A 144,179-nucleotide genomic window follows, 5' to 3' on the forward strand; every position below is an offset into this window, starting at 1 on the left:
TTGTGTTCACTAGGCTGGAATTAGTGCTTTTCATTACTGATGGCTTATAGGCTGACTGTTTGGCTGCCGGCTGGGGTCACAATAAAATGATGTGTTTGCCAAAGGCAGAGAGGCTGGGTCACAGGGGACTAAATGGCCCAGTTATGAAGAGCAGAGCTTATCTCCCTCTCTGAATCAACTCCTACCTCCAGCTAAACTAAACATACACCGTATCCTGTTGGGAGCATCTTTCTGAGAAAACTGGGGACGATAAAAGATCACTATTTGTCCTCCCCTTTATCATATAACTTAAAAAGGCATTTAATACTGTATATTTCATCTGGGGCAAACTTTATTCACACAGATCCGAGCACAAACCAGTCTATAAATTGTTTCATCGTTGTACAACAAAACGAATAAAAGCTACAATATGACAGTTGGTTAATTTACTCCGTTGCCAAGATTTCAAAGCTGGGACGGCAGGGTCGACTCTTCTTCAAGCAAAATGCTTCGTTTTTGGATTTCCTTCAAAAAACAGACTCGTACATCTAAAGATCATGTTCTTTATTGATTAGACCCCCACTGGGATCACTAAGTATGATATAAAGCCCGTCACCATATGCCTGTGTTTAAAGTCCCCTCTTAGAACATAAGCTTGAAATGAGCTTGGATTACGCTTACTGTGGGGGATCGTCACCAGTGCTCTTGGCTGCCTTTAATCATACAATGAATAACAGTGAATTATATTAGTGTTTTAGGGTGAAGAGTTGAAATAAATCATGCTGGTATTAAAAGATTTCCTTGATGTGGCAGATTTTAAGCTGGATGTTCCCATTATATTCATCTTCTTTTGACTGCTCACATTTTGTTCTGAAATTAACAATAATATTTTGTTAACATGACTTGTTTCATTGTTGCTTTGTTTAAAACATAATTATCAACCAACTGAATTTTAGTAGTTCTGGAGTCCTTCTTTTGGGATTTGTTCTTAAGTCTGGTCTCAACACTGCTCTTTGAGGGTTTTATTCTTTTAACCGAATTTCCATATCTCCTAAAAATGCTATCAAACTGTTATTGTATAAGACTGCTGCAGTTGAGTTCTCTCTTTTTTCTTGTCATGCTGAACTGACAAACTTTGGGTTGTCATACATCCATATAAAGGGATGAACGAAAACCCCAAAACCTTACAGTATAATACAGTCTGATACTCAGCAACACTACAACTAGATAAACTGCGAACAGAAATAACCAGAGTTGAATCAACACTTCTCTGATCTGTTCCTGTTTTTGTTTACTTCCTCAAAATGTAATTGTACAAGGCACACAATATTGGCTTGGATAATTAATAACAAAGCTCTCTGTCAATGTGTCTAGAAACAAGTTGGAAAGAATAACATGATTGTAGTTGTTCTGCTTAGACTGGAAAGAGCTGGTTGTTGCTTGAATCCAGTTGGTTGTTAACGTCTTTTTTCAGTGATTTTTGTTGCAAATGTAGAGTCACGTTGGATAATGTAACACTGGTAGGGATTGGCTGCGACAACAGCATTTGCTTGACAATTACTGTTAAGCACAGAAATTCGGCACTGTTTTTCTCTACGTTTTTTTTTCCGTGAGAACCAACATTGTTCGGTCGTTCGGCCATTTTCCGATACCCAGCCCTAGTCATTGAGCATATATACAACATCATACAATATACAAAACATTTTAAAAGATATTACATTCAGTACACTTCAGAAGACAGTAGCTGTGGAAAAGATTCGTGAGTTGGAGCATATCCTTGGACCATGATACGCATGACTTGCTTCTGTAAAATCTGTAATTTAGATAGATAACTAGGAAAACTTTTCCACCATTTGGGATTAGATCTTCCAAAATCATTACAAATATCAATTACAAAAATGAAAGATCAAACACAGCTGTGGCTAAGGTTTGGTTAAGTTTAAGCACCAAACCAACATCTTTAGGATAATTGTTTGGGTCAAAATATCTATTGGTTGAGGATGGGTTAATCTCTGTTGTCATAGTTAATAGAACCTAATGTTGACTGCCAGTTAGAAACAGCAGCCGAACCGCCATCTTCTGTGTTAATGTCCATCTTTTTGTTGACCCATCCAATGACGGCGACCTACTTTGTTTTTCTGTATTATTAACATCATATTATTTCCTCTTTTCACTGGACAGTAATTCCTTGCGATATTAGAGGGCTTTGGCACTTTAATGTGAACACGTGGCATTTCCTGGGACGACAGATGCTGTTTGGCGGATGTACGTCTACCTTATTTCTCATATATTATCCAGCTGGATCAGTTTTCTTCACTCTCTCATACTGCTGTACTTTAGCTTCCAAAGCCTGATGGTGCAAAGCATTATGGGTGCAGCAAAGGAATAATAAGGATCCTTATAACAATATTATAAAATGATGACAAATGGATTAAAAAATGGATTAATTACATATGCACCCATATACTATGCAAACTGAGAGAGAAATGCCATAAGCTTTCTAGGAGCTTCCAATATTTTCTGTCTTTTCCCCAAAGATTTATTAGACATGGTTTAACTAACAGGAGGCAGGGAACTCCTCCCTGCTGGATTATAGAAATCATTTCCCATTAACCATTTTAATGGAGAGAAGAAATTCAAGGACACCCTCAATGTTAAGATTATCACTTCAAAGACAAGCTGTTGACACTCTGGAAACTGTTAACGATGTAATGAATGAATCATGAGCACCAGCTTTTGGTCAGAGGGCTGTTCCTCCTCCCAGCAGTGTGGTCTGACCCTCATCTGTGTTGTGTTTGTGACACCCTGCAGCAAGAGTCCTTACCTGACTTTCACTCTGTGTCGCACTGACAGGTGAGGAAGGCAGTGAGGGGAGGGAAGTTGCTTTTTTGAGACGGTGAGGTACAAAGGGACTTTTGTCGGTCACCTCTGTTTCTTGATCATCTGCCGTCGTCCTGAATAACAAGACAATTAAGTGAGGACGGATGTTGCGTTAATCTGTGTCTTCAGTGCTGCAGATCAGCGAGGACCATTAAGTCCCTCGTTATATTTAAGTTATTCTCCAAAGCACATCTTGGTCAGCAGACTGCACGTATCTTGACAACTCACCAGTCACTATAAAACATCAAAAAAGTGTCATCCACTGTATCATTTCATTAATTATGACTGTCTGGAGCGTGACTTAGAGCAGCGTGATGAATCTCGACATTGATTCCTGTGAAAATGTGAGTTTGTTAAACAAGTGGTTTGACCGCTGATGCAGATTGATACAAGAAAAAAAATAATTAGATGCTTTCATTTCATTGATTATGTAGTAATTGGATATTAGAAGATTAGAAGTATTTTGCTTGAATCCTAAAATGGAAACAAAATGAGAGCTTCTGTCTTTTCACTGCGACATCTTCTTTGTGCAACAGCTCTTCTTGTTCTGTCCTCCAAACGAAACATTTGCATCCATTTTGTCTGGTTTTATTTCCTTCTATCTAGTTTATACTGCTTTCTGTAGAAAGAGGTGGCTGGGAGGATTCAGCTTTACGTACTGTCTATGGAATTTAGGGCGAAAAATATCGATATAGCTTACTATCGCGATCATTTTTTAAACGATAGTATATCGATATGTCCACGACAATCGATACATAACATTTTTTTTTTTAAATGTCCTTTAGATTGCCTCAAATATATGTGTGTGTGTGTGTGTGTGTGTGTGTGTGTGTGTCAAACAACCGCCACCGCTCCTGTAACGCTAGATGTTGCTGCTTATTGTCTTGTAAGGCCAGTGACCTCCCGGCCGGTCACATGATCCGACCACAATCACAACATGGCGTCTACGTGATCCCGAATCATTCCTGCCGACACATGATGGATGTAGCAGTGTTGTGCCCAGGATTTACGAAGAGGTGAAGAAACGTGTCAAAATATTGCTCCGCCTTGCAGAGAGAGAAGCCCTGACGTGCGATTTTAGACGACTAGACCACTGAGTGGAATCTTACGATTACGTCACACAACACCACATCACAACACCACACCACATCACATCACCACAGGACGAGAGCCGCACAGGCAGTAACATCGCAGAGTTTCTGAAAACTGAACCTGGAGGAATGGGACATAAATTAGAAGGACCCAGTCATAGTGACAAACAACTTTACTTAATACGCTTTATTTCATATGGTGTTTATTTTGTTATAAGAAAGTGTTCAGGGACACAATGAGAATACAATATGTACTTTATTTTCATAAAAAATGACTATGTGCAATACAAATACCTTTTGATGTAGTTTTGATCTATCAATATACGTATTAGAATATCCAGGTGGTATTCAGCAAGTTGTATTTTCAGCTCTACTTTTACATTTTCATTTAAAAAGTATTGCATTGTATCGGATATATCGTATCGTGACACATGTATCGCGATATTTATCATATCGTGAGGTGCTTGCCAATACACAGCCCTAATGGATTCACTTTTGCTCTCTTATTGAGAACAATGAGTTTTCTGTCTACCACAATGCAACATGAATGCAACATAACCTATTTCCTTGGTATTTCAGTGTTGATTAGAAATGCTTTACACAGGTGACCATTGCACAGGGCTGTAGTCGTGACCACATCAGTTAAATCACAACCGGGCTGATTGGCCCGGACATTTGCAATTATTATGCAATTGTATCAATTATGCTATTTCATGTGATTCAGTGGTACCAAACCTGAGTTTTGGGACTCTAACAGTATATCTGAAGGCTTGCTGGATGATTAATGGAATAGGAAAGAGAAAAAAATACATTCATTTTTCTCTAATCATTGTTATTTTCTTGTGAATTACTGAGCAGTTTTACATCTTTAAGGCCTCTAACGAATACTTGAATGATGAAAAAGAAGTTTAGAAGAAGAAATCCCTCTTTGGTGGAGCTGCTCACATCTCATAAACATATGCAGCTGGGGATTGGTATTGCTACATCAGGACTTTATTAAGTTTGGTGGGGCAGCAAGAAAGGAACCTGACGACCCAGATGGTTTGTTACACAGAATGATTTGAGAAACTGTTTGGAAAAGGGAAGGCCGGGCACTTAGAAAATTGTTAAAATTTAAAAGTATTTGCAGGTGATTGGCTGAACCATCTGTCAAGCAAGCACTTGCAGAAGCCAGTCGGGAGAGATGAATATCTTTTACATCGGGAATAGCCTTAATTGCCGTTCTTTGCTCTTCTTTCAATGAAGAAATACTCCCCAGTTCTGATATAACTGATTTTGCAACATTTACACTAACCTCTTTAGGAGCAGCAATTGTTGTTTTGGACTAACAGCTGCCTCTCCGTGTCGCGCCACACACACACACCTAAACGCACCCATAGCTGACAGTAGCTCCTCACAGAATGCTGATTGGCCCGGACATCTGTTGTTCAGACACAAACGCATCGCTTGAAGCCTGAAAAGATTTTCGCGTGATGATCTCCCAAGAGAATCCAGATGCCGTGCTTGGAAAGCAAGAAAATGCTTTGCTCCAAACACGTAGCGTTTTCAGTATTTTCTTTTTCTTTGCTACAGTTCTCCCAGAGCATATCTGCTGTAAACTACGTAGTTACACAATTCAATGAAATGCATTGTTAGCTGACACCCTGTGAATAGCTCAGCATTCATGTTGAAATGGAATGACTCTGAAGAAAAAGGGTCTTTGTGTGAACTTGACCTAAGCAGCAGCATTTAATGAGGACAAAACTCTCTCGGTGATCAATATGTTTTTTCAAGTCAAACTTTATTAAATAGAGTCTGCTCACCAGGCCACCATTCAAAAAGTCCACACACGGACTAAAAGGACTGGTTTCAAAAACGAAACAAACGTCGTCAACAACTTGTGATTCTTGTGTAACTTGTTTTCGATCAGCTCTCAACTAAACATTTTTTAAAGAATATCTGAAAACATTTACATAAAAGGGTAATGGCTTTCAAATTATCTGTGAATGACCCTCACTCTAAATAAGCGTAGGAGAGTGAGAGTGCAGCCAACATGCAGCTCTGAGAGCTGTCAGTCAAAGCTGTCAGAGACAGCGAGGACGTGGCTGGAAGGGGAGGACCGCTGTGTTGTGACTGCAGCTTAGAGTCTAAGGTCAGCACTGAACTCCCAGCTCCCCCCTCCCATTTTCCATGAGAGCTCCCCACGCAGGCCGGCGGGCCAACCATGTCCCCACTGACCGCTGTGATCTGCGGCCAAGTGGCGTCTCCCTCTGCCCGATCAGACCCAGCACCTCTTGTTCGCTGGCCAACTGGCCTTCTTCCCTGCAAGCCGGGGCCAGGGCTCCTCCTGGTTCCGTATGTTCTGGGCTTTTTTTAGGCCTGTGATGGATGCCAGCCATCCCACAGCGCCCTCCGAAGCTGCACCAGAGTGGGGGATTAAACAGATTTCTCCTTTTTTTTTTTTCAGAAAAGGGGATGGATGAGTGTAATCACCTATAATCTCAAATTCTGGGCCTCTTGATAATATACCAGGAGCTGTTTCGGCCATTTGGATCGGTTCCCTCCCGTCACCTACTTAAACCATGAAAAGGACCTGTCATAACAGCCTTAAACTTGGAAGTGGAGTTGAGGAAGACGGGCACAGTTCTTCTAAGCTTTATTTTCTGCTCATGTGGGCCGCACTGTCAAACCGCGATTCACTCCGAAGACTGAACGCCGAGGACCAAAGTCACTTCGGCCAACGAGCACTTGGCTATTGATCTTGGCTAAAATGGAAACCCTTAGGAAGTTAAGCTCTCATCGTACATGTAATGGGGAGGATAAAACGGCAGACTAGAACATGCACTCTCTCTAATCTGATGAGAACTAAGAAGTGGAGCAGCATTTTAATTTACTGGGCTAAGAAAGAAATGGGGAAGCAGCATGAATCCCATGCTCCTTCAAACGCTCAGTGAAGACACACAGACATCATATGCAGACTGTTATTACAGTATTAGCAGAACTTGCATTTTGCAGAACAGTGGATCTCGAATGTCCATCAATGTCAAACATCCTTAAATCTGCCCCATAAAACTTAAGATCTTGGATATTCTTCTTACTTAATTTTCCCTCCACATTTGTTTGGTGGTGCAGAACAGACTTTGACTGAGGGCACCCTGGCACTTGACAGAAACTGATTAGATGAAGTTGGCAAAGTTATCAAAGGTGCATGCAAAACGGCCATTAGGACCTCTTTTTGCTTCCACAAGCTGTTCGCAATATCGAACAATGTGTAATATAAAAAATAAAATAATGAGTTAAGAGCTTTCTTTTTTTTTAAGTAAGAGAGAAATGGATGTTGCAAGGTAGGTAGATGGATTGATAGATGGGCAGATGATGTGCTGTATCCATGTCATGTTGAGGTCACATTTGATGTTTAAGATGAACTACCTTTGTCATAACACATAGTAGGAGCGTTCATTTGAGTCCCTGTCAGCGATATCGATACTGCCAGACAGCCAATGCACCTGGGGTGCGCTCGAAAATAAAATTCATGAAAGAAAGGATAGCAGAGAGAAATGGTGTGAAAATTAAATGTCATTTCTTGACAGGGATGTCTGAGAATTAAGCTGTCTGTGAAGTGTGACAAAGTTGTTTGGTGACAAGGCAGGAGAAGACAATTGTCAACACTTCTTCCCTTCCAACAAGTGCTGGCACCCAAGAAGTGGGTGCAAAGCTAAGAGGTGCAGCAGAGCAGGAGACAGCGAGAGAGAGAGGGAGAGGTGAATCAATGTTTGTGTGTGTGTGTGTGTGTCTCTGTAAAGAAGGACGCATGATATGTGAAGAGCATTGTTTTTACATCTACCCTTCCAGTCTGGTAGGCTGGAGAAAATAAATGACATTCTAGTGAAGAGATTTTTATGCAACTTCAAAGAGTTTCATTAAAATCTGATTATTTGAATATGTATTGACGGCTCAACCAACAGAATGCAGGCTGGGATTACTGCATTGTGGGATGTTTGTGAACAAACTAGAATTAGCGGTTTTCCTAACCAGAATAAAAAGGCGTCAATGGTCATTTGTCAAAATTCCTAAGGGAATATATATATATATTTTTTTTAAAGGATAGGTGAGAAGATTAATACCACTCCTTAAAGTTAGCACACTGGATATGAAGCTACAGCCAGCAGCTGAGCTTAGCATAAACACTATAAATAGCTAATCTGGCTCTGTTTAAGGTAAAAGAAAACAAGCACCTCTAGAGCTTAATAATTATCACCTTATATCTCCTTTTTTTTGATTTGTACGAACAATTTCTGCTTTTTGAAAACAAAATAATAAACAGTTAATATTTTCATTTTTAGATGCTGGCTGTATTTTACGTCCAGACAGCAGAGTTGTATTGACCTTTCTCATCTACTTAAGCAACAAAGCCAGTAAGCGTATTTCCCAAATTTTAGAATCATCGTGGTTGTGAAAATGATGCTATTTTCTTCCCAAGATAAGATGACTGCATTGTGTTTTGAAATCACCTGTTTCTGTTTTTTAATGCCAATACAGAAGAGGAGCAAGGTCGGAGTGGCTGCTTTGTCAGTGCTCATTTCTTTTAGCCATTTGTCTAAAATTAAACCATACCTTAACCATGGCAACAGTGCTCATTTTGAGCTTGAATATATCTTGTAAAAGGTGAGTTTCAAAGAGGATCACTAAGGCATTATGAAACTGAGTCCTGTCTGTCTCCTCTTCGCTGTCATTTGTTATATTTGATATTGGGATCAGGGCCATCTCAAAACTTTTGGTGCTTTCAAAAAATGTGTTGGCAAGTTCAGTCTCTTTTGGAAAGACCTCATCAGTTATTTGACCTTGGGTCCTGAGAGTAAATGAGTATCAGCATGCACCCTCTTTCAAAGACATGCTAATGTGAACCTCCGTCCAAAAGCTTGATGTCAGTCTGTGCCATCCCTCCACATCTGATGCATCTCATGATCATATACCGAGTCCCTCTTTGATCAAAGTCCCCAGTAAGCAGCTAGTTCCACCATAATGGCCTCATTTGATTACAACGTGTAAAGTACTCCATTAGTTTCTCCATTCATGAATCATTAAGTGCTGGTTATGATCAGCCAGCTTCACGATGAACTGCAGATTGAGGGAAACGGCAGGAGCTGCCTGAGGTGACAGGTGGATACAGTGCTCTTGGAGGCTAAATGAACAATCACATACGAAGGTAGCGTTTGAGGTCAGGTGTGTGGGGTATGCAGAATCAAGAACTGTCTGATTGTACAAAGAAATTCCATATCAAAACAAAGCAATTTAAGGCAGCTTATTTCATTTTAGGTACAAGAAATCCCTTGAGTTAAAGATGAACACAGAAAAACAAATTAACTTTGTGAAACCACTCTCTTTTCTCTAGTGCCCTACGCTTATGCTGGAGAGAGAAGCACAGCACCTTTTATTAATTCAACAAAAAATGCAAAACAAACCTCTAAAGACTGTAAAAAAAAAAGTGTATTTATTGTCACATATTTCCTTATTAGTTTTATTTCTTTTTTTTATGCTGTTTTTTTGTGAGGCATAATGAATACATTTTAATGAAATATGCTATGCGAAGAAGGTCTGACATGACTTGTGTGCTGCTCTAAGAGGGGATAAGCTTTGGTGCCACGTTGGCTGGAGATGTATCCATTTGTTTGTTCTGCAAGGGAGGGGCGAAAAGAATCACGAAATGGAAAAGGGCCATAGAAACAAAGTGGTTTAGATGATAAAGTCTGACTTGAAAAGAAGGTGACAGGAAAGACCCATGTGAAGATGTTACAAAGAGGGTCAAAGACAGTAGCAAGTAGAGTGAGTCACAGAGGAACAGACAGTGACTGCTATCCATGAGCCATGTGCAGTGCTTGGGAGAGTGAAATTGATGAGTTCATCTTCGTCTCATTATTGTCATGATGGATCAGATTGCTGACTTCCCTCAAAGGCGACTTAATGACTCGTTGACACAAATCTGAATGACTGGTTTCACCGGTGGCGTCCATTAGTGTGCAACACAAAGCTCTCAGATGTGCTTAAACAAAATTGATAATTACCAAGAGCCTTCATCATCATAATGAATGGCATCAATAAAGGGACAATTCATATTGCATTTAATGCATGCAGTCCTGCCACCAAGGCTGTTCTGTAGTCCAGTGATGATTTTCAACTGACGTATCATTACTTTGTTTTGATGCAGCAATGAATTATAATAATTCCCAAAGACAAATACTGTAGATGAAGCTGTAGAACAACAATAGAAAGCTACATAAGGTCTCAACAAAATGAGCTGCATGTATCGATGGCTCTTTGTCTTCGATTGAGCTATTTTCCCTGTCAGACCTCATGCAATACATGCTATAATAACAAGGTGGCAATATTACCATAATTACAGCTCTTCTTCTTGGCCAGCTCATTCACTCTCTACCTCTCCCCCCGCCCCCTCCTCTGGTTTGTGTTGTTTCTTGCCGTTGTTAATGCTCAGCCTCTAATGGCCATGGCGTCTTCTCCAACGAGGCTTAAAAACGTTTGTCTGTCTCCTCCATCCCCTTACTTATTTAATAATGAGACCACACAAGGCAGTGTCTGTATTCATAATGGGGCAGCAGCGGAGCCATCTTGGTAGGCATAAAACTCATGACGAGCCGGGGCAAGACAGCAAGAGAAATCTAATTGAGAGATAAATTAGACCTCTGCTACTGATTGACTCAAGAATCAGTTGAACTTAGTCCCTGTCGATATGTGAGCCGGGGCTCTGTGAGTCTGTTGGAAGTCGCCGCCTCCTGCGTTTACACACACACACACACACGCTGCACGTATCTAAATATGGAGATCTGAAAGCATTGGCTTGTTTTTTCCGGTGTTGTTTCGACATCCTGATGGTTGTCGGTGGCTGTGACAAGCACGCCTTGATGTTTATACCTCTCTATTTGCGCTGGAGAGTTCAGGATCCCATGCCACCCTGTCTCATCTAAAAGAAAACAACAAATCATTTCTCCCAGTTTGAAACAAAAGACCGGCAGAGGGTGGCTGGGGTGGGAAATATTTGCTTAAAGTATGATCTCAGCATGGTTGACTGACATAGAGCCGCTCCAACAGGTCCCATGTGTTTCAACACACAGAGAATAAGACGTAAACATACTATGATCATGCAACTATATCATACTAATGGCTTATCTTGTTCGTTGTGTAATACCTGAGAGAATTTACAGATTTATTCCTTGTATTGTTTTCTATCAAACGGAAAAAAAAACATATTTGTTCTGCAGGTGTATTTACAGGAACAGAATTGTAATGGCTTATCTGCTCTACATTACATTCAGTCAAAGAGGAGTCCTCCATTTTTCACCCTTGCAATCCCCAGAGCATCATGATTCGTGAGCGGAAGCGGTGATAAACTGGAAAACAGGGACAACACTTAGTACGCAGGTGCTTGTATGAGCTTAACAAAAAGCCAAGGAAGGCCAGCAACTGTCTGTGGGGATTTAACTATGTTACAGCTTTGATGCATTTTAAATTGACCTCGGGCATACTTTGGAGACAAGGAGAGAGGGCAGAAACATGCAAAGCAGACGATCAATTACTATTCTATAATTGGACAGGGCTTTAATGAGGCTGGCGGATGCAGCCTTGTGCACCTTTGTCAGCCAGAGTCACTGGCGTGGGTGGCCCAATCAAAGCATGTCCTCATTAGCATATCTCCGCACATGCAACTGGGCCGTCAGAGTGACCAGCACTTCAAATATAAGAGTTTCTTCCAGGGTCTAATTTTCCAGTGATGACTGACCCCTTCCCCTTTCTTGCGTTGCATAATAACTCAGACCTCTACAGCTGTTTTTCTTTCCTGTGTGTGCACGTGTGTTGGGGGAGGGGTAGAAACAGATTACTTTTTTGCCCAGTGCTGCTGTTGTATAATGTTTACTATCTATGTGTATACTGTATAAGTTTACGCCACTGAACAAATGAGTTTCCTACGTGCTTAATCAATTCAATCTATAGACTTGACTTGATGCCATCTGTAATAATAATACACACAAGTTACATTATTGTGAAAAATTATAATATATGATGATGGATTCAATAACAGGGAATTTTTTTCATTTTCTTTTTTTGGCGTCAGTACAACATTAGATGATGAAATGCTTTTTGCACATGAGCAGCTTTGATTTAACCTGTAAGGACATGGAAATTATGTAAATGAGTGCTGAAGAAATATACATAGACTGTTGGACCATTGTAAAAGTATATGAGTCACCACGTACACAGCCCACAGCGTTACTCTTGAAAGTATATTTTGAGAAGATTACCTAAACTGAACGCCAGTCATGCTGCTGCTCGAGGTAATGCACCTTTACGCAGGTTTGCCAACAAACAATTGACAGCTAACTTGAAATGAAAAACAATAATTAAGTTGATGATGTGTTTGGTTTCAGTCTGCCATTCTTCCTGATGTACGCATTAACCATATACAGGTATGGTACTATATAATTAGGCGCTTGGGGTTCAGACAGGAAGAATCAAGCATCAAAGAACCAACTCTGCAATTAATGGATTCCAGAGATCATAGTAATGAAAAGTGCAATAATAATGACATTTTTAGGGTCATGAAATCATGAAAGACATTTGGTGATCTGGAAAGAGCAACAATGACTAAGAAAGCATAGGAAGGCTTATTCATAAGATATAAACTGACCAATCTCTACCAGTGCTGAAGAAATGTGATTTAAAATCTAAAAACGGTTTATTCTTGCTCAGATTTTTTAAGAGACACGTTTAATTCTGAAGTCAAACCTTGTATTTTGTGTTCTGGAAAGACGGTAACGTTTAAACATCTGCTTTAGTTACATCCAAACACCCATCAGTTTTAGCAGGACCTCAGCAGATGGTTGTCAATTACTGTATAATGGAAAATCTTTCCTTTTTTTAACTAAAAAGATTCACATTGATGAGAATAAAATGATGTTGTCAACATAATTACAATTGTGGTTAAATGCGCCACAAATGTCACAAAATGTAAGAAAATTGTTTTTACTCCAATTTATTTTTGTCACACAAAAGCAGTCTGTTAAAATAATATATTTGTTTGTTTTTATTTGTCCAATGCAAATTCTAGATAGCTCTCTGTGTAAGAACTTTATTGTTGTGCACCTATAATATCTTTCTGTTGTGTTGTTAGTTCATTTGTAGCTCCTAGTACTTGATGTATTTGTTTTTAAATGTAAAATTAAAAGAAAACCTAGCTTGTGAGACCATGCATAAGCATTAAACTCATTAACAACGTGGGTCCGGAAACTCTTCCACTTAATCTTAACAGGTACTTTTTACACTTGTATCTGCAATTAACAGAAATACATGACTAGTTGGAACTAGCACAAGTGAGGGGTATTGAGACAGACCCAGAGACTCTTAGTTCTCTGTTTGATCCATCATGTACCCAGTGCCTGCAGAGCGCTCTGCATCAATACAAAGCAACTTGAAATGATTGCTCCCTGTTTTTACAATCAAAGTCAACATCCTGTGTTTTGTCTGTACAGCTGACGCCTCATTATGGTTAGATCACTTAAACCATAATGTTGTCTCCAGGAAGTAGCAAAGTATTCATGTTTATGCAGCCTGAAACATAAAAATTGACATTTCAAACTTCCCTGTCTCAAAAGTTACAAGACAGGATATGGCAGCAGCTGATGCTTGACTGAATATTGGAGGAATGTTTGAGGCCTTTCCCTGCAGTTATTTTTAAAGGAGCTGTATTTAACATTTGACAATTGATTTAGCAAGCTCTTTCCCTCAGGTTAGCCAAAGTTCTTTTACCCAGTTCACATCCAAATGTAGCGCACATTTTAACAGAATATCTAGAAAATCAGTTACAGAAAATACTAATTGATGTGTGTTTCCATCCACTGCAGTTGTGTGAATATGAAGAGCTGGTTCTTGGTGGCACCAATTCTCTGGTGAGAGAGAGCGCCAACATCAAACAGTGGAACATTTGTTTCAAGTATTAATTTGAGGAACGTTGGTCTCATCCCTGACTGCACACAGATACTTACATTTTTTATATTGACATTTATTTTTAGGCGCCTCAGTAGAGCTGAAGCTTGAATGTTCAAGCTACACGCATCAACGCCAAGATTAATTCACTTCGTCTGCTTCCATTGCACTGTGTTACTTTTATCAATTCTGTTCAACAGCCAAGCAAAGACGCTTGTTTTCAAGTTTTTATTTTTGCCATTTCCACTCTGTATGTTCAAATGTAAGATGTAGATGCATATGCACTTTCTGTTTTACTTAAACCTAGCCTCTCTTGTGTCATACCTTAAGTGTTGCACTTCCTGTACAAGACAAAATGAAGCCTGAGAACGTAATCCAGAAATCGAATATATTTCCCGTCACAACGCAATTCGGGAAAACAAATTAGGAATATATAAATCCGAGATTTTTTGTCGTTATTAGTTTTCTTGGAAACCCTGCGCAGGATACAATAACTTGACAGTTTGAAGAACACCAGGACAGCAAGCCCAAGCATTTGATATGAGCCAGTATCACTTACAATGGACCATAGGCTGTACTCATTAAATGTACCCCCCTTGCTTCTGTCAGCCACTAATGGGGTTGGACAAGCATATTTGCAATGTTTGACTGAGGACTTAAAGTATACAGAATGCAGAAAGAAGGAAAGGAACTGAGTGAACAAATGCAAATCTCCCTTTTGGTTTGCCCAACTAGACAAAGCCAAGCCCTTACAAATCTTAACCCAATCTTCCGTTGAACAAATGTGGTAATCCTTTATTTATTAATAAAATCCAATTGAGCAAATGAGACTTTTGGTTGCTGTCTTGTCTATTATGCAGCAACTTGAAACCATGCAATTCCTCTCAGACAAATTGAAGCCGCGTCTCCATGCACGCTCGACATTTTATGGTAGGTTTAGCAGGGAAATCTCAAAGGCTCATTAGATGTCTTCTGGCTCTGCTTGGCAGCTAAAGGGTATCTGCAATTCTTATCTGAAGTGGCAGGCTCCACTCCGATAAGACAAGAGAGATTATGAAATTAGGCCGCGCAAAACTTTAAGAGACACGGTACCCAAAGAGGAGGACTATTTAATGTCCTCGCTATATTGGGGGGCAGAGGTACCTCCAGCCCCAGAGCGCTGTTACCGCGTCTCCGGTTAAACTGATAGGCCACATCATTACCATGCTTCCACACCACTGTGGATAGAGGGACAGACAGGCAGGAAGGAAAAGAGCAGTGCCTGGGATCAGCTCAGTGTCGCTGCTGGGGCTCAGCTGCCCACATATGCAATTCAAATGTAGAGGCTGGTGTGCTGCGACAGGGCTGTGCCGGACCAGGTACATCTGTATCTCTTCCGGCTCAATGTGGAGGAGGTGGTGAGTGACAGCAGGTGGGGATGCGGCCCAATTAGAGCAGGGTTGTTGAAGGATGATGAATTGGGCTAGCTTAGAGAGCCTAGGAGAGACATAGGCATAGGAAGACTCGAGATGCCCACAGCTGTCTCACTGAATGAGTATAAACATGCTGAGGGGCTCCTCCATACAACATAATGCAGCCGGCATCCACGGGCTTGTGTGTGCTCTCCTGTCTCTCTCCACCTCTCTTTCACAGGTTTTGACAGTTATGAGCTCTCCTCCTTGACTGGCATGGCTTTGATCTAAATTTAGAGAATCATGCAGCTTGACACTCACCTCCCTGTAGATACATATATAGAGGCAAAAGTATACACTGTGCACTGCACAACAAGCAGCTCTGTGTTTTGAGTGTAATGGTTATGAGTGACTACGTTTACCTGCAGAAAATGTTAGTCTCTACCTTTATTGGTATGTTCGGAAAAAGACAGTATATCCACTAAGTTTTTTTTACATGGCTAATGAAAATGAATATCGCACCATAATTCCGTTTAAATGCAGCATACTCTGATTAACATTAAACACCCCCATGACGTACGTGCTACGTCGTACATGTTTTCATTTCCCACCCTTTTCCATCTGCAGTCATTTTGCTCCTGTGGTGTACCCTCATTGTCACCGGTTTGTATGTTTTGTGAAAAAAGCCTTGCAAACTGTTTTGTGTACAAACACACAGAGCTGCCTCCGGAAACTCCCAAAACACTTTTATGCAATTTTAGTGAAGTATCTTTTTAATATAAGAGAACGTTTACAAACGAGCTGCCACGTTGGTCCGGTTTTAAATCCGGTAGAAGGCCGTGGAGCAGCACCTACAAGCACGTAGACTCACAGACCATTCGTGGATGCGGTAAACATTTCCATGGTAACGGCAAACTCCACCAATCAGAGATTTTGGGTGGTTGGTGAAATACCTCTCCATGACATCACAAAACATAAAACATGTTTTTCTTAAAACATCTTACAGACTTGTGGCTGCTGCTGGAGCATTTGCCATATTTTTACAATTTCATTATTTATTATAAATCTACCTTGGATGGTTCCAACGTCATGGCTCATTGTCAAAATCCGCGATTCAAAATAATATAAATGTGAATTTGACATCCAGAACTTCACGGTTGTGCTCTATTGTGTGAGGTGTTGTCCTTCAATCAGAGGATCGGCGATTCGATCCCTAGTCCATGTTGATGTGTATGACACCTAACCACGAACCCCATAGGCTGTGCCTTTGCTGTATGTGTGGGTAATGTTAGTTAGTTCAGATGGGCAAGTGGCATCTTGCGTGGTAGCCCCTGCCATCAGTGTATTAATGGGTGTGAATGACATGTAGTGTTAAAGCTTTGAGTGGTCGTAAGACTAGAAAAGCGCTGTACAAGTACAAGTCCATTTACCATTACCATCACCTGTTGGCTGTTGCTAGGGGATATAATCATGCTGCCACTGCAATGTTGAGCTGTCTGTACTCATGTGGGTTTAGTACGTTTTAACTACAGTACAAAGGGTCAGTATTTTTAATTCATATCCATGTAGAAAACAATGCAATATAATGCACAACATATGTAAAAAATGTAAGATTATCGTGTGGACAAGAAGATAATATAGTATGGCAGAAATCACTGTATGTGCTACAGGGAGCACTGTCCTGGTATCAGGAGAATATAGAAGACATGTAAATCAGACTTTATAACTTGTGCTGATTGGTTGGCTCTGGCACACCTGCAGGTGGGAGAATATCTCCCGAACCTTTGTGAAAGAGATTAGTAGAGGTTTATAATTCAATTTCATTACTCTATGAAATAGGAGGAGACTTCTTGCAGGCCACCTGTCTACTCCTGTCTTTCTGTGTCATTACCTTAATCCCCTGGAGTTATGGGGGAAAGGCGCTTAGCTCCCCATCTCCTCTATAATGTAGGGTTGGTTCAACAATGTCTTTGAAAGTTAATTATATGAACTTCTGTTTGCAGGGAGGGAAGGACATGATGCATCACAGTGGTGCTTGAGATAAAGAGCATACATTTCACCTGTTAATTCCCTCGTGAGTTACCTCGCCTTGCATCAGTTTGTGGGTGAGGGTGAATGAGCAAGACGATCGAAGAACAGATACAGTAGATTAAGAAAGATAAACGGCATTAGATGACTGTAAGAAAGGAAGAATAGGGTCAGATGGGGGATAAAGTGAGGAGAGGGAGCACATAAATGAAAGAGAGAGGAAGAGAGATGAAATGATGGTGTGTTGCATTGGTGCATAAATTTGTTTTATTGCACCATCTGCCACAGAAACTAACCCTTATCATAATCAATGGTAAGCTACGACTTGAATGAAACAAAGGAAATCATTACCATACTGTATGTGGATAGCCTCCACTGTATAGCCACTTCAATAAAAGCAAAGCTAAGAAAGGAGGAAGGGCGTGAAATTTACACTGCCCACATTCACCAAATGGCAAAAATGACACCATGCAGAGGATGTGTAATAGTCCTGCAGCTTCACAACAGCAAGTCTCATTAAAAGCCTGCCTTGGTTACCAATGTAACACTTATGTACATATATACCATGAAATAATAGAAGTCACATTTCAGATTTTCAAATTTTGCATATAAAATAAGACAAGAACAGACAGATAAATACATAAGAACTGGAACACATAAAGATCACAACTAACTAGAAAGGCACACTCAGTAGAGTGCAGATCTCTGCCAGGTGTGTCTGCAACGACCACTGCTGCAGTGTGTGATTGAATAAATACAACCCACAATTGGCTAACCCCCCGTCTAGACACCTATGGTGTTCAAGGCGTTGCAGAACACACTTCATTCAAACGCAACAACAAGCAGCACACACACACGTGACCAAGCTCATGATCTTCTTGGCGGAGATAAGAATACATTTAAGGACATAATAATAGAAACTAAGAGATCCTGCTAAAATATGGCAAATAGCTTGATAGCTATAGCAGTGTTTGCGAATATATACATTCATCCGTATTTTTAAGTTGCATAAAAACTTGCAGATACTGTCCAACACTTTCAGACTAAATGGAGATGCAGGGCTATTATACTAGATACATTGATTATGGACCATACTTTGTATTACTACTAGGGCTGTAACCAAGGACTACTTCCATTATCATCACAATCATTTTGTTATGAGATGTTTAATCTATAAAAAATAAAGAAATGTTAATTTACAATATTAAAAACAGTGCATCCTTACATTCATACTCAACAACATTAACTGGCATGATGTGGCTCTACACACAGGAATGCATCATCTTCAGTGTGAGAAACGTCTTTGTTTTAATAAATGTCAATGGTACTTGACTTTTACGTTCTGTGGCCTCACCTCGAAATGTGATCATAATGTTAAGGGATTTCATTTAACAACAGGAAAGTAAATTCATAAGAGCTCTAGTTTTAGTTTATTGATCTTCAGACATGCACAGAGTTTCAATTCAACCTTTTGCTTAAGTCAACATTCTCACCTTGTAGAGGTGAAGGTTAGAGTCTGGCTGACAGGCTGATAATCCCTCCTCCAAAATGCTTGTGTTGAAACACTAATCACCGCCCCCAGCATAATTGACTGATCCATGTCGGGGTTGGGTTAATTTATGTGTGCAACAACAGGAAAGCTTAGAGACAATCCGGGGGTGTCATCTATGTGATAGATCTCTGCCCTTGTGCCCTTGTCCCTGCGTGAAGTCACATATGTTTACATATCTAGATTTGACAGACTTGGTGTTAAAATTCTGGCTTCCTAGGCTTTTCCATCAAATGGTGCCGCCCACACCTCAAAACCCTGAACAGAACATAAATGCCTTTGAATATCAGGAGTAACATTCTGCTGGTGATGGATAATAATAGCTACGATAACAAATCTTCTATCACAAACACGATCATACTAACAAATGTCCACTGCTGGTTTTGGGAATTAACAGAGTATACATCAATGAAATGCACTGACTTTGCTATAGCCCTCATGTTTGGCTGTTACCTTAACCAGTGATATACTGTACATTTGAGATGCAAGAGTGAACGTGTCTAAATTATGTATCAAAGGCATTCACGCTGTACTGCCTCATTCATTCAAATTTTATCCACATAGAATTTAAAACTTCATAAGAGGTAAACACAGGTCTATGATCAAAAATTAAATTCATGGTGATGATGGTGAGAGGAAGTAGTTTTATATCCTTTATTATCATTGTCATATTCTGTTCCCTCTATAAAACCTGTTTCAAAAGACTGAATAAAATAAATGACTAACTATGGGCCATTATACAGTGCAATGATAATCACATGTCTATTATATTATACCTAAAATCCATTCAAGTTATTTTCAATTGGCCCTGGTGCTGGAAGTCTATTTTTCTAGACGGAGGGATCTGGGACCAGGAACAGTTTTTGCACAAATGCGGTATTCTGAATGTTTCCTCCTGTTACATTTGTATTTATGGGGGGTGCCAGATCACACCTGCATTTAAAGTATAAGGCTGATGATATTCTATTATCTTTAATTGTCAATATTCCCATAACAAGCCTCTTTGCTCCTAGAGAAGATATAAATCTGGTCACAAATATAAAAAAGGCAAACTAATTATATTAGTTAATAGGATCAAATCTTTGTTGGTTTGGGTCTGTTCTTGTTTTTGTTGACCAGCAAGAACAATATAGAATATCACTAGAGCATATCTGTCATCTGATTCCTGTGTTTCCACTCAAAACAACCTTCATCCGAGTGCATTACAGATATAAGCTAACCATAGCCACAGCCAAATTGCCATCTGTAGTGGCAGCAAAAAAGATGGGGGGGTCACTTGGGGTTGGAGTATGGACTTGGAGAGGACATCTAAACTTGGAATGTCATCTGGAGGAGTGGCAGGGCTCATGGCAAGGCTAGAAGCACTTCTGTTCCTCTTCTGTTCCTTCTTGTCACCAGAGATGGGAAACTAAATGTCTCCCTCCACAACCAAAAGTTATGACTTCACACTACTAATTTGCAACAAACAAACACAGTTTTAGGGTAATGGAATGCTACATGATGTTTTTTTAACATAATGAGGAAACATTTCTTTCTTTATCAATGTTTGTTTTGGATGTTTTTTTATGCCTTTTATTAGATGATGAGAGGAAAAGATGGAGAGGGTGCAACAAAGGTCCCTAGTTGGCCTCGAAACGGGGGCATTGTGGTTCACGGTAGCCATCTTAAGCCCTAAGCCAAGGGGGCGCCCATAGAAAACATTTGCTAAGTATTCATACAGAACGTATCTGCTAAATGATGACTGACAAAGTATTTACTTGCTTTCTCTTCAATACCCACTCTTCCAATAAAATACTGTGAAAGGGTATGTTTAGGCATTTAAAGCACTTGGTTGAGGTTGGGGAATATCGTGGTCTTGGCTAAATATTAAAAGACACAACTTGTTTACTTTATTTATAATAAACTGAAACCGTATTTGCAAATTAAGTGCTTTTGATGCCTAAACTTCACCACAGGTGGGACTTTAGATGTGAACCCAGGTCTCCGATATCAAAGTCCTGCACGTTCCAGGCCGTTCACATTCAATGTTTGTACTTATACCTACAAAAAGTAATGCACTGGATTTATTACACAACCCAAATAACAAGCCTACTTACGTTACAACCAATCTTTTCCTAAACCTCACCCAGTAGGTTTGTTGCCTAAACAGGTTTTGCACTGTGAGGCTTGCGCTGGTGCACTGATCACTCTTGATGCTGGACATTCATAGAAGAACACGCGAACAATTTGAAAAGTTTTATAAAAAGCTATCCTATGAACCGCTGTATGGGGATACGTTGTGCTTTCTACACCCACATTCTACCCTGAACTATGGATGTATCACTTCTTTTACTCAAAACAAAAAAAAAGTTCCCGCTGACCTGAATCTGGGCCCCAATTAGGTTTCCCTCTAAACATATTTGGCAAAACAAATGATTGTGTATTAATGTAGTTTTCAGATGCAAGGTTACAACAGAGGTAGAAAGCTTTCATGGAAAAAAAAGCAAGCTGTTCAGGGACGCCAAAGCTGCTAATGATTATTTTTTTTAAAGAGTGACTATGATTTTGGAAAATGCCAACATTAAGTTTGGTGAGTGCAAATGCCTAACAGACACTTTTTTATCTTGTTCATCCATTATTTATACATATCTGATCTGGGAGCAGGACGCTGTATGTGTTATGAACGTATCTGATCTACGTGTGACACAAGATCAAAATTGGGTCGCTACCTGCTGGTGCGCAGGCATAGCTGTGGTTTTGGGACATGATTATTTGTCTGTTTAGAGGTAAACATACTGCAAGATGGCTGCAAAGGTATCAAGAGAGACTGTGTCAAATTGCTTGCTTCTCCTACTAGTGGTTACCAGTAGCCACAGGCTCAGTTCCTTAGTCTGGGACTACAAAAGACAAATACATCAGTCACAACTTTGAAAAATTCAAACCCTGAGCACAACACTGACCTGCCTGAAAATTAGTGCTTAGAGAATTTAATGAATTATGAAAGTGCAGAAAAACAATTTAGTGTTGCATATCCAGCTGCTGTTCTAATAAATCACTGCCACCCAAAAAGAACTAATTTGTGTTGTTGTACTGTGAGCATGATTGATGAGCATGCTCTGGGTTGCAGTAAAAGAGACACAGTTCAACAATGCTGCTCTATATCTTTAAAAGTCTTGGAAAATAAATTGTCTTTTAATCTCTTCAACTTTCATCCATTATTGATATGGATGTACCCATACTTTCATGTATAGCCAGAGTTCCTCCCAAGCAAAAGCCGAAGGAATGGTTCTTTCTCATGTTGCTGTTTTTGTTCAGCACTGCAAAAAACAAACATTAGACAAACGCTCCACCTTGAAATCATGTGTAGCAGCTGTCACTTGTGACTCTACAGTCTGAATTTATTATGGTCAAGCAGTGTCTCTATTGCCTGTCTGTGTGTGTGTGTATATATATATATATATATATATATATATACGCATATGTACATGTGTGTGGTTTGTAGTCATGTGGCAGATGACCACAGTTCTTGTTCCACACTCCAAGATAATTGACACGACACACGGGCATTGTTACACAAACAACACCAACAAATGTACATGTTCAGATAGCCTGCAAGCACATGCGGGCGCCTGTCTTTGCAACGGGGGTAGAAAGAAACAACAGCGACCTTATTGTCGAGCAGGGGCAGACCTGACACCACAGACATCAAATTGATATTAATATCTATGAGAAGCCTTTACCTCCTGAGTTATCGCTCTAGCGGTCAAATGCCTTCCAGGGGTGAGGCACGGCTGAGAACATGAATGTTTAACAAGACCGCTGCATAGTTCACCTCAATGCAAGCCTCCAGCTCAGAGCTGAATTATTAACTGCTGCACGCCTGGTCCAAATTCCTACTGAGATTACATTTATAGGTCTACACACAGCGAGGTGTTGAGAAACAACAGTTGAAAGTGCAAAGTCCCTAATGCAATTACACATTCCACAAGAGACAATGGTTAAAGCTGAATTTGCAAGAAATGCAAATGAACAACAACACACTAAGTACAGTAGGGGCGACACACAGACACCTACTATATGTGGTAACAGTTATGAATTATTGTTGATTATACCGGTAAAAGAAAGAACGAACAGGCAAATATTTACAGTAATATTTATGGATAAACGGAGTGCTCAGCGACAGGCAGTAGGCAGAGACATCTCGGTGACTCGTCGACAGGAAAAAGATGAATTTAGTTCAACTTTATGCAAATGAGCAGCAATGCGATCCAATAACGGCCAAATGAAGGTGAGCAGCTGTGCTCTCCTTTTGCTCCTCCACTCCTTCAAACTTTTTTGACTTTTAATTCGTATCATGCTCTTCCTATCACTTTCAGATATAAGACTGTGTAGTCACAGCAGCTTTCCCTGAAGGATACAATGTGTCCCTGCTTATTTACAGGGATATCACTAAAAAGAATAAGTCATGGAGGGAGGTATCCAGGGTCATAGGATCCCCAGTGAGCTTTATCACAAGGTATTGCAACTTCCTAATAAAAATAAACAAATGAAAATGCTGCCGAGAGAAAATGCAACCTAAATTCATGCATACTGTATGTATAGTTATCAACAATGTAGTGCAACATTGTCTATGTTTTTTTATGTTACCAACAACTGGCAGGAGGCACTGCAGTCACAAAATACCCCACCTTAATTAATGTGATGATACCGTTGACAGATTGACATGACATCATAGTGATTCTAAAACAATGATTACTTGATTTCAGACGACGGCATACAAAAGCAGCCTCTCATTTCTAGTCGTCGACTGGCTATGTTGCCGTTTTAAATTACGACTGTCGCTTGAGTTAATTTGCCAAAACAGATAAAAGCCTATGAATAAACCAACACCAGTTGACCGATTTTCCCTTGAGTGCACAATAAAGAAAAGGATTTATGAAAAGGTAATTTTTTGATCTATTTGATCAAAACAACCCAATACTAGTTTGATTGATATTCCCTGGGTTGCACACCAAAAATAACATGATTTAAGAAAACCAAATAAAAACTGAGATATGTTTTTGCAAATAAACCCTGTATGCATGGATGTCTCTGGTGACCTTTCAATGTTTCAAGCTCGTAACAACCTAGTATAAAAAAGGTTTTACATACTATATGCACTAGTTGGCTTCATACATTATATTGGGCTAACGGACTGAGGCAAAAGCCGCACGTCCCAGGCAAAAAGTCAATACCCTCACCAGTTGATGAGCTGTGTAGAAGACATGGAAATACTGTAGAGAAGCTGCATTGTTATTGAATGTCATTGTAGAGTCTAAGGAAATATGTAAGATGAGACCGTTTTTAATCTAAGATAACCCATAACTGATTATCTTATACATGTGTTCATATTTTCAAATAATGTAATTTACTGTTAATCTCACAAGAATGAGATGCATGTTCTTGCTCGCTACATAGGCTTTACATTGATGTCGTACACATAAAGAGAGTTATTCTAGGCTCTTGCTAGACTCACAAGTTCATCTCAAAACACTTTGATCAACTAGAGTAGGGATATTCAATTCAAATTCAGCGAGATCTAGGTAAAGAGAATTTCCTTATGCAAAGGTCCGGAACATCACAATAATGTTTAACTTGCGCTATGATTTAGTGCCATATATATGGAAGTAGCCTAGCAGTTGTATCAACCTATGTATGTAGTCAATGACTGTTGAATAAAATAACAAAAGTTCAATTGAATAATGTCATTTCAAATCGATCTGGATGAATCATAAATAATACATACAAATCTTCTCTCATTTCAAGTAGAATAAGGGCAAGATTAAAGAATACATTACATAACAGAAAGCTTTTGAAAAATGTGCATCTTAAAATAAAGTACTTCATTTTAGAAAAATGAATATAACTGAATTGTCCTTGCCCTGCAGCTTTATATTCATTTAAGGTGTGAAGTGATGTCTATCAAAATACCCACGATATCTATATTCTTCTCATCTTCTAATAAGATACATTTATATGCAGGGACTCTATCTGTGGTTACTGGAACCACTTGTTTTAGCTCTAGTCCTCTCTGTTAGCATCATTGTTGGGCAGTGACTTAATGTATTGGGATTCTGATCATATTTAGCTCTTAGATTGTTCATTTTATGTGCCTTCATTTCGGATTTGAGTGGGTACGTTTGCTCAGAAGATTCATGCTTTGTCTCGTAGTAGCGCTTCACATTTCAGCTTTTAATAATCGTCATGGTCTCTGAACATACAGAATGAGACATACTACTTTTAAAGTGGCCGTGGGAAAAATGTACATTTAAAAGTCTGTTCATTCTTGGTTAAATGCTCTGGTCTTTTCTCTTTTTGGAGCACGGCAAGTGAAATAACTTCTGTGTCTCATGTAATTCTTCGACTATTCGGCCTCTTACTCTCCCGTCTGTGTATCCCCCTCGAGCTGCAAGGCTTATCGGAATGCACATATTTGATTGACTGATAGCATCACCTGATGTGGATTACAACGCATGTAATTGGTCTGTGTGTTTCCTGGACCGCTGAACGAGTGCCGTAAAGGCAAGAAAAGCTGTAGTAGTTCTCAATTATCTATCGGTTATAGGTCCAGGTCCAGAAACAACTGTGTCTGGGTCCGGACCCGGAACGTGGTCCGCCTATTAGTAACCCCTGAACAAGAGACCCCCTGGTATTGTTGCTAAAACTGAATCGAAACAATTATAGCTTAAAAGAAACCCCTGCATAGCACAACGCATCCATAGTCTTTAGGGCAGCTTATTGAGGCAGTGACATGGAGAGGTTGTGTGCATGTACACACTGTCATACAACAAAGACATGGACAGAACTCTTCCCACAGTTGCACACAGAAACAATTCACTCACTGTTGCTGCTGTTCAAACTCTCCTCTCTCCAAATCACAGCTCCAGAATATGACTCGTTGTCTCAGGTTTTATTCTTTCAGTATCCCCGACTCCCTTTCGGCTCTCTCCCCCGGAGCCGCAATTGAAACAAAGTCAACAAATAAGAGCGTTGTATCCCCATGTGGCACTCCCCTACATTGTTGATAAACGGTTGTGATTGTTAGCAGCCGCTCTCGCCTCTCTAAACTTTACATTTAGAAATCCCCACATGATTGGTAGGGAGAGATCTCAGGTTGTCTGGTATAGCGAGACTAGGCATTTGCAAAGTTTTGCAAAATATAAAAGAAAATCATAATGCAAAGAGTAATAGTTGCACGTTTGCAGTCGGAGGTGTCCTGTCAACAGTTTTATGGATGTCTCTTTTATAATGGTGGAAAGAGGGTTTTTTTTGGCTGCAGAGGATTGTTTCGCTGCAGTACCACATGTGGCCGCTCAGACAGATTAGCTGTAAGGCTGAGTTTAGGCGCTGTATCCAGCTCTGCTAACACAGCAGCAGGAGAAATCCAAATCTTGACAGGCCTGCCATGCGTAGTAATGGTTGCTTAGCAATGATTTCATCACCATTTCTGTACGACAACACTGAAGTATGTTAAGAAATATCACCACAACCTACATTTAGCAAGGTAAATACTTGTGTCTAAGATGGAATTTCTCTTTATCGTTTTGTAACCTTGCACATTGCATTCTTGTGGCATTCATAGTTTACCTGCAGCTCCACTAGAATCGCATTAGGGGTTAGATGGGGGAGCCCTTGCCACACATAATGAACAGAACCACATGTAGCAGTTATGGAGTCCACATTAGAATGGGCAAACTAGGAGTCAGCCTGATTGGCAGCTGCATTGATAAACAGCTCTCTAATAGGCTGTGGATAGGAACATCCCATCCATGACTGACTCTGACAGCTATCCTGCTCTGCTTCAAAGCAACACATCCACTCTCCTCACTCCAGCACCAGGCCTCATTTTTACCAACTGAACAGAAAAAACAACACATGGATGGCAGCCATCTCAACCTCCAAACCAGCCGCGACACCCACCCACTATCTCTGGTACAGTACATGCACTGTAATACTGTTGTCTGTTAACTCCTAGAGTTACGTTCACATGGTAATTGCTCAATCTTTTTTGAGAAGCGGGAGTAATGAATGCAGCATGTAACCCCTGTTGGCTTGCAAAAGCTTGGGTTTGAGTGGCTTCTTTTGTGGATGTTTGAGAGGTCAGGGAGGTGATGTGGAGCGAGAAGCCAGTGCGGCGCGGTAAGAAATCTAATTCACGGACATATTGTTCATAAACCACACATGCGCTGCTCGGTACACTGCTGGAAGCACCTTGTAGTGGAGCCTGGAATACAGTCGGCGTCCCCAGGCACTGGCTCAAGTGAGATATGTTTGTGGATGGCCTTCTCCATCAAACAGCTGCATATACAGTACTGCACTGTATACCCATCTATATATTGCCAAAAGGGATTGCGCGGCTTCAAAAAGATTTACTCTACAGAAAGATACATGCATTGCAAAATGTATTGTTGTCTTTATTGTGATGGCGATGTATAACCAAGGACTCAAGGTTTGGGTAAAAGCACATATATAATCATGAAGGTTATAGCAAGCATCAAGGACACTGTACTGGACTGAAAGCTATAACTTCTCCTTCCATGATCAGCTGTGAAACCTTAAGATAATAATTGGAATAATCATAGTGTCTGGAACTAACTGCTGGTGCTTAAAATCTTAATAGTGGCAATATATTATTAGGGAGCAAAATACTGTATTTTCTACCTTGTTCTTTTGCTTTAATGATTAGAGTACAGGCCCAAACGCACTGAAAGCGTCATTTGATGCTCCTATAGCGCACTGCAGGAAACGGATTTGAAATGCCAACATCACATAATCAGCCAGTATTTTAGGAAAAGGTCACTATTCAGGCAACATCTTTGTATACCACAGATACCCCTTAACACCTCATCTTTTAAGTGATTGACACAAATGAAAGTTTGTGAAATGTGAAATTGGCATCACACAATCCACTGGAAGACGTATCGCTCTGTTGGAGCTCTTGGGACGACAAAAGCACTCAGTCCACTTGCTGTTGTACAGAGGTGTTAAAGTTAAAGCTTCTCTTCCCTCAGTTTGACACGCTTCATCACGCTTTTGTTGCGCGTTCAGCCATTTAAAACAACAGCTGTACTTCTACTTACACACTTATTGGTATGTAGTATAAAAAGCATTGCCCAACTATTTAGCATAAATATAACTAAATATAACCCATTGCAATATTGTTACAGTGCTATCTCTGTTTGAATTGTATGCTAATACAAGGAGCAAAAATGTCCAACCTAAGACTCACATATTTTTGTGCTTGTGAAAACAACAAAAAGCAGGAGACACGTCCACCGTATGTTGTAAAAACAAGAACATACTGACAGGGATAATCTCTCTCTGTTCTCAGACCCAGAGTAGCACAGCCTAAATGTCAAACCTCAGTTGAACCAGTGTGTGCAGCAGGGTTTAGTATTGTCACCTGCAGATATTATTGTTGTTCCCTCACCTCAAGCCTCACCTGTAGTCATTTTGCTTGGTTAGGCCACAGCTCAACTGAACAGAGCAGGGGGAAAGAAATTGCTCAGTGAGGGGTTTTCTGGCAAGATACTGGGTAGAAATCTATGCCCTGCTCAATAAAATGTACTGAACTCTGAGAATAAGGTCTGAATCTAAAGCAATGCAGGAAAACAGCCCTGCAAGATTTGTAATTGCTGAGAATCTAAGAAATTGTGGGTCCTGTTTTGAAAACATTACAGAATTTTGAGCAACTGTGCACTAATATGAAACACATTTTTACACATATGAGGTTACAAACAGTTATTTTGCTTATCGTTTTCAATGCTTAAGAGTAGTCTTCATATTAATAATAATAATAATAATAAAACAAACATTTTACCATATCATAAACTAACCCTTTAAAATGCCAAGTACACGCAATGGGAAATGTGCCATGTGTGGAGTTAGCTAGCTATTAAGCTAACTGATGGGAGTTGGTACTTTTGAAAACTTTAGCTGACAATATGGGCTTGGGGTTTAAAGTGAGAATCTAATTTATAAAATGATACATGCTGACCTTATTTTTTATTATGTAAAATTCTCAAAGTTCCTGAGCTAACCTTCCTTTGTTAAAATGTTCATTTAGTACAAATATACATTACCGTTCAAAAGTTTGGAATCACTTGTTATATTGATGCTTTTGTATGCCTGTGACTTCCAGCTTGTTATAGGCATTATTGTGCACTCAACACTGAAAAAGAAACTTGTTACTATTTAAATCTGCATACATTTTGGGGCTTCCAATTTATTTTTACCACTGAAAAAGTGACCACTTTACCAATGACTTCTTATATTCTTTTTGAACTGTTGCCCAGAGGTCTCTCTTTCTCTCTTTCTGCCAACTTTCAATTGACATTCTAGTCGAACCATTGTGCAGCACTTTGTTCTCCATGTACAGAACATTACTTTTTTATTGCAAAACCTTCATACAAAATAAAAGGTTTGTAGCTTTCTACTACCAAAAAACACAAATCTGAATCAGAAATACTTTATTGATACCCAGGGGGGGAATTTCTAAATATATACAAAAAAATATATAGAATAGTCCTCTCAGCCATCTGACTGTACCGAATCAAGCTTTTGTGGCAGGAGTTTTCTGAACTTTTTAGAGATAGTGTAGGTTTAAGCTAAGTAAATGGAAAAATGTCTTAACGGACACACCAGCAGTTTGTTTCACATGAACATTCTGTTATCGCCAACATTCACTGCAACATTTCGATAGCAGTTGCAGTTTCGATGACAATTTGTGCAAGTAAATATTGATAGCCTAGCAGGTCCATTACTTAACTACATTTATTGTAGCTATTTAGAATTGTTGTATCATGTTACATAATAAATATTTAATTAATTACTTTTTTTCTTTTAAATGTTGTAGCTAAACAAGTTTTTATATGCTTCACCTTATAGTCCTAAAAGTATTTGTATTTTTAACACACTTATCTGAGCCCCTACTATAGCAAAGTTTGCCAACAGTCCAGTGGTCGGGAACTTTCCACAGCTAGTATGGACAAGAGGATCAATTCCAGCAACTAAAAACGGTTTCATTGCACACAAGAGCATGTTTTGGTTGAAAACGTGAACCTATTCTTTGTTTGTTGCAGAAAGATTTACTGAATAAGTATTTATCTCCTTGAAGAAAAGAGATAAGGTCAAGATTTTGAATGAATTTTGATAATCTTTCAATACATTTTGCCATTGAATCAGGGAGTGCTTGCTCTTCAAATCTCCCTCTGACATGCAGCTTTCTGTTTTTGTTGTTGGCTGTTTTTTCTATTGATAGAGTGGGCAAGCCAGGAGCATAGAGTAAAATGAGTACACAGTTCGCCCAGCCGGCAGGTCACTGCTCAACTGGGAGCCCTTAAATGAGTGCAACCTTTGAAAGAACTGTTGTTTGCTGAACCGAAAAAAGCTGTGGCCACAGTGGAAAAAAAAGAAAACAAGTAGTTTTTCTTGTAAATGCTGAGATATCACAACCAAGAATCTGCTGCTGATCTCGTCAGTATCAAGGTCATTTGACAAAGGCTTACGGGTGAATCAAGTATTTCACATTTTAAAGTTTGATTTGTGTTCTGCTTGTCAGCATGTCATAGTGAAAGCACTTCTTTCTTTCTTCTTTCAGCCTTTTGTGCCTCGTGGCCCATGTTAAATCCAAATGTATGCTAAATAGAAAGGGTGAAGGGAATGAGGCATTTTCTATAAACTTCACTTGTCAAAGACGAACCCTTGACTATTATTCCAGTTTTCATGCTGTGATTTTAATTGGGTTTCAATTAAATTTAGACCCACAAGCATTTTGCAAATAAAGTTGGGAACAGCCTCAATCAGTCTTTGGCCAAGACCGCAGCAAGGACACAAATACAAACTCATTCCCATGTCTTAGTTTGAACATTTTTTTTGGAACACTGAGGACTAACAGAGAGGATAATTAACTGAATTTAGTAACTTAAATGTAGTATTTTAAACCGATGAGCAAGTAGTTGGAAACTGGTTACATTCACCCTCGTCTCTAACCTCCACATCCTCCCAGTGACACTAAGGCTATATACATAAATCACTGATAGAATTACTAGAAGAATAGTTGCATAATAAATGCTATTTAAGAGGGAATTTGAGTGAGATTAAGCAACACATTACATCTAAAAGATTATGTTGGGTTTCATTTATTTTTTATACTTTGATCTTGAAGTAGACTAATATATGAATACCATTAGTGACAAAGCAATTAAATGGAAACATTTGTAATGAAGAAGATTCATCCAGCCGTGTGTGTCAGTCAAACGTTCTGTTGCTCGTAGCAACCCCTGGCACAGTCCCAGTTTAACATATCACCATGTCACATTCACCATTTTGTCAGATCCGCCTCCAAGCTAAAATTGACAGACATCTTAAAAGTTCCCTCTAAATGCCATAATTGGACCATTAACTGCAGTAGTTGACCCTTTTCTAAGTCCCGCCCCCAAATGCAGACTGGACAATCGTAGCGAAGCATCTCCCAGCTCTAAGAATTATCCGGCTCTGCTCCATAAATTCATGCAATTGTTTCAGATTTTCTTGTTTTTCAAGCTGGTTTTGTGGATTTGGAGCTAGTCATGGTTAAACGTGTAATGGTGATACTCATTACCCGGAAAGGTTGGAAGGAGAAATAAGTTTCTAAAACAATACGGTTGTATGTAAAGAAATTGTGAAGCTAAAATAAGCAGTGTATATTAGCACATCATTAACTATTGTATTGTTAGCGCATATATGCTATGCTAGCTATTGAAGGTATACTGCATGTATACACATGCTGCTTGCTGCTTTTTCTTTCTGTGATGTAACAGCGAGTAAAGATCTACCCGGCTTTTCAGGAACAGTGTTGTTCCTTAATTTCATTGTCTTTTGTCTCGATCACCAGATGATGTGGTAGTTCACCTTTACACTGTGATCTGTAAGCTTTAGCTTTTTTAACCTGTTTTTGCTGCTGAATCAGTTTGACATCTTGGACATATATTTCAAATATTGTAGACCCTTCTGCCAGCTTTTCTCTGAAATTGCTCTCATTTTTCTTGAAATTAGATCATAGTCATGCAGTGAGTGCAGTTAGTGACCGTGTGGGCTCCATGTTAGCTCCGACAGTTTGGTGGAGTACCAGCTGGGAGTGAGGCTTAGCAAAGGGTCAATTGGAGATGTTACATTTTTTCTGTTGTTGGTTTAGTGCTAACCAAGCTAGCCATACGTAAGCAGTCTGAGGATGTGTTGCTAATACAACATGCTGGGTAACTATTGAGTTGCTACTGGGTTAACTCTACAACTCCAAAATGTCATTGACTATAAAAAAAGTCTGTCTGTATTTTTATCACTGTTCAACTAGCACACAGTTGATCCACGGGAAAAAACTCTTAGTTGGGTCGTACTGTATATTCCAACAAAAATGATTGGCTTCAGAGGTGGGAATCCAGTGAGGGTCTTGACTTTTACTGCTGCACTAGTGACTTGTACTGGTCAATTACGGGCACCTGCTGAGAGTGGGACAGGATCTGCGTGTAACACCATCCTGGTGAAGCTATCAGCTGGCAGGTGGTAAGAAGTGCAAATTGAACCAAAGCATCATGGAGGTGGCACATGTCTGTCTACAGTCTAAATCAGGGGTGGCCAACCAGTCAAAGACCAAGAGCCACATTTTTTACTGTGTTACCGCAAAGAGCCACATCATACACATGGGCACACATGAACATCACCCTATCCCTTCCTCACACACACACATACCTTTGCTCAGCCAGATTTATTGTAAATGTCACACACCAACATGATAATGACAGAAATTGACTCCTAAGACCAGGCCAGTCATTTTCAACAATGAACATTGTGTGCACTCTCACACAGACAAACTCTCAGTTCAACCAAGTCCACAAACAAAAATATAATAATTTACAAGAGTGTTTTTCTTTTACTATGCATGTTACTGTGGGACTTCTGGCATTCCTTGCCTTGAACAATCCTCTTCAAATCTGTCTTGTATTCCGTTGTTGCCACTCGAAGCAATTCTTTCACATGGGTGTCAGTCAGAACAGATCGATGCTTTGATTTCACGTGTTTCAGGGTAGAAAACACAGACTCGCAGACGTATGTTGACCCAAACATTGACAGTATCTTAAGCGCAGCCCGTTTGACATTGGGGTATTTTTTCATTGGCATACTTTTCCAGAACTCAATGGTCCCTTCCCTTAAAGCAGGTTTGAGTTGGTCCTCCTCACAAAGATCGATCATCTCCAACTCAGCCGCATCCTCATCTGTGACTAGCGGGGCTTTCAAACAGTCCGTCTCGGCGTTAAATGGGTCGTAATCTGTGGCCGCACATGCGCGTTTGACGAAAATACCGTATTTAACTCAAGCGAAGCGAACACGCACATTAAAAAAACACAAATACAAACTTCGATATGAACGTAAGAGCCGCATGAAACCGGGCAAAGAGCCGCATGCGGCTCGGGAGCCGCGGGTTGGCCACCCCTGGTCTAAATAGTGAGTGAAGAATGACCACCCGGGTTTAGCTTTGTGTCATAAAACATTTTTTAACCTGTAAAGCTGTAGCGACAAAGTCTTCATTTAAACTTTGACCCAAACTTGCCTTCTACAAAGAAACGTGATTAACGGCATTATGCCCTTTAGCAAACATCTTGCACGTGAAGAGGATCATTTTTCTGTCTTGCCATAAAAAAATATGCAGTTGATCAAAGAGATTGTAATTTGTTGGCTTATTCCTGTTACAAAAACATCCATCACAGGTATGCACACAGATGAAATCTTATTTTTCTCATTGCTATATGCTTAGATTCAGTCCATCAGCAATTCCCCACCTGTCTGACATTCATATCCGTATCCATTTGAGTGGTTTTAAGGAAAACTTTTTTGATGATAATCAGGGTTGAGTACAAGACAGAATTTTTTTGGATTCTGGACATCTTTAAATTATTCCTCTTGTGCATACTCAAGGCTATCGAGGTCTGAATGAAGCTGAAAAGCAGAGATAGAGGAAAGCATCAGTTGCAATGCTGATACCTTAGTGCTGCAGCCCCCGAGGTCGCTGCTCCTCTGCCTTCCAGTGGGAGGCAGATAAAGTCATCATTAGAAAAGGCTTGAGAGAGAAAGGCTTGTGAGAGAGAGCGAGAGATAATCAAACATAGAGAGTAAGAGGGGGAGAGAGAGAGAAATAACAGGTTTCAACTCAACTCCCTGCTCTCAATGATTCTCTTTGAACTCTAAGCCAATTTTTCATGCGTGCGCAGACCTACGCCTCTAAGCCAGAAGAGCTCAGCGCTTCCAACATCTAACCCCTGTGCTCAACCTGTGGAGCCGACTTCCGCTCATTGCCTCAACTGCCTGCTTCAGAACAAGGGCCAGAGTTGAAGGAGAGAAGTTGACACACCCCTTAGTTCCAGTACTCACCTGTGGTATATGGTTCTCATTCTCTGCTACCTGTGTGAAACAGTTTTAGCCTGAAGATAAGCGGTTTTACAACAGTAAGCGCAGCAAAGCACATTTTGACGAAATGTGTTGAATGGCAATTGGGAATGCATTATGATTTCAGTAGCCTACTAAAGCCACGCCGACTACTAGTTCACATTTTATTTCACACAGATATTAACTCTTATTTCTGTCATTGTGGTGATGGACTGATTCCCTTTTGATCTAGTGTGTTAAATATATATTATTAAAGATACTAAAAAACATACTATATGAAATACTCTTCTCAGTTAAGTAATCTTTGGAAATTCTGAAAAGATCTGAGTTCAATTCATGAAATAAGGAAAACTACAGACGTAAAACCAGCAAACATAACCCCAGAACGTCTATAGTGGACATCTGTTAATGAACAGAAAAATCCTGTCTCCCGTCTCGGTTAAGGTTAGGAAAAGATTGTTGTTACGTAGAATAGTATCAAAAATGTATTGTAGGTCCATGATGGGATGCATAGACAACGTTCACAGATTGTGGCAAATTATGAGGTACATAAATGTCCTTAACAGACAATTAAAATGGATCCTGGGCCTTTGTGGCAGTATCTCACTGCACAGAATGAACAGACATGTCTCTATACAGTGGAAGTTGGACATAACCTGACCCTCCTTGACAGTCTACATGCTTCATCAACTCAGGTTCTTGGTGATATGCAGCCCTACGTTCTTGGAGAATTATAACTGCTCTAATATAAATCTTCTCTTGTAATTTATGTCTCAGACATTGAGAAGCAGATTGTTCTCCCTACGCCACCCAACAAAGCTCTTCACCAGACTCCTACCGTCTCCTTCTTTTTGCTTTCATAAGTGTATCCCACTACGAGGAACGGGAAGATAATCCTGGAGGTGGCATATCCCAGAACTGGATCTCAAATTAAAGCAGTTGAGAGTGAACAAGAGAGGTGACAGCGCAGATCCCTGAGTCATCCCTTGGTAAGTCTTACACTGCTCAAAAGCCAAACGAAGTGCCGCCTGTATTCCACAGTCGAGGCACCTCTTCAGATTCTAGGGCTATGTTCACACTGAGCTCCTTTTGTACTAAATTCTGATCCTGTTTTAGTGGATGATGTTGTGGCTGAATACGTTATTTTGAATGTGGCCAATGTTTTAGTTTTAAAGGTCTTAAATTTGCTTTGATTTTACAGCCACATTCTCCTGCAGCACTGTCCAGCCATCTCTGAATGGTTTAAAACATGCAGCGGTTATATTGTGTAAAGTAACTGCTTAGACTGAGGTTAAATTAGATAGATACTAGACACATTTTATTAGTGGACTGGGGCCTATACACCTATACATCGTGTCAAAATGTGGTCCTGGAGACACTTACTGTCGCAGATACCACAGACACGATACCTTGGTGTATATATCTTGATGAAGATGCAGTCATGTAACTTTATAGGTGTGTAGTTAAAATCAAAATGAAGGTCAAGTTCAAAGATGGGTGTGGTCCAAGCAAGGCACTGAAATGCTTAAGAAGTGGGGAAGGGGCCATTGGCATTGGAGATGGTGTGTAGTTTTCACTGTTAATCTTGTTTAAAACTAAGTGTGAGCCCGAGGGGAGGAAAGAAAACAGACTTTCACCTGCAGTCCTGATGTTGTCGAATTAGATCTTTGGAAAAAGAGGTTTCACTCTTGTGATCCTTACCTGTGTGTCTCTCCACTATTCAGGAAAGGAGTTCATGCTTATTGTATAATTACAATATAATTGCTGTAAAATACTGAGTGTGGAGGAGAAATGTGTTTATATGTATTTGTCCTGAAGGTGAATTGATGTATGCTTGGAAATGGAAGTGAAGCTGTCAATTAAAATTCCTGAGTGTGAGATGACTCACCAAACCTTCTGTGGGATTTAGCAGATTAAATTGGACCCATTTCAGCACTGAGCATAATTCCGAATTTGCGCTATAGGTGCAGAATTTTTTATTTAATATGGTCTTTAAGAGAACAGCCTGAGCAAATATTTAGTTGCTGTGGCTGAGTTACTGCTGACTATTGCCAAATCTGCACTCATGAATCAGTTTAAGCATGAGTCCATGTACTTTCCAATTAAGTTACATGCCACCTCTTTGAAAATGTATTTGATAAATCAATGTTGTACATTTTTCGGGGTGCAATGGCAATAAAATAGCCACAGTTTTAGTAATGAGTTAAATTAAATGCATGTAATACATTTCCCAGAATCACAGAACTGGGTTTTCACCTCATGATTATTTGTATTAATGATTAGTCTGCCAATTGTTTTCTCGATTTAATAAGTTAGTTTTCCCATCACAATTTTCCAGAGCCCAAGTTTTCATAGTTAAATTGCTTATCTTGAATGAACAATGATCCAAAACCAGAAGATCATCGGTTTGGTTTCATAGAAGAATTAGAAAACAATCTATTATTTACTTTTTCAAAGCAGAAGCCAACAATCTTTTGGCATTTTTCTTTTGAAAAAACAATATTTTTTTTTGCAATGTAATTGGATTAATCAATACATCAACTAATTGTGTCTCTACAGAGCCCTAGATTCATAACTAGTTTTAGGGTTTGGGTGCTTATTAACACATTGAGTGATTCAGTGAGACTGAGAACATTATTTGAGTTGATTTAAAGCATAAAACAAATTCAGTTACCTAAATGACACTTAATTACCATATGATAATATAATACCCTAACAAATTTGCACTACAGTACCAGTAGACAGTGTATCTTCAGAGTGGCAGTTTTAGCTTGTAGCTAACAAACTATAAGAGCCACTTTAGCTTCTGTACTGTGAGTAATCCCCAGTGAAAAGGAAACAAGAGGTGTTTAAACCAAATCCTTTGCATTTGATTGGACCGCTAGAAAGTGTGCAGGCTTAAAACGTTGTGGAATACGAAGCTACAGAGGACTGTGTCTCCACACACACCTCATTTTACACTAAAAGTTGCAGAAAAAATTAGCTTGTTCCAAAAACAATCAATTGTGTTGCTTTTTTGCTGCGTAATATTTGCGTTGTGTAAAAGTTATATTTAATATATTGAGATATTGATCACGAAAAAAAAAAAAAAAAAACGCCCCCGGTATGTGAAAGGCCTTAACAAGACAAAAAGACATACTGATTGAAATGCAATTTTTTCACTTTCTTTTATATCAAAGAAGGCAAACATCTGGGGAGCACAACATGTACTCTGTGCTCACTATACACCTACATGTAGAGCATCTCCTTACTTCCTTTTATTTTGTGTGTAGTGAAAGGAAGCCTCTATTACAAATGGTTCTATTAAGTGCCCTCAATGGAGGATTTTAAGTAGCCTTGTGGTAATGATGGCTCCCACCTTCTCGCTCTTCTCTCTCTCTTACTCTCTTTTTCTCTTGTGCTTCTTAGCTCCAACCGACCCTGAGAGCAATAAAACACACTTGTCTCCTCATCTCTTTTCAACGACAGAGAAAATAAGATGACTTCTCTCTTTTATACTTCCCCATGTGCATATCTAAGGCACTTTTAAAATGGGGCCTTAAGAATTTAGCAGGGCCTTTTTGTATTCATCCAGGCCAGCTTATGGTAGGGATGAATGCAAATCAGTACTTTTACTTGAGAATGTTTGATACATCCCAAAAATCCCTCGTAGAAATGATTATGGATTCTGGTGGAATCTTGGGCCCCGTTTGAATAGGACGAGCTGTAGGCTAATTCCACTGCTAAGAAGAACAGAGATCAGCCTTCATTGTCAGGCCTGACTAGATTAAGCCGACTCAAAAAGCTGATCAAACCAAGCGAGATTCTGCGCGGCGAAGCGAGAAGCGGTGGCATAGGTGGCTGCTCTGAGTTGTTAGCAGAGCTCTGACATTGACAGGGACACTTCATCTCACCCTGCAGGGCCAGACAGAGGCCTTACTCTTCCTTGCAGCACCACAACCACCTTGTGAGGAGACGCGATGACCATGAAATCCTTATCTCCCTCACTTCAGCACGAGCAGATACTGCTACACAGAGGCATGGCTGCTACAGTAAAGTAAGTGGCGGTTAGCTTTATCTGTATGCAATGGGATGAATCAACTGGTACTGTTTCCTTTTCTGCAACAGTGATCATTATCTTTAACCTCATTATTCTGGTGGGCCTATATTTGTGTGTGTATATGTGAGAAATGCCTCTCACCTCAGTTGCAGAGCTTTTTTTGTATTTTGCTCTGTTAATAATTGTCACCTCGTAATGAATGTGGTTATTAAAAGAACAGCTGTACAGAATGGTACAAACATAAATCCACATTTCTACCAGAGCAGCAAACCCATTTAATAGCAGATTACAGATACCAGATAAATACATCTCAGTTGAAACGTCACCCCATGCGCCCCTCACCCATCTTCAGTTATTCAGTTTTATGTGTGGTCTCTTATGAGCAGCCATGCTAGTTGATTATAACATTAGAAGAGTTGCCTGCTCAGCAGTCAAAAGTATTACAGCCTCCACTACTGTAACAGCCATGTGTCTTCCTTCCGACATTTTCATCTCCTATGCAAATACAGACCCAATGGAGCCAGTAATCATTCATCAGAAAACTGTCTCCAAATGGTAACTGCTTCTGTCCTGCTCATTCATTATTCATCACCATGGACGGGTCAGGCGGCGAGAGGCTCCACTAGTACCACATGCACAGTCGGCCTCATTCCACTGTTTATCTCTCTCACTCAGAGTAGAGAGAGAAGGGAAAAGTCCAATGTTCACTTAGACGTTGCTCTCTGCTGAGTGTCAGAAATGAGGCTGTGTAGCTCGGTTCACATCTCCACCCCTGGTATTGATAAAACACATTGCCTGCTGCTGATACTCCTGTTCATTACTTTGCTTAATGAGAAACTTCTGCATACACTGCGCACAACACACTGCGATTTCACAAATAAGAGGGAAATGTGTTTAGGAGGAGCTGGAGGCAGAGTTTCATCGCAAATGTGACAGGCAATATGACATGTAAGAAACACCCTCATAAACAGGCCAATGTACAAACAGCTTAGTGGAAACTCAGTCCTACCTATAGTCTCTCTCCTGCTATCGTGCGCAGTGTTTAATTCAAATTAAACAGAGGCAGAGAAAACATCAAACCAACATGTTAACCTGGCAAAGGAATGAAAATGAGCTTCCTCGGATGCAGCAGCAACATGCTACTGTGTCTTTCTGGTGTCTTGTCTTGATCCCTGCAGGGATCTTCTGTCTGCGTATTAATAACCACTTCAAAGCGAATACACTCCCCAGAATTTGTTGTGCATGCATTTAGAGGTCTATCTTCCTCTGTTATGATCCCCTGCAGCAGACTACATGTAAACACCAAAGGCAAATGCATGCAGAGCTGCTGGCTGTAGTCTGTCACAGTGTAAGTCAACTGTCTGGGTTTTTAGTTTGATTTGTTTTCAAGCTAGAGTCCATACTTTTGATGGACGATTTGCACGCGCTGTATTCATCAAGGCTGTTGAGTGGGTTACTTGTCACAATTCAAATGAATGGAAAAAAATGATTTGTATAATGCTATTGAACTATAGACTGGCAAAATTTGAATTTACTTTGCTAATGGAACACATCCAGAAATAGTATACGTTCTGTCTTGAAGTTGGCTGATAAGATACATTTATGGTAGTTGACTTTTGCCCCACAGCGACAACTTCAGCGGGGGATGCCAGGAGTTTGAGTTTTCAGCTGTGACGGTTTTGTGAAGTTTATAGAAAGGGCCAGGGTACATCCCCTCTAGACTGTCATCATACTTAAGAGGAGCATTGTCTAGGCCCTGCAGCTCCCCCAGATAAAACTGCCAGTGGTGCAATTTCCCCAAGACCCCTTAGGGCCCATAATTCTCTTTGTAGGTTGTCTGACAATTTGCTAAGCAGTTGAGTCACAGGAAGACTGAGATGTGCTGGAGCTCACAGAGTGTTCATTGAACAAGAGGTTCTGCAGACAATTCTGCAAGGTCATGTGGACCATTTAACCTTCAAAATACAGCGGAGAAAAGGAAAATAGCAAATTTGCATTCATGGCTAAGAGAAGCACAGACATGCAAACACATAGGATGTTAATACATTCAAATAATACAACATGGCTGTTCTTTCAGGGAGCCAATATTGATTTAGTGGTGATCATCAAAAGAAAAGCAAATCCAAGAGATAGACATTTTGAGGATTTTGAGTATCACTCTATATAGCACTGGTGCTTTCTCTGCAACCCAGATTTCGCACCTCACACACGTTAATCACTCTGCCAAGTGTAGAAATTGCACCAAGAGAGGGCGATGGCTTTAAGCTAGAATGACATACATTCATTCCGCACACATGAGACACTCTGACTGATGAACTACTGTACGTGAAGGGAGCCAAGTCCTGTAGTGATGCGCAATGTTCCCATCTACTTGTCATGTTGCAGACATGATTATGAGGGAATGTTGTTGTGGTTTTTTTCTTTTTTTTTTTTCGGGGTGTTTTTTTTTCAAGCCATCTGCAATCTTGCGAAACTATCACTATGCTGTTCACAAGCACACACTGAAAAGTTAAATTTATGCAAAAATCTGTTGCGCAGCCTGTAAAAAACTTTATATTTGTGGTGATTTGTGTCTCTCTCTGTGAGTGAGTGCACGAGAGTAAGGGGGAAGGAAAGGACGGCAAGAGATTGTCTTGAAATCTTTTTTTTTTTCATATTGGTACAATTACCCAACAGAACTATTATCATATTTCTAATCTTCTTCACATTTTTGTCCTCACAGTAAACCATTCTCAATCAACCTGTAATTGATTGTAAGAATGAAATTGCCTTTTACAATCTGGGATAGAATTGACGTAGGGTGCCATGGGGTAACTAAATAACAAATGAGAGGACAGGATGAAAGACACTGCTTTAATTCACCACAACTGATTCGATAATAAAACTCGAGCTCATTTCACAGCATAGCCAATTATGTCTTCAGTGAGTTCTGCCATTGCTGCTTTAGTTTTATTCCTCACAATCAACTCTGTGGCATATTCAAAACCAGCGTGTCATCTGTCACTTATTCGTGTATTATAAAAATACCTTGACATATGCAATTATGCAGATATTACACACAAACAGCAAACTATGATTAAATTAATACCTTACATTTCTATAACTTGTCAAAACATTTTAAAGCCCTCTTTGAAAACTTTTATTTTACAGCGAGCCCTCCTGGCTAATTCCGCGATGCGAAACACGAGAGGCTCCAAGGTGACATGAAGTATGAGTCAATTCTTCATGTGAAGGAAGTAATTAATTAGGATGTCAAATTTAGAGAGCATCCTTGCCTTCATTTTTCTTCTTAATTGGGGAATAATTTGGAATTTGGAGAGGCGGCAGATCACATGTAATGAAGATTGGCACCTGTTATTTCTGCCTGTCTCCACCACCCACCGCAGACAACGATTTAATAATGGCCGTGCCCTTCTCGAAGGTTACATCCACGCGCTTCTTCTGAGCTCGCTGTGTAGTCGCAAGAGTCGTGTCCCGATAGACAGCGGCGATTGGTGGGCTGCTGGGCGACACCCTTCAGGGCAGACCTGGATGACAGAACAAGACGGCTCTCTTGGGCTTGACTGCTCATATCCCAGCTGTCTCTCTCAGAGTGATGACTTAATTTTGACTGCAACGATCCCTCCTGGAAGGCTCCTCGATGGTATTGCCCCCTTGAAACTAATATCAGCGTTTAACATATGTCGAAAGGTCAAATATGTGTGTTTCCACCTTTCACACAGCACACTCGTGCCCACCCCGAAATTACAGCTGCCGCCTGGATGTGGAAGGAAGATTAATTGCCCTCTAAAGTCGGGTTGTACTTAATCTCACGTCCTCAAAGTGTGGCTATGTGAGATTAGGTTGCACTAAGCCACTAAGCGCTTGGTGTACACACACACAAACACACACACACACACACACACACACACACAAACAGGGACATGTCCAATTGCATGCACACATATGTAAAACATAGAACACACACCGTCATGCGGGTGGTTGCCCAGACATACAAAGGTCCAACCTGAACAAACACACATGTAAACGAATGCTACACACAGGCTCTCGCGCAGCTGCTAAACCAACCAACAAATGTCATTCTTCAATCCAGAGTCATTCAGCAGACACTCAGACCCGTGCTGTGTTGTCACAGGACAGAGAATCTTAATCAAACCTGAGCTCTGTCAGTCCGCTGCTCACCTTTTCTGTTCCCACAAAACCAAATTACATGAGACGGAGTGGGAGGTGTGTGCAGAGTTACTGGTGTGAAACAACGGCAACGGCTCCATCGAAAGCGAGACTAAATAATCATTGTTTGCGTGTAGCAGATTGGGCAGCTTGAAAGGGTTAAGCATGAGTGGATTAAAAACGCCGGCACACATCCGTTTCCATACTCTAATCCTCTTAGTGCCCACTCCTAATACGTTTTTATATCTTTGCTATCTCTAGCTGAGGTGAAATATCAGATTAGTTGCCAGGCTTTGACTATATCTTATTACAACCTTATCTAACACTGAGGGGTTGTGAGCTTCCAGTTAGGCGGGGGCAGCCACTTCGCTGGGCGCTAGCCTCGCTGCCTTTTGTTTGAAAAATGCAGAATTAAGGTTTTAGCGTTGCTGCGGTCATTGAGATTAGTTTCTGAAAGAGATGATTTGTCCATCATCCTCTGATTTGCAGATGTGTTGAACTTCCGCAGCCTCTTGTTTACGATGTAACGTCAGAAATTCCCTCTTTTCGCCAGGGATGTGGCAGTTTGACATGAATTAGCTTTGGTGAGTGCATGTCAATTTTGTAATGGAGAATGTGATATAGCCGTTGTGTGTGTGTGTGTGTGTGTGTGTGGTCCGGGAAGGTGAAAGTGAATCCAAGCCTTTCTCCTTGTATCTGTAGCCCACTGTGAGAAAAACAAAGTGCCCCTGAGGACCCATCATGTGCAGACATGATGTCTATTGACATGTATGAACCCATTTGTGGGCACATGCACGCACACACACAACCCATGTAATAAGCCACACGTAGTGTGAATACTGTAAACAAATAATCCGTCAACCTTGGACCTGAATTCAATTTACACACTGCCCCCAGCTGAACTAGACTTCATAGTGCTGAAATCTATAAGTTTCTTGCAAAACTTAATGAAACATATGAAAACACAGGAGTTGAATCAATGTTTTCTCATGAAGATGTCTCTGCTGCCATGTAACAGAGATTGCCCGTATTCCTCCCCTGTAGACAATATAAGAAACGCCATTGTAAAAAGCTTGTGCAGTGAACTAATGCAACTTGTCATTCGACCCAAAGGTTATTAGGTGCACTTTAACCTAATGAGGTCCAGATGGAACAATGCCTAATCAGGTCACCTTAACAGAGAGCTTTTAATTCAAAGCTGCAAAAGGAAGACTATGCTGAGTCACTTTCCCGATTGTTCTGTAGCTTTTTTACTGTGGTCTATTAAACACGACCTTCTGCCAGGCAGGGGCCAATAACTTCATCAAGAGCTTCTGCAGGAATGGTAAAATATCACATAATAGCTCATTCAGATGTCTGTTGCTACATTAATGATGTACTTTGCGAATGGGAACATGCTGCTGTCACCATGTAGGACCGTTCCCATGATGCTCATTGGTTACTCACTTAGCTAGCCCTGTCACACCATGTGGGGAAGTAGCCTCAAGTTAGCAGCTGTAATTGAATCACATATTTCTAGTTGTTAATTAGCAAGTTAAGCCAGATGTAAACAAACTATGTAGGCTATATAGCTCCTTTTTAAATATAACGGAATCCATTCTAATTTTGTTGATATTGGATTCTATTTACGTTGAACTGTTGCTTGTCACCGGTTTGTTGACTCACAAGCGTTCTTTCTTGCAAGTGGGAGATATTGTAGCTGTCAGAAATGTATTTCACATTTTTGATAACAGCAACTGGGTGGCCGTTGTGAGTGGTCTCCCCTCTCGGATGCTCGGTTTTTGCAGTCGGTGCAACATGATGTGAATGCAGCCGACAGATTGTGCTAGAAAAGTCAATAAGTTGTAGCTGTAAGTGGTGGTCACTGATGGTTCAGGATGTTTTTAATGGTTTGTTAATGTTCTCCTGCTTTCCTCCTATTGCTTTGCCGTCTCATTTTCCTATTATTAGTTCTTTATTGTTGCTATTTATGGAATGGAGGTTGTAATTTCATTCATTTGGGCACGTTTCTTTTCTGTTATAAGTATTTACATAAGTTTAAAAACAAACTACTGGATGCAAACCTCTACCATCGAACAAAACAGAGTGACACACCCATTCACACTGATATAATGCCAAACAATGCGCCTTTGACTTACATACTCTGCCTGCAGTGCTCATATACTCTGCCTGCAATGCAGTGCACTTTCATATCAGCATAGAGAAGGCACCAGTTAATCCACAGGGTTATGATAGTGAAAGTCCTTCTTTATCCACCTTAAGATGATCCTGCTTTTGCAGTCCTGTGCAGCACAGATATCAGTCGAGAGTAGGGAAGAGAAAAAGTACACAAGCATCCTGAGGTCTGCAAAGGGCCATGATGGCTCGCCCACAAACAGTGTGAAGTTGTTCCACCTTTGTAATCAGTCAGGGACACAGCAGAGGAGGACCCAGGTTGCAGCACTGACAGCAGTATAAACGCATATTGATGGGGAAGTTTAACAGTGTAGCTGCAGCAGAGGCTGGAAGAAGCTGTTTCTAGCCTCTCTGTTGTGCAGCTACACGCAATAAGAGGGGCAATCGTGAGACAAATGCTTTGTGTGTTATAGTTGTGGAGTGCATATTTTATAGGCACCCTGTGGAGTTTTTGACTATTAGTAGTGCTCTGGCGCAATGTTTTTGCGAGTGGGTCTCCATTTTCTTTGTATCGGACACATGCAAATTGCAGCCGACTCTTGAGATATTCCTCTGATCAACATTTGTCCGCGGTAACGCGCAAAGCATCAACGCAATGCATCATGAACAAGGAAGAGGAGAAGTGCCATCTATTAAATAAGGATGTAATCTCTCTCTGCATGATTTAAAAATGTAAATATATATGTAAGGAAATGCAGTCATGGTTTTTAGGCATCAAAGATACACCATAGACTGTAATATATGTCCGTAGTCTCCTTGATGTTATCCATAGGTTTTTGAAGCTCTATTATAAGTTTAAAGTGGGTGGCTCTGGCAGTCGCCATCTTGGCAGTGGATCGCTGGTGGCGCTGAGGCGGGCTTGGGTGATGCAGCAGAGCAGACAGTTAGCATCTAGCGACCTCAGACGACACCCACCTGTCACTCAAAGATGACAGGCCCTCAAGTATGCCATAATGTAAGCCTTAATAATAACAATATGTTTAATAATGTATACATATTAACTATACAAAAATTCCCCCCGTGTACAGTTGTGATTAACAGGAATATTAGCTATAGAGACCAAAACCGTGTTTGTACCAGACTGTAAACATTTATTTCTGCAATAAAGTTTGACATTTTAACATGCAAGTCCATTGAGATTGACTCGCTTTTGGAGGCAGCCTCAAGTGGCCATTTAAGGAACTGCAGTTTTTGGCACTTCCCCTTTGGCTTCATTTCTCAGCACTGGAGGTTGCCGCTTGGGATGCACGCAATGTTTAGACGTGTAACACTGAATGTTTACACATCACCTTTAATCTAATGTTCATTTTAGTGTTTTGATGAAAACATATATTTATATAAGATCATTTTAGTCATTTGATTTAGTAAGTTCTAGTCTGGTTTTAGAAAATCAAAAGACATTTTTACATTAATCCTGCAATTTATTCATTCCTTCATATATTGACACAAAACGCTGTGTTTCCATTTCCGTGTCTGTACAATGAGAGCCAAATAAGCAGAGTCAAATTCCTGGTATGTGTACTTATACCTGGACAATAAAGCTTATTCTGAGCACTGATTCTGTAAGATGCCAGACTAAAAGTAACGTTAATGCTAGTTTGACATCCACCGCTCTTTACAATGCAACATCAGCTTACCTTTTTAAAAATGTCGACGTGCTGCCTGCTTGTTTTACTAGTTTGCCTTCCTGTTTTGTTGCTGATTCTTGTCTAATTCTCAGTATATTGTAGATGGTTTCTGTCCTTAAATCTGTCTACTCCAAGATCTGTAACATCAGATAACAATTCTGACGGGAACAGAACATTGCTTTATTTTACATGCTTCTTCATAACGACCGTTCAATAGATCACACAGCTAAAACAACTCAACAAGAGATCTTTTTGGGTCGCGAAAGATTTATGAGTCAAAGATGCATGGGGTCGTTGAATAAGCAAGAATTAGTTTGTATGTCCATTGGTCCAGCTTTTGGTCCAGTTTCGTTTAATTCCTAGACCAAAAAATGTAATAACATATTTTTTGATAGTTGCCTTTTTTAAAGATTGCTTATTATTTAGTTATAATAACAAATATCGTTGTCATTGTTTGCGTTGACAAAGTGAAAACTGCTTTAAACTATGGTTGCCACTTTGCAGGACATGCTTTTCTTATGTGTGATCAACCACTATAGTCAGCAAATAAAAGAGAGAGTATCAAAGAGGAAGCACTGCTGCTCTATACAATATGAAATCTCACATTTCTGAAATTCAGATTTTCACAGTCTATGCTCAGGTCGGAGTGACTTTTACCTCCGGTGCTGCCATTCAGAGTTCACTTCCACAGCGCATTTATCCTGAACTACGTCTGGGAAAATAGCCAGTGCCCTGGGAGCAAAAAGAAAAACTGTTGAGTAGCGTTTCCAGAGATGTCCCCCCTCCTTTAAGAACTGCTGACATCATCTGCATCTCTTGACTTATATGGCTCTCATAAATTCAAATACATGGTTGGTTAAAACACATGAATGAGTAGGAACAACTCTGGAGGAATACACATAGCGAGGCTTTACAACCAAATCATGAAGCGGTTTCCAGGGAAGCAGAGCACTTGTGGACATCTCTCTTGCTATCTCTTCCTTTCTCTCTATCTCTGGCTGCAGCGTGAGGCTAGCTATGGGGAAATTACCCATGAATGAAACAACTGTTGACACAAAGGGAATTATATTTGTGCCCTTGCTCCACTGTACGGGCAGTGGATTATGAAATCCTGTGATCCATCCTCAGTCCTCAGGCCTCGGTAAACATTAGCTGACACATGGGGGAAAGGAATTCCCATAGCTTCAGGGCCAGGTTGCCTCTTGCCAAAATAAGCAGCACCACCCCACTACATAGTAAGAGAGGTAATAAAGCCAGGCGGTGCCAGAAAGAACAATTATTTTAGATATGCAGGTATTAAAGACATTATCATGCCTTGAGGTTGTATAAAAGAAGAACTTAAGAAGCATGTGGCTGAAACAGTTATGTATGAATATGACCTTGGGACGAGTCTGAATGACTTTCTTCACACCATTACCCCATTTTGGCCTAAAATGACCCATCGAGGATTGATTGAACCCTAAAGATCCAAGAAGCTCAGTTTTAAACAAGGGGTTTGTTTTAACAGTTGTTTTGTTCAAGACCCAATGTGACCTGTTGTTTACCTGACAAGGACCTCTGGAGCCAGCCATGTGAATTATGTGTCATATGCAGAGTTGGAAGTAGTGTGATGTGGTAGTAGCTCCTCAAAAACCTCTTTGGTTGGATGTTGGTTGTTTGTGTCCCATATCCTACCAACAGTCAACGTTCATATTTTCACTAACCTTAATCATGTCTTAAGAATATCTCCTTAAAATTAAACCAGATAGTTTTGTGCAACCCTTTATTGCATAAATAATGGCTAAAAACCAACAGTATCTTATGTTTTACCAGAAAATGATATGTTCTTCAATTTAAATGCATGCAGAGAGCAACCAACCTGTATTAATAACCACATGAGTGCACACATTATCTGTACATGAGCATGCAAAGCTAAATGGAGAAAATGGAAACAGTCTACAACTGAGCAATAACTGTGAAACCACAACATGTAGCACCAGTGCAGCTTACTGTTCTAATATATAGAAATCATGCTGAACCATGCTCCCGCTGAGGGGCCAAGACACTATTAATTATCAGGTCTCACATCGTTCACATATTACCACACTCACAATGTTCAGTACAGTTTTATCGCATTTCAAAAGAATTGACTTTATCACCTAACTGGCAACCGTAATCCAATGCACAGCGGACAACACTGAGCCAATAGTTGGATATAAAGGTCATGTGTTCATTAAATTGTTTAATTAATTTAATTAAGTATTAAACTTTTTTTTATTATTTATTCTTTGTAAATAAATATAATGTAATATAATATATTGCTTTGTTGAATTTATGATTATACTGCATTAGATTAGAATAAACCTACTGTACCTTCAAGGACTTCATGCGTACTGCAGTGGAGCTTCAACATGTGTCAGTTTGTCACCATTTCTACTGAACAGAGTAAGTCAGGAAAAGCATCAGAAGGCAAAGCAGACTCGTCTCTAAGGCCTGGGCTTGGTTCCATTGGGCTCAAGTAAAGATTACAAACTCTTATGTGTTTATTTTTAAATGTTAAGGACCTCCAACTCTCCATGGATCAAAAATCAGCATGTGATGTTAAAATACAATCTGCTCATCCCAGACCACTCCATACCACATGCGCAATTAGTGTATACTAAACAGCATGACATGCCTTTCATGTGCCATTTCCTTAATCCCACATTGCACAGAGGGATATGAGTCTCCCAAGGAAATCAATCCTCCTGTATCCCTGCGTTTTTTCCCACTTGGTTATCTGCAAAGGAAACTGCCACCTTCCTGTAACACCTTACACCACCTTTAACGCCAAAGGCTTTGAAGACAGCTAATTTCCATACTAATTTCTTTCTCTTCTCCCTCCCCTCACCGTAATTCCAGACCAGGCACGAGGCGAGAAGACATGTGTCGCTTGATCTAATGGCAGAGGACTAATTGCATTCTGGGATACATGCCTGGAATTCAGAATGTTCAACAAAAAAAACATGTTGTGCAAGCAGACCACATACAACATCGGGACAATTAATAACCCTCCTTCAGGGGAGAAAATTTGGACTGTCCAGCCTCCCAGAAGACTGCACTGCTGCTTTTATTGATATCTGTGGCCAGATAGAGACAGGCCTGCCATCCCTAGGCAGCGTGACTCCACTTGGGCTCCACTGTGACTGGACTGTTATGAGGCCAACTTAGCCAGCCTGCTCCAATCATAGGGAGCACAAACAAGCCCCTAACCATACTGAATGTTAAGCCAGATCAGTCTCGGGGGTGGTTTGTCAGGTTTTGCAGGGATAACATAGCATGAGATTATTTTCTCTCTCTCTCCCGCTCACTCTCGCCGTCTCTCTTCCTCTATTTCCGTCTCTGTGTCTGTTATTTTGTATTCACATCTCTCTTGAGGAGGAGAATGCCTTTTACAACACATGCTGACACGCACGCACACTCGCATCCATACATAGTGGCATACACACAAATACGCCTGTGTGCTTACACCCACTCACATTCTCACCTCCTATCTCCTCTCGACACAAGCAGCCAAAGCGTTTGAGGTCTCCATTTATATGGTTCAGATATGGTTCAGCGGTGAAATTAAGATGAGGTGTTGACAAGCTAATGCTGAAATAACAAGACCTACTAATGTGTGGCGAGCCTTAATGGAGCCTGTGCCATCAAATGTTGCTGGAGCCCAGTATTAAGGTGATGAAGTATACCATTTTCAACTGGCACAATCATAGGGCAAAGTCCTCATTACCATGAGGACACTGGTGGCACATTATGAAAAGCAATAAACATGGGCCCCCCCCTCATGCTACTGCATCTATCAAGCAGGCAACATATGGGTGCCCGCGGGAGTGGCTGTGCTTAGCCACCTGGGGTTTGCTAACAACACTGTCATGGTCAGTGTAAAAGGAAATGTCATTTTCTTGACAAAACCTAATTTTTCACCAGCAGGAAGTCAACGTTTATTAGAGTGAGACCATAACCTATTTGGTTGTATCACCACGGTTTCTGTTTTAAGTGAAAATGTGCTAAATCTATTTTGCTAGGTGTGTTTGGGTGACACAAAGCGGCAGTGTCAGGCCGAGTGGATGCATGTGTGTGTGTTGCGTGGAGGGGAGGTTATCCTCTGTGAATATAACCTCGTTCTCTCATTTCACCGCACACAGCCCGGTCAGGCTGGTCAGGATTTAGAGTATTACCACAGCTAAATCAGCCACAGCCGCTCAAAAAAAAAGTATATTAGATTAGACGGATAGATTAGAGAGGGAATAAAACCCCCGACAATATGTTATCCTCCTCTTGGATCCCCAGGTTATGAATACAAAGAGCAAACAAACACATTTACTTAAAAGTGACATATGTCACCAACTTCAAAATGCCGCTTAGCATGGCCAAGCATTCCCCAATCCAAAAGCACGGCGAGAGGTAGTGACCATGATGTCTCCGTTCACTGCTTCTCTCTGAGGGGGTGAAAGAGGCACACAGCCGTACTAATTTGTCTTGACGAGAAAACAGCTGTAAACACCCCCAAGGGGGGGGGGGGGGCGAGACGAGATAAGCACTGTGTTGTGGAGATGGTATCAGATGGCAACAATGTCCCACCCAGGCACCATACTACATTTTCAGGTGTTCTATACACCATGTTGTGCCTATTAATCAGAGCTGACATTGAATAACCACAGCTACACAAAGCTAATTGACCGTACGCCAGGTGAACAGAAACTTCTGTGTTCAAAGATCCTGACTATTGTCTATTCAGAGCCTTGGGTTTGTGTTTTTTTTTTTGTTTTTTTATATATATTTGTTCCTTTTAACTGACTCAGGCCACCAAACAAAGACAACTGGTTCTGCACAGCAAGATGATTAGATCAAAATGACGTTGTATTGTGCTCGTGATTACACCTATTGTGCTTCATGCTATGGAAACGGAGAAGAAATGTGCTAGTCAAGTATTATACAATATTCACCTACAAAGTCTGTAATCAATATCGCAGACTCTGTCCGAGACGCCCTGACTCAAAGAATATTTTTTACCAGCTTGTGTTGCCTAAAGCATTCATAGCTACTGTAATATGTTTCGATTTCCCAATTCAGATATGTTTAAAACAATGCTGTTCAGGGGGAAATGAAATGTGTTATAAGGAGCACTTTGTTGATTTGGGAGAAATACAATTGTAAATGGAAAATATCGAGAATGATGCGAGGCTCCAACAATCTGTAAAGCATGTCCTCTCTTTAGAATGGAGCCCCTGCAGGCAGAGAAGACAAAATCAATGAGTGAATCAACATATTCTTGGTTTGCCCTGTACTGTAGAGTTTTCCTGAATGTATGAGTGTCTCATTAATTATGATAATGGTTGTCTGCATTATATTGTTTTGCACAGGAATGCATGTGTACATTTATTTCAAAGGAAAATTGAGGAATTAAGTGAGAAGAGATGAGCAAATTGTCTATATATCAATTTTTTTGAACACATGCTTTTGTACAGTAAATGTGAAAATTACATAAGTAGCATTTAAAATAACATACGATAAAAGTGCTAATGTTTTTAAACTCTAATTTCCCTTTGAAGAGAGTACTTTATCAAATAGCGATTTAGAGTTTAAATTGCTATCCATCATACTTCTCACAGAGAACCGGTGAGAGCACATTTGGCTCCAAACATGAGAGGACCGTACACAAAGTCTATTAACTGCCGTCTAACAGCATAAATAGCTAAACCAATTATGCACAAATACAACAAGCTTCTCTTAAACATGTTTCATTTCAGAAGCAAATGGGTCATTGGGTTGCTAATTATTAATTGTTTAAACAACAAACTGCATATTAAATCAATGCAGCTCTTGATGATCAGGGGCCCCACCAACCATGCGACTTCAAACAGACACATTCAGCAGTCCTTTCATTCACTTGCATCTGTATGCATCAAGGTCCGTATCCACTCTAATACGAGACCATTCGCATCCATTCCCTGCACGTGCCAGGTAAAAGAAAGGCGAGCGCAGTAATTCTACTAAACCTGAGAGAGGCTATTCAGGAAAACCTTTTGACATTTCTACTAGAACACATTGAATCAAATGTGTGGAAATCAAAAGCAGCTCTTGTGATAAAAGACACATTTGTGCCCAACAAGTGCGTCATCAGCAGCCATGAGAAAAGTTAGTTTTGCTCTATGGTAACACTCTAGTTTGGATAGTGCCAGAATGGGTACAAACACAATACTTCCACTTTTATTTCCACTGACTGATTCACAGAGAAGGGACGGGGAGGAAAATAAATGGTTTCGAGTGGTATTAACGCTGATTGAATGACACAAAGCCGAGATGTACCGACTGTACTCTTTCCTCTTCAGCTCAACCACCATGGGGGTCGCAGGCCAGTGCTTTGGGGAAGTTGGGATTAAAAACAGGATTAAATTAAAAGTAGTGCCACAACAACCAACAGCACAATACAAAATGAAATAGTTGAAGAGCAGAGAAAAGGCCCATTTTGCTGTTGAATTGTACTCACTGGTGAGCCCAGGGGACTCTGTGAACCCTCAGATGGATGGTGAGAGTTGATACTAATTGATGTATCATGGACGGGCGCAGTGTGGAATGGAGTGGAGGGCGTATCGTCATTGACGAGAGGCCCATAGATTAAGCCTGTCAGTTCTCCTTCCTTTTTTATGCCTCTGGCAAGGGGTGCTCAGCGGAAATCCATTTTTTTTGTGAAGCTGTATGGATGAGGACCATAATAATAACGTCATCTTCAGCTCCAGCCAAAATAAGCGTGGCCATCTTGCTCATTCAGAATCGATGCGCCGCTGTCTGTCTCTGCCGTCTTGCACTAGCTCCTGTAAGTCCGTGTTTGTGCACGGGCCGAGTTCCAGTGCCGGGCAGGACACAGGGGTGATAATGCCAGCATCTGTCAGAGGAGCTTAGATATTCCTTTCCAAGCAAGCAGCAGGGACAGACTACAGAAGTGTGCCGTTCCTTGGCAGCAGAGAAAAAACCCCGATATGAAATAAAATCAGTCATTCTCTGTGTACTTTCAACTGCACTGGTTCAAGCTTTCCACCACAAATCCTTCAAAAAATATGCTCAACAACCAGTGCAAGGTTGTGAAATTCCCATGAATTTAAATAGCCTAACTCTGCCTCCTGTCTTCAAGTTTAAGAAGAAAGTAAACGCAGCACAGTGCTTCATTTATATTAGGAAATACATATCGATATACTCTCAATAAGCCAAGAACTATTATATTATGGTTGTAAGATTATAAACCTGTTGATAGGCAATAAGCGATCGCACACATCAAGTTTGGACTTTTAATTATTCATTCATTCATTTGTTGAGTATTTTTTCATCAACAAATATGTAATGAACAGAATGATGCATAATTTGTTGATATTTCTGAGGTAAAAACACAGTATTGTGCCACCTCCTTCCTTGGGGGCAGCTACTGTATATCTGTCAATGTACTGTAGAAAAGTAGCAAACAGAAATCAACTCCTGAACCTTAATAACATGACAGTCTTAACAAATCAGTAGAAAAGTAAACACATTACCTTCTCACAATCACTTTCCCTCTTTCTTTCACCGACCAAAACGATGGCAATGCAAACAAACGATGATGCCAAGCAGTCAATGCACCACCACTCACAACAGAACATGTAAGGATTTTAACATAGCGGTAAAATCAATAAAAGACACAAAAGAACGTTGACAGCAGGAGGGCTGTTGAGGTAGATTGTAACTCATAAATGATATATGCCTCCACTTTCCGAGAGAAAGAAACACATTGTGGCTAAATTACGGCACTATAGTTTATGACCACCCCGGTTGCTGGAGGCGGTGCACACTGCACTAAACTGCAGCGGTAAGAAAGAATCTGCGATATTTTTAACCCTCGCATCCGTCATCAGCCGCTGTAGCACTCCGACTTGGACCAAAACATGAAGGCCAAGGATGTTGAACCTTTACATTGTAGGATAAACGGCAGACGTCTCAACTCAACCCTTTAGACATGAACCAACTCACTGTGAAGATAATATTAATCGCATGAATGCAATAAAAACAAAAGGTCCAATAACAAAAACCCTGCTCATATAAGCAGTATAGTCTCCTGATCATTCGCAGACATCTTGTTACAATAAAAGCACATTTTATTGTGTTTTCGTTCTGTTACCAGGGAGCACCTGTTTGGCTCAGAATCAAGCAGCCAATGCAAGCCTCTGTAACACCATCGCAGACTGATAGAAATACAAAACGTTCCATGCACTAAGTTGTACATACAGCCATCAGAAAGCCCTGAGGAAAAGAAAGTCCCCTGCCAGTGCCTACGGTTGTTTAACTCTGACATTAAGAATTTATGAGCTTAAAGATTCTTCAGGCGCTCTCCTTATGCGATTGCAACACGTCTTGAAAAGTGTTATGGAAGAGCAAACAAGTTGCTTTGTTGATACTTGCTTGTTTGTCAAGATGGGATTGCGTTATGCAAGAGAAGAGAAAAATATTTCCACCAAAAAGATATCCCATCCGAGGCGTTTCACAGTGATTATTTTAGGATATCGCATGGCCTAATCTTTTTTATTTTTATTTTACAACAGTATTATTCATGATGGTGGTGAGTAATTCTTGACTTCCCTTTACTCTTGTGTAACCTGTAATATATAGAAATGGAGACGGTCATACATTCAAAATTTTATAAACGGTTTTATGTCCGTCTAGTACCCTGCAATAGGCACAGTGAAGCTGCTACTGTTCATCCTCCAGTCTTTAATTTACTGACACAGTTTAAGTATGTGTCATAAATAAAAACATAAATAAAGAAGGTAAATTATTGGTCCATATTGCACAACAATGACCTTATTCTGCTTCCCATACACAGTTCAATCACTCTTCATTGATTAACAATGATTGGATATGGCTCAGAACTAATTCACCTCTTGGACAGCATTAATTATGGTCAAACTGCCGACTTCTATTCCGATATAAAAAGGAAATTGATTTGCCAGTGTGCTTCATTGTTATTCTTGTGGCACGCGTTGTTTTTCATTGGGGTGAAACAGTCTGGGGGTAAAAATGGACAAGCTGGAATAACAGAATCGAGCGGCGGCTGCGGACGCTAGGTGTCACCCTTGTGACTTTGAAATCGGCCTGCCCTCGACAGGATGTGTGATGGCGGCAGAGAGCGCGCGCGCGCGAGAGGAGAGCAGGCTGGCTGCATTGGAGGAGAGAGTGTGTGTGTGTGAGTGTGTGTGAAGGACCGGCTGTGACCGAGTGTTGCTTCCATCTGAATGAGAATATTTCAGGGAGGGTGATGTGAGAATATGTGCAGAGCAACAAGAGGAACTTTATATTCACCCCCATTTTTTTATTCCTTGGCAGAGTAGTTTTCCTTTTTTTATTTGTTGTTGGCTGACACGTGACGTCCGTGAATTTGTCACGTCATAAGGAGCCCCGATATAATGGCGACCTGAGTTACACGGAGATAATTGCTAAGTGACGCACTGTAGCTAATAATTGATTCGTTGTTTCTTTTCTTCTGATGATTAGCGCCAGGCCAGAGAGGCCACAGTCCACCCACCTCGTTATTAACCTTTCTGCATGTGGACTTTGCAGCTGACAAACACGAACGACTTAATTACAGTGAAGGCAATTTATTATTTTTCATTGGATGCCACTATGCTCTGTATTACTAAACTAGCTCCATTGTAGGCTTGTGTCTGCTGGTGTTCATCCACAAGTATTGAATGTGAAATTCAGGTGTGAAACAGACAATTAAAGAATATGATGATATTTAACTATGTGTGTCCCAGTGGGGTTTGTGTAATCGATAAGGAGGCTCAAGGCTAATGTTAAGTCAGAAAACCTTGTTTTTATGACAAACGTGTTTCTGTGTAATTATCTCACCTATGGCAAAATTTCTTCCCAGCATGCTGCTCCATGGAATCCATAATCTATAATGAATATTCATTATTGAGTCCACGCAAGGTGTTTCTTAGGTTCATAATATTGCACAAGGGAGCCAGGTTAGGGTATGAATGATGTAACATAATGCGCACAGTTGCAACTTAAAACGTAATATATGCAGCAGAGGGAAGCAGGAAATGCTATCTGGTTCCAAAGTGATATCTGCTCTGGTACAGTTTACCATGCAGTGACATGTCACTGAGGGTCAGACACAGATCCATTTAAGTCCACAATATCCTCCAGGGTCCCCATTGAGAAGATCTGTGTTGTAAAAGATGACTCGTGTCAAATAATTGCCCATTGGCTACTGTAAGAGAACACAAGGACACATCTGTGAAAAGTTATCCTTAGCATCTCTTCTGTGCCTCCACTGGGAGAAATTAGTCTGTGACTCTTTCTTTTTTTTCCTGGAGCACCGATGACACTGTCTCAAAGACCCCCACGGGTCCCCAGACCTCGCTTTTGGAACTGCTGCTCTCGCGATCATCTAATACACAGCTTCGTGTTTCAACTTGTATGCTGTAATTGCTCGTTGAGTCGTCCATCTGCAGGAGAACAGGTAGTTGGCCGTGTTTCATTGCTGTACTTTGCCCCACCCACCAGCAGCTCCCAGCCCTCCTGTGTAACCCCTGATTGGCTGAGGGGATTGCAGGTCCTGAGACTGAGCGCTCGGCTCGGAGCTGCGCGTCCGCCAGTGTGCACCAGTGAAGCGAGAGGAGCGCTTGTTGGAGTCAAACTAGACAGCCTACTGGCAACGAGTGCTGATTTCTTTCTGATTTTCTGCCCCAACCAGGCTGGATATAGGCTCCTGTGCTTCGACTTTGCTGCAGCCCAACATGAAATGCGTTTTGTACATACTGTAGGCTCTTGCATCGTTTTCTCCCCACTGGCTTTTTTGGCTCAACGGATTTTTTTTTTCATGGACTAATTATCCGGATATGTGCAGCATTTTCCAAGTGAGATGCGAGGAAATTAAGTACAAAGCTTCAAGACTTGTGGAGGGGATGAAAGACAAAATCTGCTGGAAATAAAAAAGAAGGTAATCGGGACTTCAGTTATGTGATGAGACATTCCCTCAATCACACCCATGTTCTTTAGACAAAGATATCCGGACTTGAGTTGTTGAATAATTTTGTGACTGCAGATTCTTTTTAGCTTTTTTTGTCATCCGATGTGCAGTTTGAAAGCACACAGCCGAAGAGGACATTTGTATCACTGCTTGTAATATCTCACACAGAGCAAGATGTTAATCCAAAACGCGACTTAAGTATTTGCTGGCATCAAGGCGGAGAATTTAACACGGACTTTTTGAACCCCAGTCATTCCTCTGCACGGAAGATTCAATATTTTGTGGACTTGCTCACTGGAATTCTCATTTATGCAGTCCGATCATTTCCCCTCCTTTCAGCCCACTTGGAAATGGACAGTTCATCATATGAGTCATGTGTAAGACCAGTTTGCCGCTTGAGAAGAGCTGGGCGGATTTACACGGTTAAATCACTGTTGTGAGAAGATTCAGCATGTTTTCACTGATCTGTCGTCCCCAATGTTTCGCCCGCTGCAGTAGACCGGAGGATGTGCTCTGCCTGAGAAGAGTAAAATAGGCTAAGGCACTTGTTACAATTATAGCTTTCACGCCATGATATCATTTGCATACACAAGAGCTTTTCGTCACCCTAACACTTTTCTGGACATTTGAATGAGATGATTCATTTGGAACATTTCTTTCGTTTTTTCTCTGACGTGCATTCTCGTGCGTAATTAGCGAGGTCTTTATCAGACTGAGAAAAAAAACTCAACAGGTACAATGCAAACCAAGGAGATGGAATTAATACAATTAATTGCTGTGTTCCTCTTGTATTGGGTCGCAGCCGAGGCTGTTATCAACCTAAAGTATGGAATAAACGAGGAGATGAAGCCCGGGTCAGTAATTGGAAACGTGACAAAGGACGCGCTAAAGCAAGGATTTCAGATTGCTCTGCAGCCCCCTTACTTGAGGGTTATTTCCAATTCAGAACCACGATGGGTGGAACTCAGTCCAGCAGGAATCCTTACAACCCAAATGAAAATAGATCGGGATGTAGTTTGTCGACAGAACCCAAAGTGCGTTATTTCCCTAGAAGTGATGTCAAACTCTATGGCGATCTGTGTCATCAAGGTTGAAATTCAGGATTTGAACGATAACCCACCCAGATTCCCAACGAGCCACATTGACATTGAAATTTCTGAGAACGCCTCCCCTGGTACCAGGTTTCCCCTAGAGGGGGCAAGCGATCCGGACTCGGGGATCTTTGGAGTGCAATCATATTCCATCACTCCAAATGAGCTTTTCGGACTAGAAATAAAGACCAGAGGGGATGGGTCTAAAATTGCTGAGCTTGTTGTGCAAAAATCGTTGGACAGGGAGACCCAGTCCCACTATACGTATGAAATTAGCGCAGAAGATGGAGGAGACCCCCCTAAAATAGGCGCGGTCCAGTTAAATATCAAGGTAATTGATTCTAATGACAACAACCCTGTCTTTGACGAGCCAGTGTATACTGTTAACGTGATGGAGAATTCCCCCATCAATACATTAGTCATCGACTTGAATGCAACGGATCCCGACGAGGGCACTAATGGTGAGGTTGTGTACTCGTTCAACAGTTACGTCACCGAGAAAACGAGGGACGCGTTCAAAATTGACCCCGGAACCGGGATCATCACCGTTAACGGTGTTTTGGATTATGAAACAGCAAAAATATACGAGATCGACGTCCAGGCCAAAGATTTAGGTCCCAACTCTATCCCAGCTCACTGCAAAGTCACAGTGAATGTGATGGACACGAATGATAACCCACCTGTCATCAGTTTACTCTCACTAAACACAGAGGTGGTGGAAGTTAGTGAAAACGCGCAGCGTGGATATGTCATTGCGCTGGTGAGGGTGTCCGATAAGGATTCTGGGGCGAACGGCAAAGTGCAGTGCAGGCTGCAGGGCAATGTTCCGTTCAGACTTCAAGAATACGAGAGCTTCTCCACTATACTTGTTGATGGCAGGCTGGACAGAGAGCAAAAGGACACATACAACTTGACTATCCAAGCGGAAGACAGTGGCATGCCTCCTTTACGCGCAACAAAGTCGTTGGTAATCAAAGTCACAGATGAAAATGACAACCCTCCCCACTTCCTCAAACCACACTATCAAGAGATGGTGATGGAAAACAACCTCCCTGGTTCATGTCTGCTAGCGGTGTCGGCAGAAGACCCGGACCTGGGGATGAATGGCACCGTTTCCTACTCCATAATCCCCGGTGAGATTAAGCACATGGATGTAAACACGTATGTCAGCATAAACCCCTCGGGCCGCATTTACTCCATGAGATCATTCGATCATGAATACACCAGGACTTTTGATTTCAAAGTGTTGGCCAGAGACAATGGTAACCCCTCTTTATCAAGCAACGCCACGGTGCGTATTGTCGTCCTGGATGTCAACGACAACACACCTGTGATGACAAGCCCTCCGCTCGTTAATGGCACAGCGGAGGTTTCCATCCCCAGAAACGCTGGGGTGGGTTACATGGTGACCCAGGTTAAAGCAGACGACTACGATGAGGGGGAGAACGGGCGGCTGACCTACACCATCTCAGAGGGGGACAGAGCTTTCTTTGAAATCGACCAGGTAAACGGAGAGGTGCGCTCCACCAGGATGTTTGGGGAAAATGCCAAATCTACCTACGAGATCACAGTGGTGGCGAGGGACCACGGCAAGCCCTCCCTGTCCGCCTCGGCCTACATCGTGGTGTACCTATCACCGGACCTGAGCGCACAGGAGCCTATTGGACCTGTCAACCTGTCCCTCATCTTCATCATCGCTCTGGGCTCCATCGCAGCCATCCTGTTTGTCACCATGATTTTTGTGGCGGTCAAGTGCAAGAGGGATAACAAGGAGATCCGGACGTACAACTGCAGGTACTGACTAAATCTTGTGTGTGTGTGTGTGTGTGTTTGTTTGTGTGTGTTTTGTGTGTGCGCGCATATGGGTGAGAGGGGGAGCGAGCGTGCGCCCGTGCCTGTGCGTGTGTCCGCGATCGTGCCTGAAACTGCGAGTTGTGAGTGCATTGCTTTTGTCATGCAGCACGTAGGCCCGAATGTGAGGACTGCAGATTTTTTTCCCACTCCACACAGCTGAAACTGAGGTAGACGAATCACCCGACTGCTTTAAATCAGACTCATTGTGTGCTGAAGCCCAGTGTTCCGTGTTAGGGAGACGTGATTGATTGATTTTAATCCTCCCATTGTAACCAATTGACTCATAAATACGACGGTTCAACTGTCATGTTCAATTTGCGGCTGTGTTGCCGGACAATTAACGTCCCACTGGTTCAATAGCAGTCCCAGACATTTATTATTTAACGTCCACCGTGGCTGATTGGCTGTTATCAGCTTTAATCCAGTGTGATTATGGACAGTCCTCTAGGATCACTCAGATTTGCCTCTGCTTTCTTCTGCACCAAGGAATATCTGGAGCAATACAATTAGATTAAAAAAATATATAGATCATAAAAAGTCACGTAAATCACATCATCATTAACTATTTACCCAGTTTCCCTGGAAAGGAGCAGATTATTATTTTCCGGACCTTGCATATTGAACATTCTGTTTTGTTCATCAATCTGAACATCAGCTCTGGCTTTGATTTCCCTGTGCCACATTACCACTATAAATTTACATATAGATTGGATTTGAGAGTTTAACCTGAAGCTATAATCATATTTTGCTCCAAACATAATTTTCTTAATTCAAAGTTAACTTTGGGCATTTTTCAAGCATGTAGTCATGAAAAAATATTCTTTCCCAGTATTGCTCTTTTTTCTTTCTCTCAATATAGATTATGAATTGTGTGTTTTTATTCGCATCTACTGTTTGTTTGAAATTGTTACCAGTTTAACTGCTTTTCGAGCTTCAATTTTAAAATCAATTCTTGTTCTCTCTATAGCTCTTGGAAAAAGTACGACCACTCCACTTGTCTTTTATGTTGTTAAAAGGAAGAATCCACATCTCTTTTCATCATAAGAATACCAAAAACCAAAATGTTTCATTCAAACTCTACTCCATACAGAAGGGTACCTGTGTGTTGCTATCTCGATCACAACAGCTACTTTATGCAATAAAACATTTTCCACCTCAGGATTATAATGTTGAGAGAAGAAACAATGAATAGAATACTACAAATTCAGTACTGCTTTCAGTACTTCACTCTGCTAGTGTGAGCCACTCTTCCTGCTGGGAGCTTTAATCAGCACTGATGTGTTCTGCTTCTCAGTCGCCACCTCGAATATGAGGAGCAGTTATCTCCAATTTATTGCTTGTCCTCTGTCAGTCTGTCTGACTCGGAAGATTTCCCCTCCCAGATTTCAATTTGGGCACGGAGTAGAGAGACAACATGTTAGAATGATAAATGAAAAAGAGATGGAGTATTTTCTACTCTTGCAGCTGCTTTTTTTATTTTCTCCGAATCAAAGGGGCGCAGAATGGGGGAGGGAGCTGTTTTGAAGATGCAATCTAAAAGAAAAATGAAAAAGACAAACTACAGTGGTGCGTCTTGGCCAGTGTGATTTTAGAAGCGACAGAGGATTAGAGATGCATTTTAGTGAGGAGCAAAGGCCAGCGGGGGCAGAGACTTTCAAGAAGCAGGAACAGACACATTCCAGAAATTGTGATTTTCATGGGATTTCAACTATAGTTTTGTTTTGGGCTTTAACAGAAAATAAACCATATGCTCCACGCCGACAGGTTAAAAATGACTTCCTCCAGAGTTTGAAGTTATGCAGATGGTGAAAAACATCACAAATTATAAGGAATACGTTTGTGAGGTTTGTAGTCATCACCGTAGAGAACTTAGCATCTGTTCTCTTGTGAAAAACTGCAAGGCTGTGGGAAGAATGGATAATTCCCCCAATCTGAGGATGCTTTGATAATTTGTTGCTCATTCGCTCTTATTAAAGTCAAAATACTCATTTCAAGTTTGCACCAGCTACTGAAAACAGCTAAATGAATTTGAATCTGCAGTTCTCGTGCACTCCGTGCTGCTAGTGGGCTCGCTTGATTATGAAAGAAAAAAATTGAATTAGTGTGGGTTGTGTGCTTTGAATATGAATGCATATACTGGTAGTGCTGCTTAGTACCAGTGTGTTCTTTTGCTTTGCTTCTGTGGTTTTGGCATGTTTGCATATTGTCTGCCTGTTTGTGACATGTTGATTGTTGAGCATGCAAATGCAAACAAACAAGGGATAACAGCTCTATTGCAAGACGGGAGTGGGGAGTCATTTAAGCGTGCTGTTCCACCCCTGGATACGGGCAATGAGCGTTTGTCTGGCACCCATGGTCGAGCAGCGCCCGAGCTGGCATGGCGGGCGTGCTTTTTGACTGTGTGTACGGGGGAGGGGAAGGCAGAACACTGCTTTATTGAGTCTGTTCAGTTTCTTCTACTTGCGCAGGGTGGCGGAGTACTCATATGGCAACCAGAAGAAGTCCAGCAAGAAGAAGAAGCTGAGCAAGAACGACATCCGCCTGGTGCCACGCGACGTCGAGGAGACAGACAAGATGAATGTGGTGAGTTGCTCGTCTCTCACCTCCTCGCTCAACTACTTCGACTACCACCAGCAGAGCTTGCCGCTGGGCTGCAGGCGCTCCGAGAGCACCTTCCTCAACGTGGAAAACCAGAACTCCCGCAATGCAGCTCCCAACCATGGCTATCAGCACCCGTTCACTGGGCAGGCCCACCAGCAGCCAGACCTCATCATCAACGGCATGCCACTGCCAGAGGTGAGATACAATCCGCTGTGCTCTGTCCTAAATCCTTGGCTGGGCTGCTTTGGGTGTTGGGGGTAGAGGAAAATGGGAGGTGTGGTGATTGATTCTCATGACTAAACGTTTCATTTATTATTTTAATTTTGGCTCCTGGATTGTGCAGAATCTTAAGACTGAGCTGTAAAGAAACGATGCACCACCTTTTAACACATATATTGCGCATTCCATCGTGCCACAGATTATAATGTCAGTGAACTGTCTCCCTGTTATTGATGGAAAGCTGAGCTCTCTGAAATGGCACGAGTGACGCTCTGTCAGTCGATCTGAGTGGAATCCTTCAAGGCATTTCAAGGGGCCGAGACATTGAGGCTAACCTGTGACTGAGAACGCTTTGCCAAGCAGAATTTGGTGGCCTGACAAAGTGGATTATTTAGCCTCTCCCACTCCACTTGTTTTCCTTCTCTTTTGTCAGTGCTGAGAACCTGCCAGATGTATTGACCCCGCTAATCAGCGCCACTACACATCATTTCAGGTGCTAGCAGAAAGAATAAGCATTGCTTAAACGCTTTATCTGTGTGTTGTCCATTTGGCTGCAGTGTTACCGCATGGCCGCTCTGCACAGGCAGCCATTGAATCACCCTGATGTACCGTGCATGGCTCCAGCAGAGCAGGGGAGGTCTCACTTGAAAGACCATTCAGGCTGACAGAGTATATGCAGACTAGCTAATCTTTAGTTTATAGATTTTCATACGTATGAACTGGTCTATTGGATTCTTTTGGAAACCTTTTTCTTCATGACCCGCTCGTCCTTGATCCCATGGGATGGTTGTGTGTGTGTGTGTGATAGGGAAAGGGTGCAGCAGTGTGTGTGTGTGTGTGTGTGTGTTTGTATAAGAATGTGTATCATGCTCACTCCTATACAGACAGCAGAAAATAAGCTCCAGCTCCATGCACACACTTGTAATTGATGACTACAATTTCTGTTTGACATTCAGTGAGAAGAAGAAGCTGTGGGGGTTGGGAGCGTGTGTCTTAAAACAAGAAACACAAGATGGATATTGATGTATTGACTGGATGATCCAGAGAGATCCAGGCACCGGTGGATCCTGAGGGGTCAATGAGACCTACTTACAGGCATGCTGATTTACTGGGCCTGTCTGAGCTGCTTCTGACTGAGTTTGTGTGTGAGTAACGCAGGTGGAAGGAATGAGAAATGTTGTCGGGGGTTGTCCTGTGGCGTTATCTGGTCAGTGGAGGCAGAGGTGGGGGATTCAGCAGGCACACGCAGTGACCCGTATGCTGTGATTGTATTCGCTGGTAGGTAGTGCTATGCAGGTCACCACCAGCCTTTCCTCAGCCAAGAAAAATGTGGTTCTGGCTGCACAGAGGAATCAACCGTCGTTGTTAAAAGCTCCAGCAAGCTTCCTGTCTCTGTGGCTTAACCATCCAATAAAAGCACATTTGCCGCAGGATTAGGGGAGCCTTTATTTGTTTCAGCTAATGAAAAAGTGGAGAGGGAGACAAATAGGGTTGAAGATTGATTTAGATGATTCCATACGCAAAGCTTGGGCGAGTCTTGATAGAAATGTGTGAGGGCAGATAGAGAGATAAGAAGGGAAGAAGTGAGCGCGGGTGATTGAGTCTTAGTGCCAGGTGTCTGAGCCCAACCACGTTTTCTCATTTGCTTAGAGGCAGTCGATTGGCTTGATAGAGGCCCGGACCTGTTTAGCATGCAGCTTCCATTGCTCTCGGCCTTGCACATGATGTTGACAAACATCTCTTTGACCCGGCCTTTGCATATTTTCCCTGGACTGAGAAAAGAGAATGTGTGTGTGTGTCTGTGTGTGTGTGTGTGTGTGTGTGTGTGTGTGTAATTGATAAAGTGCGTTAGAAACAGCAGTATAGCGAGAGCATGCCATATAACCTCCAACAGAATAATCCCAGCACAACAACAGTCGTCATTGTTTTCTTTCCGCCCCATTGCGACATTTGCAAGAGACAGAAGCTCTAGAGTATGTTCAAATATTGCTTTTAATTTTAAAAAAATGTGGTATAATTACAATGCCATTTATAGCACAAACAAACAGCAGTGAAATGACTGATAATTGCCGTGTTACAATGAGCAAGCATGGGCTTGAAACCACTTGACTCCACAAGTCCTCAACCCATATCCAATAGACATCCCATTGACTGGCTAGGACACACAAGTGGCTGCACTGTTGTGGTTACTAAGGCTGCTTTGTCAACAAAAAATAGCTTTCATCCTGAGGGCAACCTCATAATTATCCATGATTCATTGATGCTGGGCAAAAGAGATTTTTGTTTTTCACCAGGGCACGATGATAACTCTGTTTGTTTATTTTTACAAACGCGTAGATTGAAATGATCGTAGCAATCAGAGTGTGGATACGAGGTCAGATAAAGGTTTTCTTACTGAAGTTATGGGCTGGTTTCTATTCGTAAATTGTGTTTTTGATCAATGCAAAGTTCTCCTACATCGTTAGTTTATGTGGGCCAGCAAACATCCTGCTTATATCAGAGCAGCTGAAGTCGAGCTTTTCCTGCTTCAGACAAAGCACACTGGCACACACGCGTACGCACACACAAACACAGCAGACTTTGCCAAGATAACAGTGACAGGTCTCCCCGAAGGCCTCATACCTGCGATTGCATTGTGTACATTATATTCTCCCTTGTGAGAATGTGTACCAGTATATAACTCCCTGAACATTGTTGCTGTCCATTGTTTTGAAAAGCATCAGCTGTGAGATGTTTGTTAGACCTGCCTGTGGTAGCACTAATATGAACGCTCACAGGAGAATAGAGCTGTCTTCCATGGCTTAATTATAGTGAATCACTTGGTAGGGGAGACAATTATGCAGTAAAGGAATGGCCTTTGGCTAGAATGTTTTTTTAATTTGTAATGTGCACTAAGGCTTCTCACACCTGTGATTGCAGATAATGAGCATAGCAAAATAAGATATCTTACTTCATTGATTAGCCTAATTCAAGATATTTTTCTTTGGCACAGGTGATAAAGGAATCTGAAAAAAGGTGTTAGATTAATTAGTGAAAAAGGCGACTGGACTTTTTTCAGAGACCCAACATTCTTCATAAGTGACGGTGGTAAAGAAAAACTCCCCTCGAATGGTAAGAAACCATTTTTCGCCTGAGTGAGGAAAGAAATGGACAGCAACTACGACAACAACAAGAACTGTACAGTCTCAGTAATACTGTATTGTAGTGTACACCGTGTCAGGGTCAGATTTTGACAAAAGAGATATGGATGGACATTTTGTGTTTGATTGTTCAGTTCTCACCGTCAACCAAATGAACCTAACTGAGAAAATGATAAAAGAAACAACGGACGGGTATCTCTAGTGGAGCAGTCTTGCTGTTTTTCCCTGTTAGTAAGGTAAGCATTTTGATGTTGATGTCGGAGAGACAACAGGGAGTGGTTCCAGCGCGTCTGCACATCCCTCGCTATCACTTCACATCAGGACAATATGCATGGGAGCATTCAAATGTGTCATATTGAGCATGCAAAGTAGATGTCATGCTGTCAGCGCAGACTACACATCTGTTGAAACTGCCAATCTCCCCCAACACATGTACTCATGAATACACATGCGCACACACAACATTTCTTATGGAGTGTCACATTTATGTGAAATATGGGCTGTGACATTATCATTTACATCATTATGAGTGACTCACACATCTTAGAAGGAGAAATGAGAGGCATATTGTAACACGTTTCCATAATCAAACATTGTTGTGATTCTGCATTTAAAGTACTCTTTTAATATTGATTTTGGCCTGGTGTTGAAGATGAGATAACTTTGAATGTTGTATATAAGAGTCCTTCAATAGTTTCTGTCATTGTAGTGTTAGATTTTATAGGGCAGCTTTAGTGTTAATGAAAACGTACATATTTGCTGCAGTTGCTAACTGATTTTCCTCAGTGTAGACATTTTTACAGTATACACAATTATTTATATTTCCCTTATTTTAGCAGCTTTTCATTGTTAACAGAATTTTTTTGTCAAGAGGATGGTGCAGATTCAGAGTGGAAATTCAGTCCCTAAAATGAATCTTGACAGGCTGGATCTGGAAGAATCCTTTAGCTTGTGTTGACTTAAACACGCTGTGATCAGAAAGCAGAGAACATCAACAATTGGTTGAAAGTGTAATTGGGAAATGACAACATGGAAAGCAGAGGAGCACAAAGTGGAAATAAAACCCTTCTCAGCTTTCACGTTGTTGCTGAATTACTCCTCCTGCATTACTGCAACAGGAGGCGCTGGCTGGGGCTTCTTTTCAAAATGTGGAAGTTAATTGCCTGATTATATTTTTGCAGTGTCGGACTGTCAGCTTTGTATTCACAGTTTTCAATGCCATTTTATAGTCAATAAAAGTGAATGAGTGGGTCTGACATTTTCAGCAAAAACTAATTGAAAACTGTCCTCAGTTATGGTCCATACATTTAAAACAGGATGAACGTTAGACTTGCATAAATGAAAGAACTCTCCTGTCCTTTACAACTATGTTTATAGTAGCACAAATTAATCCTTATCTTCTAAAGAATGAGATCACAACCTTTGGTTTAAAAAGAATTTAGTATACATTTTTGTAAATTGTATGATTGAGTGATCCCTTTAATCAGTCTGAATCAGTTAAAACAGATTCTCAAATGACAAAAAAACACTCCAAAACTCTGAACAGTTTGTCAAAGAGATTGAAAGACTAATCGTGGTGGAATTTATTTTTGACGCATTTGAAGAGTGGGAGGTGTATGTTGCATTCTTTAAAGTCTCCTCCTTTCAAAGGATTTGAGAATGAATCTTTTCATCTCCAAAAGCTTCAGATGCGCACTGATTGAGTGGCAGATGAACCTCTTAATTATTTAGAGAGGTTATTTGTAAGGCAGAGACTTCAGAAATGCTCGGCTTTTCAAGTGTCAGTGTTTATAAGGTGAAATAAAGCCTTGTCTGTCAGAAATAAATTAACAGTGTGACAGTGATGTACTCAGTGCCCTGTTTATTGCACTTCTCAGCTGGCTCCTCCCATTGTGTTTAACACACAGAGCTGGTGAAGCTGTAGGGTGATTTTCTGACATTACTCAACAAGATGGTTTTCACTTCATGCACAACCAGTGCTAGTTTTACACTTGGTTGGGTTTTTATAGCCTTGACCCCAACCCGCCATACCCCATCACTGCACGTCATTCTCGATGTTGCAGAGGTACAATGAAATGACATAACAACCCCGGGCAGCCAGTCGGAAGCAGCCAGGCCCGCCGGGTTGCCACCCTCTCGTCGGGATCAGACCATCCAGCCAAAGAGCTTAAGAGTCAAAACACATGAGTGACGGCGTCTGATGTACACATGTCACTGTATGTGTCCTTAACCGCATGTGACTGGCGAGGAGCATGCAGAGGGAGTAATAGCTATACTGTAGAGAAACGGCAGGGCCTAGAAAAACGAGGAGAGACGGAAAGGAAGAAGGGGAGAGAGGTCTATTTATAGAATGCCAATGATTTTCGTCAACCTGTATTGCTGCTGCCTGAAACATGGTATTTTTCTCTGTAAAATGTGGTGTTGGGATGAGGCGATTTTTATTGCACAAACCATATCAACCTCTACAGAAAGCAATAAAGTCACATTTCTATTATTGGTACACAATGTTTTTCTCCCCTGAAAAAAACTAATATTATTATTATTTGACTGTACCTGCAATCGTAGAAGGTGGTATTATTTCAGCATACATTTTGCCTCCCAACTCTATTTCCTTTAAGTATCTACCATACAGGATGCAATCATCACATGGTTGAACATCTTGATGACATCAACAGACTATATATGCTCCAACAGTCGTTTTCCATCTGTGTTTTACACAAGAGACACTCAAGCGCACAGTTGCATCAAAATAAAGTAAAATCATACGGTACTAATCAACTCGATTATTCATCTATCTTTTGAGATGACTTTACGTGCTTCAAGACGACAGCACTGAAAAAGAAAATGTATTTTGAATGACTTTAAAAGCTCTGTCATGTGGAAAGAATTAACTTTCTTGTAAACCTATTAAACATCAAAGGAAGGGGATTTTTTTCTTCTTCTGTGGAACGAGAGACAGGCACATAATGGCATTAGTCGTCCAACAATTTATGTTAAAAGATTTTTACCGGAGAGGTACCTACATTCAAAAAGGGGGATAATGGCATTGGGCGAATAGGTTGATGGGTCCACATGTAAATGAGAGAAGGCTAAATGGAGTGAAGGAAATGGACATAGTGATGATGTTTATCGCTGGGGAAGGGGACATCATTACGCACCTTGTTAAGCCCTGCAAGCAATGCTGCGTGGATGTAATTACCCATTTAAATGAGTTTCCCGCAGAGTTGTTCTTTTATTTCTCAAATTAAACTCTGGCAAAAATACCATCACTGAAATCCAGGTCCCAACATACAGGAAGTTAACAAGTGGTTGACCATCAATAAAATGGATTTAATAAGACATTTTGAAGCTTCATATGCAGCCTTTCATTTCTTGCAAAGTTTGAAACCCCTACAGTTTTTAATGTAAAGCAAAACAAAGGTGGCAACATCTAGTAAAGCCAAACAGATCTCAAGGAAAGGAAAGGACAAGGAAAGGCTCCAGGAGAATAATACAATAATAACCCCATCTCTCATTAATGCAGATTTTGCTGCCTGTGGTTGACAATGCCTGTAGTTACATTAATTTAGGAAAGAAAAGGTCAAGTTTAAAAACACAAATCCTAAGACTTGTTATATTCAGGAGTGGAATCTATTTGCCGTGGAAGTTCACAATAGCATTCGCTCTGTCGTATCCAGTGTATGTCAAGACGAGTGTGCTCGGCTCCGTCCCTCTGGCTCAGAAATATTCAAACGGAATCATTTGTACAATGTGTATTGACATGCCGTGTAAGAAAACGTCAACTCTTCAATGTATTTGTCCAATCAGCCTCCACTGTGGGGTTTTCCTTTTTTCTTTTCTCATCTGTTGTGGAACAACAAAACCAGAATGTTTTTCACCAAGTAAACGAAGCAAGGAAAAAGTAATAATAATTGTCTAGTAATGACCAATATGATTTGAGTTTTGCCGAAAACTAATTTCATCCAAAAAGCTCAGAGGAGAAAAGGTATTGATTAAAATGGTTATCAGACCTTTTTTAATGTACTTCTTAGCTTACCCTGAGGTTACCAGACTTGTTGCCACATTGTTAACAGAGTTCCCAGGGCTTTCTGCTGAGTGCTGATGCAACACGTTTTGAGTGACAGGGAGATGTGGGGGTTTGGGTTCTGTGGAACATAACAATACAATACTCTGTGAAAGAAAACTTTTCCATGCAGCCAGCTCTGACACCAGGGAAGAATGACCTTTCCAAGTGTCCTGTTTTTTTGTGCCTAAAACAAAGAGGGAGCAGGAGGATGTTAGTTAGCATTTCCCCCATCACATTAAATGTCAACTTCTGCATGCATAATTGCAGTATGGAAAGGAGGAAGACTTCTAGTGGACCAATTTACTGGTAGATAGATGAATCCTGAGCTTAGTTATTCACTGCATTGCAGACATTGCCACCATACTTTGTGTCGCCTGCTCACACTCTACTGTCTTTATTTTGGGATCTGTATTTTGGCACATGGCTTTACAGTAATTGCAACATCGAGTGAAACTTAATTCAGCGGGACACAAAAGAACTTTGTCACATGTCTACCTTTTTAAAGAATTTCAAGACGGCAGAGCAGACAAAAGGGACCAAACCTCATTGTGTTACACACACACACAAATGTTGCATTAAACCTTTGTTGTGTTTGCTCCAGTGGTTGAGCAGTCTTTCCAGTTTCTCCCCTCCTTTCATTTCAGTAAATTCATACAGCGCTTGGGTTTTCTAGACATAAACCTGGATGCGCATTAGGGAGCGCATGTATGGGATGTTTGATGAGCACAGAGACTGTTGGCAGGCGAGCCACTATAGCGGCAATATCGGCCGCCTCGGAGCCATGCAGCAGCATGGCTAGAGGAGCAGCAGGGTAGCGTAATTGTGCATTGTTCATCCACAGAACAGAGGCAGAGCATGTAATGAGCTGTAGCATTTTCACCCAGCCAGCCTAATGGGCTATGACCGAGTGTAGGCCTCTCCGAGCCCTCGTGTTCCCTCTGCCCTGTGTGGCCAGTGTCTTGGGCCTCTTCTTTTCTTTTTCTCCCATTCTCCTCCTTTTCTCTGGCCGATCAACGTCAAACCATTCCTTCACCCCTGTTATCCCCCTCCTTTATCTGCTCCCCGACCCATTGTCCCCCTGTCTGAGGAGATGGTGGGACCCCTAATGTGTTCTATGTGTGGCTCCTTTTCTCATTCATGATGTCTGTAAAGCTCTAAGCAGTCAGTCTGATTCAGGCTGACATAAATCAGAATAGCTCGTTGATTGAGCGCCGTGTGCAATGTGATTACATTAAAAACCCGAACACAGAATACAAATAAAAGTTCAGCGGTAGAATTTGCTGATGTTAGGTGTAGGGGATTTGTTGCTGGAAGTCTGCTTATTTTTCTATCAAAGGCTGTTTTGCATTTTGATTATCTAGTTTTCCTGAAAGCAATCCAGGTGGGCCTGTTTTGCTTGGGTTTGTTTTCCTGGGATTAGGGCTTTTCAGAAAATGGCCCTGGCCTATTATTTATGTTCATATCTAGTTTCTAGGGAGGCGGGAAACCATGTCTTTGCTCAAGTGATACCAGGTCAAGTTGCAAAGACAAGAATGTGTGCCAGGGAATAGATTAGAAATCCACTCTGGGCTGAGCTCGGAGGATGAAAACACGACTAATGATAATAGTTATGATTGCCTTGCAAGGGAATTGATAACGACTTCACCCGCCTCTTTGTGCTCTCTTATGGCATCAGAAAACAATATTCGGGGTTCAGTCAGTGTCTGGCTGTAGAGCACAATGGGATGTCAGTTTTGACTTTCCCCTCACGTCCACCGTTTGACATACCACAGCATAGACAGCCCAGTTAATGAATGAAAAGCTCTCGGCCTGCAGTGTCTGACTGCTCAGAGTGCAGTTCTTGCCCCAGTAACCGCCATTGTTCAAGATTACTCTCCTGTACCTGTTCTCTATTTGAGAGCCTTTCCCAGTTCATTCTTATGGGGAGCCAGTGAGAAGGGAGGGCAGAATCTGTATGCTTGTTAAAGGGAAAATTGCATACAATCTTTGCTTTAATAAGAGAGGTTGACCGCTCTGTCGGGGAGCACGGCAGGAGGGTCACTGGAGCTGAGTTTTAGCGCCCTTATCTAGTTCAGGGATTGTTACATCAAAGGACTGTTCTTGTGTCGACAAATGTACTCGCTCAGGGGACCATGAGCACACTTAAAACACTAGAACCTTTTCTGTGAACCATTAGGGAATATTAATATGAATCATAAAAAAACATTGGACATTATGGAAATGAACTTATTACATTTTTTAATGACAGTTAGATAAGAAGGTTGCTCCGTGATGTGTTTAGCCTAGCTTAGCATAAACAATGCAAGCAGCGGGAAACGGTTAGCTTTCCAAAATGGTGAAATTGTTTATATTTCAATATTTCTGGAAAGCCTCTTACTTTTTGTAATGTGCTAATTTCAGTATTGAGCTTTAGCTATGCTGGTATGCAGATTTCTCTCCTTTTGACAGAACAAGGCTAGCTGTTTCCCCTTGTTTTAAGTGTTTAGCTAAGCTAAGCTAACTGTCTATTGGCTCCAGCTTCATGTTTGACTTGCATATATGAGAGTGGTATCAATCTTCACATCTGATTCTCAGCAAGAAAGTGAATGCATTTCCCAAAATGATAAATTATTCCTTTAATGTTGTTGGGTAAATGCATGTTTTTCTTGTTTACATTTTTTCTTGTAGGAAAAAAATAGGATACAGTCTTGGCTTTGTTTTTTCAGTATCAGGCCAAAATGTCGCTGCTCCATTTATTGTTTATGTGCAATAGGACAGCAGACAAAATACCAAGGGTGGTGGGGGAGGACTGACATGGGAGTTGGTGTTCTGACTTTTCATTTGTTTGCTACCCAGTAATGATTATTTTAGCCTCTAAGCCCCAGATTTGGCCTTGTTTTGCTATGGGAAGCAGCATCAATGGGGACAGAGCAGCCTTGCCCTGGCTGAGAAGCTTGTCTGTGGCTAAGCTGGTTGGCAACGAGAGTCAGGTACACGGCACGGAAGACATTTTGAGTGCAGTCACAGGAGGTCAGCTGGGAAGTGAAAGGGGAGAAAAAGGCAGAACATTCAGTTTAGGTGAGGACTGGTCGAGATTTGCTTCTGAATTACGTACGTGTGTTCGCCTGGTGGCTAAATTAGAGCATTTTCTAATTATAGACCTTCATCGTTTGCCTTGTTAGTAATGCTGGTAACAAGCCAGTCGCCAGCTTGCATGAGCAACTCCAGAAAGCTGACTTTTGGTTTAATTTGGAGGACTAGCTATAATCCAGACTAAATCCCTTAAAGCTGAAGCCCCCTCCCTCCCTCAATGTTGGATTACGGGAGTGTCTTTAAAAGGATAAGGACCTGCTTATCACTGCTTCCCTCAACACTTGTTTGGGTCTTCAGATGTGGGGGGAGGACGGTTCATCGTCACCCAACGTGGCCGGTGCGGATACGAGTCGGGGATTAGGCATTGGACGACTGAGATCAATGATAATCACAATTTATGGTTTTTAAACCCCCGCATTCACAAAGGCATATGGATCTGAGCACATGCCTCTGCTTCCACCCCAATGATTTTTATCAGTAAATTGAGTCTAACTGAATGAAGCGGCTAAATCAGATGTCCTGCAGCACTTTGTGCTTGTTGCCTCTAATCATTTTCACATGGACATTTATGAACTGTTTGACACAAAATGGCTCCAGCCTTTGTTGCAGAGAAAGTATGGATCTGAAACCACATGAATACCACGAATCCCCTGTCAACGATAAACTGATCAAAGCTACAATAACAGAAAATTGCAATTTGCCTAATTTTAAAATGTTGTCGATTTATATCAATTTTCACAAATTAAGAATAGTAGACAGCAAATGGACCATCTCAATTTTTAGTGTCAGTGGTGGTGCTGATAATCACTGAAATAACATTGCCGTTAAAGCATCATATTACTGTTTTTACATGTTTTTTTCCACCAAGTTTGACATTTAGTTGTGTTTGCCAGGCATTCAGCAGAGACAAGAATCAACAAGATTAAGAAATAGTTCGACACATAACCCTCAGTAAAACTACAACTTTTACTCCTTAGGTTTTGAGGTTTTAACCAAAGATATAACATGTTATGTCTCATTTCCACTACATGGCTCGACTACTATCCACAACTTAAGTTATAGAAAACCAAGAATCATTGAGTAGAAATGCTGCTTTAGTCTATTAATGAGCTGTAGAGGTGCTGGTAGTTGGATTTGATCTCCTTGCACATAGGCTAGCTGTTTCAGGTCTTCATGCAAAGCTAAGCTAACCGTCTCCTGGCTCAGATATGAGTGGTACCAATCTTCTCATCTAAGTCTCTGCAAGAAAGTGAATTATCTTATTTCCCAAAATGTCAAACTATCTTTTTAATACTGCACGGAAATTAATGCAAACCATGAGCTGCCTAGAGGCCAGGAAAACAAATGCAAACATCTAAAACAGAAACAGCAATATTTTGACTGTAATGTAAAGTACTCCATTTGTAATAAATGAGCTAAAACATGCAAATCACTGATTTGTTAAGCAGCTGTTGCACGGTTCATGTGCTATTGACAAAGATGGGCGCTATATATATATATATATATATATATATATATATATATATATATATATATATATATATATATATATATATATAAGGTTTATACCAACAGTTTAACCTGTTTGTGTCACTCACTGCTAATGAAGTGTTGTTGGGAGTGGGTGAGGTGGGGGGTGGGGGTGTTGCAACAGGGGAATAGAGACCAATCTAGCACACATCGGCATATGTGTTGTTTGAGATGCTATATTTGTGTGTCTGTCTCATTGGGGTGTGGTGGTGGTGAGGTGAGGGAGCGGAGGGAATTTCTGGTGGATCCAGGCTGTGAACCCTGAGCTCTCCTCTCGGGAGTTACAGAGAGAGTCGAGCCACATGGGGGGGAGGGGAAGGAGCACAGAAATAGAAGTACCTTAGTGTTAGTACTTGTTTACGTCAGTGTCAACATTTTTGACTCAGCTCATTAACCTGTGCGCCTGGGTGAAGCAACACATCTCTGTCTCTCTCTCTTTCCCTCAACTAATAACAATAACTGAGGGTAGGCATGAACACATTAAACTCGAGCTAATGAACAGATGCAACACCAGGGTGACGGGGCAGCTCTCACACCTCAAAGGCAGCCAATCGATTTCATCTGATACCAGTTCACAGATACACCCTGTAGCACTCTCCTCAAATCTAATCATGGATCCATTTAAACTACGTTAGCTGGGAGTCTACTTGCCATTAAAATGGGTTTTCAATTCCTATTATTTTGAGAGCATTGGTTAAAAAATGAACCGAGTGCAGAGGTAAAGTCACGACCATACGTCTTCCGTCTCTGAAATATGGAAAAGGATTAGATCATCACATCTCGTTCATCCGAGCTCCCCCCTTCTCTTTTTGCTCCTCCTCTCTTCCTATTACCCATGCAGCCAGCATCCTCTCTAAATTGTTTTGCATGACCTTTGCTACTGTAGCTCTAATTATTACCATCACACTGGCCCTGTAAGGCACACAGCTAATTATATTGGATTTATCTGAAGGGACATTGGTGCCATTCTTATAGGCATGTCTTGGCTACCGTCAGGGCAGGTGATCTAAACCCAGAATAAGGTTAATTTGGGTAATACTGTAATAGTAATTAGAGTCACAATAATTACAAGCATGGTTGTAATAACAATGAAGATGAGGTTATTGGTAATAGGGGTCCAAATTAACTCGCTACACATATGCAATACATTATGTAATTGAGAAGAACGGCGTTGCCAAAAAAGAGAGAGGTTGAGAAGTGCAGTGCAATATGCATAATGACATTATTACTGAGCCAGATTGTTGCCGTTTCCTCTGAATCTATGTTTGACAGTGGTAGTTGAAAGATGTGTTTTCAAAGGCATTGTGGGATTACCCGTGAGTGTAGGTACCAGGACCTCTAGTCATTGCATCCCATAAAGAGTTGTTACTAGAGGAAGCGATATTTTTCAAAGCTCCAACATGAATGAAGAGGGGCAGTTGGAGCCGTCTTTTGGCTGGCGGGCAACTCGTGTAATGAGCCTAAGAGGGTTCCAATTATTCCACTTGCGATCAAAAAGGAGAAGGAGATTACTTCTCTTGCTTTTTTTCTTTGACATTTTGCACAGTAACATCTTTTGATAGGGGCTGGGGGAGAGAGGAAAAAAAAAAAAAAGAGATTGCTAGTGAGTGCCTGATAGTCTTGAACAGGCTCCAGCAGGACAGTCCTTCCTGTCTAGCAGAGACAAAGCTGTGCTTTTGCAGCTCACACATTTTTTTCTTTATTTGTGGGAAGTTTTTGTAATAAAACTACTTTTCCCAGTGCATGGTACATTAGCTTTCTCTCAGACCATGTCACCTGCACAAGACAGAAAGGGAGCTTTCACATGACCGCAGGCTTTGGCTGATCGCTGCCATATTTTTCCACAGAGCTATTGTAAATTGTGAGGAGGCATGCTGGGTACTCACTCACTCACTCACTGCAGTTATTTCCTTCTGCTTCACAGTGTAAGTCATGTTCCACACAATACATTGGGGAGCTAAATTATTCAATTGTGTGCAGATTTTGTCCTCTCCCTTTCATTTATTAAATTCCCAGATTACAAGTAAAAGCACATTAGAGGCCTGGCGGTAACTAAAAGGATTTCTCCGCTATAGGATATCAAACTGTATCAGCCTTGGAGAAATAAACAAAAGACAAATAATATTATGTACCACTGCACTGAGACAAAGAGAACTCCAATCTGCATCACCACAGATAAACATCCACCCCTAAGATATGTTCTTGGTAGATAACAGCTTAGTGTGTGTGTTTGCAACACTCACAAACAAGAGACACGCAAGAGCACAAAGCAGAGCTTTGATGAGCACAAAAAAATACTACATGTTGTTTATGGTTGCAGAACAAAAGGATTTAAGGTCTTCAACTTCAAGAAACCAAGCTGTGGAAAGGTGGATGCAGGGTTGAAGATGCATTTCAATTGGATAGATTTGACTTCATAACAACGACATAATTAGGGGGGAAACAAGATATGTCCGTGTGTGTGTGTGTGTGTGTGTGTGTGTGTGTGCCTGTGGTCTGGGAATACAGTGCCTTGCCTTCCCCTGTGAATCCACTGCAGGGGTAGGCGGCAGAGATCCACCGTCTGTTGCTGTTTTCCACGACCCTGTATATCCCCCCGCAGTGAAAAACGATGTTTGCCCCCAAAGACGACCCTAATACAAATTAAATTAAATGAAGTCAGTGCGGCTAATCCCTGTGTGTTTCAGCAGCTGAAACACACCCCCTCCCTCACGAGTGAGTGGGTCAAGCCCGCTGCATCTGGCCCCCTCTCCACTCGCCCTGCTCTCAAGCTGCTCGGCTCCCGGTCCCTGACGGAGACGACAGCAGGCCCCGCTCCGACTTTTTGCCCCACTGACACTGTACCGCGTGTGTGTGTGTGTGTGTGTGTGTGTGTGTGTGTGTGTGTGTGTGTGTGTGTGTGTGTGTGTGTGTGTGAACATGTGTGTTCCACTGTAAATCTGTGTTGCGTTATTCCGTGACAGTGTTTATTCCCTTTTGCTTGTTTTGCCTTTGTGCCTGTGTGCCTGCATGTAAGCATTTCTTCAAGAAAGATTTATTTTTGTTTGCGACCGGTTTACACAGTTTCTCATTTTTAGCTGGGGTTTAGATTTCTTTTGTTGTCGTATATTTACTTTAAATATAAAATAAAGAGGATTCACACGTCCACATCACTCAGACAAAGTACTAAACAACAATGTAATGGAAAACAAACCGTAGCGTCGGACCACTTAGTGTTGGATGTTGTTTTGTTCTCCCTGTGCCCTTATGGCAGCCTGTCACAGTCCTGTTAACAAGCCGGATTTAAGTGATGATGTGCAAGCACCTAATACTCTGCTGTCAATCCGGACGGTGCTGACAGCTGCCTAGAAAGACCATCCCAAATATTAGCAACAGATGTGATGCATATTCAAGCACCAGCAAACAGGATCAAAAAGCTAACTAGGCTTCCATAGCTGGATCACTGATAGGAGTAGCCTTGTGTGACGCTAGCTAAAAGATCTCGTATGCCCATCTGTTCAATAAAAAGCCCCTTTCTGTGATACGTACTTTGGCATCGAGCCCAATCGTCCACCCCTGATTTGTGCACCAGCTCTGATTTGCGAGACAAAGTGCACCGACTGAGTTTTAGCAGCTGGTGTAAACCGATATTGTGTTTAGGGGGTTGTGGGTTAGGAAGGCGGGTTGCTTTTTGATGAGCTGGAGTACATGTTTGTGTGTGTGTGTGTGTGTGTGTGTGTGTGTGTGTGTGTGTGCGGTGCGGATCTGAGCACCTGCACACATGCCCTTTTGAAAAGCTCCGTCACCCCTCCATCCAGCCAACACGCAGTGTAAACACGGTTTGTTTGAGCGAGTGGCCTGGGGTAGTTGGATTAATGAGCGCTGATGAAGTTCCACTTGTGTCCTGGGTGCTGCCTCCCTATTTGCTGGAGTGGCTGCGATGTGGTAGCGTGTCTGGAGGCGGTGACTCATTCCCTTTACCCAGTGTCAGATTAAGGCATGTCAATAAACAGACCCACTCAATCCATCTCCGAGTGACTGCATCCGCTCACGGAGCCTCCCAGTCTGTAATGAGCTGCTGCAAATCTCCATCCAACTAAAATGTCTGGAAAGATGCCTTGTCACAGTGAGTGAGAGAAAAAGAGAGAGGGAGGGAGACGGAGAGACCACAGCAGCACCGATGTGATGTGTCTGGCAGCCACCTTTTAAGCTGCTAAGAGAAAAGGCACCAGGCGTCGTGCTCCACCATGTTGTGGAGCGCAAGCTGATCAGCTCTGCCCGCAGATTCCTCTTTTCTGTCGTCCTCGTGTGTTTTGAGTTAATCGAAAATGTATTCTAAGTTTACTGATTTCAAAAGTGACTCAAAAGTTATGCTGTTTATTCAGTCACTGCTCTCATGTAAGCATTTAGGGGGGAAATGTGTTTACATAATCTGCAGTGTCTCTCAATGTTTATTTTTAAGGCCCTGCCCTGGGGAGGTGGGAGAAACCTTTGGGGATTCCTTGTGCACTCAGTTAGCATGCTCCCCCCCCAACACTGGCTAATATAGGGCACAACTGAGAAACAGAAGACGCTGTCTAGTAGTTTTCTTCTAGAAATTGAATGGCTGTTAAAAACATATGTTTGTAGTGCTTATTCCCAGTGGTTCCTGGAAACAATTAAACTACCTGGATTAGATGTTACACTCAACATTTCCGGAGTCTGTTAAAAAAACACTACCTACCTCTCTCATGTGGCGCCGTACAAACATGAATGGATTTTGGGATGAGAGTGAGTGTGAAAACTTTTCGGTCTGACATCCAAATTAAAGAAAATCCCTCAAGACTTGCCTAAAGGGGAAGTGCCTGCTATTTGAGTTTGATTTGGCTCCACGGGCTTTAAGGAAAGTAAGCCGATTTCTTTAAGGAAACAGCCGCGATAGTCAAGTCTTTTTCCTCCCTCCTGCCTTTTTACTATGCAAAACCGTGAGTCGTAATCTCATAGAGACACTCTGGTTTTCTTTCTGACTTGGAGATGGAATAAGTCTGGAAAAACATGCAGACCTGAACGCTGAACAGGTGTTAGATGAAGCTCCATCCAGCCTTGTGTGCCTGGCGAAGCAGTAGACGCCTATTTATTCTAAGTGGACACCATAATTCCCATCTGAAAGGATTAAAAGCACCACCCATGTCTCTAAAGACAAAGACAAAACAAAAACACAGACCCCGGGAACCCGCACAGCCACCAACAGTTTGAAACATGTTGGTCCTGAGCGGTGATTCTCTGGTAAGACAACAGCTCTGACTTAAGCCTCTTTAGCGTCAGCCGACTCCGCTGGAATGCAGACGTCTGCAGAGAGGGCCTATTATTTAAAATCTTTTCATCATGCTGAAAGGGAGGGAAATAGCTTTGACGTTGAGAAGTTCATGAATAATGAATGTTGTTTCTATCAATGTATGTATAATTAATCACATCTCTACTAACTGGACTTCTGTGGAGCCTGTAGGCCTGAGTGACATGGAGACTGGTCTGGACTGTTGTCTCTGTTTCAGAATAAAAGGCAGCCGCATTGTCTTCTGCAGCTTCCTCTGTGGGGGTGATGCACAGGTGGAACAAGCAATAGCTTTAGTACTTTGGCTCTTTTCCTCGCTTTATGAGAGCAGGGGGTGATTGTTTTTGTTGGAATGAGCAAATATTTGTTCAATTTCACACGGAAAGGCAAGAGAAATGAGGAGGAAGTGCCAGCAGGAAGTAATATTGTGTTTACGAATCTGTTTCATTGTGAAGCTGGTATTTAGTTTGCTCAAACAATACTCGACACCTAACACATCTGGTCAAGGACACAATTGACCTCATAATAGCCCTCAATTCACCCAGTTGTAGTCTTTTTTGTGACCATTCACAAAGACTGCAGAGATGTACAAGCTACAGCGGCGCAAGGGAGCTTTTAAAAACCTTTTTACCACAGAATCACTCACTTTCAAAACATGATTGATTCCCAAATGGGCTTCTGGGTTTGGGGTGAATTGATGGGTGATGAAGTGAAATGATGCAGAGAATGTGACAGGTTATTTGTCACACATGTGCCCTTCTGTCACAATTGATTGTGTATAATTTGAGTTTGCAGGGGAGCCAGTTGATATTAAATGGTAACAACTCTCTGTATTCATCACGGCAGGCCCCCTTTAGCAGGCAGAAATAGAAAATGTAATCTCATCCACAACCATGGCTGTGCCTCAGGCACTCTTTCACCCTTTTTACCGCTGATCCTCCCTTAGGGGCCCTGCCCTCTATAAAGGAAGAGGGAAATCTATAATCTAGCAGATGGCAGGGGATCTATGGGAAATTCTATAATCGGGAAGAAGGTGGTGATGATGGTCTTCGGGGTAGAGGGCAGAGGGGTGGAGGGTTACGGCCAGCTCACAGGCCAAAGAGCGTCTCTTCTGTCTCCCATAAATAAACAACATATAAACTGAGCAGGTGCCTTGGTGGTCTGTGTCTTCGTCATGGCTGTCATACAGACCGAATGTGAGCTGCTCAGAGGTGCTGCTGGGTGCAGACCCAGAGGCGAGGTGGTTGGGCGCCAGCTCAGCCCTGCGAGTCAGGGATTGTCGGAGCCGTGCTTTTGTAGGGAAGCAGAAAGAGAGAGTCTGTGTGTGCAAGAATGTGAATGTGCAAGAGGCTCAAAGTGAAGCATTTCTTTTCATAGTCAGAGTGTACAGGATGAGAAAGTCACCCGCAGACACACGCAAACAAACACACACACATACTCCTCTGCATCCTCACTGCAAAATTACATGAGGTGAATACATCTGTAAACAAGCAGTTTCAGACACTAGCCATCCTTCATCTCGTGGAGTTTTTTTTTTTTTATAATTTCCTCCTTTCTTACTTCTCTTTTACTTTATCACAACCAAACCTAGGTAATGAAGCCTTTTTATTTAAAAATTGCTGCTGGCCTTTAAAGCCCCTGCATCTCTCCCTCTCCCCATCTCTCCCTTTTAGCAATGGGATATCAATAACAAGGCGCATTGTGTGTAACGTTTTCTTCCGCGACCGAGGGGAGTCTGCGAGCGAGCTGCAGCAACACTAAACGAAGACTGAGGCACAACCTCAAGACTGCTCGAACGCAGAATGAAGCGGCAAAATTCGATCTGACAGTTTTAATTGATTCTGTCTAGTCTTGTTCTGTATTTTCAAACTGTGCATTTTAGTGTGGCAGAAAGAGCATTTTGTTTCCGCAACAAACGTGGCTTGATGTTTTTTCGTCAGCTAAATTGGTGACATTAAAGAGTCGCATCCATGACAGACATGAAACGCTCTCTCCCGCAATCAATCCTTCTTCTTTTAGATGCTCAATTATTTTAGACACAGTCTTGTACAACCTGCCCCGCCCTGCTTTAAATACCTTCTGTTTTTAAGCAGTTTAACTCACATCTGATGCATAAAGTGTATCTCAAATGTTTACTTTGCTTAAAAGATATGACTGTATGCGTCTGTGGCTAAGCAAGGTTTTATCTTGTAATTTAGTAAACGGCAATTATTCCAGACAAAGATACAGCCTGGCAAAGACTGCTTATCTTTTTCAAAACCGTATGTTATCAGTGCATGTCGCTGCATCTGTCCATATTTTTCTAGCTTGCTTCCCTGTTTAAATGTTATTCTGTGCTACATCAGCCTCAGTAATACATACAGTAGGGCAGCTGTGTGACTTCTTTTTTTTCCCTCTCCTATCTGTGTGACATCTGCCGAACTTGTCGGGTGTTTACTGGTATAACAACTGGTGTCTTCACTCCCCACCCCTCCTCTTCTCTCTGGTGCTCCCCATGCCCCCACGCAATGAATACACTTGCATCCAGACTACAGAACCAATTGTCACGCTGGGAGGAAGGCAAATCAAATCTTACGGCAGCAACTAGGCGAAGAGATTGCTTTTCCTCTCAGTGGCAGAGAGGCGAGCCCATCGTCCCTGTGACTCGGGTTTTACTGGAGAGAAAGGTGCAAAGGGTGAAAAGGGGAAAGCTGCTGGGCTGAAGCAGCCGGACCGCAAGGCTCCCGCAGGTCAAGTCTCACCCATTTCCTCCCCTTCACCTTCTCTCTCGCTCTCTCCACTCTCTTTCCACTTCCCTCCCCACTCACCCCGACACTACCTATCCGTCACCCAGCGACAGCGGGGGACTACAATCCTCCCTCCAGTCCTCCAGATGAAACGGAACAATAATTATGGGGATAGAGTGGCTCTAGCCGCCAAACTGGGGCCGCTCAGATCACAACAACACATTGTCCAACCTGATTAAATAGCCATTTGTGGCGTCCTCGCTGTAGTTAAGCAGTCCTCATCCTCTTGCCTGAAACTTGACCTCCCAGCAAGACGTATTGACATATCCTCCAATTTGAGGTCGGTCAGAAATGTGGGGGAAGACATTACATTTCTTTACAGGAAGCCCGGGCTAATGCATCCGATTCTCCCTCAGAATAGGCACCCGACTGACTCACCAATGCCCAAGGTTGTGCCCTCACATGTTGAGTGTTTGTTTATTTCCCCTGACAATTTGATAAATAGAGGGAATGTTGATTCCGCCACCTTGGAGTAACAAGTAGCTGTTGTGTTGAACATGAGCTATAGAGGAAGAAATAGCGAAGCAAAAGCATTGAATACTGTGAGGAGTCTCTTTTGGTTTTACCTACTACACACTTAAGAGCGCTCCATGTAAAAACCCTGAGAGGGAATTGCATTATGAAGAGTACAGTTCCATTTCTGGACTGGAACAGCTTGAGAGCTGGCCGGGGCATGCTGCCTTCCTCTCCAGGCTGTGCTTACACAGAACCTGCCATCCAAACCAATTACAGGCTGCAGCCAGAGTGACATTCACAAGAAATTTTCTATCTTGTCTTTTAAATGAAGTTTTCCCATGTTACTCATGCCTTGCATTTTCATTAGTCTCTCACTGGATGCGCAGCCACTGTTGGAGAGGAGGTCGTTTAATGCACGGTCACTGTGACCAAAGATGAGCACAGGAGAACACAAAAGATATGCATGTACAGTAGATTTTGTAGTAGATATTAATCAACATCAACACATGATCTATGATAGAAGCGTTGTATGTATATATAAATCTTTTAAGAGAAGGTTCTTTATTCTTTGATAAAACGTGTGTATGGCATGATTCAGAAAGTCATGACGTAGTATGTGTTAATCATTAATTAATAACCAATCTGAGTTGCAGTGTGTTGCCACTGCAGTTACCTTTGATATTTAATGGAGTCAAGCTGAACGGGAACAAAAGGAGTCAGGGGTAATACAAGAGAACAAACATGGTGTGCTCCAAATTAAGAGCTAATAATAAAATGTTAATTAAATTCCTTTTTATGAATTATCCTCTCTGTATTAATGAGTTAAAGTTTAATAAGGGGTAAATGGTAAAGGGAGACAGAATGATGCTAACCTTCAGTGCAAACACATTGCATCATAATTTAGCAAGCCCCAATCAGAGGCCTGCCCTTGCATTGTTGCCTATCATTATACAGACTTCCTGCAAAAATAATTAGGAGTAAAGAGGGTGAGAAGGCAAACAATAGCTTATCTCCTAATGATTGAAGGTAGACCTTATATGCACCTTTGAGGATACTAAAATATAACTACATCTCTGAAATACATACAAGTTCCTTAAAGTTCAGAGCAAATAAGCAGCATCAGTCAGATAATAATGCCGCACAGCATATATGTTGTCTTTGAAGCCCTGAGTAAATGGCATCAATACCACAAACCTAAACAAACAAGGACATGTATTTGGTTGCATTAACAAGCTCTTCCATTTTTCATAGACTGGTCATGGGAGCTATTTGTCAGAGGTAAACACCGCACATTGGCTCCTGTGGTTTGCCGGCATCACTTTTATTTATTTATGTATTTTTTTTAAAAGAGATCCAAGAAGACGGGGACTAATGTTTGACATTTCCGCCGCTTCCCTCGTCCTTACTGCTCCGACTCCTCGGCATTGTGGATTCACTTCCACGCTGACGCCGAAAAAGTTCAAAATGTTCAACCCCATTAACATCTAATAAGGAGGGTGCGCGCACAGTCGCATCTTGAGTTTAAATCCAAATCTGTTTGGTCACCATGTATGACAGCTGTGCCGGGCCGCTGCTACCTCAACAGCAGTGTCAAATGTGTAGCTCACTTGATAATCAGCAACTGTGCTCCAGTGCCTGCATTAACCTTCCTTATCATAGGGGTGACTTTTTTTTTTTCAACAGGGCTTTGATATCGGTTCTCTAGACTTCCCTCGGAAGTCTGCCATTGACTCTCAGCTTTTTATCAGGATACAGTATCTGCGCCGTGGAATTTTAAGTGAAGGCTCTGCTTTCTTTCTGCAGAAAACACCTGCATCTTATCAAAGTTTGTCGAAAGGGTCGTATCCTGGCTTTTCGCAGGACTGGGGAAGTCCTTTGAGAGGCTTTGATACCCTTTGGCCCCCTGACATCTTAACAAGTGTGAGTAGAAGCTTGGCAGATGCAGGAGGGGCTACCTGCTCAGTGTACACTAACTCCTCTGTCCATGTGCTCTTACTCGACATTCTCCTTGCTAAATAAATGTTGGAGAGACAAAAGAAATGAATGTGGGTGCCTTTGAACTGTGTTCTCTAATGTGGGTCAGAGATCTATCACATGCATATTCTAAAAGCCTTTTCATCTGCAATTGCGGAGTTAAGATTCCCCTGGTACACTTTTAATTTCATCTACTTCTCTTGCAGTTATTTATTTAATATTTCCACATTAATGTCTTCTCAAACATGGTAAAAGTGAAGAGTTCAGAGAAGGAAAAAGAAAGGGGAAACTTTTCTTCTCCCGCTGTCTGCATGATCGCCTGTCCGTCCTAATGACTCCATTTTAAAGACGGCGGGCTGACCGGCAGCGGAGGGATGGAGCAAGGGATCGAGAGCGGGGAGGGTGAAGAGGAGACGAGAGGCTGCGCTCGCTGCAGCACTCTCCTCAGCTCTCAACTCGCAGTCAGCCTCTCTGTGTGTGTGTGCTTTGAAAGAGAATAGGACTCAGCCCTTTGAAAGTCGAGGCAGCTCACCGGGGCCTTTGTGGAAAATAACATTTCAACTGAAAGCCAATTACTGCTAACATTATTTTGGTTGCTTCCATTATTAAAAGTACCTCTCTCTGTTGCCCCCCATCATCCCTCAACCACAACCCCCACCCCACCCACTCACCCCCCACCCCCTACATCCTTGTGTTGCAGACGGAGAATTATTCCATTGACTCCAGTTACGTGAACAGCAGAGCCCACCTCATTAAAAGGTATGTGTTGATTAGGAATTGTTACCAGCACCTCGTTACCGTCGTTATCTGTAATTGTTTTATCTAATGAGTGCACAGCTACCGTTGCAGCAGTTTGCATGTGCTCCTGTATGTTTTCCGTTTGGTATAATTGCAGTGAGATGATAAGATTTGGGGATAAATAGCATTACTCCGTAGTGCGTTTAGTAGACATTTGTTGAAACGAGCCACAAACTTATTAGATAACACACAGCAGCAGAATAAGCAAGTAATGATTTTCATATTTACGGATAACCTTATTACTTTCCTGTAATTCGCTTCATTTGGCAAAAACATCTGGCTTAAACTGCATCAGTTTAATGCGTTAAACAACCCCTCGATGATTAAATGACATTCAGGAGATTTCGCAAGTGCATTTCTTCATCGGCTTTCAAAACACGAATAGCTTCATAAATAGACAATAATGATGTTTTCTTGGCTGAAGAAGTTAAGAATAAATGTTTTCAATGTGCTTTGTATTTCCTTCAACCAGAACCAGGATATTGGATAGGGTTGCAGGAATGCAGGGTTGGAGGTTGGGATGGGGCTCATATAATAATTCCCTCCAGCCAGGGTTTTGTAACCAGGCTCATTTAGAAAACTACAATTCTTCCTTTCTACCTGCAGCTATGTAACATTCCAGTCTTTCTTTTGATTAAGGGCCCTCCCGGCCTTTTTAAAAACCTATTATGGCAATTTCCCTCCCCTCCAAAAAAAAAGAGATTCCCGGCATTAATGTAAACGAAGCGCATTCAAGTGTGGGCCTCTGCAGCACACTACAAAGAAATCCCTCAGGAGCCAGTGAGCCTATGGTCTGGGACAGGTGCAATTACAGTGATAACATCAGAGAGCAGGCATTACCTGCAGTCCTCTCCCCTAGGCTGGAAAATGTGAGGCTCGGGTCCGGGAATGCAGCTACCTTGTACTGTCCTTCACTTCTGCTACCTTTCTTCTTGTTTGCACACATTTCCTTACACTCATTTTATCCTCCATCCACTCCTTTCTCTCCTTCCTAACCTCCTTGCTCCCCTCTACATGAACTCATCCATATGTGTTTCCGCTCCTACAAGAACACATGTTCATATATTCACCCCTATTTAGTGTTGTTTGTAAAGCGGAATTTGTTCCAGTGGGATGGAAATCAAATGAAGGGAAATCATGCTGTTACTGTGCAGCTGTTGATTGTGCCCCCCCCACCCCACCGTCTTTATTGACTGTGAGCCCCAAACAAGACAGATGCTCAGTTTGTATGCTTCCAGCGTTTCCTCCATCCATCTTCCTTCCAGGAATTCCTGATTACTGCAGTATTTGTTTGATTGTAGTGAGCGAGTGCCTCCTGTTTGTTCAATGCTATGTCCTTGAAGTCAGAGCATCCATCCAAAATGTCCTTGTGTGAGACACCCCATAGCTGCCATGCTATCTGTGAAGTTAAAAACAAAAAAATGTGCACCGAATCCAAAAAGGCTTTCAACAGATTTAAAACTTCCTTCTTATTTCATGGTCACTGCCCGCGTAGAAGCTGGGGCGAGGCTTTGTTCTTTTATTTCAAAAGCGTACAATTTAACTAAGACAACAACAACCGCAAAATCACTATCCGTCTGTTTGGAATTCATGGAAACAGACCACGTAAAAGGGCAATCAGAAAGGACATAAAAAAAAAGGACAGGGTGAGAAAGACGGACAGCTCGTCACAAACCATCAGAGACACGGGGACCAAGGAGAGCATGGGAAAGAAGGTGATTTGACAGCTAATCAACATATCCCTCTCCTCCCTTTTGGCCCCCATGTAGCACATCGACATTCAAAGACCTGGAGGGGAACAGTCTGAAGGACAGCGGCCACGAGGAGAGCGACCAGACCGACAGTGAACACGACGTCCAGAGAGGACACTATGTTGACACGGCTGTCAATGACGTGCTGAACATGACTGTCCCCCCCAATGTTTGCCAGCTGCCAGACCAAGGTATGAAAATCTGTTATTTGTACATGAGTGTGCGCGCGCTGTACGCAAGGAGGATTGCAACAACCTTTGGAGTGTGTTCAGTTTCGAGATAAGACCGCTGTGTATTCGTGTGTGCACCGCAGTGTGTTTTTATGCCACAGGAGCATCTTTTAAGGTGCATTATGCCCATTGCGAGCTTCAGATGTGCAAGTTTGAATAACATCACAGTTTTCTTTTTCGTCTTTGATGTCCTGCTCGAGCAGCTAATGTAAGGGATCTCTGACAGCTAAGGCTACCCTTTGATACAGGCTTAGGCAACATTATTGACTGATAGTAGCCCTGTCTGCCAACTTCAGACGTGCTTGAATGGCAGCAATTAGGCTCACAAAGGTAGAAGGTGGAAATCTACATATCTCCATGTGCCCTCATCCATTATTCAGTCGGACCATTTAGCAGGGAATTAATGTTGATGTTTCATTTTTGACTCGCCGTTTAAAAAGACATCACTTGGTTGGCAGAAGTCAGTGTAAGGGTCATGTTCGTTCTTAACTACTGCCAGTCAGACTGAGAAAGAGAGTGGGTCAGTAAGAGGGAGAGAGAGCGGAGGGAGCTGTCTGGAGCACACCAGGATGTTACTATATGCACCTGAGGGTATTTACCGAGCTCAAAGGTAACACCACATGCACAGGTGTAACAGCTCAGCAGAACGCGAGAGTCGGTCTCTGTGTATGAAAAATTGCAGACATTTTAGAAAGGCTCACATTAGCAATTTTATTCTGAGTGAGGTGGCAATACTGGACATTTTATTTTAAAAGTACTCTTGAGGACAGCACTCACAGAAATAACTCGCAGTATCTGAACTGTACATTTGCACTGTGCTACAATTTGGGAACCAAATTTAGTTTTTCTTCCCTCCATCAACATCATTTTGGTTCCTTTTTTTTTTTTTTTTTTTTTTTTTTTTTTTTTTTTACTAACACTGCCCCAGTAAGGCTTTCCAGTCTCTCACTATTCCACTCAGCTCATATAGGGAATACTTTTAAATGAGTAAGAGATGACGAAAAAGGAATCCTAGTTTGTGAAAATGCATAAAGGATTGAAGATTATGGGATTTGTTTTGTATTTATTTATCTATTTTTATCGGCGGATTGTGAATTGTGTGGGTGTGGCTGGAGAAGCACTAAAAAGACTGGAAGGCTCTTCCTTGTCTGGTCCTTGGCACGTTTAACTAACCAGATGCTTCACTTGGAGCAATTTGTCTGTTGATGCTGTTTGACTGGGGAATAATAAGATTAGGCAACCTACACTTCACCTCGTTTCACCTCGAGTACAGTCACAGAAATGGGCCTGCCTTCGCGGGCCGATACACAGATAGACATTAATCGGGTCAGGAAGTGTGGTGACCATTAGAATCAACTTGCACCGGGCATTCCCTCGATGGCTTCAGACAGTAATGAACAATGAAAAGTGAACTTGCTGACTATTTGGTTGCCAGCTGTAATTACTTCACAACAAACCCCCCCAAAAATCCTGTGCCTTCAAAAAGTGCATGCTAACAGATCTTCTAGTGGTGGGATCTCATTGTTGGAGACAATTACAAATGATGTACATGAGGAATATTACAAGTGAAGAGAACTCTCTGAGGCAGTTATTTTTTTCATTAACACCACCAATGACTGTATCTGTTTCAGCAAAATGGAAGCATGCCTCCTGAATGTATAATGCATCGCCACGTTGCTGGTAAACAGAACAAATGGCTATTTCACAGTGCTGTCCATCCATTTGACCAGAACAAATAGATGATAACAAAGTATCTGTTTGGAATTACAATTAGGTGTGTTGTTATTGGCTTTTTTTTAATTTATTTTTTTTATTGCACTCAGCTAAAGACTCGCTATTTTCCCTCTGTAAGGACTCAACAAAATGGCTTCACTGGAAGCTTCCCATCCCATTGTTTAGAACGTCAGTCAGCAGCAGTGGTCACACCAGAGAGTAATGAGCTGCTGTTCATAGTTATTAAACGACTTGACCAAAGATCCTTACACGTGCAGAAATGTAATGACGTAGCAAATGAAATCGTCCCTATTACCATCTCAACGGTGCAATTACACAGTTAAAGGGCATGGTGGGCTGACAGAGATGGGCAGATTCAGCATGATGCATAGAATCTGTCTCTGCTGTTGTATGAGGATTTTACATCATCAGATTTTTCTTTTTGTGGCGCTCCTCAGGAGAACACTAGCTCTTTTCCCTCCTTCAGTTTATTCTGTGCATAGTCACTTGAGGACGAAGGCAGAAATAGAACATTTGAGGTTTTTATAATACGAGAGCCGCGGTGGTTACAGTCATGTGACGATGTGGTTTCACTTTGAGCTCATCTGTCTTAATTGACAAAAACGGACACTATCTGCTGGTGCTATTGGGTGTATGCAAGGAATTGGCAGAAAACAAATAGGCATGTTCACTAAACACCCCGCTGCTTAGATGTCTTTTGGGACCGACTCTGTTGTGTAGTGCGCCTCTTCTGCCAGCTAAAGCAGAAAACAAGTTGAGAGACTGCAATTGCCAAAGGACAACAACACACACAAGCCGAGGATAGAAGTGCCTTGTGTTTTGTGTGTTTTTATTGTTCTGTTTTCTTGTGTTAAGTGCTGAGAACAAAAGGAGGCTTGAAGAGGGATGGAGGAAGGGTTAAACTCTTGGGCTTTTACTGTGCAAATGTTTACCATTCCCAGTGCCATGTAAAGGTGTTGTTTGCCCAGGAGACAAGCCGTTACCTTTACACAAAGACCCTGCATCCCCGTCATGTGCTTTCATGTGGGAATCCAATTGTATGACGAGATTCAGCTGCTAACTAGCCCTGCTCTGAATCTCACAGTGGGCATTTTTTTCTCTCCTTGTCTCAATTTAGCAGTCTGATATTTGGCTTTTGTCCATCAGAGTTATGCTTGTTTTCCCTTTCACTGATGATGTTTCAACAACAGCTATTCATTATTCCTGCGCCAGCCACCACCAAGGTAACTTTCAGCGAAGTGCTTGTGAAGAAATTTTAGACTTAAATCTGAGCGAATGCCTCTTTGTTGAATCCCTGCCAAGAGTCTAAAGAGGCGTGTGTGCTCTTTTTGCAAACCTGACCTGAAATATCCTCACCCTGTGGATTAGATTAGGAAGTATCTGAAGAACAAATTACATTAAATCTCTTTGAATCTATAAAGGAGGGGCTATCTTTAACATGTAATGGCTCCATCATATCTGCCAATAGAATAGTGATGGACGATATCGCTGCAGCTATAAACTGAGGAGAAGAGCTATATGAAATGAATTTGTCTTTATCTTTATAGGCATGTCTGTGAAGTTAGGAGGATTTGGTTGAAATGTGCGACATGCTAGCTTTGGCTCTGTAGAACCATTAGTGTCAAGGGAGAAGCGAGGGAACAGACTCCGAGGGGGCTGGTGACAAAGAGAGCTAAATCTATTTTTTTTTTTTTTTCAACTTCCTTTGATTGTCATAGCTCACACTTTAATTCCTCCCGGATATGGATGAGCCATGGTTTTTAAGGATTAAGATTCATGTATTGTTAAATCGCTTGAGTTATCTCCGCGGGACGGAAAGGGAGGGAATGATGTTGCTTCACACTGTCCGATTTAGCAGTTTAGAGGGTTCTGGTCTTGGTTTTGGAATTATTTCCAGGTCAATGTGTAAATGTTCTTTTGAAAAAAAAAAAAGAAGACCTTCCTCTTGGCTTATTAAACTCCAAGACTGCTCAATTAGAGAACAGGCCTCTTTTATTTCTGACATATTCCTCAGCCTCCACCTCTGGAGAGTATATCTCATCTATCTGTTAGCTCCCTTTGGGTGTGTGCCTGAAGCTGGAGCCCAGGAATGGAAGCCCCCTATGTGGGCTGCAGACTTCTCCATATTCCCTTCTTCCATCAGCAGATCCACAGGGTTTCACTGTTCCTAATTGATTTCAGCCCCTCCCCCCTTTTCTCTCTCCCCTCACCCTCCATATGTCGTTCTGTCTTCCTCGTCTGTTTCCATCTACTGACTGAAAACATCTCCAACCCACATCTCCCAACTTTGTGCCAGTCAGGCAGTTCCCTTCCCCTGTTGAATTACAGAAAGCGTAAAGGCACGTCACATGTTTCTGCTGCGAGCTTGCCCTAAATTCAACACGGGAACATTTCCAGTTTGCAGTTCTCTGATCTACTAACGAAAATGCTGACAGGTGTCAGAATCAGGAAGGCAACAGGAACAGGGCTGTGCTGACAACAGGAGAGGGGGAGAGAGAGTCGGTGTGTGAGGGAGACAGAGATGGAGAGATGAGCTGAGAGTCTAGTAAGCAGTCTTAGCGAGGGAAAATAAAAAGAGGCAAGGAGGAAACAATCTCTCTGACAGGTAGAAGTGATTTTCTTTTTTTATTCTCTCACTCCAAGATAACTTTGCGACTGTGCCAGAGGACGTGACTGATTCTCAAACAACATTTGATTGAATTAAGCACCAAAAGTCGTCTTGTGATTCGGGCTGACAACAACACGTGTTGCGTTATGATATTTTACGATGAGATTAACATACAAACTCTATACTGGGACCATCCATTTTGATTTGGATTTGCCTAATCTAATGTGTAACCCTTGGTGGAGGTAAAATGGCTGACAGTGACAAAGAGCGCAGTGCAATGCAAGCATTAAGGAAGATAGAGTGCACACGCGCTGCATGCTCAAACACACTAGAGACGGCTTGCTAGCAGGTGTAGTGAGGTCTGTAATGAACAACCAAGATGCAGATTCTGCCTCCGAGATGTAGAGACTGGAGGAAGTACTGTTTAAGGAAATAAAATGTCATTTCAAGCTGTGTCCATCTGTGCTCATCTTTTTTATCGAGCTTACATCACTGAATGAAACTGTGTGACTCAGTGAGGTCTCTGGCTCTGTCTTAGTGAAATTATACTTTATATAATAAAAATAAAAAAAAGAGCTGACCAATATTGAATTTGCCCCCGGTAAAATAAACCTCCATCAGTTAGAGGAGAGATGTGGATTTCCTTTATCCATCTTTGTTTTATCTCAATGATTAAAGCGATCCGGTTTCAGGAGGTTCCTAGAAAGGAAACAATTTCACAATGTATTGCTTTTTTTAGTAATACCAATTTTAGACTATTTAAAAAAATATTGCCTAAAAAAGCCACAACATAACTACGTAGCCTATAATATAGGCCATATTGTCTGGGTATGTGGGGCCCAGCGAACAAAAGGAAGAAGAGGATAAACAGAGAAAAGACAGGTGACGTGATGAATGAATAGTTTTTCTATTCCTTAGCAGTTGGCGTTGAAGCAGAGGGCTGTTAGCTTGCTTTGGACGATAGCGTTAGCTAATTTACTAGATGGCCAGAGTAAATGTCAGTTACTCCCACCTTAAGGGAAATTTGGAAAGACTTTTCGGGTATTTGGGCACTAACCTACAACACGTTTTTGAGAAATACAGTTTTTCTTGTAAGTGTGATCTGCATAGCTTAATCTCAAAGACATAAAGCTAAGCAGTTTATTTGTGATTCTGAACACAATGATTGGTGGTGGATTTGGCTGGAATGCCAGGGGCACCAGCTAAAGTCTTACCTCGGGCCCCGAATTGGATAGGGCCGGCAGCTACACTGCTTTTACGTCTGTTCTAAATTAAAATAATTGGCTGGTAGTGTTTGTTTGTGGTATAAATAAGTAAACCAACAAATTATTTAAAAAAAAAAAAAATCCACAAGGGAATAAGTTAAGAGATGTGAGGGAGTGCTTAAACAAACTTGACATGTTTTGATTCTCTTATGTTTTACAAGCATTGCCTCTAGCTTGCTCTTCCTCAACTGCACACACTAACACAGCCACGAGCAAAAAGGCATGCAGCGGGTCTTCTCCTCCAGCCCAGACTGAAAACATATAGTTATGTTCTAATACTAGGATGGCATCCCCTCAACCCTCATTCTGCTAAAGCTCTCCTGAATATACCCAGTGTATTTAATCAGCTCAAGAGGGGACTGCTTATCTCTCTGCACTTGTCACGGATAGCGTATTGAACATATCGGAGAGAGAAATGGGAATAGTTCATTATTTTCTAGGGCTCACAATGAGCCTGATGTGTCTCATTGCAGGCCCTTCACTGACAGCTCATTTTCTAGACAATCCTGGCATTCAGTTCACAACGCGGCAGGGCAAGTGAGAGAGAGGGAGGAAACGCAGAGACAGAGAGAAAAATAGGGCTCCGGATCTCCATTGCTTATTCATGACGCCGTGGCATGCTAGGTGTGTTAATAATCTCCGCAGAAACCAAGTGAATCACAGTTGTTTGTTGAGCACCTAGCCAAGCTGGGCCCCCGATCGACAGCAGATGGGAAAACAGGGGGATCAGGATGATCCCAGACAGAGGGAGGGAGATTAAGAGCAGGTAATGTGCTGAAGTTGATGGAGGCAGAGTGTGTATTAAAGCGAGAGGAGAAAGTACCTGAATTCTAAATCTTGTCTGAGAGGGTGTGTACACACAGTATATGGTGTGTGTGTGTGTGCCTGCAGGTGTGTGTCTTTAAAGGTTAATCAGAGATGGAGGAGGGGGGAGAGTGAGTGTGAGGGAGGAAGATAAAGAGATGGCACAAGAGAGAAATACTACTGGTAGGGGGAAAACAGAATTCCAGTAGCAGAGCTGTAGCATTTTCTCCAGTCTGTTCGCCTTTTGTGGCTCCGATTGATTCCAGTTTGTGTCTGAGGGACCGAGGCGGAGGCCATTTTCCCGAACCGCACCGCTGTGTTTTTGATTCTTTAAGGTCACTGCAGGGGTACAACCCCTTCTCCGATGAAACACAAGGCAAGTGATAAGACTGCAGTCCCATTTGTACCTAAACCAGGATCTTGTACCTCCAGCTTTGATGTGGGCTTGCTTCCATGGATTATAATCTGAACACAATTTGCATTTAGTCTTATCTTCTATGTGATGCATTTTCAACATAATGAGAGGTTGACAAAGCCTCCTCCCCCATGCTGTTCTTTGTTTTGCATCCTTCCCACCCACAAACAGTGAAGTGCAGAGGCTGTCTCATGCACCCGAATTGTGACAGTGAAGCCAAGGCAAATTATTTTTCCTTCAGAGATAATTAATCGTTCAAAGTTTGGTCGAATGTCCATTGAAATTTGATCTGTGATGTAAACCAAGTCAGCAACTGTAATACTCAAAAATGACTTACTTGTGAATTACATCACTGTCTTACTGGGAATGGCAATTTGATGCCACTAACATGGTCTCTTTTAACCAGCACCTCTAATACATTGGGGTGTTAGTGGAAATGAGGACTCCAATGGCTGCTGGTCACTTGAGAGAAAGAGGGAATGTGTCCCCAAACTGATAAGTCATTGTTGTCTGTCTTGTCAGGAATGTAATTTGTTGGCCACCAGAACCACTCTGCCCCGAAGACAGAAAATAGCAGATTTTATAACAGCTTGAGTTCTCCTCATGAGTCCCTATACACATTTGCGAAAAGCATGCTTTACCAACAGCCTTGTCGCTGAAATGGTATGACTATAGACTGATACCATGTGGAGTAAACAACCCGATGAGGACATACTATACACATAGACTAGCTCAAAGGAGCCTCAGTGTGTGGCTGGAAGTGGGCAGGATAGTCACAGAGTGACTGCCAAAGCAAGGCTTGTATTACAGGGATCCCAGGATATCAGACACCAGGCGGCCTGTGCTCCCTCTAGGCAGGGCAGAGTCTGGCAGCTGGCCCGTAGCCCAGATAGCAATAATCAGCTCCATTACCTGTAGTACTGACTCCCATTTATGAGCCCTCATCGTGGAACCATGGCTATACTGCGGGGATTAAGGATGCTGTGAAATTTAGCAAAAGTACAAATTGCATGCAGTAGCACATAGCTGCACCTGCTGCAGACACATACGTTGCACACACACACAGGGGCGCAGCGGTAAACGTGTAGTAACTAGGGGGGGGGGGGGGACACTGGGCATTACGTGTCTCGGCACAAGTTATCAGATCTGTCTTCTCCTTCTGTGAAAGGAAAGATTTAGAATATACTCTGCTCTGTTTAACGGGAAAAATCAGCTGTCTTCTGACAAGTACATTGTAGCCTGCAGTTTTCTGTCCAGAATACAAAGAGACATTTATCACTGCAGCTGGGGTAACGGAGGAAGAGAGAGAGCGAGGAGGAGGAGGGGGGGGGGGGGGTCTCCTGTGCTGCAGCAATGTGCATTTCTCTTTTTTAACCCCTATTACATCCTTTCTGTGGAAAAAAACCCCCGCTATACCTCCATCCTCTTTAATCCATTTGAGAATTCCTACATTCTGTTTTTCTTTTATTTCATTGTGTCTCCCGGTGCCTTTATCATCTCCCCCCTGTTTTTATCTTAGCTCTCATCACCTTGTTTCTCCTGACAACATTATAACTCAGATGGAATATGTAGCGGGAATATGTAAAGTTATGTCGTCCTCCTCAGTTGTGGCAACAAAAGGTTACTACCTCAGGCGTACTTCTATAATATTTCCATACTTTTTCCTCCTCATGTATATTCAGTGAGAATGATTTATTCTGTAACACTTTACAGCCGTTGAAATGCCGAATTTCTCTCTCAGAGACCCTGCATACGCTGTAAAACATAGCATGACAGAATATGCTCTTTGGAATTGTACTCAGCACAAGTTAAACAGAGGTTAAAGGGAAGTCGTCCAAACCACGTCTGTCATTACTGCCTTTCATTCACCAATTAGTGTCAGTGATCCCTCGCTGTCCCCCAAATGACCTTGCAGGGATGAGCTCACAATGTTGTAATTCAACATTTTGAGAAGGTCTCAACAGTGAGAGGCACGTTTTGGCTGCCGGTGACCCAGATTATAAACTATTGATGAGAGAGTGAATGCACAGTAACAGAGAGGAGGGACCTGCTGCGAAGTGTGTGTGGACCCAGGTAGCCTCCCCCAGCCTTTTATGGGCCGCCGGCCTCCACATGACTGAGCTTGGATTTTGTCTTTCAACACTTCTTCATATCCAAGAACCTCCGGGTCTTTTAGACCCCTGTGCTCTGTTTATTCCTTATTCAGTGGATTGACATTCACACTAGTATTTCAGATAAAGGAAACACGCATTGTTACGGATCGTATCAGGGGTTGTTCAAGTTGAATAAAGATCAAAATTGTAATGTGCATAACCTGAACACCACATTGAGTTAACTATCGTCAATCTGAATTACTGTGTTATGCACACACTGCAGTAAGAGCTCTGCCTGTTGTGACTCTGTTCATGTGTGAGAAAGGTCAAGAGCTGAACAGGATGCAGAGTGGTGTTTCTACATTGTGGCGTAGCTGGCGGTGGTGGATAATCAAATTAAAGTAAATTCATCAACATTTACATTATTCACAAAGGCCCTCTGATTTCATATTGTTCTGCTAAGATGTTGCCTTCGGGCTACCACTCATCTTTCTGGGCATTAAGCTAATTATTATACCACATTAGTATATATTATGGAAAATCAGGTTAGTGTGAACCATGTACTGTAACTGTTAATTAATCTGCTTATTTTCAGTATATGGTTATATTTTTTTTTACAGAACAAAATACTCGTACATTCCAGGAAACTTTCCTGTTTTATGTAGAGTTGACTAAAGGACCGAATTCACTCAGTGGATGCATCTTGCCAGCCAAATGTGACTTTTCAAACCCCGTTGTCCCCGTTCTCCTTAAAGGGGAGGATAAAAGGTAATGGGAGAGGTCGGCTGTTAAGTTTAATGGCAGACAGGAAAGTCTCAGAATGGCTCTTTTTAATGATGTGCCCGCTCTCATATAGTCCTCGTTAAAGATGAGGCCAGAATGCATACGGAGGACAGGGAGGGAACTGAGGCCAGACACTGCGCTACCCACTTCAGAACTGTAAGATCTGCAGTGGGGCTCCTTTGTGTGTTCTCCGGCGCATCGTAGGAACCCCGCGCTCCTTCTATATTCAGCTCACATTAGCATCAGAAAATAAATAAAGCAAGCAATCAGGCCATGACCTCTTATATCCATGGTGCTTTCAGCCCCCCTCTCGCCCTCCTCGTCTCCACCTCCTCCGCTGCACTCTACATAGGTTTGACTAGCTTGGATTTGCAACTAAATGTCAAGCCTGGTGTTTGGCTTTACCACAAGGCAGGTTGTTCTTCAGCTGCCTCCGGAGAAAAGGAACTCGAGGATCGAGAGGAGCGAGGGAATTGGATCTTTGACACCTGTCACTTCCACTCTGCTGCACCTTGCTCCCTTGCCACACATAAGGACTTTTCATGTCACAGCTCAGCATGTTATCATGAGTGGGCACGGGGCCTGAGAAATCCAATTACTACCACTGTGTCAGACCCCTGCCATCATCCGTATGTATGCTATAGTCATGTTCCTCAAATCAGAAAAGATGGGCCTATTAGTTCCTTCTCTTTTCCTCCAGATCAGTCTTCACTTCCATTTCAATCTGTGTGTCTTAGATACGAGTTACAGCTCTTCTCGTGGACTGCCTCAACGCTGACAATCCTCTGTATAGCGTAGCACGGGCTGGTGGGCGGCTAATGCTACGGACATTGCTTCTGACTGTCTGGTAATAAGTGGTATCATGGTGCATGCCTCACTGTGGTGAATAATGGAGAAGCTGGGAGAGAGTCAGTCTGCCCCCCAGATGGCAAACTGAATGGCCTTTGTGACAGGGAAATAGAAAGTGTTGGAAAGGCCTCCCTGTTGCTTTTCCTCAGCACAGTGGGTGTAGATCTAATGTATCACCTTGCAGCCATGGCCTCGCTGTTTTTCCTTCTTTCTTTTATATATCTCTTCTTCCTGAGTGACACTCTCTGGTTCATTGGCAAATAGGGGAGACTGTCTTTTCAAACCGTGATCGGTGTCCCAATGCCCCTACCCCATCTTACTGTATATGTTCCTGCATGCTGGGCTCAACCTGCCCATCACGCTACATACCATCACATTCATCATGTTACGGTGTCCTACTTCTGGAGGTTGTTAAAATTGTCGGGAAAGGGAAGAGGGAAAAATAGACAGAAAAGAGGATAAAATGAGAGAGAGCCGGAACCATCCTGCTGCTTCTGTGACGAGATAAAATGGAATATAAAACACATAGTCCTGGCTGACACAAAGTGAACATGACTGAATGAGAAGCCACATTATATTAATTATGTAAGGCCACTCTTTTGAGGCAAAGCTGAAGCTCAGAGAGAGAGGGAGAGGGAGAGAGAGAGAGAAGATATTGGTATGCTGCCCGGTTGTCTGGAGCTGGACACATCGACAGGCGCTGAAGTATTGTCTTTATTTCAGATGGCTAATGGAAATAGCAAAAAAAATCAAAAATGAAAACTTTGAGAAATGTCTCTTCATGGCAAATGTGAGAATATAATGGTTTCTCACTCTAGGCTGTTTATGGGTTATAGATTGTCCAAAACCATTAAATCATAAATCTATTTCTCCACACTTGCTAAGTTATGATTTTTAACTGTTGGGATAAAAAGTTTAGAAATCTTGGTGTTGGTAACACATTTTTAAATAGTCATGGACCTGTCGTTTATTAAGGTGAAGCTCCATGCCACACAAACCACTGTTTTCCCCCTCATCATTATCATTTCCCTGACATATGCAATTTGTATTTTCTCTGCTGCCCATTGCAATTGCTGAAAACTCACACCTGATATAATATAATAGGGAATAGGGATTAATTCCTGCTGATAGCACACCTAAAGTTTCAATGAAGGCATGTCTAATTTTCACTCTTGGTTTAGGTATTTAAGTGACCTCAGTGACATTTTGTTGCTCGCAGTTTTGGCATCCGTGATCTCAGTCCATCCCTGCTCCTCGTATAGCTTTCCTCTACCGCCCCCCCCCCCCCCCCCCCAACCCCATTCACACATGTAATTTAAGAGTCTGTTTCTGTCCCCCTTGCTTCTCCCAGACTCAAGGGTTTAGGAGCAAATTAGCTTGCTAGCTCGGTCAAGCTTAAACACAGAAACGCTGCATTTGTGCCGGTGTATTTAAAGATGTCCTCTGCCGATGTATTGTTGAGGAAACGAGCCAAGCAGACAAAAGCAGGCAGGCAGGCAGGCGGTTGGCCTGGCTGGCTGCTGGCTGGCTGGCATGGCGGAGTGGGCAGTTCTGCAACTGGGACGTCAGCGGCCTGCTGCGCTGAGTTCTGGGAATGCATTGTATTGTTGTTGTGGGCCCGGGGCGCCAGAGCACAGGTTAATTTGAAACCCATCATTAGAAGGGCAATTTGGATGCTGAGAATTGACAAGGGGGACATTTGCTGTGTCATTATAGTGAAGTACATAATATAACAGTACGACACAATGCTTCCTCTACCTTTATCAAAAAACAAATGCAAAGCTGGAAAGTAAGTAATAGTGTTTGTGACAGTATTTGTGTCTTGCTGTTTCCCTCCATGAAAGCAGCAAAATACCTATGAAAGAGTCAAAGGTATTATATTAATGGAACAAACCCTTTCAAAGTTGTATTGTAGACTATTATCTGTTTATTATCCATCACTTACCAAAGTGTTGATTGTGGAAAGGGTCAAGAAATGAGCCATGAAGAGCTCAATTGCCTGCAAAGCAACCACAATTCTCTCATTTGCCTTTCGGACGCTTTTGAATTCCTCTCTGCATGATGTTGCCTCACAATATCCTCTTTGAAATGGAAATATATCAAATTATGTGAATAAGATGAGCTCAAGAAGCAGTTTAACATTTTTCTAATTATTTTTCATCCTTATCTTTCATATTTCTTATGGTTGCTGAAGAAAGCACAGACATATTCAAAGTCATTTTATCAGCTGTATTTAAATAATCCCAAACATTTACCAAAATACTCTCAATGAACCTCCTCCCATCATCATAATGCATTGATAAATATTAATTTAACTTCCAACACCATTTTTGTAAATGTCATTTGGCATTTGTCGATTAAAAGTGTAACTAGAACAATTAGATTTACTTTATGATTTAAAAGAAGCACATATGACTACAGCCATTACATGCGTTAAAAATGACTGAGGATGAAAACACAATAAAGCCTGAAGGCTTATTTCTATTCTGGTCCTCTAGTGTAAAACTTAAAACACCTCAAGATAAAACAACACATAACAAGACGGCAAGTGCAGACAATACAATCAACATGCAAATAGCAGGCGGCAGGGTAGCTACGTCAACATGCTCTAATTATCTCGATCATAAAAAGTTACATATTTTAAATATTGAATATGCTCCAAAACACGTTGCAGACATTTTTTTTAAGGCCACTCTGGGAAGTGCTCAGTTTCAGATTTGTGGTCCGATTATCCCACTGTGCTGCTATACTAAAGAGAGACAGTGATGTTTTATCCTAAGTGCTATATTTGTTCATATTCTCCCAACACATCCAACTGTACAGCCACATCCCTAACACTGTAAAACAGCTTTCTAAAAAATAATTTTTAGCCGGAATGCTGCAGAACAATGTGTAGGCAACAATAGGAGTAGTTTGCTCTAAAGACGGTGATTTGACACAAACGGTAAAACCTGACCAGAATTAGTTTGGTCTGTGGCTACTTTTTCAACATATTGATCAGGAAGAAACAACCATTTCTCTACCAAACACGATGCTGGATTGGCAGTGTGGTTGAACAGCCGGGCTCTGTTCAGGCAGACATGATACCGGCTCTCCCGCAGGCTTTCTGATACTTCATGTTTCGTCAAGTTCAGCCTCATGCAGCCAGGCTTAGGTCTCTCTGCCTTTTGTGCCGGGGTTAAATCCAGTCCAGAGTGACTGTTGAGAGGGTTAAACAGTCACCGACTCATCTAGTGCATTAAACCAGGGCATGAATTATGTGTCTGAAAAAAACTGCAGCTCACACGAGGTCTGACCGCAGTAAATCCTGCCCCCTCCAAGCGTTGCACATGTCATGATAGAAGCCAAAGGTAGTGCTTCTGCAGCCTTTCTGAGACACTGCAACCTCTAGGAGCCAGTGATGGTAGGCGTGAGCAGCACAATAAGGTGAGCGAATCCCCTCAGCAAGCATTGTTACGTATAGTATTTGTTGCCGGGGTGCTGATGCCAGCCCACCCATGCATGTCATCATGACAACCAGCTCGCATCGTTTCCACTACATCAAGCAGTCCATTGGCTAGCAGTCCTGCTTTTGAACGAAACAGTGCTCTGCGATGACATAGTGATTTATAAAACAGCGTAGCGATTGCTTTTTTTTCCTTTCTTCATACCGCTGCTGTTACACAGCTGTTAAACAGATGCTGTTTGTACCAATTTAGAAGCTAGTGCATTGTTTGTCAACACCAGTTTGGAAATTCATTCTTTATACCAGGACCTGCTGTAGAATGCACAGGCTGGGCTTCTGGGCCAGCAGCGAGGGAGGGGATGCACACAGAGGAAGTAAACATTTGCGGAATTTGGCTTGAGCTGTTGCTTGCTTCTAAAACAGATACTGACAAGTGTTTGTAAAGAATTGCGACCGTAAGAGTGGCTCAGAATTAAGTTAACTTGCCATTTTGTATCGGCTTTTGGGAGGACACGGGCTGGCCCGGTGGAAGTGACAAACTGTCAGACACTCTCTGCGGTGCTGGATGGATTAGACAGTGAATTCGCTCTTGATAAATTGAGTGGTACTAATGCTCGGAAATAGAACCAGTGCCACATGAACCCCTGGCTCCACCAGCCGTACGACAGCGCTAACAAGGCCGCCCCGTTAGTGTAATTTCCTCGACAGTTAATATGTGAATGGAAGAGGAGAAGGAATTCTGGTTAGAGAGTTATTTAATTACAGCAATGTACGTGAGACAGCAGTGCTGGTGAGTTGAAAGAGGAGGATAGAAGGAGGAGAAGTATAAAGGGTTGGCTTGTGCGGGGAGCTGCGAGGGATGAATCTGGGGGTGTCGAGGGGGGATAGCTTGATGTGACTGAACCAGATGCTGTGGGGAGAAGGAGAGGACTCGGTGCTGTGTCGAGAATGATGGCTTGCGTGGCGCAGTAAGGGTGCCCCTCTACTGTTTGTAAAAACAAGACCATCACACTCCATCTTGCCGCTCCCGCAGGAGCCAGGCCTCCAGGCTGATTTATGGCCCACAGACTGAATTGGCTGGCTGGGATGACAGCAGTGCTTGGACTCTCCCCGGTGAGTAGTGTGGGAGGCTGCTCGGCCAAGTCTCAGTCTCAGCTGGCCGTAGAACTGCCCTTTGCGGTAGTTAGGGCAGACTGCATGTTAAGCTCCATCCCCAGTGTTAGGCTCAGGCTTTAGTGTCTGAGCGCCAACCATTCGCAGACCGCCGTCCTCGGTTCTGCTGGTGCCATAGTTTTATGAATTTCTCCTCCCCTGTGATACTTCCATCAGCTCCTGCATCACAGGCCCCGTCAAGACTCTGTAGTAACAATTTAGATTTAATCAGTCTTTGCCATGTGACTGCCAGGATGGAAAATTAATATGGAGAGCAATTAGAAAACAGCCATCTTACTGTCAAAGATACACCAAGATGAGAGCAGAAGGGTGGAGAGCATTTTAGCAGCAAATGAAATCCTTCTGTGCACCACTCAGACATGCCAGGCCGTCCTCAGAAAGGGTCATCGGGCCTGAGTTCTCCTGTATTTAACTTTTTGTAGGTCGAATTTCTTCGTATTTTTGTACCAGTCCTCTCCCACAGCATTAAAAAAAGACTTAAAGCATAATGTTAGAGCTCCTTCAATCACCAGGGCTCAATAATTGTCATCTCAGACTACAGACAAGCAATATTTGATAGATTACTACTCTCAGTATATGAATAATTTATGTCATATGTATTGAATGTGTTGTAACTCTGTTATGTTGTTCATTCTGTATGACATATATTGCACTTCTGTCCATCCTGGGAGAGGGATCCCTCCTCTGTTGCTCTCCTTATGGGTTCTTCCTTTTTTTCTCCCCGTTAAATGTTTTTTGGGGGAGTTTTTCCTGCACTGATGTGAGGGTTCTGGGACAGAGGATGTCGTATGTGTACAGATTGTAAAGCCCTCTGAGGCAAATTTGTGATTATTATTTTGGGCTATAGTAAATGAATTGAATTGATAGCTTTTTGATAGGGTTTATTATCAGAGACGGTGAGGAAAGAACAGGAAAGCAAGGGAGCGCAGTAAAGTCTATGCAGGCCACAAGAAAAGCATATCAAGGTTTCAATTGCTTTAAATGATTTGCTTTCATAACTACATTGTACTGCCAGGCTGTCTCTTCGGGGGTGTCTTTTTTTTTTTTCATATGACAAACAGAATCAGGACATCCATTGTTACCGCTACAACAAAAATGTCAGTATTCAGAGGAAATACAAAAAAGTCGTTTAAGCCAAAAGTGGCAGACATTCTTTGTAAAAATGATTTATCATGCCACGCTGCTGTTCCAAATTCTTTTTAGGGTTCATCATGCTGTAAAACCAAACTGACTGAATTGTGTCGCACAGCAAGCCCCCCGTCGCCTTGTGGCTCGTGTTAAACTAAGAAATAGGAATTGAAGATGTTTTTCACCTGAATCTGGTTTCACATCAACCCAACCCCCCGTCTCTGGCCCTCAAATCTGGCTTTCTGTTTTATTGTGGCTGCTTACACTCATTTTATAGGATTACATCATTGTTTCCAACCTTGAGGCTGTGTGAACTAATTTTGGAGGGAGAAGCGCCTGTGTTTTCCAAGCCAGGCTCTGTGTGTTTGCCAAGCAGGACGCAAAATAGCTGGCGAAAGCTCAGGGAGTTTTTCGGGGGAGTTGCCTCTTTCACTGAACACATCCCTTCCCCTTTGTGTCAGGGGATTTTACTCTTTTGCTGATTCCTCTTTTTTTTGCCACATTAGCAACAAACAAATATCACCTCCAGCTGTATGACATGAAGGGATCATTATATGCGGTACGCAGGGGTAAATTGAGCAATGAGCTTGTCAGGCTGTGGGATCCCCGTGCTGAAGCTGAAGATCTGTCTGCTGTAACTGGAAGTTAAGACGCCTGTATCTGATTGAGGGAAGGAGACAGGATTGAATCGGCTGCATGTCGGCTGCAGACGCGAGTTGAAATGGCAGGGAACGTGTGGGTTTTCTCCCCGTGCTGATAAAAAGTGATGCGATTCGAGGTAACTACAAACAGAAAAACATGACCAGCATTATCAGGAGAATTTGGCTTTTGCATTTGAAGTGGCAATATTTATTATTCTCCCAAACCATGCGCATCAGTACATACATATTTAAAGTGCTCCCCAGTGCCTTTGCCAGTCTTTGGACCTTTATTCAGTATTAAATCGCATCATGTCTGATTTGATAGCAGCGCTGTGCTACATGGATTTTGTTTTTTGCCTCCACTTCCAATAGACTGTTTGTATCTTAAATGCAGAGCACTAAAAAACAGAGGCAGCCTCCACCCCCCGATGGAGCTCCCTCAGTAATTAATAAAGAATGAAAAGAAATGGGAAACTGTCATATAACTATCACGCTTCAGTGAAACGAAAAGAAGAAGATGTAATGAATAGGTATTAAATCGTAGATAAGAAATGTTCCCAATGACATCCTGCTCTGTACTGTTCTTTAAGTCTGCTCCTGGAACGGATTGGCAGGCTTATTTTCCTGAAGACTTTGAATACACACTCACAGCTTCTGTTCTGTTCGTTTTGACTTACAAACCTAAGCACCACTGTAAAAGCCATTAATTCATCTCTTACCATTGCAGTTTGCTTGCTCATTTTTTGGAATAGGAAGAGGTTGTGTTTTGTTAGAGGTCAATGGCCTGTCACTTTTTTTATTTAAATTTTGTCTCTTCCTCTTTTTGTGGGTCTTTTAAACTAACATCTGCGTTTTATGAAGCTCTGAGATGAGGCAGGATGTGTGAGTGTTAATGGCACTTGGCTTTCATAACAATGCCATTTACAACCCAGTTGCTCTCGCATAGACCCCTAAAGGAAAGTCGAGAAAATGGCATTCACTGCATATGCATGCTCTGCTAAGTAGAGAGCGTACGACTTGTTTATATGTCTTTGTGCCGAGAGGCTTTTCATGCTTTAGAAAGTGCTGCGGGCTATAGAAAAAAAGCCAAAAGTATTTAGAGGAAATTGCAGTCATAAGCAAGATGCTTGTAAATCTTTAATCAGCGCTGAAAAAAGAATCTGCTTCATCAAACACGTCAAAAATGATTTTTGGGAGACATTTTTACATTACTAAATGTAATAAAGTGAAATATGTACATTTGGAAATTTACATTACGATTTTCAAATGCATATTACATACAGAGTTTTTTAATGCCAGCAAGTACTCAGATATAATATTTCCAAATATACTTCACATTACTATTGTGGCTGAAATACTGGCATCTGTATATCTGTTAACAATGGCATCAAAAGGGGGTAAAAAATACAATTAATGATTAAGCAGCTGCATAGATTTAAAAAAACAACACAGGATTTGAAAGGTCTTTAAAAATACTGTCGCAGTGGACAATCTAAGCTAGTGTGTGGGCATGTTTTTTTTTATTTTCACCATTATGTTCCTGGTACCTGGTAAAGACTTTCGTAAAGACTTTTGATTACATTATCACATTCTGATTGGATCCCTTTTCTTTAAACAAAATCCCCAGCTTCATGCCTTTTGTCTCCTTGATTGCCGCCGGTGCAGTCCCTTGGACCAATCAGCATTCATGCAAATTTACATACATACAAGAGTCGCAAATATATTCAATTTGCTCATTCTTTCCTTTTGGCCTAATAAAATGATTTTAACTGTATAGAGATTTTATAAAACTACCTATTTCATGCTGCAGTCTGGATAATGGGGATGATTTTGTGTAATGATATTTCATAAAGCTGATGTTTTTTTTTACACAGAAAGAAGTCCTATAAGATGTTAACTTTGTACTTGTAGACTACATTTGAGAGGCTTATTACAATGCCGTCCCTTGTAAGGAAGAGGAGGTCCCAGTCTGCATTTATTAAGGAGAAAGCCAGGTCTGTGTTTGCGTCAGTGTGCGTATGTGCATCTAGACACAAACATGATCAAAGGAAGCTAATTCTGTGCCACCTCTGTTTCTCTATGAAGCGCTCATGTGGGCATTGGTCACTCACGCTTTTCTTTTTTTGTGTGTGCTGGTGTTGATTTTCTGCCTTCAAGCATGATGATTCCTCCAGAACTCCATCTCCCATATTTGGGTTCAAACAGCCCACGATACCCTTTACTCATGCATCCAGTCATTTAGTGACCAAGTTATCTGTCGGTCTCATCAGATTATACTTTATGAGGGACAGCTCTGGCATATCTGTCCCTGAAAAGCCCGTCTCCAATCTTTAAATATCGATCCCCAGGGTCTAAGCAGAGGTGCCTCTCATGAGTGCAGGAAAGAAGGGAGAAAAACAGATCATTAGTGATTTTAATTAGGTGATCTGTCAAGCTGCGATTGCCAGATGTAAGCGTATGCATTTGGGTCGATGGCAATCCCTCTCACAATCCCCTCTTGTCACCTTGGGCCTCTGAAAAGGAGGATGGCTCTTGCTAGGAGTGAAACAAGCGGTAGGGGAGTGCAGAAATGTGTCACTGCACATCTCCGTAGCAGGTTCTTTCTCAAGATTGGAGCAGGTGGAAAACACAGCACAGTGGCATTGAGCGATTTGGAATTGTTATGTTTTCTAGGGCTGAATCATTTTGGAAGTGTGCATCTCTCTTAACAGATTCCTAGAATCAAGCAATTGTTGTGTTCGTATACGTGAAATTATACCAACGGGAAAAACATAATTACAGCATCTCAGTATGAGTAAGAGAGCGTGACACTTTTTTGTTGTTGTCGTAACAAGGCAAAAACTGTCTTGAAAGTCCTTCCCCTCCAACACAACAAAGTAGGAAAGAGTGCAGTTATACCGACTCAGGCAAATCCTTTTTTTTCACTCCGACGTTAAACATCATTACATATTTATAACACGGCGCCAGATGACAGAGACAGAGAGGAAGAGAGAGATGAACCAGGCAACAACACCGCAACTCGTCTGGTGTCTCTCTCCGCGAGATATCTGATTGCACTGTTTAAACCTGCCTTTTATCTAGTGTTGCGACAGAAAAGCCAATTATACAAGAGTTGCAAATGGACTTTTTGATTTAACAATACATAATTTAATTGGCATATTAGAAGTGGCCAAACCATCCAGCTCTAGTTATCAGTGTGATAGTAACAGTGTGTTAACGGGACTGCAGTCTTGAGCAGAGGCAGGAATGCATTGCAAGTGAAAGCAAATCATTCAGACATGTTTAACTTGGGCTGTTTTTATTAAAACAGAATGCAGCATTTAATTTCATTTAGTTATTCTATTATTTCATGACAAGTTTGACTTACTTAAATCAAATCAAGGCCACGTGAGAGAATGAGTGTAAAAGTTGAACATGAAACTGTTTTTACAGACAAATGTAACAATCTTGTTTTCTCTTTCTTTTGTGTCACCACAGATCCCAGCGAAGGCTTTCACTGCCAGGACGAGTGTCGCATCCTTGGCCACTCTGACCGCTGTTGGATGCCTCGCGTCCCCATCCCGGCGCGTGCCAAGTCGCCCGAGCACGGCCGTAATGTCATCGCTCTGTCTATCGAGGCCACCACAGTGGACGTGCCCCACTACGAGGATGGCACCACCAAGAGGACTTTTGCCACCTTCGGCAAGGATGGGCCTGAGGACGTGGAACGGGGAGAGTTAAAGGGGAAGCGGACTCAGGAGTCTCAGGTGTGTAGCCCCAAGGCCAATGGAGGGGCTGTCCGTGAAGCTGGCAACGGGCGCGAGGCGGCCAGCCCCATCACTTCCCCCGTGCACCTGAAGAGCCCACTGTCCAAGCCGTCATCTGCCTACAACACGCTGAAATGCCGCGACGCAGAGCGAATCGCCAACCACAGCCTGCTGCGGCAGCCTGAGGGGAAGGACAGTGAGCCAGCTGTCAGGGAGATCAACACGCTTCTCCACGATGGCCGAGACAAGGAGTCCCCCAGTAGCAAGCGCCTGAAGGACATTGTGCTCTAGCGAGCTTCTCTGTGACACAAACCAACATTCATACACACACGCGCCGTGTAAACTCACATATATGTACCCCGCAACAGCTGTGTGTACAAAGAAGAAAGTCAGGCTGTGGAAGTAGAGAGACACACCCATTTGCAGTATACAATATTCAAGAACCAGCTCGTGCTGAGGATGATGAACTGTAATATGCTGCGGCTAGTTGTGTGCTCGAGCCGAGGTAGTGGATGTGGCTTTGTTGTAGTCGCAGTACTTTTTCCTTGTTTGCTTTTTGTTCAGTTTCTTTCTATCAGTCTGCAATGAGTGGACAGGCAGGTCACTGTTGACTGCATGGACATGCCCAGTGGACCTCTACAGCACTTGCGCCAAAGCGGGACACTGCGTGTTTGGACACCTGAGAGGCCAATTCATGAGTACAGTTATGCCTTTTGAACTACTTTTGTATCACAAACTGATATTTGCCTTCTTTGGTTTTGCAGTTTGTTCTAGCTGCCAAAATCGCTCTTTGTTCCTTTGTATAGTGAGCTCCATCAATGTAATAAACAACATACACAGGATTCATCTAAAAATATTCCCGATTTACTCCTTCAACAGGTTGCAGTGCGTTCAGGGGAAGGTCTCATTTGCCTCTTTCCCTGACTAATAAGATAGACTTTCTCTGCGTATCCCTGAGGACATCCCAGTGTCATCAGACTGTGAGGTCTTTACAGTATTTATATTTTATCAAGGACGGAGCTAAACGAACTCTCGCTATCTGCCCAGCCGTTCTGAACACTGGAAGTGGGACAGACGGATCCTTGTGTTTAAATTGAGTTGTATGAAAAAAAAGACTTTTTGAAATCTCCTGTGCCCAACCTTGATTGTAGCCAGTGGAGCACAAATTAGAACATTGTGCTCTGGTCTTGTACTTTTTTTGACTTTTGACTATGGGGCTAGGATAGAAGGGATCGTCACTCATGTCTTGCTATGTGAAACTCTCTATAGGGTTTACTATTATCATTTTTAATAACCTGTTGTTATGTGACAATCCCTTTAATGTTTTGTTTCAAGAGAAAAAAACAAATAAACATTGGTGTTCAACTGAAGCTACAGTAGCGTTTGTTACACAAACACAAAAATAAAAAAAAAACATATATGCCAAAATATATTTTATAAATAATTTAAAAATGTATAATGAGAATATTTAATGCTGTGTAGTTATTTTATGAGTAAGTTATACTTGAAATTAACTTGCTTTTGTTCATTTGTCTTTTGCTTTTATATTGAACCTGATTTGTTTTTTTATTTTCAAAATGAACTTGATTATTTTTTGTTTACTGTGTGACCCCTGGCAACTGTTGCAGTCTACCTTGTTGTAAAGAGTTTCTTATTGGTCAGTTCTTGTGCCATCAAGTTTCTGTGTGGGCTACTAGAAAATGTAAAAAGACAAAAAAAAAACAACAACAAAAAAAGCGATATCAGCACCAACATTAGTGTGTCAGTTAAATGAGCTTAGAGTGAGATAGCAAAAGAAACCAAAAAAGATGCAAACAAAACCTTCAAAATTGCTGGATGTTGCAGAACGGCTCCCAGTGTTCGTCATGCTGGTCACAGGGTTCCACCGATTTTATCAGTCTAATCGAGTCGCCTTTCCTATTGGGTCAAATCCAGTTTAAACGAGACTTTTTCAGCCTCAATCGAGGGCATTCGTACGCGAAGACTAGCTTTGCTCAGCACTGCTGTCACCCTGCGCCATCTGTGTTCAGCTGATCTCAAAGATAAGGTTCAGACCAGAGTGGTATAAACAGGGCTTCCCCGTCCTACAAGCGCCACACAACAGACTGGATGGAATCATGTTTGAACAAACCAAGGTCTTGGAAGAACCGTGTTGCACATCAGCAATGTGGTTTTATGTTGCTTTGCAGTAAACTATGTACAATGTGGAAAAATATGAATGAAAATTGACAAATTGCATACAACAAACTAGATCTTGTAGCTGAATGTTTTGCTGGTCTCACCCATGGCTTCTGGCAACATGAAAATCGGAATAATCACTGAATGTATACAGCAGCTTATAATTAAACTATTAAATGTCCTCTGCTCTGTTTCATTGTCTTTACTCAATACAATTTTAAAGTTCTTCTGAATTTTTGTTTAAAAAATTATTTAATTATACTGGAGCTAATTTTAATTTTTCAAAAGAGTTTTCAACTTTTTTTTGGGCTCATTTGTGGGAACGAGGCATCAATGAGGCGTTTGTGTCCAGGCGTCGTTCCTCTGGATGGGCGTTTCCTTTGGCAACAATCTGCCGACAAAGATTGACTCCGTACGTCGCACGTTTTGAATCAAGATGCTGAGTAACACATTTACGGAGTCAAGGAAAGTACATTCTCAAACAAGCAACAGCTAACAATGTCTGCCTCACAGCTGGTCAACTGTCTGTGTGGCTCATCGATACATATAAAGAGTGACTGTTTGAAAATGACTTCACTATTTTTAGTGCCTGTCCACACAGACATTGCACCAATCAAATTAGAAGTACTAACATTAAATAAGGGTACGCTGTTGCAGCAGAGAAAGAAATCATACTTGCATTTAAACTTTTTGATGACCAAATAAGTACACAAGCCAATAACAAAAACCAAGGACATTTATAAAACACATTTTAAATTCATTGGACTTAACATCTGCATTTAATGCACGCTAAAATTACCGTTGATTAACTTGAATAATCTGCAAACCAGAAATGTGTGTGTGCTATAACAGTATGCATCATCTTCCACTTTGAACTAGATTTAGGTCTGTCATAATACATTTACAATCTGTAATATGATGGATGTGAACGCCTATGAACAGTTATTGAAAACAGCACGATAACACGTGGAGTGATGTCTATTCTATTTGTCATGATAAAATGGAAATTAACAGTTTGAGTGGAGGCTGGCTGCAACTCTGCATTAATATTCCATGCATTCACTGTTGCTCTTTCCCATTATTCCGGAAGCAGACCTTTGGGAATGGTCCAACAAGTGAGGTGAGCGTGCGCTAGTGTCTGTTTCCGATGGTGGTGCTCTTTTCATTTGCTGGAGAGGGTCACACATGCCCTTTTTGAGACATTTCACATCTCCAAATGTCTCTCAGAACACTACAACACAGACGCTGATCAGGACCATGTAGCCTGTCATTGAGACTCACATTCGGCTGGTTGTTAATGCGCTTTCACAGCCAACAGAATGATGTCATTACAGCACCAGATCCCACTTGAAATATTGATCTATTAGTTGACTTTGAGTGGAAGGGTCTCAAAGCTATGAAATAAGTTGAGAGGCAAGACAGAGCCTGATTCTTCTTCTGCTCGTCTGCAACAATTTCTATGACATTTCCACTCAATAAAGGCTCCACTTTTCACCTCCCCCATGAACAAATCTTTCTCTTGAGTAAGTTTGTATGGATTGATGAGGAGAAGCAGAGAGTAGATGTCGAGCAGGACACATTCCAGCACTGTAGACAGAGAAAAAGGGAAACGAGTGAGGGGAAAACACACAGCTGCCCCCTATGATAAGAAAAAGAGGTTGGCTTCATTTCTATAATTAATTTGCCATTCCCTCTATACCCTCTGGTGGAGCCAACATGAAAGCTGGTCTGAAAGCGCGTTCGCTAACACATCCATTAGTCTATAAGGAGGATCTTGTTTCTTCCAGCTAAGTTCTCTTCTCATGGGCAATACCACTATTTTGCCCCACTCATATGAGCTACACATGCCCATTCAGTAGAGTTTAGACCCCTGGGTCTCCATAACAAACTCGCCTGAGCTAAAGGTACTGCCTCCAACCGAAGGCGGCAAAAAACTGCATTTTAAAGAAGCCCGTCTCATAATCACTAACCTTAAAAACTAACTTAGTAGCAGAATATTGCAGTAATTCTTTCAAACCTATTATTAAAAAACTTTGTCTTCCATATCAACAGTATCCCCCAGGGTCAAACCTTATTTGCAATGCAGAAACTATATTTGTAAATCCCTAAAATGGTGCTTATCCACACATATTTAATTACTTCTGATTCATGGTGGTCATGGAGAATATTCTTCTTTACAGGCGAGATTTATATCAAAGGTTACCAGGACACGCATCCTATTAACATCCTATTAATGTTTCAATTATAATTTTGCAGAATGGTGAGCGGGGGAATCAGAGAACAATTAAAATGATTTATTTCTGACACAGACATGCATTGAAAAGGAGCAGGAGGAGGGCCTGCAGCCTTGCATTCCTTCAATACAAAATAGCTTGTCGCCAGTTCTTTTGAGTGAGACGCCCCTGCGACCAACCCCCAATCAGAATCACTGATCTCTGACGCTCTAGTGACCTCATTCTATCAAAAGGCTTGCAGCTGCTCCTGCCTCATTATGACCAACTCCTTTTCACCAACCTCTGGTAGGGGGTTCACTACGGGATTAGATGGCAGGCAACGACGTGTTTGATATAGTGAAGTAACACAAATGTCCTGCTTTCTTGCTGTTTTGTTGCAATCTATGAACATCAGCAGTTAAACCCTTAACGGATGATAAAATAATGCAATCTGTAGCTACATAAAATGGGCTGGTTCTGTTTTATCTGATGTATCTTGAATGCACCGTATGAGATGTTTAATTCAATGACTGCATCCTCAAATACTGTATCTACAAATAATGATTCTCTCTCCCAGGTCCACTGCAGTTTGCCACGTTCTTTTTTATTTCAAGCATGCAAATGAGACACTGACTCTGAGCATTTAGGCTCACATCTCTTGTATAATGTTCCTCCACTGAAAAAGCAGGTGAAGTGTTCAAGACTTCAGAGTCACAAGGCAGCAAAGCTCGAGTAAAAAGTTTTTACTCTCACAGCGATTTGTTGTAACTCGTAACTTAAAACTTCCAAATATCTTCAAAGAAAAATGCTATATAGGCTTCGTGCAATTTCATAGATCATGTACTTCTCCATTCTCCCTGGATGAGTTACTAAACAGATAATGGTTTGTTCCACAGATCCACACCTTTGAGCGAGACGATTATCATCACTGCTGGAGATAAATGAAATCGGCACAGAGCTGGGCTCCCCTCGCCCGGTATGTGTCCTCACACCAAATCTGCACAGCTCCAGTCTGGGCCTGGACGGAGATTTCAGGTCCTTGGTGGACGCTGGCTTGCACTGCACTGTGGTTGGCAAGGTCAGACTTTGCTACTGTTACGACTTTACTGCAGTCACAGTCATTTGAAGGTGGCAAGTTCTAAGAATCGAGGTTTTCGCTCAGAGACTATTGTGTGAAGCCAGAAAAAGTTCGTAGAAATGACAAAGGCTCTCGGGGACGTATTTTTCCTGGCCAAAAGGAAGGCGGACCTTTTTTGTTAGAGCTTTATATTGTATTGAAGAGGTTAGCCTCCGTCACAATGAGTGGACTGGTCATTGCTATCAGTAAGAAGACTGATTAGCCTACATTCTCCATTTCTCCACCACAACAAAATACCTAATAGGCCTGGCCAGTGGCCATTCCCCTTTGTGGTGGTCACAATGGAACTTTGATCACCACTGAAATGAGTGGCTCAAACAATAGCCTACATTCACTGAACACCACTGTGCCCTCAGTGAAATGGGGAGCAGCCACATTCCCCCGGCAAGCTTTAATTGGAAGTGATGCTAGACAGATCATATCATAACCATTAGCGATGCCCTGATAAGACTGACCTGGGAGCTGCTCTGTAAAGCCTCTTTGTCTGAGAAGGGTCCGATGAGCCCCAGGACCCCTCAGCCTGCCATCTCCAGCAGCAATCCCAGCCTGACCTCAGCCACCTCTCTCAGCCCTTAATGCCCAGGATGCAGGCTCTGGGGCTGTGGGACAGGGGCAGTTGACCTCCCCCTCTCTAGAGGATATAACGCTGATAGCAGGGACAAGAAATTAAAGACTGTGGCCTTTGAAAGCCTCCATTATTGTCAGCCGTAGCACAGCAATGAATCTCACCAGTCCTCTCCATGGACATGCATTATCGGAGGGGTGATTATTTGACCTAAACCCTCTGCTTGGCAATGATTTATTTTATCCAAGCAAGGGTATGTTGCTTGACCCCTCTGTCCTTTTGGACGGCAGCAGAGTGACAGTAAAAAACACATAGGAACCATTTTTTTTTTTTAATACATCTCAAATATGCATTTCTGTCCGTTGAATGAAGCTTTTTACAGGAATATACAGCGGACTAAAAAGATTTGATCAATTGTTCCACTGCTAAAGTAATTCAGAAAGATGGACTGCAGTCCAAAGTGAGACCAACATGTGGTGTGAAAAGAGCACGTGACTTCAGGTGTCAGTTCTCATGGTTACTGATGTATGCTCGCAGACAGGAGAGTAGTTTTCTGGAATATGCAAAACGCTTTAGCAGGAGTCTTTGTTTTTCTGAGATGTTTTTTTTGCTGTTTTTGCTGTTTCTTGTGATGTTTAGACAATACACTTACCGTGCAGCAACTTTTTTTTTCGTAGCGTCTACGTGATTCATGCTGTCACTGAATTTAACCTGCTTTCTTCATCATCTACAACGCATTTGATGACATATTGATTTTAACCTTTGTTGTTCTGCTGCTATACAACATACTGTTTTCAAGCAGGCTGTGCAGTTTACACGGTTCAGTGCCTGTTTCTCAGACCTCTGTCATATGGAGTGCCAGGGGAAATAATGCTTCCATTGTGTGCATGTAAAGAGCAATGCAACAGTGAAAATAAGCTCCTGTAACACTAAATACTCTGCAAGCACCGAGGTAATGGCGAATGAAGATGACCACTTTAGCGCCATCACACAACAGCTTTTGCAATGTGTGCGACACTGTTGGCTGTAGCTGGCCCTCATCAGCAGTCATTCGGCCGATTCAACATGAATTGAACTGTCAGTGGAGGCAGTTAATAAGAGAGACTAGTAAACCAGTGATTTTCTCCATTCAGTGCTCTTTCTCCTTTTTATTGCGTCTGCCTTTTCTTTTCTTCCCCTACAAGCAAAAGACCACTGGCTGGCAACGCCATTTGTGACTCTTACGCTTATGATTTAGCTGACAATGGCTTCTAGCACATACAGATTAAAGATAATCAAAGTGATGGGTTTCAAATTATAAATAAACTACTGAGGAATTGCTGCATTTCCTCTCACCCAGGAGCAGAACCGTGTGTGTGTGTGTTAGTTGGCAAGTGGGGGTTGTCTATTTATTCACTGAGGATTGATAAATTCCAACTGAGTTGACCATGAAGCGATGGAGAGCCTGCCTCTGTCGAAATTAGCTCTTTGAGGTCAGCTGTCAGGTGTGTCGGGTCCTAGTTAAATACTTATACAAGATACGGCTACTTTTCACAGCTTTTATTACTTTCCCAACACAACTTCCACTGCTTAAAGGAGAGTAAAAATGTGCCTGTCAGTGATAAAAAAAAAAATAAATGTCACAAAATATATGTCAAAACTAAATTATTGATTTCTCTCATGTGACCTTGTTTACCTGTTAAAAAAGATTGTTTTTCTTTTCAACTTCAGTGCTACTGCTTCATCTCTGCTGGTATACTATTGACAATAACAGTGTTGATTTCCCTTTGCACTGTAGCCCTGCATGTGACCAGTTACCTATTGTGATCTATGTGGCTCCAAGACATTTGTACAAAAGCCACGCTTTAAAGAAAGATGTATTTTACTGCTGACAGAGCAAACAAAGTCATTTAAACGGTGGAAAGATAAAAGGCTGGCAGCTGGGATATAAAAAAAAAGAACACTTGTTTTGTCCTGCATGTCACCTAATTAATTTCCCTGTGATGTGCCATTGTGACAGAACAAGGCTGTTTTCACTGAGCTGCAGTAGAGAAATCTGATCCAAAAAATATTGGTTGTTAACAATTCTAAATGATGAGTTGTTGCTATATTCCTGTGTGGACATTTATGCTAAACTATCCTACCACAGCATTTCAAATAACTCTATAGATTAAAAATATATTTATATTGAAGAAATCTTGAAGGAGCTGTATTTAACATTCTGCTCATTAATATAGCAGCAAACAACTATTTGCTATGTAAAGACATAGTGGAGTAATGTCTCCCTGAACAGAGAACGAAGTTGCTCTCCCTCTGTGTGCTCTTATCCGAGCTTCTCCTTGCTATGTTGACACAGCTCCGCCAAATGTGTTTATCATGCAGTAGTTGCTATAATTGTAGAGCGAGATTGTATACGTTTTGCAAATACGCTCAATATCAACAACATTCAATCTATCAGCCTTTCCTGATTATGTTGATAAAAAAAACGAAATTTGTTTCTTTCAAAACATTTTTGCAGATTATAGTAAATAAATGTAATTTCTAGAGAACAGCTTGAGGGATCATTAAAACTTTAGTTTTTAAAACAAAGAGATTTAAAAACTTTATTTCAGGGTTTATTCTAAAGCCCAATCCTCATACGTTACAGCCAGTTTGTAGCCAATTGAGTGTTAGTTTAGTGTATCTTTTCGGTATGCATTGATGCATAACGTGCATGCCTACTGTACATATACTCCATATGATCAAACTATTCGAGATCGTTAAAGTTGAAGTTAAATGTTAACACATTTACATATGCACATTATTTACATATGCATACTATTTACACATGACTGCAGTAAATAAATTCTTTTGCACTTCTTATAAGAGGAGGTGACAAAAAGGGTTGAGTGGATCTCACTATTCTGCAGTGAGGAATGAGAGATTACTCAGAGCTGAAATTGGAACGGTGTGTAAAGCGCACGTTACTTATTGTTCGCTATGTTATTTAAATCTCTGAACAAAAGTAAATGGATCACCTGGAGCTTTGATTCCAGGTGTGTGTGTAGCTTCTAGTGCAGCTGGTGGAAGTAAATTGGACACGTTTTTTTGTTGAGCCTAAGTTGTAGAAATTGTTGCAGACAGATTCGTCCACAGCACAAAAGCAGATCATGAAGTTGTCTGGAATGAAGCGCCAGAATGGAAAGAGTGCGCTCCGGCCATGGTGGCGAGTAGCTGCATCATCACAAATACATCTTCACAGATTTCTTGTGGGTGGTTTATGTAATTTGTTACTCGACACCGGGATACGCAGCACAGCGGTGTGTATATCACCATGCTGTGAGAATTGTATTGCTAAAATCCTTCAATTCAGCATACAATGCCTGAAGATTTACCAAGACTTGTGGCCACACATGTTTTGATTTACCATGCATGCAAGTCATCTCTGGTGCAATTTTGTGCTGATCATATTTTTGTTGTCGAATTCCATTCTTACTATTTCCAATCGTTTTTTTTCAACTGTGAAAACTTTGATTCCGGTGATTGAATTTGAATTGATGTGTAAAAGTATTGTGTGCCTTTTAGAAAGTTGTATTCTGACTCATCTTGCCGATGCAGCTCATTCTAGCAATGCGGAGCACCTGGAAGTCATAAATCCCAGGAGCGTAAGTGTCTTTGTTTAATGTGACCTCATGAAGAATACGTAACCTGGTGTGAGGTTTTCACCCTGAAACACTCAAACAATGGAAGGCCTGAGTGATACCACCAACACTGCAGGAGAGGGGGAGAGGGTAAAACCTACTATAGATCCAGAAATGCACACTGTGTGTATTAGAAACTTCCCTCCCCCGTCTCTGGTGACTCCTTTGGCCTCTCTCCCTGAATCACTTGGGAACTTATTCTCAAATTCAACACAATGGCTTCTAATGAACCTGCACCTCAATTTCCAAAGCAAACTAGCATTTTTATGGAACAGTGTGCCACCATTAGGAGAAGGTCCTTAAGGGATTCAGTGGAGTCTGCATTACAGCTTCAGTGGTGCAGTTCATCAAGTCCCTAGAAACGGCAATGAGGATAGACCGAGATTTTATAGTCAATGATATTTCTTCAGTTACATACCCCCAGGTTTAGGCCATAGTATGACAACTGCAAACAACCCCTTAGCTGCCATATTGTTTTTATAAATAATTAGGCATTTAACACTGGTTTGTACTTGTACTCAAATGGTCCTACAACCTTTGTCAGAGTCAGGCTCGTTGCTTTTTGCATGACAGGGAGCACCAAAATGTTATGCTCCATTCAAAGAAAAGTTTTTTTTTTCAGTTTGGAGGGCAACAAACTCTCAGACAAGATAAAATCAGATTAGAGTTTTAGGCTTCAAGAATAAGCACCAAATAGATAATGAAACCTGCTGTATCAGGAAGGAAAAAACACAGTTGTGTTAGCTACAAAACAACAAATGAGAACATGAATAAATTATGAAGGAGATAAAAGGTCAAGCGTGGTTTGAGGCAATATTTTCCCCATGATTCTCTCACAATATCCTCTCTCAACCAGTGTATGACGCTTAATAGGAACACTTTATTTCTTAGGCTACATACTGCATATACTAGGGTTATTTTAATGATTATAAATCAAGCAGACACCAGAGTCCTTGTGCTGCAGTCATTTAGATCATCAAAAACAAAGACTCAGGAAAAGAATATCTGAGCACCCCGTGGGATTTATTTTCTTATGTCGCACTTTAAAGAGATCATTGGAAAAGAGCTAATGATATGACAAAACATTTTTTTTTAAATGTATGTTTCCCATAGTCCTCTCTTGCAGTGTGGAAAACAAGGTTGTTGCACCGATTTATTCAATGTTTAAACGGAGCACACTGACAAATAACTATCAGTTGCCAAATTTCTTTTTACCACTGCCCTCACATATGAGCAAAGAATATAGATTTTAAGATTTTAATTTCTTTGTTTTAAGCAATTGAACAGTATGAACCTGGTTGAGTCATCTGGATACCCGTCATCATGGTCGTAGTGAGGTCATGAAATAAAACAATCAGCACAGTCATAAAATCACACTCTGCTGCAGCGCCACAGCCTTTTGCCTGGAAACAAAGAGCGTTACTGGGCTGATGTAGACATTCATTAAAAATGGCATTTGGCATGATTAATGATGCTTGCAATTTGCTGGGAAAGTACAGGCTCTGTTGAGGCTTGGGGAGGGAAATTTCACTGCATTGGGTAAAGGGTGGGTGGTCCTCAATCCCCGCTGTGGAAACCCACTTGCTCTGTCACGTTGCAATGTCTCTCAGGAACCAACTCTCTGGAACCGAATGACTTGATTTCCTTCAAACAGCAGTCTCTTAATTTTTTTAATTTCTTAAATTTTTTTGTGTGGACTGATCATTATTTCCCCATTTTGCATTCGTTTCATCAGAGATAATTTATCTCTGCCTGCTTTAATGAAGTGATAATTTCATGATAATTAACGTAATCCTGCACCAAGGCAAATTTGCCTAATGACTGTTGTTTTGATAGTCAGAGTTGGTGCATGGGGGAGAATGTCCACACTGGGAGGAATCGAGGCTCTGTGCCAGGCAGAGGAAATAGGAGAAAGCAGAGTCAGGAGCCAAAGGTCGGAGGAAAGTACCAGAGGATTTTACTTTGTGACCTCAACTGTCTGCGGTGGGTTGAAGAAGGGACCCTGGCACTTTTCATTCAGCAGTTCAAATAATAGGTTGCTAATAGGTCAGCTCAGTGAAAGAAAGCCTATTTGGTCTGCCCTCTTATGTCTGACTACAAATATGACTGCCTGGAGATGATGAGCCAGGTGAGCGAGGGCTTGGGCCAAGGTATTGTCCCTGACATTTCATTTGTTCATGGGTACCAACTTTGACATTTCATTTGTTTGATATTTGTTAAACTCAAACCCCAGCAAAGTTTAACCTTTTCAAATCTCGGATTAAACGTCCATAAATACTCCCCTTCCAGCCAAAATTAACATAGGTGTCAATAACTGATTGTGCCATAAAGATGTGCATGGAAGACCTCATATAGTACATATATAGTATATGGAGCAGATTTTTGAGAGATCAGTTACGGCAGCCAGTACAATATGTATATTACTGGAAGCATTTTCTTATGAACATAAACATGCACAAAGTTTTATAGCTACAGCTTTCCTGTCAAAGATGACATCCATGGTAATTATTCACAGTGTAGTCTGACTGTCACTTGCTATATTTGACAGTGTTTATAATCTGTGCGTACATGTAAATGGATAAAGATAGAGATAGACATATGGAGAAAAGGAGATAGGACCCTGCTTTAACTCTAAATATTTTCAATATACCTGGCTCTTCACACTACTTTACATAAATGGACAACAATAGAGTTTGAGTGCAGAACTCATACATATTCACACATGTCATGAACCTAGATTAATTCTTAACTTCTTTGGTTTATTGTGGTTCTGTTTAATTGGAGAAGAAAGAAAATGCATTAAAAAGATGCATGCATTTATGTACGTGCAGACTAATAGATGAAAGCCCTGATAACTTCTTGCAATGTAACTTAAACTGAGAATTTGATCTCTAATGTGGGTTGCAGATAGTATTTTCCCGATAACTTGAATTAAAAAAAAGTAAGTCAATTTGTTTGTTGGGAGTGTTTTTGTTTCATTTCCGCAAAGCAAAAACACAAAGGCAGACCTGTAAAAATTCAGTTTAGCAGATGGACTCTCTTTTTACGCTCATTCATTCACTAATATCACTGTCTCTTGCTCTCTGGCTTCTACTCTGTCAGCTGACTTTGAGCATTCACTCTAAGTTCACGATCAATCATGTTGTTGGGGTAATATTCCTATACTAACCGAGGTATCACCACCCCCCTATATATCACTATGGGCTTTAATTGCCTCGCAACACAATTATCTTTACTGTGCACTATGACATTTATTTGTCCTCTCTAAATGAAGTCTCTCTTGATTTGAAATGGCTTTAAAGTGAAAGTGGACATGCAACATGCAGCTGGCATGATCTATCCACTGGCTCACCCTGGTTGTGGGGAAAACTGGCAGCCAACGAATCACAACCATGTTTGTGTGTTTTACATGATTAGGCATATGGAGGGAGCATAAAATCACCATTACCTTGCTTGACAAACAGACAGCTGCAGACCGCCTTCACTTCTCTGTGCGTGTATCGACAGGCAAGTTTCCATTTAACAAAATGTACATTAATTGTCTAAAACAAAAACATGACCATCGACAATGATAACAATTAATTAACAGCATCTTTGAGTGAAGTCTCGGGCCTCTTCGTGTTGACTGGAGTTGTTCAGCTGTGTTTTCTTTATGCAGTAAGGTTTGACATGGTAGTTATTGTTAGAATACGTACAGCTTTTAGCATTATACAAACCATTCATCATCATAAAATCCTTTATTATTGTGGACTATTGCAGATGTTAAGTTAATAGAAGAATGTCTTACAGGTGACCTCTTGTACATTGTGACTTTCTATGAAGACGTTTGGTGAAGACGTTTGGTGAAGACGTTGAGGCGACTGTGGCTAAGTGGAGAGCGGGGCCGTCCATCGGTGGTTCGATCCCCGGCTCCAGTAGTTGCATGTCGATGTGTCCTTGAGCAAGGCACTTAACCCCAAAAATGCTCCCGTAGCTGTGCCTACGGTGGGATAGAATCTGAATTGTAAGTCGCTTTGGATAAAAGCATCTGCTAAATGACTGTAATGTAATGTAATGTGAACTTTTCTGACGTCCATCATACTGACACATGCTGAGATACTTGTTCCAATGAGACATTTTCAGTTTATGCATGGTGTGACAATTATTTATTCTTGAACTTATTTACAAAGTGGCACGTATTAACAGACAGCAGCAGATGGCCACTGGGGAGTAAGCATAGGGCAATTGGCCCTTGTTGGAGTGTACTGGGGACTTGCATGAACTGGCAAACAAGGCATAAGTCGCTGTTGTGGAGCAGTAGATGAGATTTGGGTCAAAACTGATTGTGGTGGTAGATATGTAGGAAAAATGGGCTCTGGTCAGAAATGGTTAAATACTAAAAAATCATAAATAACAGATACGACTTGTATATGAAGTTCTCAAGTTCCCAAGTGTTCTCAAGTCCTTTAAGTAGTTATAGAGTACAGAACAGTATGAATAGAACAGTGAGGTTAAGATGGACAGATACAAATTCTCCTCTTATTGACCACAGCAGCACATGTTGTAAGATGTATTTATTGTCTTTGCCAAAAATGTCTTCTCTGAGGGAGACAGCAAAGCGCTGGTCCATGAAATGCACTTTGACCCCCATTTTGCGACAACAACAGATGAAAGCCTTGACAGCCCTCACGACACCCAAACAACAATGTGTACACTGTACTTTGGCTGAGGTATGATATTTGTGAGCAATTGTCCCTTTAAAGACTTAAAGATTATTTTCAAGAAAGTATTGCAATTATGCTGTTATGTTATTAACTACGCACCAAGGAGCTCACAAATGGCATTCTGCTCATTGTTGCTCTCTGGTCACTAGTTCGTCAAGTCCTTCAAATGTTCTGAAGACACCCCTGGAGGAAAAAGATGGAATGTAATTATAGAGTGATGTCTGAGGCAGGTTATTGATGAGATGATTATTTTGCTCAGCACATTTTGGCTTCAACAGGGGAGTCAACTTGGACAAGGGGACAACCTTTTTCAAAACTGCCATTTAGTTTATTTTTTTTAAAGAAAAAAAATAAGAATTTAATGAAATTATAAGGAAAGAGATTAAAATGAGACAACAAAGTACAGTTTACATTTAGTATTACCTCATCATTTTCAGATGCCTTCATAATTTCCTGTATTGATTGTATAAAATAAGTAATTTCAAAGGAAAAATAAATAAACTATATTAAAAAAGTCCTAAATTGAACTAACATTTGCAACTAACAAAATGTTGCATGTGCTGATTAATCATTCATTAATCATTATTGTCATATAGGAAGACATTAAATGATTTAATGGTTGTGACAACTTAGAAGAGTTAGAATTCCCAAACCTTTAAAAATTGCATTAATCAAAAAGAATATTTTTGATTAAAAAGAATCTGATAATATACAGTTTGCATAATTTGACTAAATATTGTTGCAGATTTCAAAAGTATATGAAATATGAGGAAACCTATAATTGAGAACTGATCTGGTACAGAATGAAAATCTTTTCTTCTAGTTCATCTCAGTTTTTTCGACCCTAAAATCCAACTGTGGTTAGCTGACAATGTTGGAGAAACAGGGTGGTCCCTAATTAAAAATATCCAATTTGCTGAGAAAAGAATGGCAATGGGCTCAAGAGGCATCTATAATGTCGGGGATCTGCACACCCTTTCACAGCGGTGTGTGTGCTTGTGTGTTGCTTGTATCAATTAGGGAGGCTTGTTGGGTTTCTCTCTTCAAAGTACCTAAATAATTCAAGCATCAGGGGTCAGACCCAATTAACCAGTGTGACATCAGGTCTACATCGTGGCAGTGTTTATAGAGCTACAAATTATTGGGGAAGCTAAAGAGAAACAGGGTTAAGAAAGTGTGAAACTACATGATGCAGCCTTCCACACCTTGTCTGACAGTGAAAGGGTATCACTGTTATAACAAGTATCTGATACTCGCACTCACTACTAAGGTGGGAGGGCTTTAAATTGGCTCTGCTGATTCTTTAACTGCTTCCATCAAACTAGATTAGGGAGGTGAGCCGGAAGATGGACCCCTGATGGTTAATTGAAGTTTTATTAAGGCTGCTGAAATTCAACTGGAAAAAGAGCCGATATGACCGCAGGGCTAGTGGGGAGCCTTCCATATTGCTGTGTTTTAAACCAATCATAGCTATTTTCCAGTGTCTTTATCCTTACGTACCTATTTCCTTTGACCTTGAACGTCCCTCTACGGTTGTCTGCTCTGAGGATCCAGGGTAACTCCCCAGTGAGAATTCTATGTATTCATAATTAATAATTCATTGGCTTATTGCTAGCAGATAGCAGTCTGATGGAGGGACTGACACGTTAGTAGTTCAGGGCAGTCTCTTCACTCGACCTTAATCAGGTGTTGATCATGTAACACTGCTATATTCAACAATGACTTTCTACTTCTTTCTACCACTGTCAATATTTTTCTCCAAGACCTCCTCTGACGCCGTTTATACTTTCAAGTACTGTCCATATGTCACATTTTCGTTAACCATTAGCTTTGGACAAAAACAAGAAAATGCTAAGTGGTTTTGAGACTTTTTAAATGATTAGCTAGAGATGATGTTCACTCCTCGTCGAAGTAATTTATCTTCTGAAGTTCACACATGGCTCATATCGTCAAAAAACCCTGACCATTGCGTTTCACATTTTCTCCCTGAAAACTTAAGGCGCTGACTGTATGAATTGGAGTGCAGAAGCAGTGGGTCTGCACAGCGTGAAACGGAGTCACGCGAGATGAATGGATGTTTAAGGAATAATTAGACATAGGGAATACACTTATTCATGTTGCCAAGGGTTAGATGAGAAGTCAAAAAGAGACTGTATAAGACCGTGCTAAGCTACGCTAACAGTCTCCTGGCTGTGGCTTCTTAATTAACAGACAGATAAGAGAGGAATCATTGTGTTTCTTGTCTTACTCATGAAAGCGAATAAGCGTATTTCCTAAAATGTCCAACTATTCCTTTAAGTGTCGAACGCCGTGTTTTTTCAGCAGTGCCTCTTTTCTAAATGTGTGCTAATAAGTTATAAAGAATGAGATTCAGATTTCTGGTCTGATCTGTGTCCTTCTAGCAAGTTTATGGACTGGAGAAAGAATGTATGATGCTGCTGTCTGAGGCTGTTTACTTATATCCATGGATGAATTGACACGTCTGCTTGCTGGTGTTACTGGTGTCAAGTAAATTGAAAACAGGCAGTGGTTGCTGTCATAAATGTTGCTGTGGTGGTTACTGACAATATTTACTGCCTTCCCAAGATCAAGGTTGCCCATGCACACACAGTTTTTTCAATTTACTTCAGTCTTTGCCAGTGAACTCCATAAATATATATTTGCACTCTCAAAACTTCTTGTAGGGAATCAGACCATGGAACTGTATCTAGCATGTTTATTTTGTATATTTCCAAGTGATTAAGAGATGGCTATTTTTTCCATATGTGTCCCGTGATTTGAGTAGGAGCATAGTGTGCGACAGTCGACTGTGAACAGGGAAATAAGGTGTCAAAATCACTTTGCATATTGATAGAGCATGTCTTCTTGCAGGATTGGACCCTCCCAAATAGCCCCTATTAAGTACACCCAGAAATCGGCTGTAACAGCCTTTAGACTGACGACCCCCTTCTGCTACTGCAGCTTCAAGTCTGTATGACATTAATATTCATTTTCTTGGTTTTAACGAAGCAGGCAACAGGCATGGGGTGCCCTGGGAGCACTGCGTTTAGCATCAATGGAGATATAGTCAAACAACCAAACACAGAGGGAGGAAGTTGGCTGTCAACTTCCCCTGGGCTCCATATTAATGAGATAACGCCACACTGCAGCCAATTACAGCCACTCCCAGACAGATGCCTTTGGTCCAAGACAACCTCCCACTGTAGACTCAACCCCCACCTCCTCCCAGTCACCATTCCTTTACATGAGCATACATACATCATTTCTCCTTATCCCTGACACAAATCCATAAAGAATATATATTATGCGTAATTTAGCCGATAAAAACACCACCAACAATGGGTTGTAAAAGGAAAAGCTCAAGTGCTGAAAACCATAAAGAAAATGTCCCTTTAACCTTTATCTAAATCCTATATGTTAAAACGTGCATTGTTTGATTCACTTGTCAGTTATCCATCCATCCATTCTCTCAAGCGTTCCTGTTCAGGTTCATGGTGGGATGGAGATTATTCCAGCACACACTGGGCAAAAGGCAGTGTGAGAGGCCACCTGTATATCACAGGGCTAACATGCACATACACAGACACACAACCCCACGCTCACATTCACATCTACAAACAATTTCATAGTCTCCAATTTACCTATACTACATTCTGCAGTCTTTGGCCTGTTGTGAAACCCACACAGACTTAGAGAGAGCAGGAGAGCAGGAAACACATACACAACTAGAAACAGAAAAAGGCTCTATCTGGTCGAGTTAGGTTTAAAAGCATGACCTTTCTGTTGTGAGGTGATCCCCCCTCAATAGTCGAATATGACTCATCAAAACCTTCCCAACTGAGTCCTGTAAGAGTTTGGATCATGGCCTCCAATAAAGATGCCATTAAACAGTGGGCCAAAATAGAAAGCCTGTAAAATATCAACCTCTAGGTGGCCAGTCTAGCGTGTCAAAAACCAAATAATAGTGCTCTTGAACGCACCTCAGTATTTAAAAGGCCTTGTCTAATCCATGTGAGGTGGCTCATTAATTGTGCATTACAAAGCTGAGGCAATGGAAATAAGGCTACCTGCCTGGCATCACAGCAGCCCATATATTGGATAGAGCAACTACATGGTCCTTTAAATAGGCAGGCTTAGTGGTATGGCTGTACTCAGCACAATGGGAGAAAGCAGCTGCTGTTTGCCTACTAAACTCTGAATTGAGACTGAGAGCAATAATCGTTGCCCAAGCTCCTTGGAAAAAGGCCTCATGGCCTGATGGAATGCACGTTTACCTAGAAATGCATTGATGCACATCTGCTGTAAAATGCCTACCAGTTTTGATGTGACCACATTACAAATAGGAACTTTGAATTGTCATAACTTTCCCTTATTGTTCTTAAATCGATACTGGCCTAAATATGATGCAGAACTTATAATATACAGTACATTGAACATGAAACACGTCATCATGTTGCTTTAATGGCAGCTTTAAATGTTTCAGCCTTTGAGGTTTAAAATCAAAATCAACCTGAAACTGTGGATTACCTGGTAAAATGTAAGGTTGACATGCATAGTCTTATATATGGGCTGAACATTGTTAAGCAAAGAAAAGCTTTTCATTTTGACATCATCTGTGAGTGTGGATATAAAAAAAGGCCTGAATCTGCCACAATCTGGCAGCTATAACGTGTGTGCAGACAAAAGACTGGCCCATTTTGAGAGTGGAGGCAGACAGATAGCAATAGGGGCCTGGGGACCTGAAAATCGTTGGGGTTGGCTGGTATTCAGGGTGAATCAGGGCCAGTAGTACGATGCATGGGCCCGATACAACTCAGGGGAGGGGGAGGGAGTGGCATGACTGGAATTAATTCCCTGTGATTGAGGCAATTGCCAAGGTTACTGCAGAGAATCAAACAGTGGAATGTCACAGGAGGTGTTGTTTTCACAGGCACAGTATCCTTGGTCACAGCTCATACCAAGGAGATGCTAATGATAGCTTTATCTTCTGAAATCTCTGAAAAACTCAGAAAAAGCTTTTCCCACGAGGCAAACCTCTTTCTTAGCTAAGAACCATCAGAGCCTTATTTTCAAAAGAGATCTATCCAGCTCAGCCCTCTCAAGTATTTCATAGTTTGGGGTGTTGTAGGCACAGTGAAAAGACATAAGCAAAGAAAGTGAGCCATGTTCACGTATTAAAACAATGCCGAGGCCACAATTCAAGCAGGATTTGTCATTTGCAAAAATAAGGTATGCAACTGAGCAACAGTTGTGTTTTGCTAAATGAAAAATCCTGGTCTCCATGATGCATCATCATTGTAGTGCAACTCTGGGTAATTACAACGTGCTCTTGGTTTGTAAGGACCTGAGGAATTGAATGTAACAACCATAAACAGAACCCAGGCAACACAAGTAATTTCATCCAAATGTAAATCAGATTGTAAACCTTGTGTAAACCAACTGTAAACAGTGAGTCAGTTGTAAACACATCCCATGGGTCTTATCCAGTGGGACGCTGTTAGATCCTCATGAGAGCTGTATTTAGTGATGGCAAACAAAATAATTGTTGTATAATCTTTACTGAAATGATGAGGGGCTTCTACTATCCAATGCAGCGGTGAATAACCATTTACTTATATGAATATATATTTATAAGAAAGATGGGAAAGATTGTCTACTTGTATTATGACTATAATGTTTTTTTGACACTGCCAAACAAAAAGGTGTGAATTCAATATGTGTTTTAGACTGAGTAAGGTTATAGTTAGTGGTGGTGTTGTACTGAACTGCATTATATTTTGAGGTGTTTCTAATATTCTGCCTCCCTCATGTATATAAATGGGAAGGATAAAGAACACCTCCAAATATAATTGGCAGAAATGGAATATGATATTCATAACTATGTTCTCTTTAGTGTATAATCACCTGAAAATGAGATTAAGAATTGTTGTTTTCATTGCCTTAGAATGAGCCATTTATATTAATATCCGCTACGTTGCATTGCCATGTTTCTACAGTAGCCCAGAATGGACAAATCAAGCACTTGTTCTAGATAGGGCCATTTGTGTTTAATAATTTAGTGCTGGAACTTAAGAGAGTAGTATTAACAGCTTACTGTAATCAAGCATCAAAAGTAAAAGTACTCATTGGCTTGTTTCAAGTGTTACAGAACATTACATTATTCTGTTTTAAGAGCATTGTAATGGTGTTCTTCAATGTGGAGCCAATTCTAGATACTTTGTATAGGCTACCATTCGGTGGCTATGTAGGAAGTAAAAGTCGTAACAAGGTTTCCGTAGGTGAACCTGCGGAAGGATCATTACTGTGTGGTTTACAGTACTGTATCATTTAAGTATATAGCATATAGTAAGTATATAGTATAGTGTATGTAATGCCTGTTTTATGTTAAAAATAGCGTGTAGCTGTAAGTTCCAAATAAATGTGGTGGAGTTGTGTTGTGTTTCTACTTTGTTTAGATAATTTGTTTATGCTCATTACAAGACGAAAAGGTGGTTATTGTAATGTTGTTTTCCCGGTCACGTCATGATGTCACTTCCGGGTTTGGCACTTCCTGTTCGTCACTTCCGGTTTTGGTAGCTTCATCGGTTGTAGTCAAACAAAATAGAGCTGCATGCTCAGAGGAGTGATTGGCTCGCATCCACCTGGAAGCATCCTAGGAGCAATACTGTAAGTTACTTGACATTGGACATAGTGGGCATTTTATATCAGTAAAGATTTCTTGACAGATGGGTTTGATGGGTCACTTAAATAGGTTTGTATTATATGTACGTTTGGAACAATGCCAGTGGTTTCTATGAATGTTTGTTGATGTACAAATGATCTATGTATGTTTGTATTTACAATCAGACTGAATATTTTGTATTGTTTGTATTTTCAGTTTTCATCACACAACATGTTAAAGGAACAGAGTGAAAGGGTGAAAATGACGACGACTGTCTTCATTGACTGTGGTTTAGCTCGGTGTTTAAATCAGAGTTTCGACACACTGAACGAGAACACTACAGGAGTAAAGATCCAATATTCCCTTTTGAAATGTAATGGAGTATAAAATAGTAGTAGTAGTAAAATGGAAATACTCAAATAAAGTAGAAACATGTCAACATTGATAAACTAGTACTTGAGTAATTGTACTTCGTTACATTCTACCACTGTTAATGGCAGAGCTATTTTATTGAGTGCCCATTTCACTGCGCTCCATTTCGTAGCCTACAGTTGCTGCACTATAGCTTCCGGCCACTAGGGGACAGACATCCAAGAAAGCAGCACTGAGCGCAAAGCTGGCAAGCAGCTCTCCTGTCAGTGACCATGAAGAAATCACAAGCCATGTTTACGTTAATGGTTTACGTTAATGGCCCGTTTAGCTAGCATCGAGAAAGAGACACATGCCCTGACTACGAGTTCAAAACGTTTCCAACATCTCAACCTTTGCATCAGTTAAAACGCCACGGGGGACATGACATGGCCTCTGAAGTCGGATGATCAGCAACAGGTGCTGTCATCAGTTAGACCTGCTGCCAGGAGTAGCCATAATCAGACATCAGCAGCGAAGATTATGGTATTGTTGCAGCAGACGCATTAGTCTCACCGCCAGCATCAGGGCTGTCATCAGCAACGGAAGCAGTGTTTGCTTTTGTAAGGCTTGTAAACTGACAGCTCTTATGGTGCACTGGGGCGATAAAGCAAAGATGAGAGGGAACTCTGCGGCCCATGTTTAAAGAGATAGGGGAACCACATACAAAAAATGTAAATAAAGAAGAGCTGTTATGGAGCATGCCGAGGAAGCTGCTGTTCATCAAACGTTACAGAAAAAACTGCTGAATCAATCTGTGAGACGATTACCTTTAAAGGTAACACCTTCCCTTACCAGTGAACTGTTGCTTCCGTCCGGACAAAGTGTACCAAGAGAATAGTTTATTTAATCACCATCAGGAGGTTCGGCATTGATTGTACATTGCTGTCATTGGCCCAGAACGGACTGACTCTGTGTGCTGTCATTGCTGCCAACGGAGTCCGTCCCGGTGTGATCGATGGAGTTTGAGGATTGGATGGATCGGGTTAGCACTCACAAAGTCAAGGAGGAAACTCTTCTATAGGTAATACCTTATTCCGTTAGCTCTGTGTAATGCGATACAGTTTGGTGGTTAGTTGTTTGTTTATGGTGCAGTATTCAGAGACACTGGATGTTTATTGTGGCTTCGGTTTGGCTTGGTCGAGCTGCTTGTGATGCTTAATGAACATCGTCTCTGCTATGGATTCATCTCTGCATGACATTGTTTTTATAAGCTGCAGTTTACACAGACACGTCGGCCTGTGGTGCTCAGTCAGTGGTTGGTGTTATTGCCCTTTGACAGTCTGTTACCTTTGTTGCTATGAGTGGAGTAGCACGGCTTAGTGCTGAAGTGGTAGTGGTGGGCTGCAGCAGTCATTCAGATGGGCTATCATATGACACTGTAATAATGCAACTTAAACACACATTAGGTGTGCATGCTCTTCTCTTTCTCTTTTGAGAGACATCACATTTAGACCTTGTAGTGTTCTACAGTGTGACTCGTACAGTCTGCATCATGATGTTGTCATCGTGTATATCTATACGTTGACATGCAGTAGATCTGCAGATGGGTAGATGGATACATAGATCTAGTAAATTTATGAGTTAAACTATAGTAGAGTTATATGTATACTGTAAATCATATATTAAACGCTCAACTCAAATGTACATACATCTGTGCTGTAAACCATAGTATTAATATTAACTTTGTATTTACTACTCTATAAAAAATGCACGGTAACTGTATTTGGGCTGCAACTAATGATGATTTTCATTAATTAATTGTTTGATCATGGAATCATAAAATAAGGAATGCTATATATACCAACAGTCCAAAACCTAAATATATTCAGTTTACAATCACATTTGACAAAGCAAATCCTCACATTTGAGAAAGTGAAACCAGCAAATGTTTGTTATTTTTGCTTGGGTTGAGTCAGTTGACAGATCAATAATGGACTAATCTACTGATTCAGCTCAAAGCTCTCGGCAGTCTTTGCTGTACTGAATCTGCTGCATGCATGTAAAACTACCGGATCTGGTTCTGAGGCCCACGGTATCTGTTAATGTGACTATTTATAACCTTGTAGTTTAGCTCATAGGCTTGTTTAGGACCAAACACCAAACTCAAGACTGCTGGTTCTCCTGACCAGTTGGAGGGGGTGGTGCCAATGTTCCATCAACTGGAGAGGAGGATTGTACTGCAGTGGATGTTTGAGAGGCTTATATAAGCATGTTGACGCATTGGTCACACTTTGCTCAGGAAAGAGTGGACTAAGAGTGCTGAACCAAATGTCAAAATTGTTTGAGAAAGAGAGCCCTTAAGGGGGCAAGGAAAAAGGAAATTAAAGTGATAACTGTATTAATTTAAAGAAATTGAGTTATTTAAGGACATCGCATAATACATCTGTGGAGCACCTGCAGCCATTCTCCTCCTTGAGTTTGTTCAGTTTGCCAAGTTTAATTATCCAATCCCGACAAGTGTGTGTGCTCTGCAAAAAAAAACAGTTTTATTCTGCCTATTGATCAAAGTTTTCCTCACTGCACTGAAGAAGGTTTAGAGAAATGGATATACAGAAGTTTGCAATTTATGTTAACGCTCAATTGGTAACCATCTTGTCATTTTGTTGTTGGACCTATTGAGGGTTGCTGTGCACGTCCAGTGTGAGACACTCTCACTGTTGATCAAAGTATCGCTACTCTTGTTTTCTCACACTCTGATAGGTTGACGTAGGAATTTACTTAAATGAAAGCAGAGTCCGGAACAGAGTCTACAGCTGTTATCTGTGATGTGACTGAGAGCAAGCTGTCGGCATCAGACTGGACTGTAGTTAGTTTGTTGTGTACATAGTGTGTTTATGTATATATATACATGACATAGTGTGACACAGCTGAGTCGTGTCAGTTGCAGTGTGGTTCAGAGAAATGAGAAAAACATGACGGCTGCACTGTCCTTAGTCAAGTTTTAAAATATCATCAGGACAATAGGCTGAGTTGTCTCACTAAATGGGAAACGTACCATATACCTCAGATAGTTTGTATACTTTTGTTTTATTAATGAAGGATGATTTAAGCGAAATCATCCGACTGGTTGTATGATGGATTGCAATGATTGTTTCTCTGAAGGTGATCACACAGTAAGACAAAGAATGGATGTATACTAAATAATACGAATTGTGTTACAGTTAAACTACATACAAAAGTCAGGGTCTTACTCACATCTGCAGGGGGTTGCTTTACATGTAAAGGACCTTAATTACAAAATAAACAGCAGAATGGGATTGACTTTGTAGTGTTTAGATCACAGTTCATCTGGTCCAAAGGAACTGACTCGGGAGGTTCGGCCACGAGAATTAGATTGCAGTAGAATTGAAGTTCAGAGATATTGAGAATATGCCTACTCCATCTTTTTATTATTGAGAGAGAGTGCATATAACCCTTCTTAAGAACTTAATTTATTTCAGCAAACTGTAGAGTGGAGAGAGATGAGAACTTTGGCACAGAGTGATCAGGAGAGCTCCGGGAGGTCTCAGATCTGCATATTTCCCTTATTGTGTCACGGGCCTGCAAAAACACGGTATGCTAGGGAAACAGTAAAGCACAGTCGGCGTATAAAGCATTGTGTTGTAATTTATACTTTGACATAGTCGTAGAGGCAGTAGAGACAATGTTTGAAATTTTCTTTAAACACAAGCACCCACTATAGAACTCATTCATATCTTAAATCCATCTAACCGTTGTTGTTATTCACTCCTGGCACACCGGCGATGGTGTATTCCAATTGAAACACACATTAACAGTCACATTTATGGGAAGCAAATTGTGACTTTATGCCGGCACTATGACGATGCATACAGAATATCATTTGAATGATGAGTGACTGCAGCCACTAACAACCAGTTTGAAATTTAATATGAGAAAGACTAAATGGCTCCTGTATGAAATGTAATATCTAATCGATTGCAAAAAGAGACACTTTGAAATGGCTATACAGTTCCTGTTAAGAAGCCCTACTGCTCTGTGATGTTTATCACATTCAGGTCGAAGCATGACAAATAAAAAAAGGAATAAATTGACCGATACATTACAAGGGAGATGCAATTCTAACATGAATTAAAACTTTAGAAACATGTAAAATATAATATTTTGTGGGGATAGTAATTATGCTGACCAGACCAATTCAACTATTGTGAATATAATGATGAATACATTTACATTTAATGAAATAAGCCGTTTTAGGGATTACTTGGTGTCACCTAAAGGAATAAAAAGCACAACATAAACAGGAGCCGGGGCACCAGATCAGGCATTTTCTTTACACCTTTATTTACTGGGAGCAAAAAAAGAAATACCACATCAGCCGAGATTGTTTCGCCTGGAGACGATAAACAGGTCCATTGAAATCAACTCAAAGCTCCCCTTTGGCAAAGACTGTCCAACCTTGGAGGGGTCTCTTTCGCCTCTGTCCCTACAACATCTCTCTGTGGCTGAGGTGTGGTCTTCAGTGACATTTACCACTAGGTCTAACTAATGCGATGTGGGCAGACAGAAGTGCCCTTTGCCCTCCCTGTTGCTCCCCACAAGGCAAAGAGAGGCTCCTGTCTTGTCAAGGTCAACTTCCCTTTCAAGCAGACGGCACTTCAAACTGCAGTCACCTCTGAGCCACCTATAGGTGCCTCTCAGAGAGGCCTGGCCCTCTTACTTTTTGCAATCACTGCCGAGAACACCGCACCGCTGTTGCATCTGCAGACGCTGTAAAGACAGAAAGGAGAGAAGTGTAAACAGAGAGGTTGTTTGGATGTACCACTGACACTTTGGCCAATTACTCAAGTGTGTGGTCTGCAATCGGCTGTCTGGAAGGGAGAAAATGGGACTGAAGTGAAACATCATTGAGGTCCAACTACAGTAAATGTAATTTTGTTATGTTTTCCCTTCATACCTTCATTGCAAACTTATATTTGTTTGGGATTCAAGGCTCTATAATTAATTTAAGTGGATAAATGGTTAATATATCAATCTGTGGAATATTATGAAACACTCACAAAAGAGCACTTGTGCCTGTCTGAATGAGACATTCTCTATACTCGGCAACTGAGAAATATAGATTGGCTTGCAATGTCTTGTCAGGTCTCATGGATGCTGGTTAACGGTGCCAATAAAGTCTGTTGAAAAGACAGCGTGGGCGCGCTGTGAACAAGGCCTTTTTTTGCCAGGTTTGCACATATTGTATTTTTTGTTCATCAAAATCAAGCATAAGCCGAAGCGGGACTGCACTTACGCTGCTTCTGCACACAAAATAAGCATTTTGCATATGTTTGGAATTTTGCCAAGTAAATGGCAAAATTCCAAACATATTCCACATCGACTCTGTAGACCAAAACTGCTCAATTTACTTGAAATCAAAATGAAACCTATTTATTGCATCAACATACACATGCAATTAACTCATACTGGAGGGTTGCTTTAGCCAATTCCATGCCGATTACACGAGGCAACACGAATGAGTGCATAACCCTACACACGCTGATCTCTATGCAAAGTACCGAAAATATGCTGGCTGGCGTGAGAGGTATCGAGGAAGAGATGTGTATTTAAGTGCACTTCTTGATCCTCGTGTCACACGGGCCTGAAAGGAGATGGAGATGCATACAGTGATTCTTTAGCTGACTGGATGATGCACCACAGCATTCATGTTGGATGTCAGCTGCACAATAGTCAGCCACAGTGAAAGATAGGAGAGACTTGGTGCTGGCAGTTAGTTTCTGTGGCAGCTGTCATCAACTACAATCCTGAGTCTTCAGAATGTTACCTTTACGCGCGTGTGATGTTGGATGTCTGCTTGTTGATGGTCCTCCACTGGTGGTTATATAGGTGAACGAGTGCCCCATGGTGTGGTGTCACTGATGACCAGTCGAATCAGCTCTTTTCCCTTCCCTTCAAAAGCAGTCGGTGGCTCATCCAAAACAAAAAAAAAACCACTCAGCACATTGTGACACTTCTGTGTCAAAAGATGTCTGCCATGAAAAATACTGTCTTTTTCCTGCTTGAGGGGTTTATTTAAACATATTCACTGACATACCCACAAATGCTTGACCTAGCCTGATCGTGTGGGCCATTCAAGTGCAAATCTTCATCATCCTCGACATAAAATTGCACATACAGCCTGATTGTTCTTGACGCTCCCCCCTACTCTGCAATTTCTACCACATTGGCGTCAGCTCCATAGGTTGTTCGCCAAAATATCACACCAGTATGTGCGTATGTCGATCATCAAGCTCATTATATGACTCTTATATGAGTCATACATGGAAGTTGAGAGACAATCCAGACGACTGGATTAGCAGCAGACAACATTTAATGGACTTATCTTTTGGTCCATAGAATGTCAGAAAAAAAAAAAAAAAAAAATTTACAATTTCCTGAAGTTTGAGTGGATGTCGTAACATTGCTTGTTTAGTCCAACCCAACACTCCAACACACAAACAATCATATATTCTCACAAAATATAATAAAAACATTCCGTCTTCACAATTGAGAAGCTGGAACTAAGAAATGTTTGGTATTTTGCTTTGAAAAATGACTCAGTAAAAAGTTGCTGATTGTTTTCAGCTCTGCAGCCAAATGCTGTAGATTTATTTTTGTGTTCTGGCGTTACATTTCATACCGGGGAAAAGTGCCTTTGTACTGTTTTTTTGTTCAGTACAGTATTAGTACGAGCTCCAGTTATAGAGCACCGTCGTATCCATATTTTAAATACTGAATCTAATGAAACGACTAAATCCTTAGTTGTGTCATGATGATGCAGATGTATGAATTTGAACATATTTTAAAGTCACTTTTTTAGAAAAATAACATGTATTGTAAATGTGAAGTGAATGGTACTGCAAAGTGACAGACACAAGAGAAAGGTTGATAAAGTAAGAGAGAAAACCCATTTCTATTCTCCACGGTTCCCTCCATACCTTGTGTCCCTGTGAATTAACTTTCAAGGGCACAGAGTTTCAGCAAATATTTCATTTCCCAAGATGGTCATCACTCAAGCTATCACTCGAACAACTCAAATCCTTCTTTTGTGAAGGAAAAAGGGAAAAAGATATAGGGTATATAGAAAGTGGAAGATGACTGAGATTAGATTTTTTTTCCACTGTCAATACCTTGAGACAGAAGTTAGAAAAGTGAAAAATGGAATCCTTCAAAATTCTCTCAGTGGACAATAACTTTTTAAACGTATAAGATACTGAAAATGAATTGAAATCTAATTATTTATTTAAACATCACCTTTGCACATAATTTGAAAGGTTTCACTTCAGCTAATTAGGATAAAAAGGACCTATTTTAGGGACAAAAAGAAGCTGCCTGTGACACTGTGTTACCTGTTATTTTGTGCTTGCTTCAAATGTATCTATTTTGAATTGATTGGGTCTTTCTCTGCTAGTTTGTCCGTTCATTTGATGGTGTGAGCAACATGGCAGTTACCCAGCAGCGATGTAAATTGGGCTTCAAAGAGAAGGTTTATTTTTAAAATCAGAGAGCTTGCGGTTCTTATTCAGGTTGATTATGTCGACATACAAAGGCTTGACGAAAAGTATTAAAGAACAAGCGGCAGCGTGTGGAATCAATGCATTCCATTTCCTTTACACATTTTGTGCTCTTTGTGCTCAAAGGAAACATCATGATGGGCCTCATCATGGCACTTTGAAGAGTAATGGTCTGTTTTCATAAAGCATATCGGCAAACTGATAACAGTGTCAGCATTTCCTCGGCCGAATTATGTATGTTGACAACAAACGAGTGAAACAAAAAAAACGGCTGCATAGTCTGCATTTCAAAATGGGAGGGCATCCAAACATTTATCACACTTCTGTGTCAATTGCCTTTTTTTTCCCCCACTCACTGTCTTTGAACATCATCCGATTCTTCTTTATGTTTTGGGGAGGGCAAAAAAAAGTCAGTGTTTAAAGTGCAAGCGTTCATGGGGGGGGGGGGGGGGAGGTGACGTTGAGGACAAGGCTCTGCAGGTCAACGTCTTAGTGAGTGCTGCTTTCACCATGTCGAAACAAGAGGCAGAAGGTCAGATTACACCACCAGGATGTGAAAAGAGAAAAGGACTTTTCCCACTGGTGCTGCTGGTTCATTGTCCCCGGGGTCTCGACGGGTCACAGGCTTTTTGGGGTAGAAAGGACAGGGGGGTTGTCACACTGCTTTCCAAAGGTCGGTGTCTACGTCTGTCATACCCCTAAGCCATCAACGGGAAACAACTGTTGCTCCGTTATCGCAGCGCGGGGATATTAAAGTTATTCATCTAGATGCCCTGTCTCTGCAGAGACAGCTCCGAGGGTCTCTGATGCATGCTTAATGCAGTAATCGCGCTCCCTCCCTGGGACCCCTACCCTAATCTCTTTCTCTCTCTGTTTTCTCTCTTCCGCATAACTTTGATAACCCATGCCATGCTAACACAAATTGACAAGCAGTACACTCAAAACCACTGACATCCCCTGCACAAATACATAATTGTGCGCTTGCGCTGTCGTCTGCTGTCTCGTACACAGAAAGACACTCAGAACAGGCTGGCAGCAGCGGTGCGCCCTCATGGGACGTTTTTATTTTTCAAATGCAGACAGCTTCCTACGAGGGCTATTTTGGTGCCATTGTCCCATCTTGCACCTCCTTCTGCATGTCCATTCAGTGTCTAGATATCTATTTATGCAAGGGCGTGTGCATGTCGTTATCTAACAGGGCTGCTGATGTAACGGACATGATGCTATTACGCAGGCCTGGACATTCTCAGATGTGGTTATTGTTTGTGTTTAGCTTAATCATCTGTAAAATGTCAGAAAATCGTATAAACTGTCCATCAGTTTTCTTTTTTGTCCGACCATCCATCCAAATTCAAAGATATTCAGTTTCCAGTAATAAAAAAATAGTCGAGCATGAGATACCCACAGTTGAGAACTGCAATGTTTGGCATTTTTACTTGGAAAAAATACCTAATTCATCACATTGTTAGCAATTAGTTAAATTTACTGTGTTGATTGACTTCACCACTGATCATTTCACCTCAAGTTTTATTCATCAACAATTAGATAACATCCTTTTAAAGCACAATTAACATTAGCTTATATTTTCAATAAATGTGTGTCAGAACAGAGGAAATGCACAATGATCCTGTTCAAAACAAAAGTCCTGTAATCTATAAATGATGAATCAATATTTTCTTGTTCTAGGTAGTGCTACCTAAATGCATGTTGACACACAAACACTCGTGAGTGATAGTAATGGCGTCGCGGTCTCCATGAGAGAAATCCACATCCTCAAACATTTCTCAGTTGTATTGGATTGTACTGATGCTCAGTATGCTGAAAAGTGCATATTGATGGATCAATTTCTGTTGCAATTTTCCTTTGAAACTGTTCACAGCTGTTATGAATCGATAGCTTTTAACGATGGAAGGGGCTATGTTTTCTCGATTATGGTTGTCTGATCTTTTTGGAAAAAATAATCTGACAGTCTAATGTTTGGTTGCCACGAACCGATTCTTGCACTATAGCATAGTGTAGAACTAAAACTCATTTTTCCGGCCATTTTAACACTCTAAAGTTAGTGAAACATCAATACTAATTGGCACGCCATTCATTTTACTACTTCTAACATTTCCTTCACTTTCTCAAATTTCATGTTTTATCTGTTGAACTCTTTTCTGTAAGTTTCACTGACCGATTTATAAATGGCAGAACATCTATGGCATTGTCACATTGCTCTTTGAAAGGATTCTCTTGCATTGTCGTGCTATTATATTATCATTATATCGGTGGCATCAATGGTCTTGAAAAGAGAACTTTTTACGGGAAATTCCCCAATCCTTGGATACAAAGATATCTGTTCATCTGGCAAAACAAGCACCCCAGTAGGTCCGCGTCTGCATGCCCGCAACACACCATGTAAGCGGGTGTTTTACAGGCTTGCATTTAGCCTTTCAAAAACAACATTTTCACATTTCAAAAAGTGTTTCCTCTCCTGCATGCACCTGTATTAACAGGACGTCTAACAGCACCATTCATTGAATTTATACACAATATTTTCCCCATTCTTTCCGGCTGATAAATATGACGACAGACATTCAAAGACTGTGACCACGCTGCGCTCATACTTATTTTCCTCGACAAGAGCAAGTAAGCAGAAATCGTGACACTGTGAGATATTTGTTAGGTTTCTAGTTGCAGTGTTTGGCTACATTTAGTTGTTTTAGAGATAATAATAATATAGGTTATTATTGCTATAGGGTATTATTTTTATATTAAATGTTTCATATGTGTCTCTACATCTCAATATGTTTCATAGGTTATGCTATATCGCTGAAAAGGAAATTCTCCTTAGTGTTCCCTCTCCTACACCACAGGCTATAATAACCCTCTACTTTCATGCACATGTCTGGTGCCTCAGTTTTTCCCTCACTGTTTGTTTCCTGATATCAAAATGAATAGCACTCATTTGTAATGTCTGCACTGACGGTTTAAAGGAAATTGCATTGTGTTAAAAAGCCACTCAAACCTTTGGTTGTTTTTTTAAATGCGCTCGAAGCAAACAAACGTAGAGCTGCTCTGGTAAATAGATCACTGCAACATGTGTGTGTGTGCATGAAGAGCGAAGGGTCCCTCCCAACAGGAATTGGACAGTCGGCCACGCTAACCCCAAAATGTTATACTCTAGTTTTTGTTATTCTTTAAGTAGGGCTGGGCAATATGACAATGCATATCTTCAAATGATGTAAAAATGTTTATCATTTACATATTTTTCTAAATATCTTTATCGTGATGTCAATAAACCCAATCAAGGAAAGCTCCTAAGAAAGTCAGACATGGACCAAAAAAAGAACATCTTCCCCACCACAGGCATATGTGGAGTGCAGACTATCTGTTGTTATTAACCGGCAAAATTTGACATTTTTTCTCCTTCTCCCTTGCGTTAACAGTGTTTTGTTAGTTGCTGCTTATGTAGGAACATTATCTCTGTTGTTCACATTTTTAATTGGTATGAATGTTTGAAGCTATCACACAAGATGTCCATACTTCTACATTGCAATGACACCGAATGTAAACGAAGCAGATCTAAGAACCAGAAAGACAAACACCTTTGCTATTATAACCAATGATATAATAATCAGTGCGGTAATGGAGGCTATGTACACCTTACATGATCCAAACCAAGATGTGTATTATATCTGCTACTTATTTTCATTATTACATTTCCTGTTCCCTATTGGTTAGGAAAGATGTATTTATATATTCCTTCTCTAGAAATACACTTGAAACTGTTATGTCTATTTTGTACTAAAGTTCTTAATAAAATGAGAAAGTACTCAGTACTTTTCACTTGTCAAATATTTAATTCACACAGGAGTATACAAAAATATGCTTAACAATGTGATTATTTTACATAAATAAGTAATCTATTGAATTACCAGAAATCATGCTGGTGAGATTTATTGTTACCAAGATGTGAAAAGATGAAGATTCTGGCCATATCCGAATTTCTATAAAAAAGGCACAGAAAGTTTCTCCTTAACAGAGTTTCTACTTATTTAGTCAGTTTATTTTGCCTGTGTTATACTGTCCGAGCGTGATTAACAGTATCAGAAGCAATTTAGAGACTTTATTTGAAGCATTTTGTCGCTGTTTCAGTAATATTTCCTTTCAGTCACAGTGAACAAAGGTGGCAACAGATCAAGGCTTTAATAGAGCTGAGGTGCTGAGATGTGTTTAGTGACTGTGTACCAGGCAGTGAATTTAAAAGCCAAACCATGACAGCCCTGTATAGCTTTCTGTTGTCTCCCCAAAGTATGACATACTCTGCTCACATCTTGTTTATTGATAGTTGGGTTTAGATATGCATTCTTTTGTGGAGCAGGTTTTGACCTGAGAGGCTGCTCGTGGCTCAGATGAGACTTAAATGTGCGAAATTCTAAATTAAGAGCATCACTATAGAAGCTAAAAATGTCTCGAATAAGACATCTATTGTTTTTAAATCAGTCTGAATCTTACAAGTCTGAGATTGAGTCGACCGTTTGGGACTAATACGTCATGAAATTAAATAATGCATCATGCTAATGTTACACTGGTTACAGAAAAAGATCTGAACAGAGGGTTCCTGCTCCCCGCCGCTAGTAGACTACAGCCAGGAGGAGAGCAGACGGCCGCTCTGGAGACGGAGGAAGCTAGGGTTCGCCCTGGCTGAGTTCGAGTTGCAACAGCCGCGAAAGTCCATCTTCTCCTCCCGGCAAAGTAGCGTCCCAGCTGCGGGGAATAAGGGCGGAGGCATTGAGTGTAATCCTCATTTGTGGTCTGAGGAACAGTAAATCCATAAAATTCATTGCCCCACGCCATAGCACTATTTCACAAGCTACTGTAGCGAGCTGTCATCGGCTGTCCTGTTTGTCGACGCTCATTCAAGGCTTTCGTCATATGGAAGTGGACATGGCTTCATCTCTCAGCCCCATTGCTCACTTTTTTAAATTTCTCAAAATTATGCAGTGGGCGGACCTAGGCTCATACCCGAGGTTGAAGTTGCTCTTTAATAATGAACGTCACTGAAGTCTTCTAGAGAAATGGAGGCCTTGCAAGGCCATATCTGCAGAAAATGTTAAGCAGAGATAATTGAGTGATTAAGAGACAACATATTTCAATGGAAGGGATGTGAATGTGCTAATGATAGAGCCTACCTCTTTATACTTACTGAGTGAGGTTCAAGGTCGCTCACTGAGGCTGACGAAGCTATTCATCAGAGCCATAACATATTTCCATTTGCTCACCCTGACTCATCACAGCCGTCCCACCTCAACAGAAGATTGCTTCCGTGCCCTCTGGCTCGGCCCACTTATCCAAAAGTTCTGGTCGGAGTTCATTAGAAAGCTATCTGAGATTCACAGTCGGAACCTCCCCTTGCTGTGTGTCCCACAATAAGGGGACTTCTCACTGACTGAACAAGACCCAAACACCCTTCTTACTAAACTGAGTAACCAAAGTCAAAATCAGAATTGTAAATCAGGCTCCCACATCCTGTAATATCTCCAGCACTAGTTTGTCTTATGCTCCACATTTCAATATTATTATCACTGTTTTGATTTGCATAGTTTGCCAGAATTTTTGCAGGACTTATTTATTCAAAAGAGAATATTCACTTGATGAAATAGACAAAAAATACCCAGAGTTGTCAGCTAAAACCGATTCCGTCTAATACAACGACCCTGCATTGAATTCTACCTCATCAAAATAATAATGTTCAGTTTTGTTGCAACTGTTCAGAGAGATGTTTGTCCACCATTTTGGAGGCTGTAGTTTCTGCTGCTGTTGAATTGTACTGAATTATACTGAGTGGTGTTACTAACACTGTCCTCCCCATTTATATCAACGAGGGTCAACTATCACTATATTGGATTAGAAACACCGCTTATATTTTGCTCCAGCAGTAAATGTGTTTTCATTTAGCAGTAAACACAACAGAAAATATTCTTAACGCATACTCATCATTTATTAGGTTTCTTCTGGAAGTTACTCAATTTTAAGTTCTGTGGTAGAAATATACACTTGCAATCCTGTTAGATGACTACATTTTTGCAATTTACACTGCATGAATTAGCCGAGCAGCTAGCTGACTTACGTTAGTTAGTTACCTTTCATACTCATAGCTACTATTACTTGGTTTAAGTCACCGCATCTGCCGACAAAGTTAACAACACCACGGTTGAATTTCAGCCTGCACACACGTTTTTTTATCAGCCCA

The 144,179-nt window shown here is 41.3% G+C and overlaps 1 protein-coding gene across 1 annotated transcript; it reads left to right on the plus strand.

Moving 5' to 3' along the window:
• Positions 1 to 58,095: 58,095 nt before the first annotated feature.
• Positions 58,096 to 109,327, plus strand: pcdh19 (protocadherin 19; the record flags this gene model as incomplete). Its single annotated transcript, XM_079167159.1, has 5 exons — positions 58,096 to 60,242; positions 62,753 to 63,098; positions 86,137 to 86,195; positions 88,004 to 88,176; positions 108,631 to 109,327. 5 exons carry the CDS (start codon positions 58,096 to 58,098, stop codon positions 109,188 to 109,190), a joined length of 3,285 nt encoding a protein of 1,094 aa, XP_079023285.1. The 3' UTR covers positions 109,191 to 109,327.
• Between the last annotated feature and the right edge of the window lie 34,852 nt (positions 109,328 to 144,179).

The sequence above is a fragment of the Pholis gunnellus genome (genome assembly GCF_910591455.1).
Source record: "Pholis gunnellus genome assembly, chromosome: 10".
Taxonomy (NCBI): domain Eukaryota; kingdom Metazoa; phylum Chordata; class Actinopteri; order Perciformes; family Pholidae; genus Pholis; species Pholis gunnellus.